This window comes from Ovis canadensis, chromosome 13 (genome assembly GCF_042477335.2).
Source record: "Ovis canadensis isolate MfBH-ARS-UI-01 breed Bighorn chromosome 13, ARS-UI_OviCan_v2, whole genome shotgun sequence".
Lineage (NCBI taxonomy): Eukaryota > Metazoa > Chordata > Mammalia > Artiodactyla > Bovidae > Ovis > Ovis canadensis.
Window position 1 is genome coordinate 73,913,861 of NC_091257.1, and position 143,252 is coordinate 74,057,112.

Sequence of the window (143,252 nt, forward strand, 5' to 3'; positions counted from 1 at the left end):
TGCTTTCTGAATTCATCATTTCTTAAACCTTCCTTACAGACATTCCTTTTTCTGCAGGACCCATCGGGTCGTTTTGATGATCTGAGAGAGAGAGGGGGCATTTCAAGTGATGAGACAGCAGAGGTGTGGAAGAAATTTTGCAACATAAAAATGCATCTAGGCGACACGGGGCTTTAAGGTAGTCTTTTGAAGCCAAAAGTCGAGAATTATCTAAATTCCCCCAAACCTTCCTGTCTCTTATAGGGTTCACTTCCTGAGTGAGGAGCTCTGTGTCGACGTGGGACCATTTTTACAAGATGACTTCTCCAAGTCACATTCCGTTGTTTTATCTATAAAAATTCTGCCTCGGAGACAGACCAGCTTTTTAAACACAGGGTGGTTTTATCTGCTTGGCCTGTTTATTGCTTAATGCCAAGAAGGCTTTCTGAAGATGCAGATGCCTTGAACTAACCTCTAAGCAAGAGGGACTCAGTGTGCCTCAGTTGATTTTCTTTTTCCTTTTTCACAAATGGAAATGAAAGAACCGAAAGTCTGTAAATTAAATTTTCTGGTTAGAATGATGCTTTTGAATGACTGTAAATCATCCTTTTGTTTCTCAGGTTCCCACCTCCCAGCCCCAGCAAATTCCCACAAGGCATTTGGGAATCAAAGAATATTACCTCATAAAACCAAAAGCAGGGCTACAGTGCCAGAGATGTGGAGGGACATGAGAGCCCCAGATTATGGAGGGGGAGGGAGTGACGGCTGGGGACATTGGTAGCTTCTACCCTTCATTAGAGCCCTGGAGAAAAAATGCCAGATTCAGTATCTAAACAGCAGCTGCAGGAAAAGGTCTGGCTCTGGGGTGACTGCAATCTTTGTAACCTCTTTGATGTCTGGGAACATCATGCTTCCTCGTTTTTCAGCTGCAGATAGTGCACCGGGAACACGAGCTGTACAGGCAGCTGGGGATGAGTCTGGCAGATGAGGATGGTAAGCTACAGAGCAGGAGAGGTGGATGAGTACCCAGCAACACAGTGTCTGAACTCTGCTTGGGGACAGGGACCCAGGCTGATTCAGGCTGAGTTCTTTCAGCTCTAAGAACTAGGTACCCGCTTAATCCAACCCAAGGAATACATGGGGATCTTAAAGACACTAGTGTCTGGGGATCTGGGCACAGGGAACCATCACACCCCAGGAAAATGTGGAGTTAGAAATGATTTCTGGAGTCAAGCAGCCAGGATGCTCTCGAGACTTACTTTGGAGCTTTTGCACTTGCTGTTTCCTCCACCAAGAGCACTTGGTCACATGCCTGGTTTGTTCTCAGACATCTCCTTTCCAGAGAGGCCTCCCCCTCCTGTTGCTCTGAGCTCTCTCTTGATTCTATTTTCCTCTTTGGAACTTGTCGCTCACTCTTATTTCTTGTCTGTCTCCTCCAACTAGAATATAAGAAATTTTGAATGTTTTTCCACTGCTGCTACTGCAGGGCTTGTATAGAGACTGCCCAGTATATAAATGTGAACAAATCATGAATTAAAAAAACCCCAGGCTGCCAGAGACAGTCACTCATGGTGTGCACTGCATAAGACTGGAGGTCAGCACTCTCAGACAAGGATGGGGTTGGGGATCCAGGGGAATGCAGCGTACAACCTGTGCCTCTTGACACTGTGGCCTTGAGCTTTGTGATGCCAGCTTGCCCACAGCCCATCATAGCTATGCTCCCTTCACTTTCTATCTCCTAGCCTGGACTCACTACCGTTTTCTCATGATAAGCCTCATTTTTCAGGAATTTTCTACTTTGAATACGAAAGAGAGTGAATCTGATAAACCTTGCTCTGGTCTGATAAGTCTTGCTCTGCTGCTACTGCTAAGTCACTTCAGTCGTGTCCGACTCTGTGTGACTCCATAGACGGCAGCCCACCAGGCTCCCCTGTCCCTGGGATTCTCCAGGCAAGAACACTGGAGTGGGTTGCCATTTCCTTCTCCAATGCATGAAAGTGAAAAGTGAAAGTGAAGTCTTAAAACAAAAAAAGAAAGTGAAGTCTTGCTCTAAGCCATGCCACTGATCACTCTTGCCAGTCTGGAATGGTGGCCCTTAGGTGGCCACCTCTAGCATAATCATCTCTGATTGGAAAAGGGGCAGAGTTGCTTGTGGTGGGCACTGAGGCCCATGCAGATACTTCACACAACATCCCACCCAAGAGGAACTGTTATTACATTTGTTATTACATTTGTTTTACAGATAAAAACATGGGCTCAGAGCCTGATATCAGGCTCTCTGAGTTCATATTTGATTTCATTGCTTTCTGGGAAAATTGCTTACTTTCTCCGAACCTCAGTTTCCTCATGTGTAAAAAGGGCTGGTTTCAAAATACTGATTTCAGAAGAGCTTTGATGATTAGATGTGGTCATGCAGGTAATGTGCCTGGAAACCCAGACTATTTAGCTTATTGTTGATAAGAATGTATGTAAGTGTTTTCCTTCAATCTGACACGGAAGTGCTTTACATTGTCGTCTACAGTGTTCCTGGGGGCAGGCAGCTTGCACACACTCTGAATACTGGGTTAAAAAAAAAGTTAAAAAAAATGTTTTTAATTAAGAAAATTGACTTTTAGGGTTTGTATTCCCGAGACTCAGTTGTCTGGGGCATAAGCCCTTGGATGAAACGGGGAAACCACCCTTGAGTACTTGAATACATGGCTTTTCTAATCTGCAGACATCGTGGAGGTTGTTTGGTCATCCACGATGCCAGACTAAAAGGTGACATTAGGGATGTTGCCTTGGGGACAGGGTGCCAGCTCCTGATTCTGAGTCAGGCAGTGTCCAGACAGAAACCAAGGCTTGCGCTCAGGGAATGAATTCATTTACTCAACAAGTATGTGTGAGCATCAGCTGTACATGAGACACTCTTGTGGGTTCTAGTGAACAAATCAGCCCCAAATCTGTGCAGGGTGGGAAACATTAAACATGTAACTGTATAATATTTCAGGGGGTAGTGAGTATCGTAGAGGGCTTCCCAGGTGGCACAACTGTAAAGATTCCACCTGCCAATGCAAGAGATGCAAAAGGTGTGGGTTCAATCCCTGTGTCAGGAAGATCCCCTGGAGAAGGAAATGGCAACCCACTCCAGTATTCTTGCCTGGGAAATCCCATGGACAGAGGAGCCTGGTGGGTTACAATCCATGGGGTCACAAAGAGTCGGACACGATTGAGTATAAATGTATGCAAGTATTGTAGAGAAAAAAACATGGAGAGGAAGGTAGGAAGACAGGAGTGTGGAGACACTGTGATTTCTGGTAGGGTGGGTGAGGAAGGCTTCAATGGTTAAATTACATTTGAGCAGAGGATTAAAGGAGGTGAAGGAGGGAGCCATGGGCATATTGGCAGATGAGCCTTCCAGGCAGATGGTGCAACAAGTGCAAAGGTCCTGAGGTAGGACACAACTGATGCTTCTTGCTTTACTCAGAAGAGCCCCTTAGTGTAGAACTGCCAAATATAAAATACGGGATGCTCAGTTAAACTGAATTTGAATTTCAGATACACAATGACTAAGTTTTAGGATATGTCCCACACCATTTGAGCCATAATATTTTAAAATTAATCATGTATATCTGAAACTAACTGGTGACCTATATTTTTATTTGCTAAATCTGGCAGCCTTACTCACCAGCCAGTCATCGTGTAAGCTATGGAAATAAAAGTTGTGAGCTGGATTTAATGCAGAGGTGTGGCAGGAGGGAATAAGGGAGTCAGAGTCCAGTTGCCCAGGATTTGAATACTAGCTTTGGCCTTCATTAGCCAACTGGTCTTGAAGAAGTTTTTTGATGTCTGTGTCTCCATGTCTTCATCTGTGACATGGGAGACACAGCATCTGATTTCAGGGTTATTAGAAGATTCAAGATAATCTGTAATAGACCTTCCCTGGTGATCCAGTGGTTAAGACCTGGCACTCACTGCAGGGGATACAGGTTCAATCCCACCATTCGGGGAACTAAGATCCCACATGCTGCATGACACAGCTCCCCCCCCCAAAAAAAAGATAATCTATAATGCGCTCAATGCGCTCAACACCAGGCAGCAGTGTCATTAATGTTAACTCTCATTAGTCTTCACATCATGCAAAAGACGAACCCAGATCTGTTCATCTTTCCAACTTATCTTTTCACATGAGTCAGGGCTAACCTACTTAGAGTTGAGGGTATGCCTGCAAGACAGAGGAGGAGACAATAAAGATAAAACCCAAAGTAGAGGAAAGAATAATTTTTCTTAAAAAAAAAATGGTCAGAAACACAGGGAGGAAGGGAAGAGAAGGAAGAAGAAGGAGAGGTGGAGAGAAGCATGGTGCAGAGCAGTGAAGATCTCCTGGGACTCTGGGAGCCAGGAGCCTGCATTGGAATCCAAGCTCTGCCCTGACTCACTGTACAACATCGGGCTCTACAGTTTGCCTCTGGGTTGTTTGTAAATCATCAAACATGTTTTTCAATAAACAAAGAAATTTCAGCATAAATATGTCCCAAATAACACATAGGACATACTTATACTAAAAGCTGATGCTTTCACTTTTGATGCTGGAGAAGGCTCTTGAGAGTCCCTTGGGCTGCAAGGAGATCAGATCAGTCAATCCGAAAGGAAATCAACTCTGAACGTTCTTTGGATATTGAAGGATTGATGCTGAAACTGAAGTTCTAATACTTTGGCTGCCTGATTCTAAGAGTTGACTCATTGGAAAAGACCCTGATGCTGGGAAAGATTTAGGGCAGGAGGAGAAGGGGGAAACAGAGGATGAGATGGTTGAATGGCATCCCTGACTCAATGGACATGAGTTTGAGCAAACTCCAGGAGATAGTGAAGGACAGGGGAGCCTAGAGTGCCGCAGTCCGTGGTGTCGCAAAGAATCGGACACGACAACAACATACTAAAAATTATTCTTTGTTTACCTGGAATTCAAATTTAACTGGGCATCCTATATTTTTATTTGCTAAGTGTAACAACCCTACCCGCTTTCTTGCTGTACTGAATCAGAGAAGCTATGCTTCTATTTTCTGTGTTGGCCATCTGTGGAAAGCTTCATGACCAAAATTTTCAGCTGCTAAAAAAAAAGAGGTCTATAAACTTTAGATCATGTGATAGCCATGACCCCTTTTCGCTCCCTGATGCTGTATCCTGCAGGGTTCACAGCTGTGGGCAACAGAAACCATCTGGGGCTACCTGGTGCAGAAATAGTGTTCATCAGAGGATCTCAGGAGGCTTGCAGAACTCCCAGGAAGGCCGGAGAACCTTGAGGGCTTGGGGGCTCTGCAGCTGGGAACATGGCCCCAAATTGCTCTGCAGAATAATAGCTTCTGGGGTGGATGCCTCTGATTGGCTGAGACTTGGTCACATGCCAATGCTTTGGCTGCAAAGCAGGCTGGGACAGTGCATCTCGGGATGTTCTGCTCCTATGTGGGGGTGGGGGGAATGGAGGGCAGGGTCTGCTTCCCAAGATGGGAAATTCCCAAACCTAAGAAAGGGTTCAGATAGAGCTGGAAGGAGGGTGATGCTTAGAAGACCAATATTCTTGCTCCTAAAGAAAGAATTCTGGGTTTTGAAGTTTCTAGGTGATTTCTGACCCGGGGTGAGGGGAGGGTGAATTTATCAGAAAAGCATTGGAGAGGGAGTTGAACTCTGCCTGGAGGTGAGGAAGTGGCAGGTCCTATCTTTTCTGCCTCTGTTCCCGGAACAGTGGATTAAAGGAATCTGCTTAGAAATGTCCTAGCCATGGTGCTCCTTTGGCTTGGGGTTAGGGGAAGGCTGCTTTAGTCCTCCCAAACAAGCAGAGCCTTTTATAAGGCCAGAGGCAGGCAGCCTTCCGAATCTGACTGGTAGAGGGGGTTTTCTTTAGTCTCACAATTCAAAAACAAATGGAAGTCTTTGCCAACAGATGCTCATCGAGAGTGGTCACATGCAAACCTAAATTCCCAGCTTCTCTTGAAAATTAGAACTACCTGGTAACATTGGAATCAAATTCCCAGAAGGTATCACCCACAGTTCACTCAGGTTCCCACCCCTCCCCTGTTGTATCTGGGCCTGGGGTTCCTTACTAGCTGTCATCATGTCTATGTTCATGGTCCCCTTTAGTGGAATTAAGGGGAAAGCTAGTTGTAACTTTAGACATTCGGGGTCCTTGAACCAGCAGCATCACACCCCTCTGGGTACTGGGTGAAAGTGCAGAATCTCAGGTCCCAGTGAGACCAGCTGTGTGGGAATCTGCATTTTGACAGCTCCCCAGGGATGTGTGCGCAGTGGCAATGGAGAAGTGTCGCTTTAGAATCAAGCAGAGGAGAAAAGGTCTCCTCCCAGACCATTAAACCACTAGAAGGTGAGGAGCCTGGGCTGCGTAGATGGATGTGATTTTGAGTGAGCTGAGTGACTTTGGGCAAGGTGCTCTCAGAGTCCCAGTCTCCTTCCTGTGGTCTGAGAAGTAGAATAGAAGCCCTCTGTGTCAGAGGGTGACATGGGCTAAGGCAGTGCAGGGCTTAGCAGGTGCCCAGTGGAATAGAAGGCTCTGGACTAGTCAGAGCTCTTAGTCATGTCTAGGAGGGAGAAAGGGCTTCCTCTAAAGCTGAACTGAGACTAGTTAGTTCTCAAAACCCATTCAGATCGCCTCCCAATCAAGGAAGAAATCACAGCCAAGCTAGTGATAAAACCGCATCTTGCCATTAGTTGTTTGGGAGATCATGGAAATCTCACCTTGGGCATCAGCTTTTTCTGGGGTGTGTGTGTGTGTGTGTGTGTGTGTGTGTGTGTCTTTCTGATGTTCATGTTTTTCATTTGGAGCGGTGGCTACTGCCACATGTATTTAACACTGATAGAAACTGTTTAGTATCTTACTTCTCTGTTTAAAAAATTGTGCAGAGAAAGTCCCAGCGTGAGCAGGCATGTGTCTCCATCTCCAGCACAATGAGAGCTGTGCATGGAAAGCAACATCGAATTACAGGTGTGCTAAAATCATTTCCTCTCTAATGTAGATCTCTTTGCACACAAGGATTTTTAAAGCCCATGCATGAGGAGGCTTTGGCCCCCCTATTCCCTACTGGGCTCTGAGGCCTAGGTCACCAGGCCTTGGCCAGGTGGGTGGACAGAGGGGGCGGCCCCAGGTTCCCTTGGCTGTTCTGGGGCCCCAGGGAGCCCCCAGGCCTGCTGTGCTTCCTCCAGGGCAGATGGTAGCAGAGTCCTGCCCTTGAAGATGAGGTCCCGACCTCCCACTGAATGTGTGTGTCAGCGGGATTCTTTTCTTCTTTTTATTGCTTTCGAGACATATGCTGACTTGGTCAAAATCGCTTCTGCAAGATGTGACTGATGATGTATGAAATGAAAACTCCTTACCCAGAGCCGGGGGCCAGTGAGCGAGTGTGTGGACACTCAGCCAGGGCTGGCCAGACACAATAACACCCCTTAGATTTCCAGGCCATCTTTCATCCCATGTGGAGCAGACTGGGGAGATCGGGTTACGGGCCCAGGAGCCCCGAGCTGGGTGCCCCGGCTTGGGGGAACCTCAACTGGGGGTGGGTGGTTGGGGGCTGTCTGCTGGGGAAATGAGATAGGCCCCAGGGAAGTTCCTGGGCCCTGGATGGCATGGGAGAAGCGGCTGGGGGACAATGAGAGGATCGGAATGCACGAATTATCCTTTCATCTCTGCTCCGCTCTCCCCTTCTGCCCTGTTCTCTCGGCTCATCCTCTCGGCGTGTCCTCACCCCTGCTCTGGATCTGCTCCTAGTCAGGATACATTTGCTTTCAGTGCTTGGCCAAAAAGCAGACCCTCCTGAAAAGTTGTGTTGTTATTTTTAAGCTTAGGAGGCTTTCCTGTTAACATAGTTTCCTTTTCATCCAGATGGTAACTAACATCTATCAAATGCTTTCTCTGTGCCCCAGCCACCTTGTGAAGTCAGCTACATGAATTGAATTAACTTCTGAATCCTCCCAGTAACCCTAGAAGACAGGCGGTCTTAGACCTCCCCCCTTATACAGATGGGGGGACTAAGGCACAGAGATGGCAAATCCCTGGTATGGGGCTGCAAGTGGCAGGGTGGAGTTGTGAAACCAGACTTCCAGCTCCCCTACCCAAGACTTTCTCCAAACAATCCTGGTGGCCTTTGCTGGTGGCCTCGGCTTTCAAACTGGCATCTCATGTACTCCTAGTCAGATATTCTCGTTTGCGTGGTGTGCATTCATTCATTCATTCATTCATTGAGCAATCCAGCAGGCATTCACTGGGGGCCTGGAGCAGTTTTAAGGACTCCTTTAAGGGAGGAAGCAGGAAAGATAAAGAGCCACCTCCCACTACTCCCAGCATGGATCACTGGAAATAGCTAAATAGGAGGTGGGGGGAATTCAGAGGAAATCTGGTCTTTTCTGGGTCTCAGGAACGAAAAGCACATTGTCTCTGTCTTGGATGAGAAAAGATGGCATCCAGAGCAAGGGCGGGGTGAGGACTGTGTGAGATGTCATAGCCTGGGGCCTGCACACTCAGCCCTAGGTTCACCATTGCTGCTGCTAAGTCGCTTCAGTTGTGTCCGACTCTGTGTGACCCCATAGACGGTAGCCCACCAGGCTCCCCCGTCCCTGGGATTCTCCAGGCAAGAACACGGGAGTGGGTTGCCATTTCCTTCTCCAATGCATGAAAGTGAAAAGTGAAAGTGAAGTCGCTCAGTGGTGTCCGACTTTCAGCGACCCCATGGACTACAGCCTACCAGGCTCCTCAATCCATGGGATTTTCCAGGCAAGAGTACTGGAGTGGGGTGCCATTGCTTTCTCCGAGGTCCACCATTACCCTTTAGGTAATGGTGATGCCTACTGCTATTCATTCAACAGATACTTACTGGGCACTTGCTGTGTGCCAGGCTCAGTGGAATTGTCGCTGTTGTTGTTCAGAAGCTAAGTCATATCTAACTCTGTGACCCCATGGACTGCTGCACACCAGGATTCCCTGTCCTTCACTGTCTCCTGGAGTTTGCTCAGATTGATGTCCATTGAATGGGTGACGCTATCTAACCATCTCTGCCTCCCTCTTCTCCTCCTGCCTTCAGTCTTTCCCAGCAGCAGGGTCTTTTCCAATAAGTTGGCCCTTCGCATCAGGTGGCCAAAGAATCAGAGCTTTGGCTTCAGCATCTGTCCTTCCAATGAATATTCAGGACTGATTTCCTTTAGGATTGACTTGTTGGATCTCCTTGCGGTCCAAAAGACTCTCAAGAGTCTTCTCCAGCACCACAGTTCAAAAGCACCAATTCTTCAGTGCTCAGCCTTTTTTATGGTCAAACTCTCACATCCGTACATGACTACTGGAAAAACCACAGCTTTGACTAGATGGACTTTTGTCGACCCAGTGATGTATCTGCTTTTTAATATGCTGTCTAGGTTTGTCACAGCTTTCAAGGGGCAAGCATCTTTTAATTTAATGGCTGCAGTCACTGTCTGCAGAGATTTTGGAGTTCAAGAAAGTAAAATCTGTCACTGCTTCCACTTTTCCCCCATCTATTTGCCTTGCTTCAGGGCCGTAGGGCCTTTCCCTGGTGGACAGAGTAGATGCTGACCAAACAGTTGTTTTCAGATTTAAACTCTTGGCACCAAGACCTGGGGTCCCCACCCCTTGCCTCACTTGCTTGTTAAAATCCCCCACCCCTAAAAGATTTGTCAGCAGATTTAAAAGCAGAGAGAGCTGCTGCAAAGGAGTAGTATTTCAGCTTTTAGAAGAAAACAACCTCCTCTATCTCAGCTGGCATTGGAGGTGGCACAGCTGCTGCAGTGTCTTTGTCCCTGGAAGGCCAGCTCCAAGTTAAGCAGGGGGGACAGGCAGCCCTGGGAAGACAGAGCCTGCTGGCCTCTCCCCTCTCTGTAGGGCCTGTGCTGCGCTTCCTGCTCCTTCTCCCTGGGAAAGCCCTCTCTTTCTCATCTTTCCAGGACTCAGGTCAAAGGCATCTCCCTCGGGAGATCCCCTTCCCACCTCCCTCCACCTCTCCCTACTTGTTCACTCTATCACAGGCCACTGTGAGCTGGGCCACACATGCTCCAGGTGGACACTGGACCAGCCAGTGCTGCTCCAGCTGTATCAGCTGGTCCCTGTGTTGTTTCTCACCCTCCACTGTGCCCATCTAGGGCACTCCCCCAGACCCTCCCACATGCCCTGTGGGAGCATGCTGTGCCCTGCCTGAGAGAATCCATGGCCCAGCACTGCTTCCTCTCCCACCCCCAAGCCACATGTAAGGTTCCTGCTTTGTCTCCCCTGGCCTGGAAAGTGGTGGAGGCTACTGTGTGAGCTCGCTCTCTGCTGTCCCCTCCAGCCCAGCACTGTGCTGGCACTGGGATGGGCCTCATAACTTACAAGGCCCAGCGTGAAGTGAAATCAGGGCCTCTTTGTTCAGGTATCATGAAGAGCTGCAATATGGCAACGGGAGAGCTTTAAGCCAAGTGTGAGACTCTTCCTACCAGGTCACATGCCCACGAAGCCCACCCTGCCTGACCCCCAGGAAGTACTCAACAAACCTTTGTTGAAAAAACAAGTCGATGGACAAATGCAGGTGGAGGGGTTTTCACAGCACCTTACTGACAGGGCAGAGGCACAGCCCTGGGCCAGGGGGCCCGGGACCTATTCCATCTCACAGCCTGTGGCCTGCGTAACAAGGCCAGGATGCCCCTTGAATGGCTAGGACCTGCAGCCTTGTGTTTCTCTTCTACTTACCAGGATTCTGGCTTGCCTACCTCCACCCATGCGGCCCCTCACACTGCCATCTTGTCCAAAAGCCCTCAAAGGGGGCTGCATGGCAGAACCACCTCTTCTTCAGAAAACTCAGAAGATCAGGTTCCTTTTGATCAGCCATGGAGCTTTCTGCCTCTCCGAAGTGAGACTTAGCCAGACGCCTCCCCTCAAAGGAAAACATTGTCCCCAAACTCAGCCTTTTACCTTTCATCCCAGACTCCCTGTGGTCATCCTTCACCTAGCCCATCACCTAGGAACCACTGATTCGTGGGTTTGCCCTGGTCACTCAGATGGTAAAGAATCTGACTGCAATGAGGGAGACCCAGGTTCGATCCCTGGGTTGGGAAGATCCCCTGGAGAAGGGAATGGCTACCCACTCCAGTATTCTTGCCTGGAGAATCCCATGGACAGAGAAGCCTGGTGGGTTACAGTCCATGGGGTCACAAAGATTCCAACACGACTCATCGACTGACATACTCCTTGTGGCAGGAAAGGAAGGAGATAAGATTGAATTTGACCCATGGTGCTGCCGTTCTGGGTCAAGTATGATTTTGCTCCTGGTTTTACAGGTGAAGAAACTGAGGCTCCAAAGAGCAGCAGTTCACTCAAGGTCCCACCACAGTTCTGAGTTGTGTGGGGTGCCAGTGTGCCATGCTCAGTGTGAGCTGGGCCCCAAGTGGGCAACTCAGTGTCAATCTGTGGAATGAATGAATGAGGGGAGAGAAGAAAGAAGGCCAGGAGCATGTGACAAGGTCTATGGCACAGAGGCGAACTGCATGCAAGGCCAGCGGGCCAGCTATCTAGTCTCAGAGGTGGGGAGGAATTCTCTAGCCCACAAAATTTCAATCACTCAACAATCATGATTGTGTAGTAACAGTGGCTTCCAGGCCATGGATTCAAGGGCATCTGAGAGAGCACGGGCCTGGGCCCCCAGGGAGCTCCCTGGCTAGTGGGGAGACAGGACAATAAAAACAGGACAAATAACTTAAAACAGTCATTCCAGACAGGGGAGGGAGGAGGAGTTAAAGAAAACAGGTGTGTGGGGAGGAGGGAAAAGAACCTTATCTGTGCTGGTCTGGGAGGAAGTGGCACCTGAGTGGCACCTGGAGGTGGAGGGCTGGCCAGATGGCTGGGGTGGGGTCAGAGACAAGTAAGGAAGAGGGTTCAGGCAGAAAGACTGGCAAGTACAAAGGCAAACTGGCAACAAGTTCAGGGAGGGATCAGCGTGTCTGGAGTAAATGCAAGGGGCAAGGGGTAAGAGGGGTGAAGTGCTCGAGTGCCACCTCCTCCAGGAAGCCTTCCTTATCCCCGAGCTTCCTCCGATCTTCTCCAGCGTGTTTCACCGCAGCGCGAATCCCACGGGTCCCGTTCAGCCTCCTACCCTGTCCGGACGGCGAGTCCGGAGAAGGCAGGGGCGGCTCGGATTCCCCTCTCCGCATCCCCGCGGCGTCCAGCCGGGCGCTGGGCACCCAGCGCGCGCTCAGTAAATATTTGTAGAGCGCACTAGAAGGAATGAATGAACCCATTGGGCGCCGCTGGGGGGAGGGCGGGGCCGAGGGCAGGTGGGAGGCCGCGGGCGCGGGAGGGGCCCTTGGAAGGCCGTCCTCCTCCCCCTCCTCCTCCTCCTCCCAGGCCCCAGCGCGTACCACTCTAAGGCTCCTGAGGCGGCCTCTCGTGCGATCAAGGGCGCGCGGGGCTGGGTGAGCGACCTGAGGCCCCTGCTCTGAGGGCCGGAGTTCGGAAGAGGGTGGGTCCCTGCCGCTCGAGAGCAAGAGCGGGAGAGGAGCCAGAGGAAGAAGCGCCCGCACGCCAGCCGCCTCGCCGCCTCCCCGGCACTCGCTCTCCCGGCTCCTGGGTTTGCTGGCTGCTCCTCCCACCCGCGCCCGCCTCCTTGCTCGCTCTCTCGCTCGCTAGAGCCGGCTTTCCAGCCCCGTGGTGCGCCCGGGCGAGTGCGGGGCGAGGGGCCCCGGGGCCAGCGCCGAGCCGGGGGCGGGGGTCCAGGCAGAGCGCAGCGGGTCGGGGAGGGGCCATGTCCGGCGCGGGCGCAGCGGGACCCAACTGCAGCAAGTGACCGAGCGGCGTGGACGGCCGCCTGCCCCCCTCTGCCACCTGGGGCGGCGCGGGGCCCCGGAGCCGGGTGCCCGGAGCCCGGGTCGCGCGTAGAGCCGGCGCGATGCACATGCGCTCGCTGCGCGCCGCGGCGCCGCACAGCTTCGTGGCGCTCTGGGCGCCGCTGTTCCTGCTGCGCTCCGCCCTGGCCGACTTCAGCCTGGACAACGAGGTGCACTCGAGCTTCATCCATCGGCGCCTCCGCAGTCAGGAGCGCCGAGAGATGCAGCGCGAAATCCTCTCCATCTTGGGCTTGCCCCATCGCCCGCGCCCCCACCTCCAGGGCAAGCACAACTCGGCGCCCATGTTCATGCTGGACCTGTACAATGCCATGGCGGTGGAGGAGGGCGGCGGGCCCGACGGCCAGGGCTTTTCCTATCCCTACAAGGCCGTCTTCAGTACCCAAGGCCCCCCTCTGGCCAGCCTGCAAGATAGCCACTTCCTCACCGACGCCGACATGGTCATGAGCTTCGTCAACCTTGGTGAGTGGAGGCGGGAGGGAGGGGGTGCGCCTCTGGGTCAGGAGTCGCTTTGGGACAGGGAGGGAGCCGCTTCTTAACATCCAGCCCGCCCATCTCTCCACTCTTGGTCTTTAGCAAAACTGCAGCGCTTGGCCAAGGGTCTCCCACCCCCCTGCCTTAGTGGACCCCTAGCCGCGCGCGCCGCAGGTAGGGCGAGCCGGGCTCATCTGACCTGTGGGAGTTTGGGGGGAGTAAGGACCGGTCTGAAGCCCTCTCTGGGTTAAATCGGTGGCCGCATCTCTGGGGCAGGAGGCGCCGGGCGGGCCGCGGCTCAGTTCAAAGCGCGGGGCTCGGTCATGTGAGCTGTGCCCGGCCGGCTCGGCCCGCGCTACCTGGATTTAAAGGGCCCTGCTCCGCGAAGCTGCCTTCCCGCCCTTTCTGAGCCCCTCTCTGCTCTGCCCGGCCCTGGCATCGCGGGCGTTGCCTCCTATCCCGGCCCTGGCTAGCCCTACCTGTCTCCTCCCGGTGCGCCCGCCATAGCGTGCAGCGCGCCCCGGGCGCCTCGGGGGCCCCGTTCCTGGCCGCTGGGCTCCCCCCTCGCTCTCAGCTCTCCTGGCTGGAGCTGGGGAAGAAACATGGCCATTGCGAGCTTTCTATTTTAAATATTTAATGATAGGTCCCGGACCGGCAGAATCTGTTTTCAGCGTTTATCGCGTGTGGGGCGCAAACCATGGCTTTCGGCTAATGGGTGGCGAGGGATCTCCCAGCAGACGCCGCCGGGGTAGGCTAGGGGACCCGGCTTCTGACCAGAGCCCCGACGACCCCGGGGACCTCGAGGCTGGCGCTGCGGCGGGGGCGCGGTGCTCCCCTTCCATCTGTGCGCGCACACTCACCAGGCTTGCTCAAACTAACCCCCGACTGCGCGCTGTAGGGCTGATGATCAAATATTTGGTTTCTGAGATAACACGCCCCGATAGCGCTGTTTCCTGAGCCGCTTTCATTCTACATGTGTAACTTGCTGCGAAAATACGTACGAAGTCAAGACAGCAAACTCACGCCCACCGGCGCTGTGTCAACAGGGAAATAATGGTCCTAAAGCCCCTCTCGGGGGCACCCGGGGCGTGGATGGAGGGCGGCGGGAAGCGCGGATCAACCTTAGCGCTTCTTGCACCAGATAAGGTCCCTGGAGTTCCCCGGACGCCATTGTCTGTCCTTAATAATAGCCCCAAATCAAATAGCGAAACGAGTTTCAACGAGAGCAAGGGGTGGGAGGTTTGGACGCCAAAATGACTTAAAGAAAGTGTAAATTATACTAGGCAGCTTGTTAGAATGAGGCAACCCCGTATGTCCTGATTTAGAACAGTCTCCAAGATGTATGAGGTGGAAAAAAGCAAGGTGCAGATCAGTGAGGTTACATACATGCGGTGTATCATCCTTTCCCACTGAAAGACACCATGGACTGGAAATAGATTTCACTGGGGGCCGGGGTGGGGGTGTGCGGCAGGGCAGAACGGGGTTGGGGCCTTAGAGATTGGGAGTTAAGGTCAGATTTTTTCATTGTCTGCACTTCTGTCTGTGTGATTTTTTCCCCCCTCAACGTGTATTTGTGACCTATACCAGAAACTAAAGAAACCCCCCAAATATGTACATATAAATACATCAGTTAAAGCAGAGTTCTGAAGCCAGGGGTTAACCAGGGCCCTTTCTCAGGCTGGGGATTTATGGTATCTTTCTGTTCTGTTGGGTACCAGCGACTCTCGGTGAAGGCAGCAGGTCCCGGTGGTGGCCTTCAGAGCCTGGCTGAGGTCATTCGAAAGGTATTTGTAAGCCCTGGCTTCTGTGGAGGGCTCTGCAAACCCAGTGCTTTGGAAAGGACCCTACGACTTACAGACCAGCAGCCTGGCCAGACCCGGGCTCCCCATATGCCAGAAAAGGACCAGGTTGCCAGCTGGGCACCTCTGGGAAACTTGAGGCAGGGCTGTTTGCTCCCCCATGGCAGGGGGGAGCAAGCTGGAACTTGTTTGGGAAGGCCACAGCTGGGTGGTTTTCCTTCTCTGGCTGTACACACACCTTTCAACCCGTTAGCCACATTTCTTTCATCTTGAAAGGACAAAGACCGGCTTGTCTGAGCCTCTTAATCAGTCGGGCTGGCTTTGGGCTTTGTGGGACAGTCCTGACTTTCTCAGGTCTTACTTTCTGGAACATCACTCCAAATTAGATGGCAGAGTGGCTTTTAACAGAGTGCCCTGACCTTGTTTTCTTTCTTTGTCGGCCCCTAAAACTCAAGGTAATTAGTTGGGTGAAGACCTGGACCGCAGTTGGGCAAGACGCTTCCTGTAGATGTTTCTATGGTTGCCCTTTAATTTCTGCTTTGCAGCAGTATGGGAACTAACCTCCGATCTCTTCTGTTCTGTGAGGGTTCTGAGATTTTGCTCAGGAGGGGCTGGGGGTAGCAGTGGGGTTGGAGGGAGGCATGTAGGAGACTTGCTTGGAGGCTGAGAGAAAACACACGGTTTTTCCTTGGATTGCAGTTCATATTGACCTGTAACATACAAAGTTTTCTAAAGAAGTGTGTTTAGTCTCACACTTTACCTAAAAGTGAGAAAATGTCATTTATTCATATGCAGCTACCTCTTGTTATCATGCAGGGACCCAAGGGGTCTATTGGGGATTGTCAACAGAGACCTTGAAGGCAGACTGACCTCTGCCACCCGATCCTTGCCCCAAAGCCCCTCCTTCTTCCACCACCCTCTTCTCCATCACTGCATACCCCTGCTGTCCTGCAGTGCTTGGGGGACTTCAGCCTGAATTCTGAAGGCTTTTGCAGACCTGGTACATTTCTTCTTCCCTCTGCCTGCAGCCAGACTGGTTTTTGTTCCTGCAAGTCATTCTCCTCAGAATTCAAGCTTTTTGCCAGGCTGGAGTGGGATCTAAACTAGAGCGGGAACTAGAGGAGGATTTATGACAAAACCAGGTGCTGAGAATGAGGACCTCAGACCGCACCTTGTGACAAAGACCAGCCTGTACAGTAAAGCCCGTGTAACGCTAGCTGAACTGCCAGACGGAGACTCGCATCTTCCCAGCCTGGGCCTCTTAAGTTCAATGGCGAGATTTGTAAACTGGTTTGGATTAACAAGCCCCCAACTCCTCTGTGTAGACTTAATTTTGGAATTCAAAACAGGCTACCCTCTCTTAAATTGTCCCCAGGCAATGTGAATTCTGCAAACTGAATCCGGCTATAGCTGCCCCCCACCCTCTGTCTTTGGAGAAATTCAGCAGTTCTTTCTGGAATCTTCTAAAGAAACCCGTGGCACTGGGGGTGTGCGGTACACGTCTGTCTCTGGTCCAGGTTATGAAGGAACCAAATTTGTTTCATTTTCGAAGTTAAGGTTAAAAAAAAAAAAAGGAAGTTGGAAACCTGTCCTTATTGGGCTCAGGGTCTAGAAGTGGCTTTTGTTAATGTAGCCGAGGCACAGGGAGGAGGCACAGGGAGAAGGCTGTTCCGTTTTACTTTTATTTTATACCATCTGGTGATCCTTTTTGTTGACAAGTGTTTGGCATTAAGATCTCTCCTTTTGCCCCTTCAGAACAGGCCCTACCACTGTAGAGTATTAGAAAAAGATTCAGTTACAGTTTAAAAATTTCCTTCAGGGAGTGCTTGCCGAGGGAGCACGGGCTGCAGGCACTCGCAGCTGTAACCTGGCTTGTGTTAAAATTTGGAAAGGGCTGTCCCGCATTCCAGCGCTCAAGCGCCGGCCTTCACTGGTGAGCAGCCAGAGGTTAATATAGATGTCACCCAGCCTTCCCTCCTTCTCTCTTTCTTTCTCTCTTTTCTGCAGAGCGCCTTCACTATAGGAGCGCACCAACAGCTGTGTTTTCAGTAACCCTTTCAACATCACTTCTTTTAAACCTCATTTTCCTGCTTATATAAATCAAAGATCTTCTCCCCCACCCTCCTCCCAAGGATATATGTGACCCAGATTTGAACTTTTTGGATCGTCTTTGTAGTTCCCTTCTGGAATCAGAGCAGGTTAAGGCCAAGCCCTGGATGCCAGCTCTCATGGCTGTTTGTGGTTTTGATTCCAGAGTGGTTGATTCCAGAGTTGTCACTCGGTTGCAGGGTGGCCCTTGAAGGGGGTGAGAGAGGAGACCTGGAGAAGCAGAGAGGGGTTCTCTGCGTGCACAGAGAGAGGAAACAGCTTCTGAGATGCAGCTCCTGTGAGCTCTGGGTCGGGGCCTTCCATCGCGTCGCTGCCTGTCAAGCCTCTGCCGAGATAAACACAGCTGGCCTGCGATCCCTTGACCACCAGCGTGCCTACGATGTGAGCAAATATCACATGTCTGCTGAACTTGGAGAGAGTGATGGCTTCATTCCAGGGAGAGCCTCATCTAAACTGATTGATCACCCGTATCGCTTTAATATCATCCCCCCCTCCATTGGGTAAGGTCATATTTGGCCCATTGTGAGAATCAGAGTGTCCTAACACTCTCCCCGTCTCCACCCTTCCCCAGCCTGCCTGTCCATTTAACCAGCTGGAGATTTTGAATGGAGAGCCCTTTGGACCAGGCGCTGACCCCGTTCATTTTTTGGTGACCACCTCTTCAGACCTTGCTGGGGGCTGTCGGCATGGCTGGTTTGTAGCCAGGGATGCTGGAGTGCTTTGCTTTAATTCGCTCTGGCAGTGTCACCGGGGTTAGGGCACAGGCAGGGATGTGTGGGACCTGTCATGTTATTGTCAGAAGGAATGTGAGGATTAGCCTTTAAAACGTGGCGGTGGGAGAACACTGCAGCTGTGTACACTTATTATAGAAGATTTAAGTCCCACTGGTAAAATCAATATATTGAATTGCTTGACCCTCTGCTTTTAATTAGTTTCAATCAAATACGCCGGTGTCATTTTGCCTCCTCTCGCCTTCCTGGGGTGAGGAAATGCCAATATTTACATAGAAACTGTTAATTTGTGGTGCAAAGGAGAATGCATTTAGCTTTGCACACCCAGATTGCTCCGACAATGTGAAGGATACCAGATCGGCGTGGAGGTGAGCGGCGATGTCACCTGGGTGAGGCACCGGCCACATCAGGGAGGTTTGCTGCCTGGCTCCAGGGTGTGCTTGCAGGTGCCTGGACCCGCAAGCGCAGTGTGTGAAGGTGCAAGTCTTTCAAGAAACTAGCCGAGGCTGACTCTGCAAGCCAGACATGCCGCGATTCACCCCTGCCCCCGTCATCTAAAATCTTTTCTCTGCCTTCCTGGTTGTTTTGAGTCTGTTCTCCCAGCCTGCTGGGTCCTTTGTACCGGGCAGCTCAAGGCACAGTACTTTATTTATTCCAGAGCTTCAGAGGCTTTTCTTTCCAATTCCTGAAACAGTTTATAGAGGAAAGGGGGGTGCTTTCGCGGCAAATGATCCCATGTACAACCACAGCTATTATGTGAACCGTTCGGTATTAGTTGTGTGTTCAGCTGCAGTTGAATTCTGAGTTTTGCAGCAAATGGCATTTGACAAATATTATTTGACAAAAAAATGTGACTCGATATTTCTTAATGTGGAACAGATACTTCCCAGTTAACCTTCTGTGGGGAAAAGTTGCCCAAATCTGACATGAAATGGCAGTGTGGATGAATACCAGGGCTGCCTCTGTGTTTTACCCACCCTCTCCAAAGTGGAGTGTTTATGATTTGGGGGGATATTAGCAGTGCATGAAGCTTGACACTTACTTATGTGAAACTCCGAGTAGCATGTGCGATGCTGTCCTTTCAACATTTGTGTCGGGAGGCATTGCTGGGAGCCGAGAAAAGCCTTAGCTGATCCGAGTGGAGTGGATTGAATTAATGACAACTCTGAGAGCACCAGTTTTAGGGTAATTGCTTTATTGTTTTGGAGCCAGGGTGCTTATAATCTGGTTCCTGTACAAACATGTTTAACGTGTGTTAATGCATTTGCAAACCAGAGCCTCTCAGCACAACCCTGCTTTTCATTAATTGATGTCGGTAGCATGGTACAGTATTTCAAAGAGCTGGCCAAGTATAAACTGTGTTTCCAATTTCCTTCCTTTCCTGTGTTTGGAATGCCAATGTTAATTTGTTCCCATGCAGGAGCAGGGGCTGCCAACTGCGGCTTTCTATAAAGGGCTTCACGGTGAAGGCTTCCAGCCCTCACTGATGCTTGGGGCTGCCTGGCCAAGTTTCCTGACACTTTGCAGCTAATTCTGGGTGATATATGGGGTGGGGGGTTGGGGGGCTTCACTGCCGTGTAGCGGAAGTTCCTGGTGACAGCAGAGGGTGTGACTTGGCGAGAGAGAACAGCACGGCATCCACACTGATTCTCTTTAGACACAGCTTACACCCCTGTGTCTGTTTCCACTATGGTTGCATTTTAGCTGTGTGACCTTGAGCAAGTTACTTAATGTCTCTGAGTTTGTTTCTTCATTTTAGAAAGCTGGATAGGCATCTCCTCCTCCACAGACCCTCATAAAGACAAAATCAAATCTCGTGTGGGTAGAGTCTGGTACACAGTAGGTGCACAATAGATGGTGAACCTTGTTTCTGTTTTGGTGGCCAGATCACCATTCACGTTGGTATAATAGTCCAAATTTCAGTTTTTAAGTACTTGATCTTAAAATACCAAGATTAAGCCACCCATGTTGTTTTAGAGATATGAAGGAAATGGCCCTAAAGATGTACATCTTTGTGTACGCCCATATACCCCTCACACATTCATTTTCTTCTTTAGAGATCAGTGAAATTTGAGCACACCAAACTTATCTGAGGATAGGTAGAGTCTAATGCTGGGGCTTCCCAGGCGGCTCAGTGGTAAAGAACCCAACTGCCAATGCAGGAGACCCTGGTTTGATCCCTGGGTTGGAAAGATCCCCGGGAGAAGGAAATGGCAACTCACTCCAGTATTCTTGCCTGTGAAATCCCACGGACAGAGGCACCTGGCAGGCTACAGTCCATGAGGTCACAAAGAGCCGGACATGACTGAGCACACACACAGAGCCTAATGCTGACTTGCTCTCGATTTTAGCATCGATGGCTATTTAAAAATTTTCTTCCTAGGGCACCTGAAACTTGAATGAGGGCTGCACAGGAAGTCTGTACTGTCCTCGCAATTTTCCTGTAAATTGAAAATTATTCCAAAATCAAAACTTTTTTATTTCAAAAACTCACATTACTGACATATTTCTTCCTATCCCTTCCTGGAAGGTGGTCAAAGTACAAATTGTCTCTTCCTTTGAGGGAGTGACAAGCCCAAAGCATTCATTAACAGACCGGCACAACTTCCCCACTTTTTATGGGAGCAGGTGCAAGGCTACCCCCCGCCCCCCATTCCCCCAGCTAGGGCTGGGATAACAAATCCCTGAGTGGATTCAGTGTGTTTGGAAGCCTTTGGAGATCAGTGGATGAAGGAGGTCTCCAGGGCCTGAGACGCAGGGTGGGCTTTCTCACCCAAGTTTTCCCATAAATTCTCTTTAGCTCTTTCTACACTATTTGAAAACTCTTGACTTAGCGAGTATTAAGGTTCCCCACATCTTTGAGGTCACATGTTATTCTTTCACTTCTTTATCTCCCCGGAGTAGCTTTCAAGTTTCAATCTTCTGTTGTCTGGCTTAATTAAATTTGGCTGTGAATAAAAACTTGCAGTGTTTCCAAAATTTCGGACTTGCACGTTTTTAAACATTGAAGTTAGGCCTGTACCATCTTGTAATGCCAGCCTCCCTCCTGCTTTCATGTAGTCTGGAAAAAAAAAAGAACCCAAGCACTTAGCATGGCCGTCCACCTAGAATGGTCCCTGCACTTGTCTGCCCAGTGGTTTAACCACGCACTCAAAGGCAGGCAGGTTGTTCTGTAGTTTTGATGACTTGTGTTCTGGCCTTCAATAAAGGACTCTCCTCTTGACTGCTTTCTCAGGCATTCTTCCTAGGCTACTCTTGCCCTGCCCTGCAGAATTCTCATGGCACAGAAAGTGTTCAGACATTGGCAGTTTGTGTGCATGAAAGACGTAGAGCTAGTATTCTAAGGCAGTATCTTCTGAGTGTGTGTGTGTGTGTGTTTATATTTATTTATTTGGCTGCGCTGGGTCTTAGTGCAGCATGTGGGATCTAATTCCCTGACCAGGGATCAAACCCGGGCCTCCTGCATTGCGAGTGCAGAGTCTTAGCCATTGGACCACCAGGAAAGTCCCCCTGAGTGTTTTTTAATACTGAATCCCTACTAATAAGACTTTGAGTACACACCCAAAGTAGAAATAGATCATATAATTACTCCTGTTTTAGGTTTGTACTTTATAAAACAAAGACTAAAAGAGAAATCTAAGTAGGAGGCACTAAAGATAAAAAAATTCAAAATTCTGATGTTCACTAATACACATTTTAATTAATGCATCATCAGTAATTAGTGCAAAGATTGCGAGTTTAATTCATTAGCCAGACAAATGTAATTTTTGCTACCACTAAAATTTTCAACATGATGGAGTTTGGTCTTTCAAAACTTGCAGTTCAGCAGTTTGGAGGCAGCGAGCTAAAGGTCTGGTCCTAAATTTTTATTATTTTGATCCTTCGTCTAGTCAGCATCAAGAGTTCACAAAGAACCCCACAAATCTCGGTAGTTTGAAATCACAGAGCCTTGTTGTTCTCTTGTTACGGGTGCGTTGTGGGTTGGCAGGGTGCTCTGCACATCGGCCAGGAGGGAGGGTGCTCAGGACTCCAGGCTGGTAGAGCTGCCGCCCTCTTGAATGCCACCCTCTTGAATGTCACCAGTTATAGTATCAAAGGGAAAGACAGCATGGCTTGTCCATGGGCTTTTCCTCATTGCAGCCGGAAGCAACATGGGTGCTTCTGCCCACGTTTCATTGGTCAGAGCCTGTCACATGGCCAGACCTGACCCAAAGTGGCAGGAGATGACAGTCCCACCCCAAGCTTGGAAAAAGACAACTGGGAAATGGCACTCATGATGAGCACACTGTTGTAAGCGAAGGTGCTCTCACCAGATGAAATTATGGGAACGGAGCGGTGAACTGTTGGCCGCCTTACTGTAATAAGATCTGTATTTTTCAATCTCATCCACTTAGTTATGCAGAGATATTTTGAATCCCCATCTTCCCTGATGTTCATCAGTTCTTGAAACTTAGTTTAGAGTATGCTATTTCCCGCCCCTTGTCCCACTGGATCCCTCTTCCTTACCCTAAATCCTTGCACCCCATTTTGGAGAACAGTGTTTCTGGAAGTGTCCCAATCACTGAAGTATTCACGTGGTTGGACAAGAATAACCGCTTCTCTCCCTTCCCTTGTAAAATGACTCGCCTCTTTAGGACCTGTCTTTCAGCAAAAGCATGCTTCAGCTGCCCTCGGGTTCACTAGCCAGGGAATCAAGGAGCCTGACACTCATCTTGGCTCAAGAGGTTCTTGCCCTTCTGGCTGGTGTTTGTCCGGGCTGTGCAGGTGACTGCCTTGTCATGAGGTCCGGCTTTTCCTTCAGAGGCACCTCCTTGTCCAGGCAGGGTCTCCAGGCAGGGTCTTGCAAAGCCGAATCTAGAAACTAAATGTCAGAGACTCCTTCATTATCTAAATGCATCGCTGAAATAAATCATAGTGATAACATGGGAGGGTTGAGATCTTTCTGTAGCACTAATGGATTTATAACAGCCTCCCTTATCTGGTTCCACTCTCTCTGGTTCTGCATAGCAAGTTGTATCATTCCCATTCTTGGGAGGAAGAGGCTAAAGGGCCCCGAATTTACAGAGCTAGGAAGTGGTGAGGTTGGCCTTTGAATCCAGCTCTTGCTGAATGTAAACCCATTCACGCTTTCCTCCGGGGGCCCAGTGGAGGTGTGTGAAGGGTGGAGATGGAGCACAAGGGCAGTGGTGATGAGACCACCAGAACAGCCTCTCAGCCCTTGACCTTGACTTTGTGGTTGTGTGCTCTGAAGAGGAAGATAAAGATAAGCAACTCACACCTTCCCCTCCATTCTCCACCCTGCTGTGGAAACTCCCCTCTATTCTGTCTCTGTGCATTAAGAATTATTGACAGGGTCAAGGGCCCTGAGTGCCTATGTACTGGGGTTCCTATGTGCACCCCACACCCCACTGATGGGAAAATTCCAGAGGCAGCTAGGGACTGATATTTTAATAGCAATACCTCAAGACACTGTATGGAAAGGAGGAGTAGTTTTTACCACATGTATGGAAATAAATATTGCATACTGATTGTAATAACATCAAATCACCATCAGTCTAAATGTCCGTGAGTGGGGGACTGGAGAAATAAATTTGTGATAAATTTATTTATACGTGTGTAATGAAACAGAAGGGAAATGCAAGAACTTCTTTTTTTATGTATCAACTTAGACTCAAAACAGAGAGAGAAGGCCAGTTGTATAGGAGGATGTTTAGGGTGTAAGCATTCCTCGTGGTGTCACAATAGACACACACAAGATCACCAGATAATACTATCTTTGGGCAAATACATATATGGTAACATTACAGAAACATGGCCACAGAACTCACACCAGTCACCTTTAGGGAGGCAGGAAAGGGATGGGATTGGGGGGAAGTTTTAAATAAACTTCAACTATTCTGGTTGTTTCTTTTATTTTAATAATAAGACTGGACTCCCCCTGCCAAAACAAAGAAAAGTAATATTGGACTTCCCTGGTGTCCAGTAGTTAAGAATCCACCTGCCAATGCAGGGGACATGGGTTTGATCCCTGGTCTGGGAAGATTCTACATGCTGCAGGGCAACTAAGCCCATGCCCCACAACTACTGAGCCAGCACTCTAGGGCCAGCGTGCCATAACTACTGAGCCCACAAGCCACGACTACGCCTTCACACTGTAGAGCCTGTGCTCGGCAGCCGGAGAAGCCCATACACCTCAGCTAGAGAGTAACCCCTGCTCTCCACAGCTAGAGAAAGACTGTGCCCAGCTGCAAAGACCCAATGTGGCCAAAAATAAGTAAATGAATAATTTTTAGAAGCAATTAAAAAAAATGTTATGAACGGAGAAGGCGATGGCATCCCACTCCAGTACTCTTGCTTGGAAAATCCCATGGATGGAAAAGCCTGGTAGGCTACAGTCCATGGGGTCGCGAAGAGTCGGACACGACTGAGCGATCTCACTTTCACTTTTCGTTTTCATGCATTGGAGAAGGAAATGGCAACTCACTCCAGTGTTCTTGCCTGGAGAATCCCAGGGACGGGGGAGCCTGGTGGGCTACCGTCTGTGGGGTTGCACAGAGACGGATACGACTGAGGTGACTTAGCAGCAGCAGCAAAAAAAATGTTTTTAATAATAAGAAACCATTGGGAAGTGCAGTGTGGTATTCTGGGTTGGATCTTGGAACAGAACAAGGACAATAATGGGAAAACTGATGCAATCTGAAAACTATTAGGAGTCTAGTTAATAGTAATCCATCCGTGTTAAATTCTTAGGTTTGACAAGTGTCCCACAGTTATGGAAGATGTGAATCTTGAGGGAAGCTGATTGAGTATACACGAGAACTTTATACTGTCTTTGCAATTTTTCTATCAATCTAAAGGTTTTCTAAAACAAGAAGTTTACGGGGGGGGGGGTTGGGGGGTGGGATAAAGGAAGCAACCAAGATATTGACTCCTGTTAATTCTTAGTTGTTTGAAGGCAGGAGGAGAAGGGGGCAATAGAGGATAAGATGGTTGGATGGCATCACAGACTCAGTGGACATGAGTTTGAGCAAACTCCTGGAGAAAGTGGAGTTTCGGGGAGGGACAGGGAAGCCTGGTGTGCTGCAGTCCATGGGGCTGCAAAGAGTTGGAGACAGCTTAGCGACTGAAGAGCAAGTGTTAGTTGTGGGTACCTGGATATTTGTCACGTTTTCCTCTGCATTCAGGGCTTCCTTGGCGGTTCAGACGGTAAAGAATCTGCCTGCAATACAGGAGACATGGGTTCGATCCATGGATCAGGAAAATCCCCTGGAGAAGGGGATACTGACAACCCACTCCAGTATTCTTGCCTGGAGAATTCCATGGACAGAGGAGCTTGGCGGGCTACAGTCTATGGTTTTGCAAAGAGTCAGGCACAACTTAGTGACTAAACCACCACCACCCTCTGCATTCTTCTCTGTGATTACATTTCTCCAAGCCCCAGTGAACCAGAAAGCTCTCCCACTAGATATAGAAAAGTCCTCACTGGAAGCTCGGCCCTGAGGTGGCTCTTGGCGGTGTGGACCTAGGGAGCTGTCTTAGAGTGTGCTCAGGATATCATGCCCCGAAGACCAACAACTCATCAATCCACAGAACCATTAACCCAACGGGGCCTCAGCCAGCAAATGAAAGCCCCACGTGGCAGTGTCCTGAGACCTCTAAAACTCTCTCTGCCTCTCTTCGAGAGATGCCCTGTGTAAAGCAGTCCTCTGTTTATAAGCAAGAAAGGGGGTGGGGGGTGGGTCGTATCAGGTCTTTCAATTCTCTTCTTGGTCCTGAACTTTGTGAAATGTGCTCCCCCCGCCCCCGCCCTCCCCCCCGCATCTTCCCCTTCTCAGGTTCCTTTTTCTGACTGACTTGACCTAACATTTGATGAGGGAGAAGCCCTTAGAAATGGCAGTGGGGGCCTCAGAACCCTCCAGGGCTAGTAAATGTTTATAGGGTGGAGGCACTGGTTGGTCATTTCCTTTAGGAGGAAACAATAAATGAAGCTACTTGCCTTATACCTACTTACCCCTGAGCTCTTAATTGTCTTAATATACTGGTGGGGGGATGGGGAAAGGGGATCCAGAAATCTCTGGGTCTCATGGGCCTCAAACACCCTGGGAGCTTGGAAGCAGCCTTTTCAGGTAGCGTTAGAGCTGAGTTTCCAGCCTTGGCACTGCTGACGTTTTCAGCTCACTTTTCTCTGTTGTGGGGGAGGGCATCCTGTGTGCTGTAGTAGAATGTTGAGAAGCATCACTGAGCCCCTGCACGTGAGCTGCCAGAAGTTGTGACAAACAGCATGTTTCCAAACATCTATCAGAGGTGCCTTGCGGGGAATGGCCCCCGATTGAGAACCACTGGTTTAGGCTTGATGTTGTTGTTTTAGTCGCTGAGTCCAACTCTTTTGCGACCCTCTGGACTGTAGCCCACCAGGCTCCTCTGTCCTTGGGATTTCCCAGGTAAAAATACTGGAGTGGGTTGCCATTTCCTCCTCCAGGAGATCTTCCTGATCCAGGGATCAAACCTGTGTCTCCTGCATTGGCACGCGGATTCTTTACCACTGAACCAACCAGGGAAGCCCTGGTTTAGGGTACCTTTTCTCAAAGGACTTCCCTGGTGGCTCAGATGGTAAAGTGTCTGTGTACAATGCGAGAGACCTGGGTTCGAGCCCTGGGTTGGGAAGATCCCCTGGAGAAGGAAATGGCAATCCACTCCAGTACTGTTGCCTGGAAAATCCCATGGACAGAGGAGCCTGGTACGCTACAGTCTATGGGTCGCAAAGAGTTGGACACGACTGAGCGACTTCACTTCCTCAAACTTGGAAATTGACTTGGGAACTTTTGCTTCAAATCCATCTGCCCATAGTGATGAGTTGGGACAAGACTGATGGATCATTTTCCAGTTGAAAGGAAGACAGATTGCAATCAAAACGTGAGCCCTGTCCTGGGATCCCAGCTCTGCCTGGATTTGAAACACCCTGGAGACGAAAAGGGGGTCAGATCTCTAAAGTCTCCTGGGAGCCAAAATATTTTTACAGCACCTTCTGCCCAGTGATACTAAAAAATGATTGAACACACACTTAGAACTGGTCTCTCTTTGTTTCTTTCCCCGAACTTTGCTCCGGAGGAAACAGGGCAAAACTCTGTCTCTTGCAGCTTCCATGGTGGCTCAGATGGGAAAGGAATCTGCCTTACCAGTACGGGAGACCTGGGTTCCATCCCTGGGTTGGGAAGATCCCCTGCAGGAGGGCATGGCAACCCACACCAGTATTCTTGCCTGGAGAGTCCCATGGACAGAGGAGCATGGCAGACTACAGTCCATGGGTTCAGAGAGTCAGGCACGACTGAGCGACTTTCACTATTCACTACTCTCTCTCTTACCTTGCCTCCCTCCAGCAGGTAACTTGCCGGGGGCAAGTGGGTGCTGGGAGCACAGAAGCTGCAGTTTCTATTTCTCAAGGCAGCTCAAAGCTGCAGTAAATAAATTGGGGAAACCCGCTAATTTTTGTGCAAGCTGTGAGCAAAAATGACTTGCTCATTTTTTAAAAAAGAGTGGTAAAAGAAGAATATTCCATGATGTGGAAATGAGATGAAATTCAGCCTCCAGTATTTATAAAGCTTAATTGGGACTCATTTGCGTCCTGTCTGTGGCTGTTTTCATACTCTATCCACGGAGTTGAGTGATTGCTACAGAGATGGCACAGTCTCCAAAGCCTAGAATATTTTTTATCTGGCCCATTACAGAAGTTTACTGACTCCTGCTTTAGGACATCAAGAACCCTCTCCCTGGGGAAAGGTAAATAATACAAAAAGGAAAAACCCTGAGTTTTATCTGCTTCCTTTGTTTTCTGTGGACATCCAGTGACGCACAGATACCCTTTCTTTTCCAGGATGTTGGAGGGGCTCCTCCGAGTTTGAACAAACTCTTGGTTAAACAGATTTGAACACTTTCTGGTATCTCTCATGTGGGGCATGCATGCATACACGCTAAGTCTCTTAAGTCGTGTCCAACTCTTTGCAACCCTGTAGACTGTAGCTTGCCAAGCTCCTCTGTCCATGGCATTCTCCAGGCAATAATACTGGAGTGTGTTGCCATGCCCTCCCCCAGGGGAATCTTCCTGACCGAGAAATTGAACTCTTATCTCTTACATCTCCTGTGTTGGCAGGCAGGTTCTTTACCACTAGCACCACCTGGGAAGCCCCTCATGTGGGGCGGGCATCATGAATTCCCATCAAGGAGATCAAGTAGACTGTACAGCTTTTCCTAAATTTGCTTTTTCCCAACAGGCCCCTCCCTGTGCTCTTTTTTTTTTTTCTTCTAAATCTCCTAAAACATCTCAGGTGGTAGCTAAGACTGGCTCTGGGATCGGACATGAGTTAAATCCCACCTCTGCTACTTGTTAGCTCTGTGAACTTGGGCAGATTATTAAACTCTAGGTCCCCGTTTCCTCCTCTGGGTTCGTGTTGGCGCCTGCCTCCTGGGCTGCTGGGAGGATCTGTCCCCTCCAAGGTGGGGGGATGGCGGTGGAAAGCTGAGCACAGTGCCCGCAGGGCAGCAGGCGCCCCATATGTAACATTAGCGGCTGGTAGCAATGCTGTTACTTGCCCGGCCAAAACTCGGACTGCTCTGGAGCTGGCCGGCCCGTGCAGGTCCTCCTGCTCCTCTGCCTGGCATGTGGGGCGGTGGGATGCACCGCCGCCTCCTTCTGGGGGTGGGAGCTGTGTAGACACATATCCCACCTGCTGAGCGCTGTGGGACCCGGGGTCAGGTTGTCCTCCCCTTGGCTGGATGCCCTGTGGTGAAGTGCAAAGCTGGTCTCTGTTGACTGAGCACAAGGCAAACCAGGAATCTTGCCTTCTTATTACGGATCCTGTTATACTAGAAAGTTGCTTCTTGCTGATGGTAATCTGTGTTTATTGATGCGGAGTTTGAAGGAAACACCCGATGGTCAGGACTAGCTTTCGGTAAGCCCTCCAGCTTACAACACAAACACAACTGTGGACTGGCCTATTTTAAAAAATGAATAATAAGGCTTTTATAGTAAAATTATACCCTTTTTTCTGAACTCTATGTCGGACTCAGTGGCATTTCCTGTGTGTGTGTGTGCTAAGTTGCTTTAGTCGTATTTGACTCTTTGCGACCCCATGGACTGTAGCCCGCCAGACTCCTTTGTCCATGGAATTCTCCAGGCAGGAATACTGGAGTGGGTTGCCATTTTCTCCTCCAGGGGATCTTCCCGACCCAGTGATCAAACCCGCATCTCTTATGCGTCTTACATTGGCAGGTGAGTTCTTTACCACTAGCTCCACCTGGGAAGCCCAGCATTTCCTTGTCTCATCTCATTTTTTGAGGTGATTGACATTTCTCCACCTGAAGTGAGGACCTACCCATATACCGGTCACTCATCAAATAGCACGATTTCCACATTTATTCTTATGTGTGAGGAAACCGGGGCTTGGGGGTGACAAGTCACTTGCTCAGCTCTGGGGACAGCAGGTCTGCCTGGCTTGGAGTCCCAGAGAAAGGTGTGTGACCTCATGCGAGTGACTGACGCACTCAGGTGCTCCGGGCGCCAGCTTCTGTCTTAGCTGCCTTGGGCTCCCAGGAGAGAAGAGCACTGCCTGGGGAGCTGAAGCATCACATGCTTATTTCTCACAGCTTTGGAGGTCCAAGATCAGGGTGCCCGCTTGGCTGGGTTCTGCTCTGTCTCTGGCTTGTAGACGGCTGCCCTCTGGCTGTGTCCTCCCAAGACGGAGAGAGAGCTAAGGCCTCTTCCTTCTTCTTTAAGGGCTGTTGTGAGGATCTGGGAAGAGAGCTGAGCACGGTGCCCACCTGGCAGCAGGTGCCCCACATGTACCATTAGCGGCTGGAAGCGATGCTTTCACTTGCCTGTCTTCCCCGCCCTTCATGACCTCGGCTAAACCTCATCATGTCCCAGAGGCTCCACCTCCTAATACTCTTCTGTTGAAGGTTGGGGTTCCACATATGAATTTAGGGGGGCCCAGAGCTTCCCATATGGTGCTAGTGGTAAAGAATCTTCCTACCAATGCAGGAAACACAGGAGACCCGGGTTCAATCCCTGGGTTGGGAAGATCCTCTGGAGGAGGAAACAGCAACCCACTCCAGTATTCTTGCCTGGAAGATTCCATGGACAGAGGAGCCCTGGTGAGCTACATACAGTCCATGGGGTCACAAAGAGTTGGACACAACTGAACATGCATGCATGCAAGCCAATTTAGTTCATTGCGGTTTCTCTCGTACATGGGTGGCTTAGGGCCCAGGGCAGCAAGGATTAAATGGGATGAAAGCAACAATCTCTCAGTAAATGGGGGCTGCTCCTGGGACTGCCTTTGGAGCCCAGACTGGCTGCAGAGTCTCTTCATGGTCCTTCTGTGATGGCCTGTTGTCCTGATTTGTCCTCATTGCGGATGCCTGTCACTTCCTCTCCCAGTCCAACTTAGTCCTCACACTGAAGACTCTGCATTTTCCTAAGTGGGTTTCCCTGGTGGCTCTGTGATAAAGAATCCGCATGCCAGTGCAGGAGATGTGGGTTCAGTCCCTGGGTTGGGAAGATCCCCTGGAGGAGGAAATGGCAACCCACTCTAGTATTCTTGCTTGAAAACGCCCATGGACTTAGGAGCCTGGTGGGTTACAGTCATGGATCCCAAAGAGTTGGACAGAACTGACTGAGCAACTGAGTACATTCACCTAAGCAGTTTTACATTTGAAAAACTATATTTATATTATTTATTCATCTCCCATTATAGAATTTGACGAGGCCTAGACATTTTGAAAGTGTGATGCTGCATTTGCCCTTTTGTAGGGGCTGGGCTAAAGGTAGTGGGTCAGACAGAAAATGGGCAGAGTGGAAATTACCCTTGGAATTCCTTAGGAAGGTGCCACTTTGGAGATAGACACACTCTGTATGTGAAGTCCCTACTGTTGGATTTTCTTCCAGCATTGGGATAGATTGTGCTTCTTCCATGACACATGAGCTGACACAAGTAGCTTTAGTGTAGTGCCATCCTGTACCAACATGCTTATTTGTAAACACTAGTACCACTAGCACTACTTTCATGAATAGGAAGTACTGTAAGATACATGCCTCCCAAAGGCTACTCCTTGCTTCTGTGGACAGGAATGATGTCTCTTTTAGAACTTGTTCTAAGTCACAATATACCTGCCTAACAGTGGCTTCAGCTTTAAAAGCATAGCAATATCTCTCATAACAGCAAGTCTTCAGTGACATGATTCCAAGTTTGGGGTAGCAGCTCAGTGATATCATCCAGGAATCCATGAACTTTCCTCCTTGCCTTCACCATCCTCAGATGCCTTATGGCTATTACCTCACAGTTACAAGATGGCTGCTGCAGCCCCAGACATCACATCTTCATATACTCCCACATTCAGGGCAAGAGAAAGGGGAAGGGCGCAAAGAGCTCTCCTTGCTTGCCTGTCTCCTGGCTTTCCGTAGAAGGTGTCTCTGTAAGTCCCCTGGCCCAAACTGGTTCACAAGGCCTGATCTTGCTGCAAGGAAGGATGGAAAGGTATGAAAGTGGCTCCTGGCCCACACAGTAAGAGGGAAAGTGTGGGGATGGAAAGTGTGTTGAAAGTGGTCATTGGGTAACCACATTCAAATATTAATAATCTAAGTTGTTTGTCTCTCCCTCTTTGTTTTTTCTATGTGGTGTATAGTTGGATTTACACAGGTTATTTGCACGTGATTTGACTCAACTCTGCACTATGCATAAAAAAAATAGGAACCCTAAACTGGTTGCTTCCCAAGTAGTTCAGTGGTCAGAAACCTGCCTGCCAGTGCAGGAGACTCAAGAGATAGGGATTCAACCCCTGGGTCAGGAAGAGCCCCTGGAGAAAGAAATGGCAGCCACTCCAGTATTCTTGCCTCAAAAATTCCATGGACAGAGGAACCTGGCAGGCTACAGTCCGTAGAGTCACAAAGAGTCAGACACAACTGAGCACATGCTCAATATGTTGCTTCCATATTTAACAAATTAGTTGCAAAGTCTCCATATATAGTGTGCCACAGTGAATATATACAGAAAGTGGGTTGCATGTTGGCATTAATTCAACCAGACCCTCTGTAGCCTCTGGAGAGACTTCAGTTTCTCTTTAAACTCAAACCTGTGAATAGGTGCATCTCTCACCCTGACTTTGAAGACTCCATGGGATTCTGGCCAACAGCCAGTTGTTTGCTGAAAACTACTTTATCACCATCTCCTTAGACAAGTAGCAAAGGTCTTAAAAGTGATCTGAGATGCTCAGCATCATTGTCCCTTGGAAGGAAGCAGAGGCCGGGTAGGGTTCTGCTTGTGGGATAGGAGGCTCCTAGCTCCCTCTGGAAAGAGGATGAGCAGATCAAGATACTTAAGACATTTTAAGAATCGGTGTCATTGTTTATGAGCCGAGGGTAGAGAGCTGCTCAGACCCAAGAGCTGCTCGGACCCAAGGCCTGGTCGAAACCCTGTTTGTATCCTGAAAGCCTGTAAGAACTTTTTCGAATAAGTGTGTGCCGGGCACATGGGTTACTTCTGCTTGTTTCCAAGAGAGATGGAAACGAGAGACTTCTGGTTGGAGGAGATGATCAGGGGCAAAGGATGCAGAGGCATTTTCAGAAATTGTTTCTGGGCAGTGTGTGTTTGCTGTGAATAACATTATATGTAACAGAAGTCTTTGGTTGCAGACAAAAAATATATCTTCAAACCAGTTTAAGGAGAGTAAAAAGAAAATCAATGCATGCCTAAGACTTGGGATGACTGATGGTGAAGGTGAAGCTCCAATACTTTGACCACCTGATGCAAAGAGCTGATTCACTAGAAAAGACCTTGATGCTAGAAAAGATTGAGGGCAGGAGGAGAAAGGGGAGACAGAGGATGAGATGGTTGGATAACATCACTGAGACAATGAACATGAGTTTGAGCAAGCTCCAGGAGACAGTGAAGGACAGGGAAGCCTGGTGTGCTACAGTCCACGGGGCTGCAAAGAGTCAGACTTCGTGGCTGACCAACAGCAAGACTTTGGAAAGGACATAATAGCAACAGGTCCTTAAAGAGCCCAGGGTTTATTCACTCTATGTCTATCATCTCTGCACTGAATAGCTTCCCTGTGACCTCTCTGCCTCACTGTATTCCTCTGGTACCCTGCCTATTGGGAGAAAGATGCCACCAACACCAACTTGTGTTTATGGCTCTCTGGCTAGCCACATATTTGCCTTACCAGCTTCCCTAGTGGGTTGGAATGGCCATGAGATGCTGGTCTAACCAGTGGGATACAAGAGGAAATCTGCTGGGAGTAGAAAGGAGTGGGAGGTGGTTTTGAAAAAATTTTGCCTTCTGGTAAGTGACAGATAAACAAAGAGAACACTCTGTCCTTTTCTTTCTTTTCTTACCTTGAATGTGGTCCTGTGAAAATGGGATGTTTGGAGCCATGGCAGCCATCTTGTGACCCTTAGGCAACAACCCTAAGGACTAAACGTCAGCATGCAGACAATGGCAGGGCAAAAAGATAGAAGAAACTTAAGTTCCCGAGGACTCAATTGAGCTACTGCACCCAACTGAAATTCCCGGTTAGGGACTCTTAGACAGCTTGAATTACATGTTCACTCATGAATCAGTTGGGTCTAGGAGGTAGACCATGCTACATAAATAAGGTTTCTGAGAGTTAGCCTTTGTGGCTAGATTGAGCAGTTGGAGGTGTGTAACTCCAGGAGATGGTGATGGACAGGGAGGCCTGGCGTGCTGCGATTCATGGGGTCGCAAAGAGTCGGACATGACTGAGCGACTGAACTGAACTGAACTGAGTCATAAAAATAGTAATAATCTTCGTAGCTAACATTTGTCAAGGATGGTAAGCACCCTTTATCCTCTTGGCCTTTATTGCTTATTTAGTTCCCATAAGAGCCATTCCAGGTGGGGGCTATGACTGTCCCCCCTATTTTGGAGACTAGAAAACTGAGCACAGAGAAGCATCAGCTGGCCCAGAAAGTGTATTTGAATTTGGGAGTCCAGTTACTTAATCTTGATTCTGAGCTGCACCTCAGGCTTCAAGGATGGGTTTAGAACAAGTGAATAAACAGCTTTGCTGTCATAAGGTGGTAGGACGCCACGCAAGCGTTTCCCAATTATTTGCTTTAGGTTAAATCTTCCATTTCTTTGATTATTGATGCTTCTGAAACCAAGATGTCTTAAAATTGATAAAGGTGGGGGCTTCCCTGGTGGTCCAATGGCTGAGACTCCATGCTTCCAATGCAGGGAACCTAGATTCAATCCCTGGTCAGGAAACTAGATTCCACACGGTGCAACAAGAGTTCAAATGCCACAACTAAAGATCCTGAGCTGCACCTAAGACCTGGCATAGCCAAATTTTAAAAATCGATAAAAATGTTAGTATTTTTTCCCCAGAGAGTTGGTATGAATCACACCTCTTAAAATAGGGGAACTATGGTGACAGATACTTCTTGAGTAGAACTGGAGATGGATATAGCCAGCTGATACATATTATTAACAAAATTTTATTGAAGTGTAACATGTGTACAGAAGTGCACAAAGCTAGAGGAGTTAGGAATTTTCACAAAGTGAGACACTTTCAGACACTCAGGTGTCTGAGTACTAGTGCCCAGATGCAAGAAACAGAACGTGACTAACTGCCAGGAGCCCTGTGACACCCTCACTCACGGGCAGCTGCTGTCCTATCCTCTAATGCCATAGACTAGTTTTGCCTGTTTTAAATCTTTATCCATTTGATTGCACAGTAGTCAATCAGTCTTGTCTGACTTTTTGTTATCCCATAGACTGTAGCCCATCAGGCTCCTGTGTCCATGGGGCTGGTGTGGGTTGCCATTCTCTTCTCCAGGGGATCTTCCTGACCCAGGGATCGAACCCAGATCTCCTGCATTGCAGGCAGATTCTTTACTCTCTGAGCCACCAGGGAAGCCCTTTCGTATTTCTTAAATCCTACTAATCATTTCCAATGAGTTGGAAAGATGACCCCTATTCAGACCTGATTCATGTAAACTGGACACTCACATTGGAAATCTGTTTGCAGTTACATTCACCAGAGGACTCACACTGTAATTTCAGAACCATTGTTTGGTTTGATCTCTGATTCTCCCTCACTTACCAGAAATAGTTTCAAGGGACAGCAATGCAGTTTTCAGGATGTTTTGATAGTTCAGCTTGGGAAGGCAAGTTCATTTTGTGAAAATGTGAGCATGAAATGAAGGAGGGTCTTTTTTTTTAAGATTTTTAAAAATGTGAACCATTTTTAAAGTCGTTATTGAATTTGTTACAATATCATTTCTGTTTTTTATGTCTTGGTTTTCTGGCCATGAGGCGTGTGGCAGCTTAGCTCCCTGGCCAGGGATCGAACCCATAACCCCTACACAGGAAGGTGCAGTCTTAACCACTGGATCACCAGGGAAGTCCTCTGAATGAGGGGTTTGGTTTGCTGGTTTCTGCCAGGCTCTGCCTGCCAGTCCCCTGGACTGGCTTCTGCACGTCTCTTGACGGTCCTATTTGCAGAAATGGAAGCTGATGCCTCTGTAATGAGAGTTTTGCTCCAAGTATGTGGGGTTTTAGAGAAGACTCTTATTTTGAAAGGGAGATGGGTGCCCAGCATGAAGGCAACGCGGAACAATCTCTTCCTTAGCTGCACCTGCACTGCTCTGGCCTAATGAGTTTAGGTTGATGGAACCCAGACCTCAGGAAGGATTATAAATTCTCATTTGATTTGATTTGCCTCTAAAATACCTTAAACCAGCTGTGCCTGCCCAGCTGACCCAGGAGTCTCTGCCTGCTTTGGGGGAAGGTCTGGGCAGGCACCCTCCTGTCCTGGGGGAGGGGGGCATGGGCTCCCGTGGTGCCTCTCCCACCCCAGCCACTCCTGGGGCCTGCTCTAGTCTGGCATGTGTCCCTGCCATGTCCCATGATTGCTGGCCTCTGTCTCCTTGAATTCTCACCACGGCCCCATGACTGGGGGCCTCTTTGTGTCCCCATCTTATCAAAGGGGAAGCTAAGCCTCACAGAGATGGGTTCACAGGTCCCAAGTCACTGCTGGCAGAACCCAAGTCAACCCAAGCTGTCAGGCCCCATCTCAGCCCAAATTCTCAGCTGCTTCTCCAGCTGAGCAGGGCCACGAGGGGCTTTTCTGCCCTCCTAAGGGAGCCCAGCTTCCCTGGTGGCTTAGTGGTAAAGAGTCTGCCTGTCAATGCAGGAGACGCAGGAGACACGGGTTCGATCCCTGGGTCGGAAAGATCCCCTGGAGAAGGAAACAGCAACCTACTCCACTATCCTTGTCTGGAGAATCGCATAGACAGAGGATTGGCAGCATGAGCGTCTCCTGAGAGCCTGTTAGAAATGCAGGTTCTTGGGCCCCACCCCAGATCTCCCATATTAGAAAGACTGGGAGTCGGTCCAGTGGTCTGTGTTTTAACAAGCTCCCCGGCGATTCTGGAACACACTGAAGCTTGAGGATCTGTGGTCTGTTTTAATCCTATGCCAACCTAGTGAAGTCAGGGTTACTCTCCTCATCCTCGCATTTGACAGACAAAGAGTAACTTGCCCAAGTGCCCCATGGGTGACAGAGCCTGGATTCAAACCCCATCCTGGCTCCATGTTCAAGCATCATATGCCCTGTGCCCTCTCCCAGGTCTTACTCTAGAAATTAAAAGCTAGAAGACAGTTAATAAACAGGTCAACAGGCCAATCAATCATGAATGCAGAGCATGAATTCCTAGGAAGGAAATGAACAGGATGGGCGAGGAGGAGGTGTTCAGGGAGGGTGAATGGCCCGCTCAGTGGAGGGGAGGGGACCTCGGGGCCGTGCCCCTGCCACCACGCCCCTGAACTTGGTGGGTCTGATGATTATTCAGCCTGAAGTCACTCACCAAGGGACAAGCTCCCAGGTGGCCCTGTGACTGGGGCACGGGTCATCATGCCTGTTTTTACAGATAGACTGAAAGCCTGGGACCCGTCTGTGTCCACTCCAGGCCTCTCCCACAGCTCTGGAATTAAGTTCCCCCATGCTGCTACTGCTGCTAAGTCGCTTCAGTCGTGTCTGACTGTGCAACCCCATAAATAGCACCTCACCAGGCTCCCCTGTCCCTGGGGTTCTCCAGGCAAGAACACTGGAGTGAGTTGCCATTTCCTTCTCCAATGCATGAAAATGAAGAGTGTGTCCATGGGATTCTCCAGGCAAGAATACTGGAGTGGGTTGCCGTGCCCTTCTCCAGGGGATCTTCCTGACCCAGTAATGGAACCCTCATCTCTTGCATCTTCTGCATTGCCGGTGGATTCTTTACTGCTGAGCCATGGGGGAAGCCGAAGCTCTCCCCACTTCCATGCAATTTCTCACCCTGGGAACTTTCTGAGGAGCAACCTCTGGTGTATCTCTGAGAACATGTATTTGACCCTTATTAGTGATAAGCTCTATATTGTCATATCGCTATCAGAAGCCAGCCCACTGATGCCGCAGAGCCATACGGTCCAATTGAAAGTTCCACCATGGTTGAACTTTTATGTAAGTTCCATCATGATTGAGCTTTTCTGTATCTGCTATCCAGTATGGGTGCCCCTGGTTACATGGGGCTGTTTCAATTTAAACCAATTACTCTGAAAGAAATATAGACGCTGCCACACCAGCCACATTGCAAGTGCCCAGTATATACATGTGGTTAGTGGCTATCATACTGGACAGTGAAGGTGTAAAATTAAACTTTAGGTTGAACCACATATAGGTCAAAATCGATAGAAAGTTCCCAACTCTTTATGGTACAACCTAACAGAGGATGAGATGGCTGGATGGCATAACTGACTCGATGGACGTGAGTCTGAGTGAACTCCAGGAGTTGGTGATGGACAGGGAGGCTGCGATTCATGGGGTCGCAAAGAGTCCGACACTGCTGAGCGACTGAACTGAACTGAATAGAAGTGAAGATTTCCCTGGTAGCTCAGAGGGTGAAGACTTCCTGCAAAGGGGGAGACCTAGGTTCAGTCCCCTGGTTGGGAAGATCCCCTGGAGAAGGGAATGGCAACCCACTCCAGTATCCTTGCCTGGAGAATTCCATGGACAGAGGAGCCTGGTGGGCTACAGTCCGTGGAGTTGCAAACAGTTGGACATGACTGAGTGATTGACACATACATACACACAACAGAAGTGAAATGGGACTTCAGTTCAGTTCAGTTCAGTCGCTCAGTCATGTCCGACTCTTTGCGACCCCATGAATTGCAGCACACCAAGCCTCCCCGTCCATCACCATCTCCCAGAGTTCACTCAGACTCACGTCCATCGAGTCCGTGATGCCATCCAGCCATCTCATCCTCGGTCGTCCCCTTCTCCTTCTGCCCCCAATCCCTCCCAGCATCAGAGTCTTTTCCAATGAGTCAACTCTTTGCATGAGGTGGCCAAAGTACTGGAGCTTCAGCTTTAGCATCATTCCTTCCAAAGAAATCCCAGGGTTGATCTCCTTCAGAATGGACTGGTTGGATCTCCTTGCAGTCCAAGGGACTCTCAAGAGTCTTCTCCAACACCACAGTTCAAAAGCATCAATTCTTCGGCGCTCAGCCTTCTTCACAGAACAATTAAATCCATTCCTTTGTTACAGAGGGAAGAACTGAGGCCCACTGAGCCTGAGGTTCCACCTAGACAGATGAGAGCCCGGTTGGAACTGAAACTAAGATTTCATGAGGCTTGTGTGTCTGTTAGCTCCAGGATTCTCAATTCTGTCTGGTTGGCAGTTGGGGCTAGACCATCCCCTATAGTTCGGAGGATGTTTAGCAATGTCCCTGGCCACTACCTACCAGATGCCAGTAGCACACACTCCCTAAATTGTTACAGGGGCTGAGTAGGGGGAAGGATGCAGGCATTCAATGCCCAGTAGCCCTCGGGGAGGGTAAGGGTAGGTCAAAATTGCCCCAGGCTGAGAATCACTAGTTTAGTCAAAATAGTAACTGCTTTCCATTCTTTCCCTTCATTTTCAATTAGCCAAGGATGAAGAGGGAGTGGGGACCTAGAGATCCTTGGGGGTGGGTTCCCCCCTGGGGAGATGGGGTACTCATGGGGGAAGGGTGTCTGCCTTAGTTTATGGTGGAAAAGTTGATGGAAGCTTATAGCCCTTTTCTCTGCAGCTCTAGCAGCGTCTGGGGCTTTTTAGGCAAACAACTGGCTTCAGCCCTAGAGATAATTAAACCCATCTTTTCTCCTTCTCCCCACCCCATCCCCTAAACCCTTTGGTCCATTCAATTCACAATGATAACATTGTTCGAGCAACACTGCACACATGTTGACACCGGAGTGTTTAATCTTGCGGTACAGTAATTCCCTGCCCCACCCCCACCCCACATCTGCGCGGCTGCCACGCTTATGACAAAAAGCCTGGCCGCCAGTGGGCTCGCCTCTGCGCCCCCCGTCCTGGGATGCAGCCCCCGGCATCTAACAAGGAGGCAGTGTCTCTGAAGACCCTCTCGGAGCGCCTGGCGCTGGGGCTCCAGGTGGTCCTATTGGCAGCCAAAGCATTTGGTGGAAAGTTCGAGAGTTGAAGAGGCGGTTCAGGGGAGACAATGCTGCTTGTGTGCCCTCTGCCAGGCAGGGCCCACCCCCTGATTTGGGGGGCTGGGGAGGGATGATGGGGAGACGGCTAAATGCTACCCTACCTTCAAGCTGTCAGCCTCCCTCGGGGTGACTCTGGCGTGAGCAAGATTTACAAAGAGAGACGTGAGCAGGATGCAGTCTTCACGTGAATTTAGCTTTTAAGGAGATTACTGTTGTGATCATGTCATGTGTGTTGAGAGCTTGAAGTATACTTTAGGGAGGTCTCTTTTCTTAATTTTAATTTTTTGGTCATACTGTGCAGCATGAAGGATCTCAGTGCCCCAACAAAAGATCAAACCTGTGCCCCCTGCAACGGAAGCACGGATTCTTAACCACTGGACTGCCAGGGGAGTCCTAGGGGTGTCTTTTTTGTTATCGTCTACCCGGCTAAGAGTTTGGCAGTGGTTCCTGGCATGAGAGAGAGAGTGTGGCTGAGTGGGGAAGTATTCAGACCAGCTGGGTGGCCATAGGCAAGCAACTTTACCCCTCTGAGCCTCAGTGACCTCATCTGTAAAATGGAGCCAATGCACGTGCTGACTTCTGAGCAGGGGTTTTATAAGAATTTGAGGAATTGTGTATGTGTGACATGTAATGTTGCATTCAGGCCTGTGGGAGGGCTTTGAGACTGGTGACCATCTATCTCCCATCAATAAGATGGCTACTATCAAAACAGATCATTAGAAAATAAGTGTTGGTGAGAGACTGTGGAAAAAATTAGAACACTTGTGTGCTGTTGCTGCCTGCGAGAGTGCTCAATCACTGAGTCATGTTCTACTCTGCAACCTGTAGACGGTAGCCCACTAGGCTGCTCCGTCTGGGATTCCTCAGGCAAGAATACTGGAGTGGGTTGCCATTTCCTCCTCTGGGGGATCTTCCTGACCCAGGGATTGAACCGATGTCTCCTACATCTCCTGTGTTGCAGACGGATTCTTTACTGCTGAGTCACGGGGGAAGCCCTGCATTTTTACCACATTTAAAAATGATGGCTCTTACCTAGCTTGGGGTTTGGGTGGGTGTCAGAGTTACAATCCAAGTGAGCTTTTATCAGTTTCTCTCCTCTAGCAGGTCAACAGTGCTCTCTCCCTCATATTGGGCAGTCAAGAAATTCTTGTAGAATACAGTGGGGGGTAAGGAGACATCGAAATATTTTCGTGGCAGGGTTTATTATTTTAGACTTTTACGCGATGTTGCTTTTCACTATGTTTAGGACTGTCTCCTCTCTTCTGTAAGAGCAACAGGGTGTATCAACGCTCATGTTATTAAGAGAGCATTCTCCTGTAATGTTCGTTCACTTCTCTAGAACTCCCAATTTACGGTACTCCTCTGGCGGCTTTTTCAAGCTCCTTAATCTTGCCGTGTAAATCTTGGAATGAATGAAGAGCCGTCATCGAATTTCACATCCTTGAAGCTGCAGGGCCGTAAATCACTACGTGACAGCAGCCTTGGTAACATCAGCTCCAGTGAATTCTGGCGTGTGCCAGAATCTTCTGAATGGATCGTATCCCCCTAGGACAGGAAGGAGATGGGGTTGAAAGCTTCAGAGTGAAATCGGCTTGGGGGGTGGGGATACTGGGCCAGGAGATCCTAAGCAGTCAGGGGTCTTTGAAAACTCAGCTCTAGTTTCTGGTTATACTGTGGACTTTGGTTGGTTCTGCTGGTTCTCAGAGCCTCTTGAAAGGGGTTCAAGGGTCTGCTCCCGGCCCATAACCGGAGCTGTGTGGTCCAGACTGAGCTCCTGAGCGAGGAACAGACTTCTGATGCTGGACTTACAGTTTTTACGTGGAAAGTGTTCCTTAGCTTGTACAGTTCTGGGTCCCCTCTCATAGATTAGCTGCATCTTAGGGAACAGTGAAAGGATCGCATAGTCTGGAAAGTTAACTAAGCTTTTTCTGAAAACCGTAAAGTTTTTGGAAGGAGCAGCTGGGCCATTAACATGATTACTACTGTTTATCAAGTCTTCCTAGCCCTGGCCGGGAGAGCTGCTAGAGGAGGGAGTGGAGGCAGCCTTGTATGGGTAGACCGTCCCCACCTCCCCACTCCATGGTGCAAATGTCTCTCTTGTGCCGCTGGCCACAGCCTTGATCTTTCTGCCTTTTCTGCATGGCCGTCTTGACCATGACCATTGCCTGGGGTCTCTGAGCAGCTGGTGACCAAATCCCGTGAATGGTCACCCTGCCCCTGTTATCTGAGTCTGGCCACAGGCTGGTTGTCTTATCTGGCCTATCTCTAGTCCTGCTTCTTTCCCTGGACTGAGTTCTTGCCATGTCTGTATTCTCCATCTCTCATGCAATAGTGGTCCGAGGGCACTACATTTTTCTCTTGTGTGTGCCTCTCTCCCACAAAATGTGATCCATAAGTGCAACTCAGGAGTCCCCAGTTGGACTCTCAAAACTCCTGTCAACTTTCCCGCGTGGATTTCCTGCAGGTCACCTCGAGTTTAACCTGTCTGCCTCCACATGTGTTTTCCTCCTTCCTGCTTCGCCTGTGGGATTCTTCCTCCCAGTTACATCCACTGCTGGCATTACTGCACTCCAGGCTAACACTCGGGGACCCTTCTCCATGCCCCTTCCTTCACAATGCTTACCTTTGACCAACCTTTGGTTTCTGTGCATTCGCAGTCCTGCTTCAAGGTGTTTACCTCATAGAACTGTGTTCACCAAAAAGCGAGAATGTTCATCATGGCCCCAATTGTGATGGTCCCAAAGTGGAAACTACCCAGATGCCTACAGAAAAGTCAGCTGTGGCCTGTCCATACAGTGACATCCAGTACAGCAGCTGAATGAGTGACTTGCTGCTCCACGCAGCCACAGAGCGGGTGGGGGGCACACACGGTTGATTGAAGGACGCGGATGCAGGTGGGGAGACCCCAAGTGGGAAAAGTGAGTCTGTGCTATCGGGTGTTTGCATGGCAGTCACCTCTGGGGACAAGTGAGGGTCTGGTATTAGGGAGGCGCCCTGTGGGGGTGTCTTTGGCGCTAGTCGTGAATGTGCTGTGTTGTGCTCTGGGGGCGTTTGTGTTGAGAAAATTCACAGAACTTCACGAACACTTAGGTCTGTGTGCTTTACTGCATGTATGCTGTTTAAAAAATTGTAATTCGGGAATTACACGAAGACTAATGTATTGAATCCGGTAGATTAATGGAGCCCTACTAGGCGTCAGGCTGCGCGGGACAGTGGAGGTTCAGGATCGAGACAGTCACTGCCCCTGGCCCCAGAGCTGGTCAGGGGGTCAGCTTGTACTTGTACATTATCCGTGTCCGAAGAAAGCAGCTTTCACAGTGGATGGCCACCTGGACACCCCCACTGTTACCCGGACATGTTTCTTGCCCGTCCATTCATTGCCAGCTCTGTATATAAGTGGGGAGGTTTTGTGGGTGGCTCAGATGGTAAAGAATCTGCCTGCAGTGCAGGACACCCTGGCTGGATCCCGGGTCAGGAAGATCCCCTGGAGGAGAAAACGGCAACCCACTCCAGTGTTCTTGCCTGGAGCTCCCATGGACAGAGGAGTCTGGGGCTATAGTCCGTGGGGCCGCGTGCACATTTTATTTCTCTTATGGTGATTGCTTCTCTCAAAGCTCATTTGAGAGGCTCGGTAACTACGGCAAATGCAGTTATTTTCCATTTGCCTGGCTCTGTCCTAAACACTACCTCCTGTGATCTTCCCTATGAGAAGAGGCCAGTGTTAACCCTGGAGGAAGGGGCACACACACCGGTCAAGTAACTTGGCTAAGACCTAACCTGGCACAACTGATACTTAGTGTCAGGCCGCCTGCCTCCTGGGAGTATAAAGGTTAAGAGTGTGGGTTTCAGAGTTCAGCCACTCACCTAACTTGTGACCTTGGGCAAGTTACCTGGCCTCCTTGAGCCTCAGTTTCCTCATCTGTAAAATGGGGCTAAATCCTGCCTCCATGTTCTATCATGTGGTGGCCAACAGTGCTCAGTGTGAGACCCATCACAGAGCACACAATGGGCAAACATACATTTTTGTACTTCTGGGTTCTTCAGCTGTCTTCATTTGTAAACTGGAGGTCCACACCCCCATTCTCGGCTTGGCCTGGCTTGGAACAGGCAGTCATCACCAGGGGTTTCCAGTTACGGGCAGGTCTCTATCAAGCATAGGCATGATGCTTGGACTCTGAGCTGCAGAGTGAAACCCAGTCACTAATGAACTCTTGGTACCCATGTGTGTTTCCTTCCCTTCCCAGTGGAACATGACAAAGAGTTCTTCCACCCACGCTACCACCACCGGGAGTTCCGGTTTGACCTCTCCAAGATCCCAGAAGGGGAGGCCGTGACTGCAGCTGAGTTCCGCATTTACAAGGACTACATCCGGGAACACTTCCACAATGAGACATTCCGGATCAGTGTCTACCAGGTGTTGCAAGAGCACCTGGGCAGGTGGGTACCATCCCGGGGTCTGGGCGGGGTCCTGAGCTCCTGCTGAGAGGAGGCAGCGGCAGAGGATGAGGCACGGTCTGTCGTGGCTACTCCCCATGTTATTGTTGTTGTTCAGTTGCTCAGTCGTGTCTGACTCTTTGCGACTCCATGGCCTGCAGCACATCAGGCTTCTCTGTCCTTTACTATCTCTTGGAGATTGTGCAAACTCATATCCGTTGAGTTGGTGATGCCGTCCAACCATCTTGTCCTCTCTTGCTCCCTTCTCCTCCTGCTCTTGATCATTCCCAGCATCAAGGTCTTTTCTAATGCATCAACTCTTCATATCAGGTAGCCAAAGTATTAGAGCTTCAGCATCAGTTCTTCCAATGAATATTCAGGATTGATTTCCTTTAGGATTGACTGGGGGAGCACCAACCACATGCCAGGCTGTTTATCTTTTTTAGAGAAACTGTATGGTATAGGTTGGGCATCCCTGGTGGCTCAGTGGTAAAGAATCCACCTGCCAATGCAGGAGATGTGGGTTCAGTCCCTGGGTCAGGAAGATCCCCTGGAGAAGGAAATGGCAACCCACTCCAGTATTCTTGCCTGGGAAATCCCATGCACAGAGGAGCCTGGCGGACTACAGTCTATGGGATTGCAAAGAATCAGACACAACTTAGTGACCAAACAACACAATGGTGTATGTCACCATTTCTTAAAACTATCACCATCAGCAGGTTGGGTCAGGAATAGGGACAGTCACGGGAGCCTGCAGTTGTGTGGCCCCCTATGGATATTTATGGGTCGCCTGGGTCAGTGTGTCTTTAGGGGGATGAAGAAGAAGAAGAAGCATTTTTTGCCATCTGCCTATCTCCCACGCATCACTGAAACCCAACGTGTGATATAAGGGCACCAATGAAAGTGGCTGTTTGTAATGAAATGTTTAGGGGATAAAAATCCACAAATGAAAAATAAACAGGCAGAGAACTCTTAGCCTTCCAAGAATCTTGAGGTCAGGAACTGGAAGCTTCTGTTGAAAGACTTTAATTTCTTGAGACCTTTTAGTTTTGTTTCAAAGTCCTCCAAGGGGTGAGAAGGCTAAGAGAATGAGCTGGAACATTCCCCTAACAGGGACATTCTGAAGTGCGGAGGTGGACGAGACCTAGGTCGTGCGACCCGGTGGCTGAGTGTTTAGACATTTTGGGATGTCAGACCTCCCCCTCCCTACCACTCATCATAATTAATGGAAGGAAGACAGTGTGGGTGCCTCCTTTCTGCTGGACTGTGCTGGCCTCTTCAGTGAGAAAGGGAACCTGTTAGCACATTTGGCTTGGCAAGCACTGTCACTTGGGGGGTCATCTTAAATACTAGAAAACCAACTTTTTCTTGACTGTTTCCAGTGTTTTGTCTTAGTTAACTGTCTCTGCCCCCAGTTTCTTGAGTTCTTTCAAATCAGCAAGTATATTTGTGCATTTAAATATTTTTACAAATGGTATCTCATCTTGCAGTGTCTCCTGCACCTACATCTGTTACTAAACCTTCATGGTCTTGACCGTGAACCTTGTCGATCCTTTCACATCACTACCCGGGGGTATCCTTGTTCTTCTCATCACCATGCATCTCCCATTGTGCGGGTTGTGCTAGAAGGTATTTAGCCAATTGTCTGTGTGCACATGCTGAGCTCTCAATTTTTATGAATTATAAACAGCATGGGCTGTGTGGCCAACACTTGCCTATCAGTCAGATACAGTTCTAGAAACAGAATTGTGGGGTCGAGGGCCCACACGGCAGTAACTCTGATAGACTTGGCTGAACTGTTCTCTTTGGAGGTTATGTCAGTTTATATTTCCACCAGCCACATAGAGGAAGCCTGTGGCCCTTATGGACTCCCGAACATGGTCTTATCAAACCGTTCTGATCTTTGTTAGCCTGTCTGATGGGTGACAAATGGCATCTCAGTGTGGACTATATCTGCATTTTAGGGTCCCCACTTGTCTGCACTTTCCTGTACTGCCCCCCTGCTGGAGAGGATGACAGACCCTTCCAGCGGGGAGGGAATGTGGGTGTGGTTCTGGGCAGGCAGCGACAGCCTTGTCAGTCACCTCCAAATCTTGCTTAAGGCCCTCAGAAGCCCCAGTTAACCCTGACAGTCTGGACCCTGGCTCCCAGACCCAATTACAACAAGAAGCATTGAGTTTATTCCCCAAGGGCGACATATGTCTGCTCCATACTCTCACAAAGCCCCTGGGGCTCTTGAACAAGAGCATATGTTTGACTGTGTTTTTTTAGTGAAGGCTGATGTACTGAGGGTGAGGCAGGTACCCAGAGGCTATTGGTTAATGGCACTTGATTGGTCCACTTGTGCAAACCTCGAGCCCAGCTCACACTCTGGGCTTTCTGGGAGGCTCCCCAAACCTGCCTCAGAAACCTCCATCAAGAGGTTTAACCTCAGGAATGTGGCTGCCCCAACTGGGTTTGGCTGAGCAGGACTGAGAGGGTTGATTGGTGTCACCTGGGTGGCTCTTCCTCCAAGATTTCCAGGCAGGAATGTGCTCCCCCTCCCTGGCCGGGTCACTGGGGTCAGCTGGGATGCTGCTGATGTGGGTGGAGCTTGTTTCAGGACTGGAGTGTCCTCAGGCACTGCCCCTGATGTGAGGAGCACCCCAACTAGCACCCCAAGCACCTGCGATGCTTTCTCCCTCTGGTCCACGTGCTGGGAAGAGCAGCAGAGACTGAGTGATGGCAAGATGGGGCTGGTGGGCGCGAGCTCCCCCCACAGGACACAGAGGCCAATGCATTTGGAGAGATCCATGGGAGCCCAGCCATTCACTTATTCAACCACCTCTGTTAAACCACTGGGATAAACCAGCCCAGCTCATGGCGGCAGGGACCTTATCTCAAAGCTGGGCAGTTTTTTTATTTTCAATTTTTTTTGATGTGGATGATTTTTTTTAAGTCTGTATTGGACTTGTTACAATATTGGTTCTGTTTTATGTTTTATTTTGCTTTGGCCATGAGTCATGTGGGATCTTAACTCCCAGGTCAGGGACTGAACTGTCATCCTCTGCATTGGAAGGCGAAGTCTGAGCCACTGGACCACCAGGGAAGTCCCCGTCGGGCATTTATAAATCCCCTCCCAAAGCGCCACACATGGGGTGGCTGAGAACAATAGAAATGTGCTCTCTCACAGAGCTGGGGGCCGGAAGTCTGAAATCCGGGTGGCATCTGCAGGGACGGATCCTGCCCTTCTCCTCCAGCTTCTGGAAGAGGCTGGCCTTTGACTGCATCCCTGGCTCTCAGCCGCACTGCGCTGGTCTCTGCCTCTGTTGTCACACGGCTCTGCGGGCTCTCTGTGTGCCTTTCCTCCTCTGATAAAGAGACCAGTCATCTTGGCTTAGGGGCTGCCCTGCTCCAGCACGACTTCATTACTTACCTGATTACATTCGTAAAGACCCTAATTCTAAAGAAGGTCCCATTCAGAGGTCTCCGCGGCAGGACTGGAGTGTATGTTTGTAGGAGATACAGTTCCATCCATAATTGGGTGAAGAAGATGGGCAGTCAACAACTTAGCAAATAAGTAGACCCACTGGCCTGATAAGGCGATTGGTGTTCCTAGACGGCTTGTTGAGCTGGGGGTGTTTGAATGACTAGAAGGATCTAAAATGGGATGAGGAGAGGGTGTCTCAGGGAACTGTAGGGGCCACTGTCTTGAGGTGGAGACAAGCAAGCGTGGGTTGTTGGAAGGACAGAAGGGAGGCGGTGATGCCAGGGTGGGGCGGGCCACCAGGTCCTCGCTTAGATGAAACACCAGCCTTTGGCTTCCGCAGTGGTTGCCGGCAGCTCCTCGTCTTTCTGCCTGTGTCAACTTGCTGTCTTCGTGGGCACCTGGTTCCGTCGTAGTTTGAAGTGGCCACCTCCTCCCCCCTGCCTGAGATCTGGGGGGTGAATCTGGAGGCCCAAGAAAAAGAGAAGGCCTGAGTCACTGTGGTTGGAAGAGGAATGGGCAGGACAGCTGTCAGTGGCTCTGTGGCCAGCGTCACAGTTCGTCTTGATGAGCAGCTTAGCCATAGGCCGTCTCTGGGGACGCTCAGCCCAGCTTTGGGTTCCTGCCTCAGGGGCCTTTGGGCTTTGCTGGGAGACCCAGTTCCCCATCAGCAAGTGTTTGAGCACCTGCTGTGTGTTGGGTGGTGGTGGGTGTGACCGGACCCCAGTCCTTGCCCCTCGAGGAGGTAACATTCAAACAGAGGCGGTGACATAGGATGATGTGGCAGGTGGAAAGTACAGTGTAGAGCAGGGAGTGGACAGAGGCAGCCAGTGGGCAGGCGGGGCTGCTTGCTTTAGACTTCCAAACTTCTTATCCTTAGTACTGGAAAGAAAGAAGCAAGGCCCTCATTCTCCAAAAGTTAAAAGGTTAGAAAATTTTTTTTCAAAAAATTATTGATTCTTTTTTTCTGGGTGGGTTTTGTTTTTGAATCCAGAATCAAAATGATCCTATGATGTAATTCCCCAGCTAGGACAGTCCAGCTCTTTAAAGTGTAGATTTGGGGATTTCCCTGGCTGTCCAGTGGTTAAGACTGTCCTTCCACTGCAGGCAGCATGGGTTCCAGCCCTGATTGGGGAACAAGGATCCTGCATGCTGCAAGGCATGGCCAAACAAACAAAAACACCCAAAGTATAGATTCAAATCCCTGCACTCTGTACCAGCGTGGCCTTGGGAAGTAGTAACCCCTCAGAGGCTCAGCCTCCTCCTCTGTGCAATGGGGATAATAACTGAACCTACCTCCCAGGGTTGTGGTGAGGATAAAGGGAGCTGACAAATCTACTTTGAGCATAGTAAGTGTTCAGTGAAGGTTTAGCAGATATTAGAAGCATCGCCATCACTGTCAGCATCGTCACCACCATCCTCACCACCTTCACCATCCTCACCACCTTCACCATCCTCACCACCATCACCATCATCATCACTTTCATTGCCGAGGATGCAGAGACCTGCTTAGGGAAATGAAGGACTCTGGGTTTTGGGGGTGGGACTGCCTTTACCCTCTATGCTGCAATTCTGCAGTATCTCATGGGGATGTAAGCCTGAGCTTGCTTGGAGGTGGAGCCCTAGTTTGCATTTCCCCAACCTGGGTCATGCACCCTCTTCAAGCTGAAGGCCTTTGGCTGATCTGACCCTGAGAGAAGCCCTGTTCCCACCCCCGCCGCCTCGCTGTGTAGCTGCCTGCTCCCTCTGCTAAGGGAGTCGTGGCCTCCCCGACACCGACCGCCCAGCTGCGCGGAGCTTGGAGCTGGGACATCTGGCGAGGCTCTGCCTGAGCTCCAGGAAAGCCCTCGGGGTGCTGGGGATTAGCCGGCTTTGGGTCGGCCTCAGCATCTCTCCCCCTGTGGCAGCCACTTTCCACAGAGTCCTCTTGATCTCTTGGAATCCAGATTAAATTCCGATAATGAGCCGAGCTGGAGGCCTTCCATGGCCCTCGGGCTCAGCTTGCAGCTGGAGAAGCGTGTTGGGGCCGCCCTTGGCCTGCTGTGGGGGAAGTAGGGGCTGAGGAGCAGGTCTGGGGAAGGTGGCCTTGGCTTCAGTGGCCTTGCTGGGGAAGAGGTGTGGTGAGAGGTGCTAAGGGATTAGAGTCTTGCACTTCTTTTCTGAACCCTGGACCAGGGGCTGGGCAGTGGGGCTCGGCTTTCAGGAGCTGGTCCCACTTCTGTCCCTTTTGGCTCTAGCTTTGGTTCCAACTCAGGGTGAAGGTGCTGGTCCCGAAAGCTCATGGGTTTCATTTGTGGAACTTGGACATTTTCCAGCCTCCCCCTTCCCCTCCCCTCTCCTTGTGGGTCCATGCTTTTTCTCTGCAGATCTGCCCCACCTGTAGGAAACGCAGCTGGTCAGTGAGACACCCTGGCTGCAACCAGCCAGCAGAACCCCCTCATGGGGACTCCATCACTGCCAAAGTCAAGATGAAGCTGGCAGCTGGATAAAATATGTCCCTCGGTGTGTCTCAGGGACTTGGGCTGCCAGGAGGGTGACCTCAGAGGGACACGGTGAAAATGCAGGTTCCAAGTCAGATGGCTGGAGTGCGGCCTGAGCTTCTGTGTGTCTGACAAGCTCCTGGGAAAGTGATGCACAGAACTGGGAGAGGAACTGCTGGGGGAGAGGACATCCCACTGTGGGGGGGCGGGGGTTGTGGGCAGAGCACTGCAGTCTCCATGCCCTGGGGCAGCCCTAGGGCAGCCGGTCATCAGACCCTTCCCAAGTCTGTCGTGTCAGGACTTGGTAAGGAGACTGCTTCTTATCTGACTTCAGTCACTGTGAGCAGTGGGCAGAGGGACATGGTCGCATTGCAGGGCACTTCACCTTCATTAAGGACCTTGGAGATGACCCTGCAGAGACCTGATATCTCCATTTCCCAGGTGTAGCAATTGGCTTAGAGAGGGGAAGTTATTTACCTGAGACCCCACAGCTCCAACAGGGCAGAGGTGGGACTCAGCCTCGGGTCTCTTGGATTCCAGGGCTTGCGTTCTTGGTCACAGCAGCACCCTGGAGGAAAGAGGCTCAAACAGGGTGACTCCAAGTTCCCGGCTGTAGTCCTGACCCTTGGCTGTTCATTAGAATCACCTGCATAGCCAGGCCTCCCAGGCGGCTCAATGGTAAAGAATCCGCCTGCCAAAGCAGGAGACGCAGGTTCAACCCCTGGGTCAGGAAGATCCCCAGGAGGAGGAAATGGCAACTCAATCCAGTATTTTTGCTTGGAAAATTCCATGGACAGAGGAGCCCTTTCCAAGGGGTTGCAAATTATGTGCATACTCAGTACACGACTGAGGTTTGGGGTACGGCTGGGCATCACGATTTTTTAAACTCCCAGGTGATTCACTGTGTAGCCCAAACTGAGAACAGTTGTCTGAGCTCGCTCCTCTCCCTCTGTGGGCCGTCACACACGCCCAGGAGAGCAAGGGGGAGAGATTTCTTCCAGCCCAGGCCCCCAGACTCCTCTTGGCTTGGTCTCTCAGAGAAGACTATCTCCCTCGCAGAGGACTGAGCCCGAGTGTGGCCCAGGCCCTGACTGACAGCTCCATGGCACAGGGGCAGGGGCAGGCTGAATGGAGAGGTGCTGTCGGGCGCTGGTTGTCGAGGTTTCCGGGAGCTCCTGAAGTTTTCTTGCTCCCACAGAGGGCCTACGTGCCTGGTTCTGCGTCTCCTGGCTTTCACCTCGCACCACAGCACCTCCGCCCCAGGGCGTGAGCTCTGGTTTTGAGCTGTTTTCTTGGGAGTTGCTGGTTCAGCTTCCCAGAGGGCAAAGAGGGAGCACTGGCTGTCCAGGCACGGCTGGAATGTCCTAGAAGGTCAGGGGGCAGCAGCCTGGTCCAGGGTACCCAGGCATTCCTGGCCACCTTCCTCCAGGGCCTTCTCCGAATGCCGGCACAGAGCAGCTTCACCAGGACTCAGGGGCCCTTGGGGTCTACTCACGTGCCCAAAGGGATCACGCTGGGAAAAAACCTGCATCCGGTGGACCCCCACTGCGTGGACACCAAGCTGTGTCCAGCTCAAGTTGTGCTGGTCAAGTCGCAGTTGGCCTGCCTTGCTCTGCAGCCCGGGACCACTTGTCTGTTGGCCCCCTGTCCTGTGGGCTAGGGCCAATGTGGGCCTTGATGCCTTTTAAAAACTTTGTGCCTTCCATTTCCTTTTGTAACTCATCCCCAAACTGGCTTCACAGGGCAAGACACAAGTCAGTGGTGGCAATTCTTTGCGTCGAGTGCTTCCAAGTTGCCCGCACCCTCTCTAAGTCCTCACGGCATCCTCAAGACGTGTTATTCTCCCATTTTGTGGATGGGGTCACTGGGGCACAAAGAGGTCAGGACCTTCCCGAGGCCACACACTAAAGGCGGAATTCAAAACCAGGCATCAAGTAAAATTTCACGTGCTGGGTCCACCCCCTCCCTCCAACCCCCTCCACCCCCCCAGAATTCTGATGTAACAAGTCCGAGTATCCTCAGAGTGGACTTGTTCCTTGTTCTTTCCTGCTTCTTTGAGGATCTGAGGGACCTTGTGGGAGTCCTGTCATCCATTCAGTGCAGGTGGAGATTCCTGCCCTGCCTCCTTTCCCAGGACGATGTTTTGCTAGTGTTCGATTCCCCAGAGTGAGCAGGTGGCAACTGAGACACCTTTCTGGGAGAGGAGATTCCAAATAGAGATGCTGAGGAGCCTTTATAAGGAATTGCTTCTCTGCCCTGTTCCTGTCACTGCATGGATTGAATACTTAATGAATGCCAAGGTCAAGGTGATCAAGTGCCCCATGAGGCAGCCCCTTGCAGACTCACCTCACCCAAAGAAGGGCCCCTTCTTTACATCTCGTTCGTTTGGCCGATGTCTTCTGAATTCGTGATGTAATCTGCACGCTCCTGTTTGGGTAACACCTCTCCGAACGGAGGGAAGAGTTGTCTGTCTTTGCCCGATGGTGACGATGACGAAGCTGATTGCTCAGAGCACTCAGTGTGGTACCACCATTCACTCCATTTTGCAGGCAAGGGAACTGAGGCACAGTAGCGGGCTAGGGGTTAAGGAAAGGACGTTTGTATCTGTTCCTGATCATATCTGGTTTTCCTCCTTGGCTGGTGGATACACACATCCCTTTCTTTGCATGGCAATCCTAGGAAATGGGTAATGGGATGGAAACATTTTCTGCACAAGGAAACTGAGGCTGAGAAGACAGAAGAGCTGCCCTGCTTGTCTCAGAGATGCTGTGTGGACAGTCAGTAAAGACCAAGGGCTCGGGATCCACTTGGACTCGGGCGGCTCGTCAGCCCCCATGAGCCTCATTGGGCCTCAGCGAAGATCTGAGTGGGAGCGTGGAGACCATCATGGTGGCCCAAGAGCAGAGCCAGGGACAAACTCTCCTTGAGGACAGGCATCTGGTGTGCTTTGCTCACTGTTCCATCTTTTGTGCCTGGAACCTGGCATACAGTAGGTGCTCAGCAAGACACATAAGCATGAATGGAGCTAGAGGGATCTAGCCTCCTAGCCGTGGGCTTCCTGAATGGACTGACGGTTAGCAGTGTCTTTCACGAGGAGTCTTAGCACCAGGCGCAGTGGCTGGCACAAGGCTATGTGAAACAGGTACCTGCTGGCGCCCCTCTCTCACTTCCCGAGCCTCCAGCCTTGGGTCCGTCCATCCTTGCAAACCTTCCAATGTGTTCTCTCTTCCAGAACTGAAACCCGAGAACACCTCTCTTGCAATCTTTCTTCAGCATCTGAGCCCAATTTCCAAAAAGTGAAAATTGCCCATAATTATAATACTTTTCGATCCCAGGGAAGTTTCCCTGTGATGATTATAATTATATTATTTTGAGTTTGTGTGCCAGTGGGTACCCAAGGGTGGGTTGGTTCTTGTTTGCAAGTAGGGGACATGTCAGCCTGTGTGCCCTGGCCCCGGGTTCCCTATGCTGGAATGAATTTTGGAAGAATGGGCTTCAGTATTGGGGGCTGGCTATATAACTTGATCCCAGCGCTTTAATTCCAAAAGCACTTCATACTTGGACCTCTGCTCGTCCATAGGAGTCTGTTTTTCCAAATGTATTAACATCTGTGTTTCATATCAGGGCCTGTAATTGCTTTAGCCTTTTTGGCAGGAGACAGAGAGAATTAATATTTTTCAATTTGGTCATGAGCGGTCATCTGTAGCTGGGAAGAAAAGTGCCTGTTCAGATGTGAACTCAGTAAGGATGGGAAATGCAGGCTTACCAGGAAGGGGATGTTTTAAAGGAGTCAACCGTGACTAAGGAAGCCCTTGGTTATTTCAAGTTCAGGGTGGAAGTTGGCACTTGGGTAGATGCTCAGCATGCTTCCAAACACTGGCTCCTCCTTTGTCTTCCAACTGCCAGCCCGCAATGGCACCATTTTCTTCTTTTCCCTCTATAGTGCCCAGGGCTTTGGGCATTTGGAGGCAGTTGGGGGAGTGGATCTTCCCTGGAGGTCCAGTGGTTAAGACTTCACCCTCCACTGCAGGGGGTATGGTTCAGTCCCTGGTCCGGGAGCTAAGATCCCCTATCCGTGTGCATGTGTGCTAAGTTGCTCCAGTCATGTCTGACTCTTTGTGACCCGGAAGACTGTAGTCTGGTAGGCTCCTTTGTCCTGAATTTCCTGTCAAGAATACTGGAGTGGGTTGCCATGACCTCCTTCAGGGGATCTTCCCCGTCCAGGGACTAATCCTGTGTCTCTTGCGTCTCCTGCACTGGCAGATGGATTCTTTACCATTGTGCCACCTGGGAAGCCGAATGACATTCGTGAGTTTGGTGCATTTGCTGTATTTAAGGAACCAATGTTGATGCATTATTATTATGAACTGAAGTCAATAATTGACCCAGGTTTTCTTGGTTTTTACTTGGTGTCCTTCTTCCGCTGTAGGACATCACGTGACATTTGGTCGTCACGTCTCCTTGGGCACCTCTTGCCTGTGGGTTACTTATACCTTGCTTTTTCCTGGTGACCTTGACAATCAACCAGCTTTAGACAGAGCATTTAGTCATAATCCTCTGCTACTGTTGCTCATCTGTCTCAACCTGACCTCTTTCAAAACCCAACTCGACACCCGCATCCTCCAAATCTGCATGCAGGCGGTCAAGATCGCCAGGTCCTCAGCCTGGGGCCTCCGGCGCCTTCGACCATCGCAGCCCTGGTGCCTGACACACATCCTGTGGCTCCTCTTCTTGAGTGAAAACTAGATGATGAGAGCCTTTAAGGGGGTAGGATTTTAAATTTGGGGGGCTCTTCCTCAGAGCCTAGTTAGGGACTTTTAAAGATGACACTTGGGTCCAAAAGCAGATGTCTCATTTCCCCTTGATGCTGTGGGTGAGGGATTTGGGCTCTCCCTTTGGCTCCAGGGTTGGGTCCACAGACCAGGGGAATAGGGGTGTGGGGTGGTTTGTGAGTCAGGTTTTCAGGTGGGACAAGGGTTTGAAGGCGCAGCTCCCAGAGAAGCCAGCCCTTTTCGAAGGAAGAAGAATGGGGTGTCTCCTTGGAGAGCGTCTTCCACCAGAGCCCCTGGAGAACGTCTCCCAGCATTACACATGCAGGGTGGGCTTCCCTCACAGCTCAGCTGGTAAAGAATCCACCTGCAGTGCAGGAGACCCCGGTTCAATTCCTGTGTTGGGAAGATCCCCTGGAGAAGGGAAGGGCTACCTACTCCAATATTCTTGGGCTTCCCCTTGTAGCCCAGCTGGTAAAGAATCTGCAATGCGGGAGACCTAGGTTCGATCCCTGGGTTGGGAAGATCCCCTGGAGAAGGGAAAGGCTACCCATTGCAGTATTCTGGCCTGGAGAATTCCATGGACTGTACAGCCTATGGGGTCACCAAGAGTTGGACATGACTGAGAAACTTTCACACGTGCAGGGCTTGGGGCACATCCCTCCTTCTTCCTAGGAGAAGAATCCATGAGGTCTGTAGTCTTGATTCCTGTAAGAGGGACCGCCCACTGGCTTCCCCTTCATCACTGGGTCTTCTCTCCAAGGTCCCCCGCCCACAGGTGCCCCCTATAGATCATCACGGGGACAGAGTCCCTGGCTGCCCAAGATGGGCACTCCTGCTGTGTTGACCTCGCCAGCTGTGACCTGGGACAAGGCCTCCTCCCTGTGACGGCTGGCTGGAGCCGCAGTCTAGCTGCTTCTGCTCGGCACTGCCCTCTCCTGCCCTGGGGCTTTCTCTGACCCCAGGATGCAGGCAACTCACTGTGGAATCAAGCCCCCAGAGCATCCTTCCATCACAGGTGGGCAAGGGCAAGTGGATATTGACTCCAGCCTCCTCGTGCCCCAGGAAGTACCATGCAAAACTATGTTCAGACAGCGTCCGGGGGGGCCTGGCAGGTGGGAGCCCCAGATGCCCCCAGCTTCATGTTTTGACCTCTTTCCATCCCTGCCTCACTTCCCGCCCTCTTCCTGGTGGTTCTTGGGGTCACTTCTCAGACAAACCACTTGCATTCAAGCCTTTGACTCAGGATCTTCTCCTGAAAAAAAAGAAAGTGAGGTCACTCAGTCGTGTCTGACTCTATGTGACCCCATGGATTATAGCCTACCAGGCTCCTCTGTTCATGGGATTTTCCAGACAAGCATACTGGAGTGAGTTGCCATTTCCTTCTCCAGGGAATCTTCCTGACCCAGGGGTCGAACCTGGATCTCCCGCATTGCGGGCAGACATTTTGCCGTTGATCTTCTCCTAGGGGAGGGACAAAATATAACAGAGGACAAGTGTGCCCACCTGGCAGGGCTAGCAGGGGTACAGTGGCATAAGGCACGTGTGATGCCCGGCACAGGGGTGTGTCCTCAGCCTGCCTGCACCCTGTCACCTCTCTGTTTTGAGGGGCCGCAGTCTCAGCACCCCTACCTCCTCTGCCTCGCGATCTGGTCTTTGTTTTTGAAAACCTGGACTGTGGTCCTCACAACACTTGCTCTGTCTGCAAACTCCATTGCTGAGTTCATTTCCTTTTTCCCAGCTTCACTTAACGTTTTTGTGTCTGGGTTTGGAATCTTAAAACAGCCTGTGGTTCTTTTTTTTTTAAAGGTAGGAAAGATGACCCAACATGAGTGTGTTTGTTTATTCCTTGAGTGTGTGCGTGAAGGAGGCTGAATTTACCTTGTGCTATTTCGGGCTGGAGCTGGAGGCTGGAGGAAATGGAGCAACCGGGGAAAGTCTCGAAAGATGAGTCTCCCATGCTCAGCGTCTCGCCCGCCCGCCCCCGGGATGCCAGACGCAGGCAGCTGCCTGGCGCGTGGGATTTCCCGTCTCAGAGCTCCACAACGTGCCCCACAAGGCCTGGTTGTTCTGGGAGCACCCAGGGGCCTTTATGTCTCACCTCTGAGCTCTGAAATCCCCAGCATGGCTCATTTCTCAGTGTTTGGTTTCTGTAGGGATCATGCCCAGGGTAAACAGAATTCCAGACCACCAGTTTTCTGGGAATTCTGTGGCCCAAATCCTGGAATCTTAAGTAAGTAGGAACAAGAGTTGGGTCCCAAAGTAAACTGGAGGTTGACTTTCTTCCTAGTCGAGGTCCCCTGCCCATCTGTATCCTCTGGGTTTCTCCTGACAACATGCAGATCAGGGAGCTGACCTTGACCGAGGGCTGAGGACACAGAAGTGGAGGAGGTGAAGCCTAGGTGGCCAGGCAGCCTCCAACTGGGGTGGTCTGGGGGCGGTTTGGCCACCCTGTGACTACCCAGGCAGGCCCTGTGCAAGGTGGGGGATGTGGAGGTGCCTGGGCACAGACCAGCCTAAGTTACCAGGCAGCCTGGTGCCCATGAGCTGGAAGAAGACTCCCGGTGGGTATGGAGTGGATGGTGGCCCGAGGCCCAGGGAAGTGGAGGTAAACCCACTTCTGGAGGCACCTGTGTGGGTGTGTGCTCAGTTGCTCAGTTGCGTCTGACTCTTTGTGACCCCATGGACTGTAGCCCACCAGGCTCCTCTGTCCATGGAATTTCCGACACAAGAAAACTGGAGTGAGTTACCATTTCCTCCTTCAGGGGATCTTCCCGATCCAGGAATCAAACCCATGTCTCCTTCGCTGCAGGCGGATCCTTTACCACTTTGCCACCAGAGAAGCCCAGAGGCACTTGAATCATTAGAAACAACACTCACTCGTCCTTTTTTTGAGTAACATAAAACTACAGAAAGTGACACCAGAAAACTTCCTTGCCTGAAACGAAACTCCAGTTAGCAGCACATTCATTCAAAGGTCTTTGAGACCTACTGTGTGCTATGTTGATTGCTAGATCCTGGGATGCCGACAGAGGTGAGCAAAGCAGGACTGGTTCCTGCCGCTGAGGAGCTTACAGTGTGTTGGGGTGAGAGGAAAACCTGAGAACCATAGGAGCACATTTCAGCTCCAACCTGAGTGCTGGAAAGGAGAGGCTGTGAGGCTGGAAGAGGATGCGCCTGTCAGGCAGGAGCTTCCCTGGGGGTTTGCAGGGTGTCCAGGTGTGACAGGGGAAAAAAGACAGGAAACCGTGTTCCAGGCAGTGGGAACAGCATGGACCATGGCCTGGAGTGGGTGGAATCTGGCCCAGATGAAAGCTTGAAAGGAGGCTGGGGTAGCTGGAGCCCTGGGGGGCAGACACAAGCACATTGGGGTGGGAGGAGGTGTTGGAGAGGGAGGGGGACCAGACACCCCCAGACCCTATAGGAAGGGTGACAAATGCCCCCCTGTGCCCACCTGGAGTTGTCAATGCCTCCTTTTTCTCCCCAGTGATTCCCAGTTTGGACCAGCAGTTACATCCTCTCCTTTTTCACGAAACACAGTGGGGAATTTGTTTTTTTTATTCTAAGAGCTAATAAAGGGCTTAGAGCAGGGCGGTGATCTGTTCAGAATGGAGGTTCTGAAGGCCCAGCAGGGCTGCTGGGGATGGAAGCAGGGAGGGGCCAGAAGGGTGGAAAGGATGCTGAGCTTCCTCTAGGTGGCTGCTCTCCCTCCACCCCAGGAGCTCTGTAAGCCTCCCTGAGCCTCACTCTCCTTCCTGTGAAAGGGACAACAGGACTTGCCTCTTAGGTATCGTGGGGTTCGATTGGCTGTTTCCATGCCAGGCCTGTTCTAAGACTGCTGCCTCTCGGAGGGGCAGAATGATGTGGTTGTGAGTGAGCTCTGTTGTACCCTGGAGCCTTAAGCCTTCAGCTCCATGCAGGCATCTCAACTGTACTTAGTTAGTGCATCCTTAGAATAGTGCTCATTGCTATCCCCATTTTACAAACAAAAGAGCCTTCCCAGGATCACTCTGAGGTGATTTGATTTCAACTTTCCTAGGACCCAAAGCCTTACTTCGCAGTCCTACATCCCTGACCTCCTCAGAGTAAGATCTACCCTGGGGAGAATCTTGAGCTCCACTTAGACCTCCTGGATGTTTTCTCCAGCTGGTAGCTGCATCCCATTTTTAGTTCCAGTCCTCATTGCTGTCCACCGCCAGCCCCCATGATCTGCATGTGTAGGCAAGTTCAGAGCCTCTGTAAGCACTCTCCATGGCCAGAGGAGGCAGTGCTTTGCAGCAGGATCTCAGTTCAGTCGCTCAGTCATGTCCAACTCTTTGCCACCAGGCTGAAGTCAGGGAGGTCCACTGTAGCGTGCCAGGCTTCCCTGTCCATCACCAATTCCCAGCGCTTTTTCAAACTCATGTTCATTGAGTCGATGATGCCATCCAACCATCTCATCCTCTGTCATCCCCTTCTCCTCCCACCTTCAATCTTTCCCAGCATCATGGTCTTTTCCAATGACTCAGTTCTTCCCATCAGGTGGCCAAAGTATCGGAGTTTCAGCTTCAGCATCAGTCCTTCCAGTGAATGTTCAGGACTGGTTTCCTTTAGGATGGACTGGTTTGATCTCCTTGCAGTCCAAGGGACTCTCAAGAGTCTCCTCCAACACCACAGTTCCAAACCATCAATTCTTCAGTGCTCAGCTTTCTCTATAGTCCTAAGAACTATATATAGTTTCTTTACAGTCCAGGATCTCTCAGAGCCTCTCGAGAGCTGATGTGCCTCGTGAAACCTCTTAGTGCCAACTGGTGCTTGCTCTTGGTGCTTTCTGGTCTTATTTGAATACAGAACTTTGTGGTCTTCAACCTGTTCATTTTCCTCTCTCAATACTTTATTTGCGGGAGACAGTTTCTGAGAACTTGGCAAACTGCAACCCTTCGTCTTGCAAACGGGGCAACGGAGACCCAGACCTTAATGGCTGCTGATCTGCATCCTGACTTTGATAACATAGGCCTCTTGGGCTCTGGGAAGGAGTGTTCTTGACCCTCCTGTGAATGCCCTGGTAGGTGGATGGGGAAGGGAAGAGAGGAGGGAGACAGACAGACAGATGGACAGACAGTGCTGGGGGTGGGGAAGCTGTGGGCTGGTGACTCGTGCTCTGGCTGCGAGAGGATATTATGCTTTAGTGTGTGTATTTTTCCACCTTTCTCCCCAAATGACTTAATTTTAGGCTTCCTGGATAGGCGCAGCCTTAAGAAAAAAAAATGTTTAAAAAAAGCCTTGGACCTCCCTGACTTCATCTTCCTGTCCTGGGATCACCAGGGACAGTCTGGGTGACTTGGAAGAAAGATGGGGCATTCCCTGAAGCTCAGTGGGGTGCTGGGATCTGGGCTGGGTCCTCCCCGGCCCAGAGGGGCACTCCCAGGACCGAGAGCCTCAGGGCAGCCACGCCCCACTTCCTCCGTGGGCTCCTTTGATCTCCTTCCCCGCTTCCCTGCAGGGCTGATGTTTGCCGGCTGGGCCGACTCCAGGTGCATGGTGGCGGGGCTGCTGCCTTCCCAGCCTGACTCATCCTTAGCAGCGCCATCGCCTGCTCCCCCTCCGTGACATCGAATTAGTCTGGGAAAGCTCTGGCCTCTCCATCGCTTACTGCCTTCTGAGGAGTGTTCTCGAGGCCCAGAAACTGTTTACAATATGTAGGGTTTTAAAAGTGAAATGTCCAGCCCTGCAGTTTCCCAAAGAGCCACAGGTTGAGGGTGAGGGTCAGAGCAGGGCTGAGGGAGAGTCTGTGTGCTGTGCTTAGTTGCTCAGCTGTGTCTGACTGTTTGTGAGCCCTACAGACTGTAGCCCACCAGGCTCCTCTGTCCTTGGGGTTCTCCAGACAAGAATACTGGAGTGGGGATCTTCCCAATCCAGGAATCAAACCTGAGTTTCCTGCATTGGCAGGTGGATTCTTTACCACTGAGCCACCTGGGAAGCCCTAGCGAGAGTCTACCCAAAGCCAATTACTTCCATTCCCTGCTTAAAACTCTGCTCTCCCAGCATCGGAACCTTCCCGTGGCCGGAGGCCACCCTGCAGGTTCGTGCCACGGCCCACCCCTGTGCTCACCGAGCTCCCGGAGCCCCTCCACGGTTGCCTCTCTCATGAGATTTTGCACATTCTGTTCCCTCTGTTGGAACACACTTCCTGCCCTGGGCTACATCAGCCCTGCTCACCCTTCTGGCCTCCCTCAGGAGACACTTTTCAAGGAATGACCTCCCTGGGCAGCCTCACCCCTCGAATCTAATGCTTTCCTTTGTCTTGCTCACCCTGAGGATCCTTCCTCAGGGTTTACTTGTCCTCAGGTGAGATGCGCTCACAGCCCCTGGACCATAACTCTCGCTCCTGCCTGCAGAGCCCAGGGGCCAGAGGAATCCTCAGGCTTCCCATCCTTCCAGGCTTGTGTTCCCAGGAGCTAAGAGTGTGCAAAGTGTTAATGATTTCTCCAAGGCCCTGGGCGGAGCGGTTGGCATCTTGCATCCTGCGTGGGGCTCTACTGCTCCGGGAATGGGTCGTGGACAAAGGCCCTCCTTGAGATCACAGTCTCTAAATAGTCTCTAAGGAACCACAGGGCAGAAAGGAAAAAAAAAAAGCAGGGAAGGGGCGGAAAGAAAAGGACTTTCCACCTTCCCACGCTGGAGATTTTAAAATACCCCCTTTTCTGTCATGGTAGAACTTTCCAGAGGGAGGTGGGTTGAGATGCTGGAAACTGGGTCAGGTGATGGCATAGGCTTCCTCCTGCTTTCCTCTGTGGGTTGGATTTCAGCTACTCTCCTGGGTGTCCCTGGGAGGGGGAGCCTGCAAGCCCCAGTAGTGCTCTGACCCCAGTGAAAAGTGAAAGTGTTAGGTATGCAGTCGTTTCAGACTCTTTACGACCCCAGGGACCATAGCCTGCCAGGCTCCTCTGTCCATGGAATTCTCCAGGCAAGACTACTGGCGTGGATTGCCATTCTCTTCTCCAGGGGATCTTCCTGATCCAGGAATCGAACTCAGATCTTCTGTATGACAAGCAGACTCTTTGCCATCTGAGCCACCAGGGAAGCCCACTCTGTCCCCAGGCTGGTGGTTAAATATTGACACCCCTCCCCACCACAGAGTTGGGATCACTGGTGGTTTGTGCCTCACACAGAGCAAGGACTGGGGGAGCCTGGGTTTCGGGAGGAGCGAAGTCTGCTTTCTTGATCTCCTGGTGTTTCTTTCATTGGGAGGTTAAGTTTGTTCCCCAGCCCGGCTGCCTCTGTGAGCCTGGAGGAGTGGGCAGAACTGTCCCCACCCCGAAGAGGAGGTGAAGCCAGGCCAGCCACCGCGCCGGGGTTTGCTCCACTGACCCAATAAAACTGGAAATATGCAAATTCGTACTGTCTCACTTCTTTCAGAAACAGATGGTGCTTGCTGACTTGAGCCAATGTTGATGTGTGTGTAGAGGAGAGAAACCCTTCAGAAGGAACTGCTGCTGCAGCTCCGGAGTATTTGTGTTTAGGTTCCCCAAGTAAGGTGTGTCCGCTTAGAAAAAGTTGTTGGCATCATGACACTGTGCTCTATATTTTGAACTTAGGTTGGCTTTATTCACTTTTTAAAATATGGCTTCACTGAGATATAATTCATATACCATCATCCAGCCAACCTTGTAAAATGTATTATTCATTAGTTTTTAGTATATTCAGAGTTGTGCTATTTAAGGGGCTTTCCTGGTAGTTCAGTAGTAAAGAATTCGCCTGCCAGTGCAAAAGACACAGGTGACGCTAGTTCGATCCCTGGGTCAGGAAGATTCCCTGGAGTAGGAAATGGCAACCCACTCCAGTGTTATTGCCTGGAGAATTCTCAGACAGAGGAACCTGGCGGGCTACAGCCCATGGGCTTGCAAAGAGCTGGACAGGACTCAGCGACCAAATAATAGCAGTGGCTAATGATGTTGACCCTCTGTTTGTGTGTTCACTGGCCATTTGTGTATCTTTAAAGAAATGTCTGTTCAAATTGGCCTTCTCCGTCTTTGGAATCATGCTAGCTTTACAATATAGCCTCTCAATTTGCCTCTTGCGTTTTCTTGACCAGTTTGTATAAGAAGCAATTTTCTCTTAATAATTTGGTGAACTTGGTAAAAATACAGTATCAAACCATCTGGATGTGGATTGGGGAAGGTGTTTTACTCCTATTTCAATTCACTAGTACATATTGAGTATCTTGACTCGAATTTTCTATTTCTTTTTTTCTTAACCAATGTTAGCATATTCTATTTTCCCAGAAATTTGCAAATCACACATCCTGTTCATGATACCTTCTTACTTAATACCATATATCCCCGTTGTCAGCAAGCACATCCTCTGATGGAGCTGTGAAGCACTGGGGTGTGCTCTCTGTTTCACTCATCTGTCCCTCTCAGTAGATTAAGGTCAGTTGTCCATTTTTCGGTTCTGAACAGTGTGACTGTTGTTTGGGTTCTATCTCTGTGGTGAACAAGCCACCCACAACGCAGTGGCTGGAACAACAGTCGTTTAATTGCTCAGGAATTTGGGCAGGGCTCAGCCGGGCAGTTTTTCTACTATTGGTAGTATCTGTTGTAGTCCCCAATGAAGCTGGGAGCGTGGATGGGGCCAGAATGCCCTAGATGCACCTCCCATGAGGGCTGATTTGGTTTCTCTCTCTTTCTCCCCTCATAGACCCTTCTCCTCCACAGCTGCTACCCTGTTCCCCTTCCGTGCCTTCTCTCCAGTAGAGGAGTCAGGGTTGCTGGTCCAGTGGGCAGCAGAGCAGATCCGAGAAGCCTGTTGCGTTCTTGCCCTGGACATGGCAGGGCCTCCTTCCCACTGGTCCGCAGCGAGTCAGATGGTCCCTGCAGATGTGAGAGGTGCGAGCAGACTTCCCCATTTATGAGAGCGCTGCGCATGGGGAGGGAGAGGAGGAATTGTTGATGGCATGTTTGCAGACAGTGCATGACTGTGAACATCCTGATACACTCTGAGGAATGTTGCTGTCAAAGGTGAATGTTGTTTGAGTGGATATGTGATCTATTGTTGTTTGAGTGGATATGTAGGGATCTTAAGAAATCACATAAGGACTGGGACCAGAATAAAGTCCCCATCCTAGAATTTTTTGCTGTCCCGCAGGGACTGTGCACCAACACTGGCGTGACTTGGAGTAACTATAGCAATGCTCCAAGAGCCTTGGGAGTTTGTCCTTAGAGTAGTCTTCCCTTAGCTCCCTCACCTGCTGCAGGAGAGGGCATTCTGGCCATTTTACAGAGGAGGAAACTGAGGCTCTGCAATCAGCTGGCTTGCCCTACTTGCTTCCTTCCTCCCCTGCTGCCTGGACTTCATACCACGCCCCTTCTCTAATATTTTCTCTGCTCCCCACAATGCTGTGACAATAACACACATCGTGCAGGACTGAACAAGCTCCTGATCTCTTGCCCCTTGGTGAGGGGTTGAGTTAAGGAAGTGACGAGGCTTAAGTGCCCAAGTCCTCAGGTCACGCTTCCAGCACTGTGCCCTGGCTCTCTCACTTTCAAGGTTTATCAGTGTGGACTTTTGTCCTCCCCTCTCTAAACCTCACTCTACTTGTGTATAAAATGGGAACAGTAACCTGATTGTTGGAGATCAGGGAGCTGGTGCACAGAAAGCACCTAGATTCTCAGCAGTGGCAAAGGGGCGAGAGGGCATTTAGGTTCCCTGAAGCCCAGGTGGCATTAGTGGCAAAGAATCCGCCTGTCAGTTGAAGGGCTGTAAAAAACATGGGTTCAGCCCTTGTGTTGGGAGGATCTCTTGGAGAAGGGCATGGCAACCCACTCCAGTATTCTTGCTTGGAGAATTCCACGGACAGAGGATTCTGATGGGCTACTGTCCACGGGGTCGCAAAGTGTCAGACAAGACTGAAGTGACTTGGCACACACGAGGCCCCCACCCTGACGTGTCCAGCTTCTGCTCTCACCTGGGCCTAGTTAGGAAGGTCGGTGTGTTCGTGGTGAATACACATGTCACAAAGGGCTTGTTTGTTCCTCCTGGAGTAAGAGCCATTGATTTCTAATAAGATGCTCCAGGTGGTGTCAAGAAATTCACACTTTCTCAGCCATCTGTCTGGACGTGGCTGCTGAGTAATTTCTTGCTTGTCCTGTTCATGGTGCCAACCTGGGGCTGAGCCCTCCGTCTCACAGCGGAGCCTGTGTAAGCATCCTACTCCCCCGCCTTGACAGGGCTGTCCTGTCCCAATGCCTTCCACGAAGGCTTGGCTCTCCTCAGCAAGGCTGGAACACACTGCGAACCAGGACTCAGGGGAGGGAGGCTGCGCTCGCATGCACGTTGATTCACAATGAGTCAACGCTCGCCTGTAACATCTGGCCCTCGGTGTCCCGGCTGTAATAAGAGAACTTTTAGTATCGTTTGGCAAAGCGTTCTCTCTCCAAAGGCCTGATTCTGTTCCCTGAGTTACTATTCATTGTTTTACTGTCCATCAGGGCCTATCCGGATATCTGGTCACATTTTCCTGCAAATAACAATTTTCTGGCAGAGTCGCCACCCAGGTTGATGACTTCTGTGCTGCAGTGTGGTGGTTTCCTGCTGGGGCCCTGGGAGCCTGAGCGAGTGAGGGGATTGTTTCAGAGTGTGTTTCTTCTCTCATCTGTTAATTGTTGAGAGCAGCAAGCTGGTTTGTTGACAGTCTTGGTAACTCTCCATAGCTAGGAAAGCCATCAAGTCAAATTGGAGATGAAGAGAGTAGTGGAAACTCTCATTTGGGATCTGTGTGAACATCCTTCTCCAAGTCAGTTTTGAAGCTACATCTGAAAGGGCCCCGGGAAAAAAATAGAAGTAAATGGATCACAGAAGAGTGTCTCCTTATCTTAATTCGGTTTGGCCGTGAAAGTTGAACAACATCCTCAAAATGCTCTGTGGCTCTAAAAAGTCTTCCTTGCTCCTCTGATCTCTCTGCATTGCAGAGGCAGTGAGTGTCCTACAGTCACAAGAGACTGTGGTTTGGTTGGCTAGGAGACAAGGCACCGCCTTGTACTGTGACTCCGCTTGCTGTCCATGAGCTCGGAAGTCGTATCTCAATCACATGCATGGTGTGGTGGTTTAGTTGCTCAGTCATGTCTGACTCTTTGTGACCCCGTGGATGGTAGCCTGCCAGGCTCCTTTGTCCATGGCATTTCCCAGGCAAGAATACTGGAGTGGGTTGCCATTTCATTCTCCGGGGGATCTTCCTGACGACCCAGGGATTGAACCTGGGTCTCCTCCATTGCAGGCAGATTCTTTACCGACTGAGCCATGTAATTTCCCAGGAAAATTAGATTCCCCCCAGTATGAAAAAGATTGTCAATACCTTGGAGCAGGAACTGGTTGGATGCTGTTCATCACTGTACCCACTGCCTGGTACAGTATAGGAGCTCAAATATATTAACTGGCTATCAAAGGACTCAAAATATTTGTTTCTAATTCTTATAATTAAAAGTTGCAAAGGGACATTATGATATCTTATATACTCGAATTCTACTATCTAGGAATGTAAAAATCCATCCATCCATCCATCCATCTTTCTTCTATTCATCCATCATCACCATCTATCCATCCTTCCATCCATCTTCCATCTATCCATCCATCCATCCATCCATCCATCCATCTTCATTCACCCTCCATCCTTACAAGGTCAATTGCGGTTTTAACTATTTTCTACTACAAATCTGAGGAAGAGAATTAAAGCACTCCCTCTGCTAATGATGTTAGTCTGGGGTCCACTTCCTAATGCTTGGTGGCCTCATGAAGAAATTATGTAGTGTGGAAATAAGGAGCATCTCTGCACTGGTGCTCAGTTGCCAGGCTGAAGCCCCAGTCTAGCATCTTCCTGGATAAGTGACCTTGGGCAAGTCATGGTTTTATCATGGATCCATCAGAGATTTAGTGTTGTAAGAACTGAATGAGACAACATGTATAGAGCACGTGGGACAGTGCCTGGCAAGTGGTGAATAAGTGAACAAGGGTGAACTTCTGTTCCCTGAGATTCTAGCCTCATGGAGATGGTGAGATTCCTGCCTTCCTGTCCTCTGTCCCACTGGAATTCCCTCAACATTGTTGTTGTTCATTCACTCGGTCGTGTCTGACTCTCTGCAGCCCCATGGACTGCAGCACACCAGGCTTCCTTGTCTTTCACCATCTCCCAGAGCTTGCTCAAACCCATGTCCACTGAGTCAGTGATGCCATCCAACCATCTCATCCTCTGTCACCCCCAACAAATCTGAAGGGCACGTCTGTCTCGCAGCAGCTCCTTGTCTCCTGTATATCTCTTTACCCCCGTTCTGCACTCTGTCTCCCATCGGCGGTCTCCATGGCTGGATCTTTGTCTGATGAACACACTTTGTCGGGAGAGGGGCTGGCGGACCTCCTGCCAGCTCCCCCACTCACAAAGTCCTCCCATGCACCAGTGGCTGACTGGCTGACGGAGGTGACCAAGCCATGACCTGCTGACCTGGAGCCTGCGTCTCTCTCCTCTCTTGCAGGGAGTCTGACCTGTTCCTGCTCGACAGCCGCACCCTCTGGGCCTCAGAGGAGGGCTGGCTCGTTTTTGACATCACAGCCACCAGCAACCACTGGGTGGTCAACCCGCGGCACAACCTGGGCCTGCAGTTGTCGGTGGAGACTCTGGACGGTAAGTCCCTGGCCAGCACCCCAGCTTGTGCTGATGCGGCCTGGAACTGGAGACCTGGGAGGGAGCTCAACTCATGTCTATTAGGACCAGGTTTCCTCTGCTCCCTACCCCATCAGCACTTCCTATCCAGCATCCTAATCCAAATGAAAGCAGTCTCTACCCCTTTTTCATATGGCATTTATACTGTTGGCCAAAGCTGGGTTGGGTAAGGCCTCATTGCTCCAAGTGTGGTTCCGAAACAGCACAGGTGGCCCCCACCGTTAGAAATGCAGACCTTCTGGCCCATCCCAGGCCTGCCCTATCTGAACCTGCACTTCAGCTGAGCCCCTAGTGATGCTCGCACATGCAACATCTGAGCTGTGCTGATGCAGGCCCCTCAAACTCAGGACACAGGACATCCTGGGATTCTTGGGCTTTGTAGGATGTTTCATGGTATCCCTGGCCTCTCCCCACTAGAAACCAATAGCCTCTCCCACTTGTGACACCAAAAATGTCTCCAGACATTGTCAGGTGTCCCCTGCAGGGCAAAATCTCCCCAGTCAAGGACATTGCACTGGTGTGAGGCATGAACCCCCTTCCAAGAGACTGAATGTAGTGCCGAATCCCGAATACTTGGAGAACCTACTGTTTGCCCTCCCCCAGCATCTTTCCCACATGCCATGACCATGTTTTCTGAGAAGGGCAGACAGGAAGGCAAGTGGAGAAGTAGGGTGGGCCTGGCTGTGCCAATTTCCCCTTCCACAAAGTCTATTTCTTATGAAGTGGGGGTGGTTTTAGGATGTGTAACATCTTTCTTATACCAGTTTTAAAAATTTTATATTTTAGTGTGTTATGTTGTGTTAATTACTCAGTTGTGTCCAACTCTTTTGTGACCCCCATGGACTGTAGCCCACCAGGCTCCTCTGTCCATGGGATTCTCCAGGCAAGAATACTGGAATGGGTTGCCATGCCCTTCTCTAAGGGGATCTTCCTGACCCAGGGATCAAACCTGGGTCTTCAGCATTGCAGGCAGATTCTTTACTGTCTGAGACACTAGGGAAGCCTGTATTTTAGTTTAGGTATTAACAATACGTGTTCCAGGCTCAAAATTTAAGTTCCAGATGTGTGCAATACTGAATAGCTTCCCTCTGACGTCCTTCCTCCAGCTGCTGCGTTCCACCTCCCAGAGGCAGCTAAGTCCGAGTTATTGGGTACTTCCCTTGTGACTCAGCTGCAAGACCTGGGCGAGACTGGGAGCTGACTGTGGCTCAGATCATGAACTCCTTATTACCAAATTCAGACTTAAATTGAAGAAAGTAGGGAAAACCGCTAGACCATTCAGGTATGACCTAAATCAAATCCCTTATGATTATACAGTGGAAGTGAGAAATAGATTTAAGGGCCTAGATCTGATAGATAGAGTGCCTGATGAACTATGGAATGAGGTTCATGACATTGTACAGGAGACAGGGATCAAGACCATCCCCATGGAAAAGAAATGCAAAAAAGCAAAATGGCTGTCTGGGGAGGCCTTACAAATAGCTGTGAAAAGAAGAGAAGTGAAAAGCAAAGGAGAAAAGGAAAGATATAAGCATCTGAATGCAGAGTTCCAAAGAATAGCAAGGAGAGATAAGAAAGCCTTCTTCAGCGATCAATGCAAAGAAATAGAGGAAAACAACAGAATGGGAAAGACTAGAGATCTCTTCAAGAAAATTAGAGATACCAAGGGAACATTTCATGCAAAGATGGGCTTGATAAAGGACAGAAATGGTCTGGACCTAACAGAAGCAGAAGATATTAAGAAGAGGTGGCAAGAATACACAGAAGAACTGTACAAAGAAGATCTTCACGACCCAGATAATCATGATGATGTGATCACTAATCTAGAGCCAGACATCTTGGAATGTGAAGTCAAGTGGGCCTTAGAAAGCATCACTAAGAACAAAGCTAGTGGAGGTGATGGAATTCCAGTTGAACTATTTCAAATCCTGAAAGATGATGCTGTGAAAGTGCTGCACTCAATATGCCAGCAAATTTGGAAAACTCAGCAGTGGCCACAGGACTGGAAAAGGTCAGTTCTCATTCCAGTCCCAAAGAAAGGCAATGCCAAAGAATGCTCAAACTACTTCACAATTGCACTCATCTCACATGCTAGTAAAGTAATGCTCAAAATTCTCCAAGCCAGACTTAAGCAATACGTGAACCGTGAAATTCCTGATGTTCAAGCTGGTTTTAGAAAAGGCAGAGGAACCAGAGATCAAATTGCCAACATCCACTGGATCATGGAAAAAGCAAGAGAGTTCCAGAAAAACATCTATTTCTGCTTTATTGACTATGCCAAAGCCTTTGACTGTGTGGATCACAATAAACTGTGGAAAATTCTGAAAGAGATGGGAATACTAGCCCACCTAACCTGCCTCTTGAGAAATCTGTATGCAGGTCAGGAAGCAACAGTTAGAACTGGACATGGAACAACAGACTGTTTCCAAATAGGAAAAGGAGTACGTCAAGGCTGTGTATTGTCACCCTGCTTATTTAACTTCTATGCAGAGTACATCATGAGAAACGCTGGACTGGAAGAAACACAAGCTGGAATCAAGATTGCCGGGAGATATATCAATAACCTCAGATATGCAGACGACACCACCCTTGTGGCAGAAAGTGAAGAGGAGCTAAAAAGCCTCTTGATGAAAGGGAAAGAGGAGAGTGGAAAAGTTGGCTTAAAGCTCAACATTCAGGAAACGAAGATCATGGCATCTGGTCCCATCACTCCATGGGAAATAGATGGGAAAACGGTGGAAACAGTGTCAGACTTTCTTTTTTCGGCTCCAAAATCACTGCAGATGGTGACTGCAGCCATGAAATTAAAAGACACTTACTCCTTGGAAGAAAAGTTATGACCAACCTAGATAATATATTCAAAAGCAGAGACATTACTTTGCTGACTAAGGTCCATCTAGTCAAGGCTATGGTTTTCTCTGTGGTCGTGTATGGATGTGAGAGTTGGACTGTGAAGCAGGCTGAGTGCCAAAGAATTGATGCTTTTGAACTGTGGTGTTGGAGAAGACTCTTGAGAGTCCCTTGGACTGTGGGGAGATCCAACTAGTCCATTCTGAGGGAGATCAGCCCTGGGATTTCTTTGGACGGAATGATGCTAAAGCTGAAGCTCCAGTACTTTGGCCACCTCATGAGAAGAGTTGACTCATTGGAAAAGACTCTGATGCTGGGAGGGATTGGGGGCAGAAGGAGAAGGGGGCCACAGAGGATGAGATGGCTGGATGGCATTACGGACTCGATGGACGTGAGTCTGAGTGAACTCCGGGAGATGGTGATGGACAGGGAGGCCTGGCGTGCTGCGATTCATGGGGTCACAAAGAGTCGGACACGACTGAGCGACTGAACTGAACTGAACTGATCTGGGCCATTGGCTTGTTCTGAGGTTGAGTGAGTTAATACAGAAAACTTTAAAAAATCATGTCCTGAGGTACACAGGAATCCCTGGGCTTCTTGTGAAAATGCAGATTCTGATTCAGCAGGTCTGGGGCAAAGAGGAGGCTGTGGTCCAAACGCCCCCCAAGCGATTCAGAGGCTGCTGGTCCCCAGACTGTGCTTTGAGTAGCGAGGGCTGAGAAGAGGACTCGGCTCGTAATACACATGCCCTAGAAGTTGTTACTACCACCTACGGTGACTCATCCAGGCCCCCCGTGATGAATGTCTAGAGTTTCCCATCTTTCACTGTTACAAACAGGGCTGCAGGGCATATGTCCTTGGCCCCTTGAGTGAGTGTAACTCTAGGAATAGTTCCTAAAAGTTACATTGTCTGTTTGTAGTTTTGATCAGTATTATCAGTTTACCCTCCTGAGAGGTCATTCCATTTGTATGAGGGCACCGGTGCCCCTTCTTTTTTGGAAGGAAGATGCTCAGTCGTTCAGTCGTATCCAACTCTGTGTGGCCCCATGGACTGTAGCCTGCCAGGCTCCTCTGCCCTTGGAATTTTCCAGGCAAGAATACTGGTGTGGTGTTTCCTCCTCCAGGGGATCTTCCCAACCCAGGAATCAAACATGCATCTCCTGCACTGGCAGGCGTAGTCTTCATCAGCTTTCAGACTTACCTGTCTTGGCTAATCCGATAGATGACACATGGGATCTCATGGTTTTGCTTTGCTTTTCTCTCCTCTGAACGAGGCTGAGCCCTTCCTCTAAATTTGCCATTTCCTCCTTGTCTGTCTCCTCTGTCCATTGCTTGCAGAGGGTGTTGGGCTTTTTTCTGCTTCACATTTTAGGGACATTTGGTCCTTTGTGATTGAGCTGTAAATATTGTTCCAGTTTTTAGTTTTTCTTTTACTGTGGTCAGTGCTGGGTTTTGCCAAGTAGATTTAGACAGCATAGATACATTTTATAATTTTTTTCTCCAGGATTATCTGTCTATGGCCACATGCTATATGGGAATGGTCACAGAGTTTAGGGCCACACTTGTCTTCCATCCAGTCTAGTCTTCTTCGTACTGACGGTTTCCCCCAAGCTTCCCTCCCACCCCAAACCTTCCTTCCCCTTTCCGTGCCCCTAACACTTTATAGTGGGGTCCTAGAAGGTACTGTAGTTTCCTGTTGTTCTATGCCTGATTGGCAAGCTATGCATGGTGGACCAAATTCAGCCTCCAGCCTGTTTTGGGGTGCCTGTAAGCTAAGAATAGTTGTCAAATTTTTAAATGGCTGAGACAAAATCTTTAAAGACTATTTTGTGACATAAAATTATATGAGATTTACATTTTGGTGTCCATAAATAAAGTTTTAGTATTCCACAGTCATACTAACTGGTTTATGCCATCACCTGAGCCTGTTTTGTGCTGTAACAACAGAGGCGAGGAGTTGTGACAGCAACACCATGGCCCAGAAAAGCTGAAAATATTATTTTCAGAAATGCTGTTTATGGAAGGAGTTTGCCACTACCAGAGTTTCTCAAACTGTGTTCTGTGAGGAATCATGATCAGTTACGTGCAAGAAAGGCTAGGTGGGATGAACTAAGCAGGTTTCACTGCAGGACTTATCAGAACCTTTATTTTGCCGATGTCCATTATGAATATCCTGATAGGGTCAACAGCATAGACGAATTCCAAACTTATTTGGCAATAGGTTCATTCAGCTCTTCTTTGTTCTTAAAAGTCCCTGTGGAACATATTGGGTATGGGGCACAAGTGAGGCTGAGGGAGACTTGGTTGCTTTCTTCACAGTGACCTTTTCCTTGAACTTGTGGATATGGGTTTGGCCTGCTAACTTGACCTCAGTGGGTCTGGTGCTCCTCTCTCCTGCCTACCCTTCTGGCTCGGGATGGCTTAGGTTCGGTTTTTCTCTTAAGTGACACTCAACCCAGTGTCAAGCCTGCCAACCCCTTTCTCCCCCACACCCAGGGTCTTTGTCCCCCACCTTTTGCTGAGGCTTGGCATGTATTGAGGTGTCACAGCCCGATGGTTAGAGCCTGGGCTCAGGAGCTGGCTAAACTCCCCAGGTTTGAGTCCCAGCTCTGCTGTTTCTAGCCACATGACCCAGGGTGAGTCACTTAATGTCCCTCATCTGGAAAATGGGGTTAATAATAGCTTCCACCTCTCAGGGTGGTTGTGAAGGATTAGATGAGCTCATGCGAGTGAAAAGCTTAATTGCTTAACATGTGGTAGCTGCTAAGCACAAAGTAAGTGCTTTCTGCCATTGTCTCCTATAATCCTCACCATTACCAGTTGGGTGGATGCTATTATTAACATCTCCATGGGACAGGCGAGGGAACTGAGGCCCCTGAGGGGTGTTGAGTCTCCATATTCCATCAGCTGCCTCCGTGCAGGAGGAGTATAGCCTAGGGGCCGCAAGATGCTGCCTAGAGTTAGGGTAAGGGTCTGATGCCGGGCCCCTGACTTGGTGCCTCACCTCCTCCCCTCCTAATGGGGCCCTGGAGTTGGGCATGGATGCTGCCGCCCTGGCACCTGACTTGTCCAGGTGCTGTGCACGCTGAGGCAGCAAGTTTGGTCTGGTTGCCCAAGTCAGGGAAGGCCCACCCACCCACACCATCTGGGAGGGGCAGAATATTCAGTGGCCAGCTGGGCATGTGAGTTTTGGGATCTTTGAAGGGGGAATGAGATAAAAAGCGAGAGAGCCCAGCATTTCTGAGACCACAGGCTCCTGGCTGGGAAACTTTTCCTCCACGGGGTTCCTTCTGCATCAGAATCATCAGGGTGGCAGGCACATTGAACATACAGATTCCCAGGCTTCCCCCCCCAGACCCTCTGATGGCAAGTCCCTGAAGATGGGCCCAGGAATCTGCCTTTTCTCGCAAGCTCCTCAGTAACTTGGGATCTGGCCCAGTGATAAGATTCTGTTGAAGTCATGCCCTATGTTTTGGGGTACACTGTTTATAAGATGGTGCTCAGGCTGGCCACATCTAAATGTGAGTTCAAACCATTTCATGTTGGATGCCTACACAGGTGCAAGATCAGCGGGGCCTGCTGGGGAGTCCGTGAATGTTGGGGTCCACGTGATGGGCAGATTAGTGGGCAAATACTGTGTGCCAGCCTTGCGTGGCCTGTGGAAATAGCCTGGACCCTGCCCTGGGACCACCTGCTAGGTGTAATATGAACTCAGTGAGGATCGCTGCCTTGGACAGCACCTGGAGAGGACGAGTTCCAGGGCATGGCACCCGTGCCCAACTCCCAGTGCCCCATCTGGGAGGAGAGGGGATGGGGCGCTGAGCTAGGCATGCAGCATCTTACAGCGAGCTCACTTCCATCCTTGTGAAGTACAGGAGTTACAGACCTCCTTTCCTGATGTTTGGGGCGAGGTGAGGTGAGCCCGGTCTCCAAATGCCGCCTGAGACCACCCAGGAAGCGTGTATCTGTTTCCTCTTCCTCCAGCTGCAGCCCTCCTGTCGGAAAGTGTGCACAGCTGGGGCCTCCGCCAGCCAGCAAGCCCCTGCGGGAGAAGCCCATAAACCCCTTGGGCACCTGGGGCTCATCAGGAACCAAGTGGGGAGCCTCATCTCATCTCTGAGGATGGGATGCTGCCGGAAGGAGGGCTGGTGTCTGCTGTCCCTCCTTGCACAGACGAGGACAGGAAGCTCCTCCCCTGCCCCAGCCACACAAGCTGGGCACCCTCCCACCCCCAGGGGGTGGTGGGAGAGGGGAGAAGAGGCCTCCTGAGCAGAAGGGAGCCTGACACTAGAGTGGAGGGCCTTCCAGCTGGCAAGGGGGCTGTCCAGGAGGTGCTACTGAGAGCTGAACCCTCACAGCCTGCCTGGACCAGGGGGTCTCGTGCAGGAGCAGAGGGGGGTTAGGCCTGCAGCTCCTGCATTGACTCCAGGACCCAGGAGCCTGGTGCTCCACAGGGCGGCCTCATGTGATCTTAGGAATTCAGTCCAGCCTTCTGATGCCATGTCCCTTGTTCCTCGGGCATGATTATGGCTGGGAGGAAGAAAAGAGTGAATTCATGTAAAATGCTGAGCCCAGGGCCAGCACCCAGTCCGCGGAATGACGTCACCAGTGGCCATACCTGGGGGCAGTGTGTCATTAACAAGCTCCTGCTGGGTGCAAAGCTGGCCATGCAGACAGAGCCCGGGACCCTAAAGCGTCTTGGTTTCTGCCTGGCTGTTCTCTCCAAATCCCCTTTCCTGAGAAGAGAGTTTGAAAAAGGACCCAGAAGACAGTGGGTTTCCCACAGGACTAACTAGAGGAGCCAGTGTCACTGAAGTGGCCGGGGGTCCTCCCTCCATTCAAAAATATTAAAAATTACGTTTATAACCATCTGGGTATAACGAATATAATCCTAGCTGGATTAAAAATGAAAACATTGTGTCCAGCCCTAAAAACCTCATGTTTTGTGTCTGATTTTAAGAGACATTACAGTGTTTTCCTGGGCCCCTAAAAATACCGTGGGCCTGACCACCGGGCCTGATGGACAAGTCAGCCCAGGGCCTGCATGCCAGCCTGGGAAGTGACGATGAACCCTCTGAGCCCCAGCACCTGGTGGTCAGAACCAGCTTCCTACAGTCAAGGGCCTTTTGGCCTACGTTGAAAGCACATTTATTCACTCAACAAACATCTGTGTGGAGCTCTGATGGGCCAGGGGACTGTTGCAGACTCTGCCCCAGCTTGAACAAGACAAGGCTTCTCCCATCCTGAGGACGGCTCAGGGGGCTTCCTGCACATGGCATTCATGATACTGCCTCCCATCGCCAAGCAGCGGCGAAGTGAATACTGATTTGGGCTGGAGTCTTTTACATCTTTGCAGACACAGAAGCACCTGCTCCTTTGTTCCCAAGACAAGGGTTCCAGTCTCTTGTCCTTACTTATAGGATCCTGCTTCTCTCCCTTGTCTGCTTAAGAAATCACTGACGGCTCGGGAGGGCAGCACTGATCAGCCCTGGCTCCCTGACCCAAGAATATAATCTGAGGGTCTCAGTTCCCCTCTCATACTCTCTCGTAGGGGACCTCCAGCTTCCTGACCTCCCCAGAGCTCCAAGACCAGAAGGGCCCCTTCTGCTCCCACCCACCCATCTCTGCCATCAGGAGGCAGATTCAGGCTCATGCTGGACTTCTATGTGCAGAGAGGCCCTCAGGCTTCTCTCCAGGGCTGCAAGAGTACATATCCCTATTCTTGATCAGCCCAGATGGGATCAAATGGGATTGCGAGGCACTTAAAGGATTGAGGGCATATGCTGTGCAAGTGTGGTGCCGGCCGCAGCAGCTGGGGACAACCCCGGGAGTGAGCCAATCGCCCACAGAGGCCGAGGAGACTAAGCCCCGTCAAGCTGAGGTTGGCGAGCAGTCCACCCGAGGCACAGCTGGCTCCCAGGTGCCTTCGCCCTTGTGATTGCTTCACATCCTGTTTGTTTAGAAGCCAGAGCGAGAGAACCAAGGAAGAGGCCTTGATGACCAGGAGGCTGGGGTGGGTCCTTCCAGGGCTGGTGGTCACTGGCGGCTGGGGTGGCCTTGGGAAATTGGGGCAAGGAGATGTCACAAACATTAACTGTGTTCTCACTGGTCACTTAGTCCATCGAGAGGAGCGGCTGGAATTAATGTGTTTTGCACAATGAAGGAGGAGCATTCTTATGCTCTGGGACTCTGAGGGGCACCCGATAGCTGTAGGCCTGGAAAACAAAGAAGCCACAAGAAAACCACAATGTCCCCACTCTCTGCAGTTGAGCTGCCCTTCCTCCTCTCTGGGCGGCCCATGTTGTGCTTCTTGTCTGCTCCTGGGCTCTTCTGGGCTGGGCGTGCCACTTCTGCTCGGGCCACTGGGACCTGCCAGCCGTGGCCTGATGCGCTGGCTCGTCCCGGGTCCTCAACTCACTTCCCAGAGTCCAACATCCACACCCTTCCCCACCTGGCCCGCCTCTTGTAAGGACCTCCCCTTTGAGTCTCCATGGATCCCTCCAACTCCTGGAGGCTCCAGAAGTGGTCTGTGTCCGTGCCTGGGCAATCTCTCCTTTCTGCTTTTCCAGCCACTTGCGCTTGGTGAAGGCTCAGTGGTCAAGTTTGTAGCCTCCAGTCATCTTTCTGCATCTGTAAATGGAGTAGCTAGTAGTCAGTGGGCTTCTCTGTTGGCTCAGACAGTAGAGAATCAGCCTGCAATGTGGGAGACCCAGGTTCAGTCCCTGGGTTGGGAAGATCCCCTGGTATGGCAACCCACTCCAGTATTCTTGCCTGGAGAATCCCCATGGACAGAGGAGCCTGGCGGGCTACAGTCCATGGGATTGAAAAGAGTCAGACACAACTGAGCGACTAAGCACAGCATGTAGCACAGTGGTCCTGCCTGAGGAGCCGGACACAGAATGGGCTCCACACAGTGCCTGGCATGAAGCGCATACTCAATAATCTGCTGTGAACCAGCAATGGGTAGAGCCCACTCTTCCAGGAACCCTTTCCATGGCAGATAATAGACAGTAAAGGCATCTTATCTCACAGGGACATTTTATGGTTTTCTTTACAAGTCTAGAATTATATGGATCTGGGTCAGTTAGTCCAGAGATCAGTAAACTCTTTCTGTAAAGTGCCAGATGATAAATGTTTTGGTTTTGTGGGTCAAACGCTCTCTGTGAGGTTCTTCAACTTGGTCATTAGAGTGGCAGTAAATATATGCACTGAAGCCCACTCCAGTGTTCTTGCCTGGAGGATCCCAGGGACGGGGGAGCCTGGTGGGCTGCCGTCTATAGGGTCGCACAGAGTTGGACACGACTGAAGCAACCTAGCAGCAGCAGCAGCAGCAGCAGCAGCAGCAAAGCAGATGGTAAATGTGTGCATGGATGTGCAAGGCTTTGTTCCAACAAAACTGTATTTGCAAAAAGATGCAGAGGGCTGGATTTGGCCCATGGACTTTAGTTGGCCACCCCTGGTTAGTGTTAGCAGCGGACTCAGCCCTGCCAGGGAAGCAGAGCCGCTCTGTAGCCTCCCTGGCCTCTCCAGATGGCAGGCGGGATGATGCCAGCCCTGATCGACTCTGAGAGTGTGCAAAGAATGTGGGAAATGGGCCACGCGAAGGATTGCATCTCTGCTTCACATCACAGAAATGAAAATGTAGGTCCACACAAAACTTGTCCGTAAACATCTCATGGCGCTTGTGCTCACCCCTGCTGGAAACAGCCTACGTGCCCTTCAGCTGCTGATGCGTCACCAGACTTCGTGCATCCACACTGTGGACCATGAAACTCATGGCACCATGAGAGCATCTCAGAGACACGTGGGTTGAAATAAGCTGACACAGAAAACTAGGCGTGCTTGTATATGAAATGTCTAGAAAGTGCAAACCTGTAAGGATGCAAAAAGGTCAGGCATCGCTAGATTCTGGGAGTCAGGGAACGGAGCAACAAGAAAGCAGGGTTTCTCCACCGTGGCACTGTTGTCATTTTCTGTGTATTTTGGGGGGTGGGGATGTCCTATATGCTGTCGGATGTTTAACAGCACCTCTGGCCTCCACCCACTCCATGCCAGTAGCATTCTTTGCCCCAAGTTGTAAAAACTGCCACTGTCCCCTGGACAGGGCAGGCTTAACCCTGGTTGGATGCACTGAGATTACGCAGCATAAGGGGATTCTTTGGAGTGTGGGCAGTGCCCTGTATCCTGACAGAAGTGATGCTGAGATGAACCCATACACACATTAAAACAGATCTGTTTACCAAAAGAAGGTCGATTTTTGTTGTTCAGTCACTCAGTCACGTCCGACTCTTTGCAACCCCATGGACTGTAATACATCAGCCTTCCCTATCCTTTACCACCTCCCGGCATTTGCTCAAACTCATGTCCATTGAGTCGGTGATGCCATCCAACTATCTCACCCTCTTTTGCCCCCTTCTCGTCCTGGCCTCAACCTTTCCCAGCATCAGGGTCTTTCCCAAGGAGTTGGCTCTTCACATCAGGTGGCCAAAATGTTGGAACCTATACATTAATTTGAAAACAAAAATTTAAGAAAAGTCAAAGGTAGAAACAGAATACCCCACAGACAGGCAAGCCATGAATTCTTCCAAGGATGAAGAAATCAGCAATTGGTAGAGTTGTTACCTACCTGTTGGGTGAGTGGGAGGCCTCCACACTGTGGTTGTTATAGTTTGTGGCGGGGTCAGTCACCATCACATGCCAGGAAAGGCTCTCTTGACTAAAGGAGCATGTCTTGGCAGATAAAACACAGATGGTTGTTCAATGTGAATGGCCTGGTTCAATATGAATTTCAGACAAACAGCAAATCACTGCATAATATAAGTATGTCCCATGTATTGCAAACATTATTCATTTATCTGAAATTCAAATTTAACTGAGCATCTTGTACTTTTATTTGCAAAATCTGATAACCCCATCCTTGGGCAAATCTTCAGTTTTTTTTTTTGTTTTTTTTTTTCTTTTTTTTAAAACCTAGTAACTCTCGTTTAGGGCTTCCCAGGTGGCTCGGTAGTAAAGAATTCACCTGTCGATGCAGCAAACCCAGATTTGATCCCTGGGACGGGAAGATCCTCTGGAGGAGGAAATGGCAACCCACTCCAGTATTCTTGCCTGAAAAATCCCATGGGCAGAAGAGCCTGGCAGGCTATAGTCTCTGGGGTCCAAAGAGTTGGACACCCCTGTGTGAATGAGCATGAGCACTAACGCTTGTCTAGAATATAAATCCTTTTCATCTTTCCCAAAGATACAGACCTATGTTAAAATAAGATGTGTCTCTTTTGCCTAGATGAATGTCACCCAGCTCAATCCCTCTACCTAATAGGTTTGGCTTGGCTCTCTATTCAGTGTGGTTTGCCCTGGACATTTAGAGACAAATAAAACAAATACTTGTAAGTGCTAAGTGAAGCCCATATATTGTAACATCATAAAATGAGAAGGAATTCCTCTCCCAGCCAATCCACACGTCCTCTCCCCCAATATAGCCTTTCTCTGCCCTTTGTGGGGATATTAAAACAAAAATAAACTTTATGTATGTACATATCCACATATGTTGGTATATGCTTTAACTTTCTTTGCTCCCTTGTGGAATCACACCATATCATGTTCTGCCTGTCACTTGGCAGCCCTTCCTTCTGTCGGCCTCATGAGGGCCTAGACCTGTCTTGTTCCTGTCGGAACACCCCTCCACCCTCCGGGCACAGAGCCGTGCTGGGCTCGGGACATGTGGGCACCAGGGATATTTGTAAATAGATGAGTGGATTGTTTAGTTGGCTGGTTGGTACTCCATGCCATGCCCCCTCATCCAATTGTCCTGCATTAACAAAGCATCACATTGTCTCTGGGCTTCACATCAAAAAACTTGACCACAGTGACTTCCGTTTTGCATGTCTGTGCATTACTTTTGGGAGGGTATACATAACTGCTGGCTCTCAACCTGGGACATTTTGCTCCCAGGGGACACGTGGCCAGGTCTGCAAACATGTCGGGGATGCATTTTGGGAACAGCCAAGTATGCTGCTAACACATCCTGCAATGCCCACGACAGTGCCCCAGAGAACCATCAGCCCAAATGCCCAGTGCCGGATAGAGAGGCGGCTGTATTTGCGATCACCTTCTTGGTGAACGTGCTTTTTTTCCCCCAAAGTATGATTCCAACTTTATCAAATATGTGCATGGGTAAGAAGAGAAAAGACTAGAAGGAAAGGCTCAAACTATTTACAGAATTACAGACTTAGACTTCATTGGGGTATGAATTTTGGAAAATCCCTTTAACTGGACTAGGGTTTTTCCATGCACTGTAAAATGCAGTAAAAAGGTGAAAGTTTCAACATGTAAATGCTGGGTGGGCTCAGTACGACCTGCTTAAGTATGACATTACCGTAGGTGGCATACTGGTCAGGATCTAGCTGCCTGCACAGACAGGCAGCCTGAGGGCTGGTGACCAGTCCTGCCTCTGATCTCTCCTGCCTGTGGGCCAGAGTTTTGGTGAAACGAGCTTTGGGTCCCATCTGAGAGCTCTAGCCTGTGTGGGAACAGTGGGTGCAGAGGACCATCCCTGCCCCGAGTTGCTGATGATTTGTAGGAGGAAAATGTGTGTTCAGGGCCCAGAGAGGCTGCCCTGAGCACTATGGGGGTCCAGGGGAGGGCATGGTGGGTGGGGGCTTGTTTCTGGACCCCCACTTGGCTTCCCCTCTCCCCACTCTATCTGCTCCCCACACACCAGCCCCAGTGGGCCTCTTATCACAGAACTCTGGCCCTGCCACATCCACTGGGGCTGCTGTCACATCTAGAACAGGACCCCAAGCCCCCAAGGAGACCTCATGTGACTCACCGCTGACCAGCCCCCCCTCGTCCCTGAGCGCACCTCACTCTCTGCTCAGCTCATGGGGGCTGCCACCTTGCTTGGTGCTACGCCCAGCATCAGCACAGCACAGTGCCTGGCACACAGTGGGGGCTCCATGAATCGTTGTTGATCGAACCACTAAATGAATAAGCAAGTTGTTTGTTCAAATCTGGGACAGAAGAGGACAAGGCAAAAGGATTTGCAGATGCAAGACCCCTGGGCAGCCACAAGAGATGAGATCAACATGCATTCCATTGACAAGGAAAGATGTCCACAGTACGTTGCCCCCAAGCCAGTTTTTTTGTGAAGCAACAAGGACAGCACTAAGTAGTGTTTTCATAACCTCCCACCCTAACAGGAAGAAAAGCTATGACAAACCCAGACAGCGTATTAAGAAGCAGAGACATCACTTTGACGACAAAGATCCATATAGTCAAATGTCCGGTTTTTCTAGTAATCATGTCCCAGTGTGAGAGTTGGACCATAAAGAAGGCTGAGTGCTGAAGAATTGATGCTTTTGAACCACGGTGCTGGAGAAGACTCTTGAGAGTTGCTTAAACAGGAAAGAGATCAAAACAGTCACTCCTAAAGGAAATCAACCCTGAATATTCATTGGAAGGTCAGATACTGAAGCTCCAATACTTGGGCTACCTGAGGTGAAGAGCTGACTCGTTGGAAAAGACCCTGATGCTGGGAAAGATTGAAAGCAAAAAGAGAAGGGAGTGACAGAGGATGAGATGGTGAGACAGCATCACCGACTCAATAGACATGAATCTGAGCAAACTCCAAAAGATAGTGAAGGACAGGGGAGTCTGGCATGCTGCAGACCATGGGGTCACAAAGGACATTGACCTAGCACCTGAACAACAACAACCCCAAGAGGAAGCCAGGGGATGGAGCCAGTTCGGAGTCCTTCTTTCCGCATTCTTCCCAGTTACCAGGGTCGCATAGTTGATGTTTCAAGGAACACCAGGGAGAAGACAAGTCTGGGAGAGAGCTGTCTCCTCCCCCACCCCTGGGTGGCTCTTTGAGGTGTGGCCCTGAGTGAAGAGGGCCTCTAAGCTCATGTCAGCCTCCACCCTGTGTTAGGGAACCTTGACCTCTTTTTAGCACATGGGACAGCCCAGGAGGGAGACTGGGGTATTTGCAGCTCTGGGACATGCTGATGTCACAGCTGAGAACTTGACCTTTGGCTCCAACAGAACAGGGTTCAAATCCTGGCTCCACCACCGACCTGTTGCAAGGCCTTCATAGCGTAACCTTTCTTCTCTTTATAAAGTGACATTGCAATATCTGTTCTGCGGGACCATGTAGAGGGTTGGATGGCCTGTGAGTGCTCCATCCGCTGTTGGCATAGAAGGCACTTGTTCATTTAGTAAATGGTCATTAAATCCATGAGTGCCAGGCACTGTGATAGGCATCCTTATACTATTTATTAACAAAAACTGTCTCCCAGCATTCAGTGGATGGATCATTCCTACCCCTGTGTTTTTTTTAAATTAATGAATTAATTTATGTATTATTTATTTTTGACCTGCTGCGTGCAGGCTTCCTCTAGTTGTGGCAAGTGGGGGCTACTGTTCGTTTTGGTGCTGGAGCTTCTCATTGCAGTCACTTTTCTTGTTGCGGAGCACGGGCTATAGAGCAAGGTGGCTTTGGTATTTGTGACGGGGGCTTAGTTGCTCTGAGGGATGTAATATATTCCCGGACCAAGGATCAAACCAGTTTCCCCGGCATTGGCAGGTGGGTTCTTTACCACTGGACCATCAGGGAAGTCCTTGTCCTTTTTTTTCTTCTTTGTACTTTAAAAAACTAACTTATAACTCACAGAACATGGAATTCACCCTCTAGTCGTTTTTAGTACATTTACCTTCTTGTATAGTCATCACACTGTCTAGTGGTCTTCCCTGTAAGTGACTTCCTGTCCATTAGCACTCACCCCATGCCCTTCCTTCCCCAGGCTCCTGGAAACCATAAATTTACTTTCTGTTTCTGTGGATTTACCTATTCTGGACATTTCGTATGAATGAAATCATGTAATATGTGATGTTTTGTGACTGGTTTCTTTCACATAGCATAACGTTTTCAAAGTTCATCCATGCTGTAACATGGATCTGTACTTCATTTTTTTTTATAGAGAATAATATTCCTTTGTATGGATACACCACATTTTATTTATCCATTCATTAGCTAATGGACATTTGGGTTGTTTCCACATTTTGGCTGTTATGAATAATGCTGCTGTGAATACTTGTGAACCTATGTTTTTAGTTCTCTTGGGTGTATACTTAGGGGTAGAATTGCTGGGTTGTATGAGAACTCTGTATATAACTCTTTGAGGAACTGCCAAACTGTTTTTCAAAATACCTGCCACATTTTTATAACCCCAACAGCAGCATATGAAGGGTCTACTCTCTCCGCATCCTCACCAATATTTGTTTTTTGTCTGCCTTTATTTTAGCCATCTTAGTGGGAGTGAAGGGACATTTCGCTGTAGTTTTCCATACTCCTGTGTTTTGTTGAAGCTGAATGTCTGTTGTGGTGACACAGCTTTTACCTTTTAAGCCTTAATCTTTTCTCGTATTTGGTGACAGAAGGGGAATAATCCATACCCACCCTCTGAGTGCCTGTGCTCCGCCAGGCCCAAGATAACTTGCTGCCCTGTTCCCTAGTCCCCAAGCCTCTAAGAAAAAGGGATAAGAAAAACCCTAAGATGGCAACTTGTACTAAACAGTCAAAGAGGTTTATTCATTTGGGTGACTGGGGCAAGAATCTGGCCCACTTTAGAACTGGTTTGATCCAGTGGCTCAGTGATATCACCAGAAATCACATGTCTTTTGTTCTCTCTGCCCTTCCTTCCACCAGCCCAGCCCCATTTGGTGATGTAGTCCACCTATGGTTGCCAGATGGTGGCTGTTTCTGGGCTCTCCTTCCTCCCTCAATGCTGTCCAGGGAAAGAGAAGGTTGCTCTGAACCCTACACTTGGAAACTTCCATTCATTGGCTCAACTGGGTCACTTGAACCAATCACTATGGCTGGAGGGTTGGTTGCTGAGTATTAGAATACAGGCCCCGCCCACTATGGCCAGGCTGGAGTCAGTTTAAGACACAGCTGCCTAAATAACAATTGAGTTGAATAGCAAGAAATGGGGTGGGGGGGAGAGGGCATGGATGAGACAATTGGCATTGCCCCTGTTTCACAGATGAGGAAATAGAAGCCCCAGCATGCAGCTTCCTCATGGGCTGGTCACCTGCAGATGTAGGTTTCAGCCACCTGGAGACCCTCTTCCCTCTGTCTTTCCATTTCTCAGCTGAGGCTGTGGGACCCTGGACCTGGCTGTACTGCCAGTGGCCAAAGTGAGCCAGACACCTTCCCTCAGAGGTGCAGTGACTGCATTTAGTGGATCTGAAACAGCATCAGATTTTCAGGAAGGCATTTTTATTTTGCCCTAACAGCCTTCTGGGGGGAGGGGGGTGGTGCACAGTTCCTAGGGGCTCGACTTTAATGGTTTCTTTTATAGAATCATTCAAATTATAGATGAGTGAACTCGAGGAAACCCTGCTAAAGAATGCAGGAAAGCTGGCGTTAAGAGGGACTAAGGTGAAGTAGTGGTGGGTGGGGGAGCTGTTTTGAACATTTGCTGTAATACAGCTAAAGCAAATGTCCCTGATGCTGAGCTGGTCCTTGGACGTCTGGGTTTGTGGACATCTGGCCTGTCTGGAGAGCTCCAGGGAAAGTTGATTCCAGAGTAACTGGGCCCAGTGCCTTCGCTGGCCTCCAGCCCCTTTCACCAAACTTGAAGGGACCATATCTGTCATGATTAAGCAGCCTGCCCTGGTTTCAAATTCAGCTCCCTCACTTCCAAACTCGTCCTTGGGCAAGTTTTCAGCCTCTCTGAGCTGTTTTGTCTTCTTGCTTTATCTTCCTTTGGAATACTTATCACCACTGGACATGATAGTAGTTATTGACCGGGGGGGAACTTCTGCAGAAATTAACACTTGCGGCTGGCAATTTGTCATGTAAGTGAATACTGAGATGTCTCTGATCAGTTAACACTGGAGTAACAACATGTTTTAATACGTCTCAATAATGAGTGAAGTATGTATTGACCAATGGCTTCATTGTTGCTGCAGCTGGTAGCCTGTTCTTAGCCCCCATCACACTGGACCCACCCTCAGAGCACAGAACACCATGACTGCCTCACCCGCCTTCTCACCCAGTATCCGGGGTTGCCAATTCTCTTGGCATCCCTCTTCCTCTTCTGGCTTCCTTCAGATCCTTTGCCACCGAGCAGTGCTTGTGCACAGCCTCTGCTGCATTCCCCAGACCTCTCAGATGGAGCCAGGGCCCCTGGGTTCAGCCCTCAGGTCACGTGTCTGATCTCCTGGACCACTGTCCTGAACTAGCATCTAATCTAATGAGCACTTCCGGTGTGCAGAGGTCTGCTGGGAGCATTTGTGTGTCAAATGGCAGAGGCCGGATGTGAACCCGGGAGGGTGGGCTGAGGGCCAGAGCCTGTCCTGCCTCCAAGGCTGTCTCTCCTGCTGGTGAAGTTGATTCCAGATGTGGCTGGGCCCAGGTGAAGAGGGATGGGGAGTCAGACCAGGACTCAGAGGTTCCACTGCCTGCCCACCACCCCCCTTCCTTTGGGCGTCAGGTGGGGGTTTCAGTCGCGAGCCGCTGAGTCACACTGTGTCACACCCCTCCCGGCTCCGTTTGTCTCCGCGCACACATCACCACGGGCTCCCTGCCCTGCATGATTCCTGCCTGCCTTCCCCACCAGTGTGCACGCCCAGAGGCCAGGGAGTTCTCTCTGTGACTCCCACTGTGTTCCAAGTTCCTGGGACAACCCAGTGTAGAGGCAGCGCTGAGGCCATGCTTGTGATGGAGGTGTGGCGAGTACACAGATGGACATTGTGAGGTTCGCTAACGTGACATCTGTTCAGCCCTTCCCACTAACCACCTGTTCTGGGCATTTGACTGCTTCCCATATAGGACAGAGCATCAACCCCAAGTTGGCGGGCCTGATCGGGCGGCAGGGGCCCCAGAACAAGCAGCCCTTCATGGTGGCCTTCTTCAAGGCCACTGAAGTCCACCTCCGCAGCACCCGCTCCACGGGGGGCAAGCAGCGCAGCCAGAATCGCTCCAAGACGCCCAAGAACCAGGAAGCCCTGCGGGTGGCCAACGTCGCAGGTACACCGGGGTGGGGGGTTTGCTCCATGGACCCCGAGGAGCCCACAGGGAGCCCCCTGCAGGACTCCAGCCAGGGGTGGCTCAACATCCATGCAAGTGCTCCACAGATGGTTCTGGAACCCATACAGCAGGAAGCACCACCCACAGAATCCCTTCCTGCCCAGAGCTCACCATCTTCATTGTGTAAATTGTGTCATAAATTCATTTTGAAATGCAAGTAGCAGAACATGAGTATCACAGAATGCCAAATCATGCGAAATTTCTAAACAAAAAAAACAAGAGCTACAAATAAATGAAGGAAAACTATGAAAACATACACAGAGGAAAGACTTCACCCCATCATCCTGAGGAAGGGAGGGAGAAAAAGTGAGGGGGAGTTGCTATATCTTTAATTTTATTTCTTCAAGTGAAATGCATTTGAAACTCGTGGCAAACTTTAACACTTGCTGAACATGGATGGTAAGATTTTCTTGTAGAGTCTTCCCAGCTCTGGGTTCATCATGAGCTGGAAAAGGCCTGGGGTTGGTGGGAGGAAGTGTGGAAGGGAGCGTGGGGTGTTTAGAAGGGTGAGGGGGTGTGGCAGAGCAGCCCCCACCCTCAGATCCACATATATTGCCAATAGCTTCTTCTGCCTTACCTAGAAGGTCATTTCCAGAATTTTGAAATTGCTGTTCATTTTCCTTTTCAGGGAAAATCAAAAATACAGTTACTGTGATTGGTGATGTTTTCTAAGAGCAGGGCGCCCTGCCAGATGGACTCCAGTGAGTCTGTGTGGTTCCAGAGTTTGTGCGCAGAGATTTTGTAAGAATTCTTTTCTGGCAGGTGCATCCACTCTTTTATAGGCTGCTCAAGTAGAATCTGATCCCCCCAATTAAAAAGCAACAAAATCTCTTCATTTGTATTTTAAGCATGCTCTATGCCAGGTTCTTGGGGGTTGGGGTTCCACAGCGAAAGCCCAGCTATGGCCCACAGTTCATGCAAGGTGGGCAGAAGGGGGCTGTCATTCACAGGCACACTGATCACAGCCCTGGGAGCCAGGAGATAGTGATGAGGGACCCTTTAGGGGATGGTTCAGAGACTTCTTCAGGGCAAGCTGGTGCCGCCAAGGTGAGGTTGGGTGGGCTGGAGACCAGCACTCCAGACAGTGGGACGCACAGTGGAGGGAGTTTTCATGGCAGCTTTGGCGGGCAGTGGAGGGCAGGCCACGTGGCTGGGACAGGGAGGGTGCGGCTGGGGAGTGAGCAGAGTCAAGTGTCCTCTTGGGAGCCACATCGTGAGTTTGAATTTCATCCAAAGCAAATTTGGAGGCCTTTGCAGGGTTTCAAGCTGCGATGTGGGGTGGGGTTGATAAGCAGCTCATTCTGGCTGCTCTGAGAATGGTGGGGAGCAGGGTGGGGCGCTTGGAGAGGGGTCAGCGTAGGGAGACTTGCTAGAGGCTTTTCCATGTCAGGCAGGCAGGAAGTGCTGGCAAATGTCAGCCTTGCAAAATCTCCCATGTTTCAGAGGCCTGTCAGGTGTAGTGGTCTAACCAAGGTAATGAAAGGGGAGCCTTAGAATTGCACACCCAGCTTCCCCTACCACATCCTTACCAAACTGCCATCGTCTCCTCTTACATAACCCCCAGGATGGGGCCCTCACTACCTCACATGACAGCTCATCGACCTTGACTAGGATGTGCTTTCTTGCTCTAGATTTCTACTTCCTGGTCCTGTTTGAAGTTCACTTAAATCCTGCCTGGAGGTTTAATTAAAAAAAAATACCAAAGCCTGGGCCCCACCACAGTCTTAAAAAACCAGAATCTCGTAGGGTGTGTTTGCCTGCACATGCCCATTGAACGTGCTTTACCTCCTCCCATCATGGCTTTCCCAGATGGTGCAGTGGTAAGGAATCTGCCTGCCAATGCAGGAGACATGGGTTCGATCCCTGGGTCAGGAAGATCCCCTGGAGGAGGAAATGACAACCCCTTCCAGTATTCTTGCCTTAGAAAATTCCCATGGACAGAGGAGCATAGTGGGCTTGCGTCCATGGGATCACAAAGAGTCGGACGCGACTGAGTGTCTGAGCACACACACACCTCCCGTGATGGGCTAAGAATCCTGCCGCAGGGGCACACCAGCAGAAGCCCCTCTCTCGTGGGAGTCCTGTGTGTGCTGGAGGGACTGGACATGTTCTGCCAACCGGCCTTGCCCCCCAAAGGCCTTCAACTGCCCTTCAGACTGTGTGGTTTGGGGTGAGAAGCTGGGATCCTCACTTCCCTTCCACTTCCTTCTCCCACCCCCATTTGGACCCAACTCCCTGGTCATTAGCCATCTTCGCCAGATCCCCTGTGGGGGTGGGAGCTGAGTCCAGGCAGCTGCTCAGGCGGGGCTTGCGGAGGTGGATGAAGCAGCTCCTGCTTGCCTGCCCGCTTTGGCTGGGGGTGGGTGGGGCAGGGCAGGAGGGCAGGCCAGCTGGGAGTCCACTTCTTGAGCATCTCTTCTTCCTTTTCCTTGTCTTTCTGTTAAGAAGAGGTCAGAGTGAAATAGTTCTGACCACTTCCTCCCAGAGCAGCCGCATTCCAGGGGAGCCTGAAGGAGCCAGGTGTCTGGGGTCCCTGAAGGCAGAGCCAGGGCCCAGCCCATACTGACATGCCCACAACTAGCTTCAGGAGCTGCTCTGGGCCTTGGCCTGTGGGGCCTTGGGCTTCAACATTAAGCCAAATATCACTGCCTTGTTTTCAGGGTTGGGGAAACTGGCACTGAGGCCCCTACTCGTAATTGATTAGACATTCCTAATCAATTAAGGCACTTTCTTCTCAGTGAGCCTGCACGTACCTTCAGATTCTTCTTTACTCAGGGCACCAAACAGCCAGCAATGTTAGTTCTCAACACACAGCTTCTTTGCTACACCCCTGGCCCAGGCTAAAGTGCTCAGACCTTTGTCTTGTTGAGGCTCCTTCACACAGCATCACAGCTGAGGTCACTCCTGTCTCTCCCCTCTCCCTTCCGCCTGTCTATAGGGAAGGAGGGGAAGAAGGCTTGTGGAGTTGCTGCCTGGGGTTACAGGCGTGGTCCCAGCGATGGAGGCCTTCCTGGATTTCTGCTCAGTGTCTGTGCCTTCCAGATGGCACAGTGTGAATGGTCCAGGAGGTTGCTCGGTTCCCCTCTGAGGGGCCCCCTGGCCTTGACCTTTGCATATGAATGACCACCAGGCCCTCGAGCAGCCCTGCTACCCTCATAGCTGGTGTTCTCGCTCTCTTTCAGCCCTCAGGTTAGGTCCTGAGGTGAGGAAGAGGGGCCCAGGACCCCCATTCCTGCTCCATCCTCCCTAACCTCCCTCACCCCCAGCGGTGGAGCTCAGTGCAGGCTGTTCCCCTCCTCGCTGCCAACCGCCGACCCCAGCATCGCCGCCTCATTCCCGTCCTTCTGCCCACCACCACTCCTGTCCTGGTTCTTGCAGACTTCTAACCCTCCTCGCCATCCCACCCTGTCCTCATCCTGGAATCTCCTACCTGGCCCATCACCTCACTCCCTTTGGTCCTTACACAAGCACCACTTCCTCTGAAGGCTCTGGGTTAGCACCCACAGCACAGAGCCCCAGCACATTCTTCCTGTCCTCCTCTCCTCCCTTAGTTCCTCCTCGATGCTCATCTAGATGGAACGTAATTGGTGTTTACTCATTTGGTTATCATCTGCCTCCCTTGCTGGAAGATAAGCCCCTCAATGCTTCATTCACACTTGTCGCTCCAGTGCCCAAGCCAGTATCTGCAAACCCACAGATGCTCTGTAACAATTTGTGTGAATGAACAAACAAATGAATGAATGGCGTACTGGGCACCAAGGTAATGAGGGCCCGAGACACCCGAAGGCCAGCGCTGCCTGCCCCCCTCACTGGGATCATCTCACTGGTTCTGAGTGTTTCCTAGAGTCCAGGATCCCTCCCTCCTAAAACCTTATAGGCCATTCTGGCATAATCGTCATTTCCTCACTGGTTTGTACATTTTTTTAAAATGTCTTCTCTCAACTCTAGATATAAAGATGTGTGTAAAATTAGGAATATTCAAAAAAAGCCAATAGAAAGCCTGTGGGAAATTTTAGATGGAAGAGAGAGAGATTGTGGTTAAGAAAAAAAAAAAAAAAGAATCCCTCTTGCTTCTGGGTTCAGGGAAGATTGTGCTGCAGCAGCAGAGTGTGTGTTTGTGTCAGAGAGAAAGGGAGACAGAGAAAGAGATAGACACAAGGCAAGAGTCGGAGAAACAGACATCCCTGCATGCTTACAGCTGCTCAATTCCAAACCCCAAATTCCTACCAACTCTACATACTTCTGGAAAACCCCGGTGCATAATTTTCATTCCGCAGAGAAACCTCAGTGTTGTGTTTTTCTGAAAGGTCAATGGGACTTGACTTTTTGCCCTCTCGTGTCTTTTCGGTGGTGGGGCCTTTGTCCCAGGCCCTGTCTGTGCCTTCTCCTGCCTCCCTCCATGGGGCTGAGCGTCTCGAGGCGTGAGGCTGAGCGGAAGCAGCACACCCCCCACCCCGCCCCCATTCAGGCATGACACCCCCATTCAGGCATGACGGGACGCAGATGGACATGGATTCCCACATGGAATCCAGGCAGACATCAGCAACCAAACCAGAGAAAACAGTGTGCACAGGAGGATCCAGGGATAGCTGTCAATTAAGACTGTGTGAGAGATGGGGGCTTTGGTACCTCCCCTACGGAGGCCATTTTCAGGGAGTAGAAATGAGTTTTGAGGCTACAGATGCTTGAATGACCTTTGTGTCCAGCTCCCAAAGTTTGCTTGCGGTCGCGCCACTGCCTTAGACTGAGGAAGCATTAATGCATGTGTTTCCTCTTCCTCCCCATGGTACTGCACCTCTGCTCCCCATCACTGCAGAAAACAGCAGCAGCGACCAGAGGCAGGCATGTAAGAAGCACGAGCTATACGTCAGCTTCCGGGACCTGGGCTGGCAGGTAAGGGGGAGGGTGGCTGGGTCTGCCCCGGTGTTGGAAGCCTCTGGTATGGGCTCCCCTGTGCTCCCCACCATGGCGGTGGGACTGGGTCCCCTATGTGCAGTGAGCCGTGGTTCTCATCTCTTGAGATTCCAGCTGTTTAGTTGTTAAGTCATGTCCAGCTCTTTTGAAACCCCGTGGAATGTAGCCCATCAGGCTCCTCTGTCCATGGGATTTCCCACGCAAGAAAACTGGAGTGGGTTACCATTTCCTCCTCCAGGGGATCTTCCTGACCAGGGATTGAACGTGCATCTCCTGCATTGACAGGTAGATTCTTTACCATTGAGCCACCTGGGAAGCCTCATGTCCTAACTAGAGGTTGCAGGGATGCCTCATGAAACCCAGGAGCAGAAACCTGGTTTCTGCTAGAGACTCAGGCTAGAAACGAAAGCCCAAACACTGTGGACTGTGAACCTCATTCTCCACGTGAACCCCATTGGCATCCTGCACTGGCTGCTTCCCTCAGATATGTCCAAGTCCATGTGCTGGAATCCAGCCACTTGGAGGGTGGGCCCCCACCCTCTGTGGTGTCTGTCTGTCCCTCCTTCCCCCATCTGTGCTTCAGATTCCCAGGGAAGGGGCTGATTGGCCCAGCTTAGGCTAGGTGCTTGTTCCTGAACCAATCAGGTATTATAGGGCTGGGATCATGTCCTAGGACCATGGCTGACCCCCTATGGAACCATTTAGCTGAAGCAGGGCAAAGGGCAAGGGATGAATCCTAGAAAAAGAGTATCTCAACTGTTGATGAGTTTCTATGACCTCCTGGGTCCTTTTCTAGGCATTGGAGTTGCAGCCTTGGGCATAGCAAGGTGCCTGCCTTCATGAAGCCCAAATATCCCTGGAGAGGGTGTTGTCATGAGATTACCAGGGCCACTGGTTTTGTTGTTCTTCCCTCACAGAGCTTGTATTTCCGTGGGAGGGTCCAGATTGTTCCCAGAGGACAGAGTTCCCAGATATGCCCTCAGGGCTCTTGTGCACACAGACAGCTTGGAGCTCTCCTGGGATTCTGTCCTCACTTTTAGGATAACATCCACAGTCTAAGGGGTTGCTCACATTCTAGTGTGGAATGGAGCCCCCAGGTGCACTTGAGCCCCTGAGGGGTGTAGTTAGTGCTAGAGCGCCATTTCTGTCCTGACCTGACCACAAAGCATCCTTTGTTGAGTCGCTCAGTGTATTGGGCACTGTGCTGGGTGAAGCGAGGTCTGAAGGCTTTGTTAACAGACCGTCCATGTGCTACCACATAGCAGGGGTAAGACTGATACCCCCGGTCACCCCTGTCTGTGCCGCCTTCCAGTGAAGAGCCAGTGTCCATTCTGGGCTCAGCCCAGCCCCCTGGTTTTTCCCTCATTTTTACTGTCTGTTGGGACAAGGGCTTCACAGCTGGCTCAATGGGTAGGTAAAGAATCTGCCTGCAGTGCAGGAGATACAGGAGACGCAGGTTCGATCCCCAGGTTGGGAAGGTGCCCTGGAGGAGGGCATGGAAACCCACTCCAGTGTTCTTGTCTGGAGAGTCCCATAGACAGAGGAGCCTGGCGGGCTACAGTCCACAGTGTCTCAGAGTCTGAAGCGGCTGAGCACTCACGCACTGGACCGAGAAAGGCTGCCTCCTGTTTCTTCTGCCTCTGCAGGAGCCCCAGCTGCCCAGAAGGAGGTGGGCTATGCCTTTGACCTCTGGGAGCTTCGTAATCTGGCCCACAGGAGGAGGCTTTCGGCCTGGAGGGCGGGACCCTGCAGTTGCCACTCTCAGGGTGTTCTGACCACGCCCCTCACCTGACCACGCCCCTCACCCTCTCTGATCTCTCCCGGCAGGACTGGATCATCGCACCCGAAGGCTATGCCGCCTACTACTGTGAGGGGGAGTGCGCCTTCCCTCTGAATTCCTACATGAACGCCACCAACCACGCCATTGTGCAGACGCTGGTGAGTGTGGCCTGCGCGCCGTCCGGGGTGTGGCCCACTGCTGCAGCAGGGCCGCCATATCCGGCCTTATGCCCCTCCAAGCTGGGGCCACAGCAGGTCTCTAACATGTCATGAATTTCTGGAGCCCTAGGCCCTGTTGCTTTCCTGGGCCCTTCCTCCATAAACAGCATATAAGTATGATCATTGTGTATGACCTTCAACCCTGAAGTGCATTTATTTCTCCTAGTTTTAAAAGCAGCTAGAACAGTTTCATGGGCTCCTAAAAGTATCATGAATAAACATCACTGTGCCTAAGGGCAGTTGTCCTGGCCTTGCCTCAGTCTGGCTTGTTCCTGGTAGTCAGCATCCAGCTTTATAGGCTTCCCCCATCCCCTACTCCACAAGGTCTGGGCTTCCTACAGGTGAGGCAGGCTTGAGAGTTAGTCCCCTCCCAGAGTTCACATCTTTGCCTCCTAGCCTTGATTTCATGGCTCAGCCATTTAAGGGTGTTTATTGAGGCAGAATCATCTAATATAGCCTAGACTCGGACCATCCAATATGGTACCCACTTTTATATGTGGCTCTTGAATACTTGAATGTGGCCAATCTCAATTGAGATGTTTTGCAACTATAAAATACACACTGAGTTTTGAAGCTGTAGTATAAAAAAATGTAAAATATCTCATTCATGACTTACGTTAAGTGTATATTGAAGTGATAATAGCTTTGAAATGCAGGGTTAAATTATATTATTTAAATTTATTTCACCTGTTTCTTTTTCATTTTGTAGAGTGTAGCTACTAAAACATTTTAAATTACACTTGTGATTTGCATTTGTTTTTCTTGGACAGGAAAGGCCTGGTCCAGAGGCCAGCAATCTTTTTCTGAAAACAGCCAAATAGTAAATATTTTTAACTTTAAGAGTCATAAGTTTTCTGTTGCAGCTATTCACCTCTGCTGTTATAATGCAGAAGCAGCCACAAACGCTGTGTGATGAATGGGTGTAGCTGTGTGCCAACAAAACTTTATTTATAAAAACATGTGGCAGAGCAGGGTTTGACCTGCAGACCGACCCTTGTCTGGCCCAGGGGTTCTCAACTTGGGGCAGTTTTGCCTCCCAGGGAATATTTGACAATGTCTGGCTTCCTCGGTGGCTCAGCGGTAAAGAATCCACCTGCAATGCAAGAGCTGCAGGAAACATGGGTTCGATCCTTGGGTCAGGAAGATCCCCTGGAGGAGGGCACGGCAACCCACTCCAGTATTCATGCCTGGAGAATCCCATGGACAGAAGAGCCTGGTGGGCTACAGTCCAAGGGTCGCAAAGAGTCAGAGGCGACTGAAGCAACTTGGCATGCGCATACGGAGACATTTTTAGTTGTCACAGTTGAGGGGTGGGGGTGGAGTGCCTTTGACTTCTAGAAGTGGAGCCCAGGGATGCTGTCAAACATCCTGGAATGTCAAAGAGGACAGCCTCATGAGGGAGAATGACCCGGCCCCCAGTATCTTCCTAACTGTATGCTGTGTGACCCTGTGTGCTCTGGTTCTCTCATCTGTAAGACCAGGATAACCCCGGAACTGAGTTAGTTAGCCATCAAGTGCTTTGAACTGGGAGTGCCCAGTGACTGTCACCAGTAGGGATTCTGTCCAAGCAGTACCTGTTCCTTACAGAAATATGGAGGCCAGGGAGGAGTGACTCTTCAGGTCTCACCACCACCACCGTTTTGGGGTGTATTCCAGGTACACTTCATCAACCCAGAAACAGTGCCCAAGCCTTGCTGTGCTCCGACTCAGCTCAATGCCATCTCCGTGCTCTACTTCGATGACAGCTCCAACGTCATCCTGAAGAAATACAGAAACATGGTTGTCCGGGCTTGTGGCTGCCACTAGCTCTTCCTGGAAGTCACACGCTTCTGAGTCACGGTTTTCTGGATCCTGGGTCTCTCACCGTCCAGCACCTCCCACCTCCTCGGCGAGGAGCCAGCAGACCACCTGCATTTTGTGAGACCTTCCCATTCCCTCTCCCCAACTATAATGCTGTAGGAGTGTTAAGGAATTTGAGAGGCAGATGGCTTTTGATCCGATTTTCATCAGCATCCTACGGACAAGATCCTACAAGCTGCTGCAGGCAAAACCTAACAGGAAAAAAAATATATATATCAAGAAAAATTGCTGGGCCCCGATCACTGGCTGTGAAGTCTCAGCCGTGCACTGACTCGTTCCCAGGGGTAATTACGACACTCTTCAGCCCAGCCACCAGCAGCGGGAGAAAGGGGGTGTGGCCAGGGGTGGGCACGCTCTTATTTGTGCGAGAGGAAGACGAACACACAAGTCCCTGTAATAAATGTCACAATAAAACGAATGAATGAAAATGGTTAGGATGGTACAGATATATTTTCCTAAACAATTTATCCCCATTTCTTGGTTTACTCTGATTTCATAAACAGAAGCTGTAGCTGGCAGAGGGAGTGGAGGCCCCCTTTCTGTGCCATTCCAGTTTCATTCTGAGGCTTGCCCAGGCCCACTATTTATGTAGACTCACCCCAAAGCCAAGAATTGTCCAGCGAAGGAGAGGGAAAATTTCTCCTTGGAGTTGGGAGTGTGTTGACCTTGAAGGATAAGTAGGTTCCATCGTTTAGCCAGGTGCCTGGTGGCAGAAATTAAGATAAGTGTGTGAAGCATTGGCAGACACTTGGAATTGGTTTTCCAACTCTCCCCCCAGTAGGAAGTCAGTGAGAGGTGGCAGTGAGAGAAAAGCAGTCAGGACAAAACTTGCAGCTCAATCCTGAGTTAGGGCCACCATAGCCCTATTTTAATAAGCACACTAGCTCTTAACAAGGGTGGGTGGGCAGGAGAGTCATCCATCCCCCAAGCAGACGCCTCTATTGGCCATTGATAGCAGCATCCTAGAGTCTGGGCTCTGATGAGGGCCTCTGTAGTCACCAGCTTTCATTCGCAGACCCCTACGGGAGGACCTTGCAAAAGAATCAGCCCCTGGAAGCAAGGGAAAGGTGACACAGTGGGAGGTCTGCTGGGAGCAAGATGTGCAGATATGCATCTCAAATGGAAGGCTGAGGAAGCTGTCTTGAGAGTGTTCTGACTGGAAGGTACCATTTCTGACATGGCCCTTGGCACATGCCTCCCTCACCTTAGCCAGAAGGTCCCCAGCCTCCAGCTGCACCATGGGCCCTGGAGACCACCAGGCTGTCTGTGAACAAAGAACAGGGTTATCCAGGTGACGCCTGCAGCCCCTTGGATCTGGTCTAGTGAAGAACTGTCTCTCCATGTTGATTAAGTTAGTTCCTGGAAACACGGGGCCCTGTTTTAATTTTCTTTTATTTTTTCTTCTTCAGTAGCTTGGGCTGCAGCCTTCACTCTGCCTGGTCAATGGGGAAGAGTCAGAGTCGCTGTTTTTGTTACATTTTGTTTTGTCTATTGACAGATCTGGGGATTTGGCGTGATTCCCTCTTGCTGCAAGCTTTCACACCACGTACACCCCTAGCATCATTTGTACACTGAAACCTGTAAATAGCTGTTACAAAACAAAGAAATTATTTATGTCCATCTGAAGCTCATTTTAGACCCTCTCCAATCCCTTGTTCAGGACAACAAGCTTGCTTTCCTCCAACCTGTTTATTTTCTTATTTAAGACTATTTATTAAATGGTCAGACCGATGTACCTTCAGCCGTTGCATAGAGCAGTCCTCAGAGAAAATGCTGTATATAGACTAAATAAAAAGGGTTTTGACTTTGCAATAAAAGAAGACATTTGGTTCTGGTTTTGGGCCTGTGTATGTCTGTGTTGTTTTTTCTCTCAATGCCTGGATATTGGACTTCTCTTGGTCTGCTGAGAACTCTTTGCCTTAGCCTCCACCATTAACACACTGTTTATCATCCAGGCCTGGGGGAGAAAGGGACGCTCATCAGTATTCAGTACAGCTGTATGGGGCTCCGGGCAGGAGAGATGGAACCAAACAACAAATGCGAATTTGGTAGGCTTGACTACAAAGATCCTTGATTGAATTACAGTGCAGCTGTCAGCAGCTGTTTCAAAGAGGCAGGGGGTAAATTAGCTGTGTTTACTGCTAACATAGTTGAAAGATTTAGTCATCCCAATAAAACAGAGGCACAAGAAAGAAAAAGAAATAGTAATGGGGGTAGGGGGAGTGTACACCCAAAACTTTAAAGCGGCGCAGGCCCCAGAGCCCAGCATTGTCTAGTGCAAATTATTTCAGCAGTTTGGGGGCTGCTGTTGGCTCCTGGCTTGAGCCATGGATGGCCCCCAACGGGCCTGGTGAAGGCAGCCAGGGGCCTGCTGTGCACACAGCAGTCCGCAGCCATGCAGTGTGGAGCAGTCGCTCGGGTCCCTTTCCACTTTGAAGTGCATGCTGAGGTCACCTGATGGATGTTAGAATCTGGGCCCATTCCCTGGCCCGGCTGCCTGCTCTTTCCCTGTTGCCTCAAATGAAGCAGCCGCTCCTAACAAGTTCCAGCCCCTGGTTTCCAAACCCTCTTGTCATTGTCCTGATGCGTGATCCAGCTTGTGTTCTGTTTCCAGGCTGGAGACCAGAGCCGTGCACCAGAGGGCCAGATGCGGCCTGCAGACGTGTCTTATTCCGCCTGCGTGCATGGTGTTTATACATTTTTAAAAAGTGAATTCGTTGCCAACACGTTTTTGAAAATCAGAAAACTGGGGTGAAAAAAAATCTCAAATTCTGGCTTCTCCTGAGCAGTTGGCAAATCTGGCCTCTCCCAGGCCCCCTTCTTGCGTGGCGGCTCCGGCTGGAGCCCAAGCGCAGTTGTAGCCGCAGTCTTCACTGCTCCCTGTTATCTAGCTCAGGAAGGCACAAACGTCAGCTGCTGTTTTTAAAAGTGTCGGTTATCTGTTGATGTGTGCCCCTGTCTGTTAAGAGTAGGAAAGTAAAAGCTGGACTGAGGGCTTCTGATGGTCCCGTGGTTAAGAATCTGCCTGCCAATGCTGAGGACATCGATTTGATCCCCGGTCCAAGAAGATTCCATATGTCCTGGGGCAACTAAGCCTGTGCCCCACAACTACTGAGCCTGTGCCGCAGAGCCCAGGAACTGCAACTTCTGAGACTTTGGGCCACAACTACTGAAGCCCGGGCACCCTGGAGCCCCTGCTTTGCAGATGAAGCCACCTCAATGAGAAGCCCTCGCACTGCGGCTGGAGAGTAGCCCTCACTTGCTGCAACTAGAGAAAGCCCGCGCAGCAAGAAAGACTCAGTGCAGCCAAAATTAAATAAGTAATTTTTTTAAAAGCCTGACTGAGTGAGCCACACTTCAGAGGGAAGAAGACAAGCCTTTGCTGCTCTCTGGCTCACTTTCCCCCATAGACTGCCAGTTGGATCCCCACAGGCAGGTGCGTCTGGCTGAAGCACTGCAGGTGACATCATCTTTGTCCTGCACCTTACTCCGTGCTGGTTCCCACCTCTCTTGCTCTTTGTCACCCTGAAGCCTCATCTCCTCATCCCACTCACTGGGCACCTGTGTCAGGGACCATGGCTACCACCACTTGACGTGATGTTATCAGTGGCCATTCTAAGAGGGCACAAAGAGGTGAAGGTGTTTACTCAATGTCACCAGCTAATAATTGCTGGACCTGGGACCCAACACCTAGGCTCAACCCTATGTTTATCTTAGAGCCTCCGAGGTCTGTTTGTGAAATGTGGGGAAACTCTCCAAATGACCTTCCCCAATTCCCTACATCTGTCCCTGAATGCATGCTAAGTCCTGGGCCACAAGCTCAGGTTTTGGGTCTCCTTTCCGCTTCCAAGTGGCTTGAGGGACTTCATCTGTGAATGTGACGTTGAACCTTTAGCTTCCCCCTTGGCTGGGCCCAATAGGCCCACCTGCTATACAGTATAGCTTGCCTGACCTGATTTCTACTTCGTTACCTGGTGATGACAATGTGTGGACCTTGCTGGGAGGCTGGGAGGGTTAGCAGTGGTCATGGAGCCACCTGCTCAGAAAATTCTCACATGTACGTGTTGAGTCCTTCCCTCTGTTCATGTCTTTTGGAGAAGTTGAGTATATCAGTTTCCCAAGGCTGCTGTCACAAAGGATGATAGAGCGGTGTCCTCACCGTTCTGAAATGTGTCCTCACCGTTCTGAAAGGTTGTAAGTGTCAGCCAGGTGTCACCAGGGCCATACTCCCTGCAGATGCTTCAGGGAAGGCACCTGCTGTGTTCCTTGCAGCTTCGGTGGCTGCTGACATCCTCAGCTTGTGGCTGCACCTCTCCAGTCTCTGCCACTGTCTTCACATGGCTTCTCCAAGTTTCCGTGTCCTTCCTTCCCCTGTGTGTCTCTTAGAAGGACACTTGTCACTGGGTTTAGGATTCACCCACATAATCCAGGATGATCTCGCCTTGAGATCCTTAGTTACGTCTGCAAAGACCTTTCTTCCAAGTCAGGTCACATTCCAACATCCTAGGGATTAGAATGCAGATGTGTCTTTTGAGGGAACCACCATTCAGCCCTCATCATAAAGCTGCCTATCCCTCTTCTGAGACCTTGACCCGCTTTCCTGCTGCAGAATCTGGGCGTCCTGGCTGACCTCCACGGTCCTCACTGTGCCCCCAGCTGCAGTGAGTGCTGCTGTGTGAGCCCTGAATCTCCTTCCTTGCCCCACGACTGGAAGGGGGTTGTCGGAGCCCAGCCCAGCTTCCCCCACCCATTCCAAGCCTTCACCCAGGCATGCTGGACCCAGATGCAGCACAGGGGAAAGGCTGGTCAGCTGTGGAGGTGAGGGAAGACTATAAACAAAAATGGCCAAACCACAGTTCCCTTTGCAGGAGCAAAGGTGTCTGAGGGCAGCACAGGCATCCTTTTTGGCCAGAAGCCTTCATTCGCTCACTCACTAGTTCCTTTGTCCTCTGTGTACCGGGCTGCGGACACTGGCGTTACAGGAGCAAAGCACAGCCTCTGCTTAGGGAAGCATGTGTTCTCCCGGGGCACAGGAAACCAATAGTGTCTGGCACCACAGCATGGCAACCTGGGCTTCTTTCTCCAAACAAAATAACACAGGTTTTCTATTATGACTGTGTTGGTATCAAGATGAATACAAATCAGGCTGCATTGTTTTTTTATCTTCTCCTTAAATAAACATTAAAATATTTTTGTAGGCTCCTAAGAGTACCGTCGGAGAATGGCACCCCACTCCAGTACTCTTGCCTGGAAAATCCCATGGACAGAGGAGCCTGGTAGGCTACAGTCCATGGGGTCGCTAAGAGTTAGGCACGACTGAGTGACTTCACTTTCACTTTTCACTTTCATGCATTGCAGAAGGAAATGGCAACCCACTCTGGTATTCTTGCCTGGAGAACCCCAGAGACAGAGGAGCCTAGTAGGCTGCCATCTGTGGGGTCGCACAGTCGGACACGACTGAAGCGACTTAGCAGCAGCAGCAGCAGCAAGAGTACCGTGGGTACCGAGCATAGTGTCTGCTGTGCCTGTCATTTAGTGGTGAGTAATAATGAGCAGGGGCTTCCTGGTGGCTCAATGGTAGAGTCCACTGCAATGCAGGAGATGCATGTTCAATCCTGGGTCAGGAATATCCCCTGGAGAAGGAAATGGCAAACCACTCCAGTATTCTTGCCTGGGAAATCCTATGGACAGAGGAGCCTGGCAGGCTACAGTCCGTGGGGTCGCAAAGAATCAGACAGGACTCAGCAACTAAAAACAACAATGATGAGCAAGGGAAGGGAGGGTGGTTTCGGCGGCCAGGCTCTCAGAAAGGGTGGTCAGGGAAAGGCGATGGGGTCACCATGGGGAAGAGCATTTTTGCCTGAAGAATTAGCATGTGCAAATGTCCTGAGGAAGGACTTGTTTGCCAGGCTGGAGGAATAGCAAGGAAGCCAGAGCAGAGGGAGTCAGGCAGCAAGGAAAAGGCTTTGAAAGCTGCAAAAGGGCCTTGCGACAGGGTCATGGAACGTGCCGAGAGCAAGAGAGGACGTGATAGGAAGACCGGGGCAGGGGCTTGGATGAAGCAATATGGGAGGGCTTCCCGGAGAAAGTGGCATTTTAATCTTTCCTGCCCCAGGTGAGCCTCTTCCTGCTCCTCATATGTAGAGGCTGAGGTGGGGTGAACACTCAGACCTCTCTATCTTTTGAGATGGAAGTAGCACCTGGTCAAGGTGACAAACAGAGGCAGCCGAGAACAGGCTCTCTCACCGCCCCTGGGAAAAGGCCTTGGCTGCCTGCTTACAAATGTTTATTTGAGAAGGGGTGAATTCTCATTACACAGAGGGAGTGTGTGCTGGGCAGAGGGGCCTGGGGGGTCAGCGCTAGCTCAAAGTCCAGCTCCCTTATTTAATCAGCTGTGGGGTCTTCCCCCTCGGGCAACCTCCCCTGCCCTCTCCCAGGACCCAGGCCTTCTTGTAGCCCCAGGTTGGAGGCCATCCATCTTTTCCAGGGATGTTCACAGTGACCTCTTCCAGACACGGTGTCCTCTGCCTGTGGATCAGGTCCTCCTGGCTCACATCCCTCCAGCATTCTGGCACCGGCCTCTCTTGGGCTTAGATTTGAGGAAATAAAAATAGAAGGGGAAAAACACAGAGCTCTCCAAAGTCTCTGGAGTCATGACAGCTGTTTGGACAGAGGCGAAGTGCACCTGGGCCAGGCGGGCAGTGCCTTCTTTCCTGGCGCTGGGTCCTTCCGACCCACCCCATCTTGGCCATGGCTCTCTGGTGGCAGAGGAGGTGGCCGAGTGGAGCCAGGTCTCAAGCCCCCCACTCCATGGAATGCAGGCCTGGGGCTGGCCCTACCTCAGGGCTGCGAGAATGGCATCGTAGCCATAGTCGTGTCTTAGCGCCGGCGGCCAGTGCTGTAAGATTGTATCAGCTACCCCCAGGGCATGTGGCCTGGGTACCACCCGGGGCTCTGAGTGCTTCCATGTTGCTCTGGGTCCCCAAGCTTCCATAGCTGGCCCCGTGTCCAGTGGATAGAACGAGAACTTAGGAGTACTGCCCAGTGTCTGATTCACCCTGTGCCACGGTCATTGTTCAACGAAGACGTTTGGGACATCTATGCATCTCTTTACAACTCTCTCCAGCCCTCCTCCTTCCCTCTTCCAGGGACCCTGTGGTTACATCGGGGCTCACCCACACAACCTAGGAAATCTCCCCATCTCAACATCCTCAATCCTTTGCAAGGCAGGACATAATAAAAGATAAATATTTGGATTTGGTCTCTGGTTGCTGGCACACAGCTTGTAAGAGGCTTGGAATTTCCTGAGAGATGAGAAGAATAGGAACTAGGTTTTTCATAACCGGCTCCTTTCAGCCCTACCTGAGTTTATGCAAATGAGCTAGCTACACTGAACAGAGGAAAGGACCCTGTGATTGGGGGGTTGGAACTCTCAGCCCCGCCCCTGACCTGGAGGAAGGCTGGAGAGCTTCCAGGTGAGTGAGTGCATGGAGGTGCTGGAAAGGTGGCAATCAGGAGGCCTGGGGGCCGCATGCTCCTTCCCCACCATCTCCTTCTCCCAAGCATCTCTTTCACGTGGCTGACCCTGAGCTATATCCTTTATAATAAATGGGTTCAGTTCAGTTGAGTCGCTCAGTCATGTCTGACTCTTTGCGACCCCTTGAGTTGTAGCACACCGGGCCTCCCTGTCCATCACCAACTCCTGGAGTTCACTCAAACTCACTTCTATCGAGTTGGTGATGCCATCCAGCCATCTCATCCTCTGTCGTCCCCTTTTCCTCCTGCCCCCAATCCCTCCCAGCGTCAGAGTCTTTTCCAATGAGTCAACTCTTTGCATGAGGTGGCCCAAGTACTGGAGTTTCAGCTTTAGCATCATTCCTTCCAAAGAACACCCAGGGCTGATCTCCTTCAGAATGGACTGGTTGGATCTCCTTGCAGTCCAAGGGACTCTCAAGAGTCTTCTCCAACACCACAGTTCAAAAGCATCAATTGTTTGGCGCTCAGCTTTCTTCACAGTCCAACTCTCACATCCATACATGACCACAGGAAAAACCATAGCCTTGACTAGATGGACCTTTGTTGGCAAAGTAATGTCTCTGCTTTTGAATATGCTATCTAGGTTGGTCATAACTTTCCTTCTAAGGAGTAAACATCTTTTAATTTCATGGCTGCAGTCACCATCTGTAATGATTTTGGAGACCCCAAAAACAAAGCCTGACACTGTTTCCACTGTTTCCCCATCTATTTCCCATAAAGTGCTGGGACCAGATGCCATGATCTTCGTTTTCTGAATGTTGAGCTTTAAGCCAACTTTTTCACTCTCCTCTTTCACTTTTGTCAAGAGGCTTTTTAGTTCCTCTTCACTTTCTGCCATAAGGGTGATGTCATCTACATATCTGAGGTTATTGATAGTTCTCCCGGCAATCTTGATTCCAGCTTGTGCTTCATCCAGCCCAGCATTTCTCATGATGTACTCTGCATAGAAGTTAAATAAGCAGGGTGACAGTATACAGCCTTGACGTACTCCTTTTCCTATTTGGAACCAGTCTCTTGTTCCATGTCCCATTCCAACTGTTGCTTCCTGACCTGCATATAGGTTTCTCAAGAGGCAGGTCAGGTGGTCTGGTATTCCCATCTCTTTCAGAATTTTCCACAGTTTATTGTGATCCACACAGTCAAAGGCTTTGGCCTAGTCAATAAAGCAGAAATAGATGTTTTTTCTGGAACTCTCTTGCTTTTTCCATGATCCAGTGGATGTTGTGACTGGTGATAGAAGCAAGGTCCGATGCTGTAAAGAGCAATGTTACATAAGAACCTGGAATGTGAGGTCCATGAATCAAGGCAAATTGGAAGTGGTCAAACAGGAGATGACAAGAGTGGACGTCAACATTTTAGGAATCAGCGAACTAAAATGGACTGGGATGGGTGACTTTAACTCAGATGACAATTATATCTACTACCGTAGGCAGGAATCCCTTAGAAGAAATGGAGTAGCCATCATGGTCAACAAAAGAGTCCTAAATGCAGTACTTGGATGCAATCGCAAAAACGACAGAATAGTCTCTGTTCATTTCCAAGGCAAACCGTTCAATGTCACAGTAATCCAAGTCTATGCCCCAACCAGTAACGCTGAAGAAGCTAAAGTTGAATGGTTCTATGAAGACCTACAAGACCTTTTAGAACTAACACCCAAAAAAGATGTCCTTTTCACTATAGGGGACTGGAATGCAAAAGTAGGAAGTCAAGAAACACCTGGAGTAACAAGCAAATTTGGCCTTGGAATACGGAATGAAGCAGGGCAAAGGCTAACAGTGTTTTGCCAAGAGAACACACTGGTCATAGCAAACACCCTCTTCCAACAACACAAGAGAAGACTCTACACGTGGACATCACCAGATGGTCAACACCGAAATCAGATTGATTATATTCTTTGCAGCCAGAGATGGAGAAGCTCTATACAGTCAGCAAAAACAAGACTGGGAGCTGACTGTGGCTCAGATCATGAGCTCCTTAGTGCCAAATTCAGACTTCAATTGAAGAAAGTAGGGAAAACCACTAGACCATTCAGGTATGACCTAAATCACATAAACGGGTAATAGTAAGTAAAGCACCTTGCTGAGTTCTGTAGCCCAGTGGTCCCGAAACCTTGGCACTAAGGACCAGCTTTGTGGAAGACAGTTTTTCCACTGACTGAGGTGTGTGATGGTTTCAGGATGATTCAAGCACATTACATTTATTATGCACTTTATTTCTAATCTAATGCTGCCGCTGATCTGACAGGAGGTACCAGTCTGTGGGCTGGAGACTGAGGACCCCTGCAAAAGCTACTCCAGCATATTATTGAACCCAAAGAGGGGCTGTGGAAACCCCTGATTTATAGAAGCACAGGTGACAACCTGGGGTTTCCAATTGGTGCCCTAATATTTAAACTCTGGGGTCTGTGCTCTCTCTGGGGAGATAGTGTTGGAATTGAATTGAATTGTTGATATCCCGAGATTTGGACGATAAAGAAGCCTGAGCACTGAAGAATTGATGCTTTTGAATTGTGGTGCTGGAGAAGACTGTAGAGACAACTGGACAGCAAGAAGATCAAATCAGTCCCTCCTAAAGGAAATCAACCCTGAATGTTCATTGGAAGGACTGATGCTGAAACTGAAGCTCCAATACTGTGGCCACCTGATGCGAAGAGCCAGCTTATTGGAAAAGACTGATGCTGGGAAAGATTGGGGGCAGGAGGAGAAGGAGACAACAGAGGATGAAATGGTTGGATGGCATCACTGGCTCAATGGACATGAGTCTGAGCAAACTCTGGGAGATAGTGAAGGACAGGGAAGCCTGGCATGCTGCAGTCCATGCAGTCACAAAGAGATGGATACGACAGTGACTGGACAGCAAGAGGTTTGGAGAACTGGTTGATGTGGAGAGAAACCACCCCCGCCCTCCATACATTTGGTGTCAGAAGTGTTGTGAGGGAAAGCAGTTGATACAAACCAACATATGTCACACCTTCTAGAAGGTGATATATTTGCCGCTTCCACAGCTTAGGGCCTGGCCCTCTCTGGGGTTATCATCAGCCTCCTGTAACCCCTGCTAACTGCCCCTCCCCTAACACACTCCACTCCAGGTGGACCACCCCACTTGCCCGTCTCCACATGCCAAGTGTGCATTCCTGCCTCGGGACCTTTGCACTGGCTGTGTCTGCTCCCCACCACTCTGCCCCGCCCCGCCACCCAGCCATGAAAGCTGTTCCTCCAGACAGCTGCAGGCTGTTGCCTAAGCTCCTTCAGGTCTTTGTCCCAAATCAACTTGCCTGCTAGCCTCCTCTGATGCCCACGGGTGACTTGCAGTCTCTGCCCTGGCCCTCCCTGTCTTTTTTCCTGCTTGCTTTCTCTCTGTAAAGCTCATTGCCACCTGACGAACTGAATGCTTCCCTTATATGTGTGGCTGTTGTCCATCTTGGACTCTAGGTTGCTGTGGTGTCCCCCATGCCCAACCCAAGGCTTGACATACAGCAGAGCTCCCTTGACGTGGTTTGGTGAATAAATGTCTTTAATGTTGTTAACAAGCCGGGAGTCAGGAGACTTGGGTTCTGTTCCTGGTAGGTGAGGACTTTAACCCTAACCCCTGGGGCCTGGCAGTTCAGATCAAGATGAGATTGGGGGCTGTCTGTCAGCTCCACCTGATTGTCCTCTTTGGCGTTTGGGTGACAGCTTGGGATCATCCGTGAGATGTTTTCTCAGGAGTGCCCAGGAGCATGTGTTAATGGAGTGTTGAAAGTGATCTTCTGATTTTCATCCCCAACCCTGTGGTTCCTTCCTCTCTTCCTGCTCTGGGAAAGGAAGGGACTGGGGGAGATTAAGAAGGATGACTCTGACCTCAGATCCATCTTCTTCCAAACTCACGTCATTATTTAATACCATGAGCTGACTAACAGACTAAATAATTTCCAGGAAAAGCTTGTGCCTGTGTGTGGGGCGGGAGTGAGGGACAGTGGGGGGTGAAGGTGGGGGTGAGATGTTGTCACAACTTGCTCAGAGACCCATGCCCTTGTCCTTGACGCTTGCGTGTACATGTCCAACTTATTGAAGTTAAAGAAATGCTGAATAAAAATGGTTTGGATAGCTAAAGCCAACAGAGAAACTACATATCTGAGCTCTGACCCTTCTAACTGAATCCAGATCTGATCAACTTCAGGGTGTTTTAGCAGAAATCATTTTAGGCCTTTTGTCCAGCCCTGAGTTTGGAAGCAATGACTTTGCCCCTCCACCTGGCAACCCACTTGGCCTGTGGGTAGGGGGTGGGCCATCCAGGGGGAGATGGAGAGCTGTTCTAAGCAAATGCCTTTCCCAAGCGTCTTTGGGTAGAATGACTTTCCAGCTCAGCGGAGCCTCTCCAGCCCTTCAAACAAGCACTGGCCTTTGTTCCATTCTTGTTTTGTGTGTTGATGAAGGCAAGGATGACAGATGACCTGGGCCTCCATCCCAGCCTGTCCTTCTGAGTGGTCCCTAAAATAATACCATTAGTGGGGCCAAGCGGAGGCTCCTTATCTTCAGAGGGGCCTGGTGATAACCCTGAGTGGGGCTTCTCAGATGCCCAGGGCTGAGACGGGGCAGCGGCCGTGACCTTGACGGGGTCTTTGCTTCCCGGGGGCCCAGTGACATTCCAGGGGTATAAATAGTCCGGCGGGCTGGAGGCCTGCGTGTGAAGGCATGACATCGGCAGAGTCTGTCACGCCTGGTCTGTGACACCCACAGAGAGTCACGTGTTTATAGAGACCTGCTACAGCTCCTGCCCACATATCCTCAGCCAGACAGGGCCTGTGAGTGCCAGGGACACAGGATGGACTCATCTAGGTGGCATTTCTTCCCAGCCTTTGCTTAGCTGTGACCTCCCATCCCTACCACTGGTTATAGGGTGCTCACCAGCAATGCCCTTCCTTAAGCCTTTCTCTGGCTGCCTACGACTCATCCTCAGAATGCTCCTTTGGTTAACAGTGATTATTCCTGATCCCAGATTTGAAAATAAAGAACTGCATACAGGAAAAGGTAAAACATCACCCACCTATTCCATGCTCTCCTCTGCCTGGATATAAACACTACACACACTTCCGTACCTCTGTTCTGTGGACAGATGTCTGACCAGTTCTTTCAACATCCAGCCCTTACAAGGACTGCTTCAGCTTCAGCTCTGCCTCTGTGCCAGACACTGTTCTGGAAACAGAGCACACAGCAGGAAGAAGACAGACAGCCTCCTCTTCTCCTGTGCTCACAGGTGAGGAGGCAAAGCAGAGACAACACAATCAAACAATGGAAGCCAACAAGCAAGTGACAACCCACCAGCCAGAGAAAGCAACCCCCAGAGAGATAGTGACGGGGTCCATAGAGAATTCATGGGGCTGTGATGGTGACATTTCAGTTGAGACAGGATAATGGGGGGTCACTATCAGCCTGGTCCCCACAACCCTTGGACAAGGGAAACATGATCGAGATTATGCACATATAGTTATTTTTCAGTTTTCTACTGAAGTATGATAGCTATGCAGGATATTCACAGTATGAACAAAAAGTGAGTCCCTGTGCCTGAAATCAGTCAAGCAATAGGATCATGATCCTTAGAGGTGCTCTTCACATCATCACCCCACCTCCCAGAGTAATCATTGCCTGAAAAGCTCACGCCATAGGTTGGTTTTGCCAGTTGGGGAAAGTCATACAAACAAAATAGCATCCTTGCTCCACAACACTGGCCTCTTTTTCTCAACATTATGACTCATCTTGCTGTGCTTAGCTGCAGTTTGTTTCATTGTCGTTGCTATATAATATTGAATTGTGTGACCATCCACCCTACTGTTGATGGGCATTTGGTAGTTTCCAGTTTCTGTTTAATTAGAAAACCCTGCTGTGAATGCTCTTAACTCTGGTGGGTCTCTCACTTAGGAACTGACTAGCAGAGCTGGGTCACGGGATCTGTGAATCATCTGCTCTGACTGATTCTGCCAGGTGACTGAAGCTACACTCTCTCCACCAATGATTAAGAATCCCATTTTTTGGACACCCTCAACAATATTTGATATATCTTTTTTTTTTCTTTTACGTATGCTGGTGAACTATTCCATTGAATTTTGAATTTGGTATTTTGAATTAATTTTTAATTGATTTAAAATTAATTTGAACGAATATTTCATTCAAAAGTAATTTAATTAATTTTTTGAGAGGGATTCACAGTCACACAAAAGTATCTAATGTCCTGCTCACTGACTGTTCTAAAGGAACAAATGCAGTCGTTCAGGCTGGAGTTCACTTCGCTCATTGGGAAGCCTGGCGGGTCTGTCCTGAACACTGGTTCCACCAGGACACCTGTGGGAAGGAGAGTGATGTATTTATTGACTTCGGATTTATAGACGGACTGCTTCCCAAAAAAGGTTTGCTGGGAAGCTTAACAAAAAACGTAAATGCATGAAAAATAGGAAGATTTAAAATAAAATTTGAGTAAGAGATTTTTTTATATTAAAAAAAATTAGGTAGTGACATTAACAGTGGCAGACACCTGGCACTGACTGACACACAAATGTTTGAGGGGCTGCCTTGTGGGATCTGAGCGAGATGCTGACCCCAAGGAGGGCAGGGCAGAGAGACAGAAAACCTGGGCTCTTGCAGGGGAGACCAACTGGCCCAGTGTGCCTGGGACAGACAGCTTTCCCTGGAGTGTGGATACTTCTTCTGGGCTAAAACTGCAAACGTCCCAAATTGGGTTGCATAGCCATCCTAGCCCTTGGTGACGTCACTTGAGCTGCGGAATCCAGCTGTGCTTGAAAGCAGATCACCCCGCCACCACCCCCTGTTTTGCAGATGTATACAAAATCAATTCCTTTTCTTCCTTTTCTTACCCATAGAAAACTCTCCTTTAATTCCTTATTAAATTTAGCTTCTGTTTGTGCAGAGGCAAATAAAGAGCTAACCTATAATACCAGATTCATAATAAAGATCAGCTGTGACCCACCTTGTCAGCACTGGCTCTTACCTGCTGTGGGGATACAGATGAATTGAATACTCATCACGTTGAATTTTATTGTTATGGGGACATGGGCACCTTGAATCTGGACATTAGTGCCTTCTAGAAGAAACTACCGCAGAAGGCAATGGCACCCCACTCCAGTACTCTTGCCTGGAAAATCCCATGGACGGAGGAGCCTGGTAGGCTGCAGTCCGTGGGGTCGCTAAGAGTCGGACACGACTGAGCGACTTCACTTTCACTTTTCACTTTCATGCATTGGAGAAGGAAATGGCAACCCACTCCAGTGTTCTTGCCTGGAGAATCCCAGGGATGGCGGAGCCTGGTAGGCTGCCGTCTATGGAGTTGCACAGAGTCGGACACGACTGAAGCGACTTAGCAACAGCAGCAGCAGCAGAAGAAACTACTCTTTCTTTTAACTCTTTTAGCTCTTTCTTCTCATATATGAAAGTGAAAATGAAAGTGTCAGTCACTCAGTCGAGTCTGACTCTTTGTGACCCCATGGACTGTAGCCCACCAAGGCTCCTCTGTCCATGGAATTCTCAGGCAAGAAAACTGGAGTGGGTTGCCATTCCCTTCTCCATTGGATCTTCCTAACTCAGAGATCAAACCCGAGCCTCCTGCATTACAAGCAGGTTCTTTATTATCTGAGTCATACCTTTATTTAAAACTATTTTTGGCACAGTTTATGGATGGAGCAAAGAAAATGTATGTTCAGTTCCCTGGGTTCACCAGGAAAAGGGTGACCAAATTATTCTGCTTTGGCCAGGACTTTCTTGTTTTTAAAACTGGAAGTCCTACATCCCAGGAAATCCCTGAGTCCTGGAAAAACTGTCTTTCTCCAGCTGCAGCTTTGAAGTCTTCTTCACCCTGTCAATTGTCTGAATTCATCTGAGTTTAATGTTCCCTGAATGGCCACCGAAAGTGCTCTGGCTTGTCCAGACGGTGGTCTTCATGGCCTCAGAGGATGACGCAGACTGAATCACTCATATCACAGACAGTCACAAGTGTCTGGAGAAGTCCCTGTATTTCTGGAAACCCCAAAGATAAACGGCAGGCATGACTATCATTACTGAAATTGCTGGCTGTGGCGGAGACGTGCAGGTCCAGTGGCCTCCCGGAGGCTCAGCCCCCGCCTGCACAACCTCTGTAATTACGAGAGAGCATTTTAAATTGTTCCAGTCCAAACAAGACCTGGAAATGCAGAGAGCAGGCTGGTCATTAGGGCTGGAGATGAACAGTCTCCATAGAAGAGCTTGGAAGGGCTTACTCACAACCTAGCAGAGCTGGAAGTGATGTTCTCACTGTCTCTAGAGCAACAGCCTGTGTAGATGGAAGGGGAGTCAGCAGGTCTTCCTCTGCACCCCGGTCTCATCCCTGGGCACAGACACAGGGAAGGTGCCTTTTTGCTTGGTAACTGCTACTCTGTAAGTTGCTTCTTCCCTGGTGGCTCAGCAATAAAGAATCCACCTGCCACGCAGGAGATGCAGGAGATATGGGCTCAATCCCTGGGTGGGGAAGATCCCCTGGAGAGGGGCATGGCAACCCACTCCAGTATTGTTGCCTGGAGAGTTCCATGGACAGAGCAGTCTGGCAGGCTACAGGGTCATAAGGAGTCCGACATGACTGAAGTGACTGACCACACACATATGCACCCTCTACTCCCCCAACTACACATGCATTTCGATAAACTAGCATTTAAAATTAAAAAGTAAATATTTGTATGATAAGTTGAGCTTAGCAGTCACTCACACTTTAGAGTAAGTTAACTCCCATGAAGAGCAAGGAAAGTGCAACACAAGGCAGTTGGTAGAGGGCAGAAGGGTGACTGGAGGAGAGCATGGACCAAAACACGTGCCTTGATGATACCCCCTCCGATTAAGTCCCACCGCCACCCACTTACTGGCTGTGTTCTCTGGCTTCCCAGAGCCTCAGTTTCCTTATCTGCAAAATGGATATAATTATTAGCATCTACCTAATAGAGCTGGTGTGAAAATTAAAAAGAAAAATAAATATCATGCGCTTAGCACATTGGAGTATGGAGCATCATAAGTACACAATGACTGGTGTTATTATTGCTGTTATTACAGTTATCAGGCTTATCATTTCTTCGAGGACCCACCTGACTCAAGGTGGAAATTATCCCCACCCTGGTGTAGATTGCCACCACCTGAGACGGGAGGTACAGGAAAGAGCAGGTCTTTAGCCAACCTTCAGCCAAGTGAGACCACAGTTAATTGGAACCCTGGTTCCCCCAGCACTGACATGTTGACACCTAGTAACAGATGAGGACCAAGCAAGGACTTGCCCAGCCTGTCCTGTGGGAGGGAGGAGGCTGGCCAGTGTGGAAGCGTGTCTACCTGCCTCCATCCCCCCAAGGTGATGCTCCAGGCTTTGTAACAGCACAGGTGTTAGAAGATGGTCCAATCAGGCTTCCTGGGTCCTGACCTCAGAGGAGAACCAGACCAGAGTATCACAGCAAGATTCCAGCATCTAGGGATCATGGAGAAAATTGCTGATCATTTGAGCTTTTTATATTTCACCCAGGGTCCTTCTCTGAGAAGCAAGTGGCACGTCCCTGCATTCCTCCATTTGTCTAACAGACAGCATGCTGGACTCCCAGTCTCAAAGGAACCAAAAGAGCCGACAGTCTTCTGGGGGAGGCTCACAAGTCCAAGGTTGTCACGTCACCGTCTGAGAGACGAGCCCCTTAGTTCTGGTTGAAGTAAGGGAGAGATCAATGGGGGACTGAGAGAAAGAATGAATGAATGAGCTAAAATGCCGGTTGTGGGTGGGGTAAGTGCAGGTTTGGTAAAAGCCCACAAGGCTTAAATACCAGAACTATCACAACTGCCAAGACTTCCCAAGCCGGGTCAATCCCTCCCTCTCCCCATCCTGTGCCTCCTGCTTTGTCAGTTCCTCTGCTTCTATCTATCCTCCCATTTCTATTTCACAGAAGCCCAGGAATAGGCTGACCTCTTTATAGAGCAGAAAAGAAGAAGGAAAATATTGAGCAAGCGAAATTTAAAAATCTTCTTTAGTGGTGGTGGTTCTGGGGTGCTTAGGTAAAAGAAGGAGCATTCAAACATTTACTGATTTGTGTCTCTGTCATAAACACCTGCAAAATATTTTGAGGCATTGCTTAATGTTCCTTTTGCCTTTTCTTCCTTTTTGGAATGTCGGTGTGATGTCTGGAGGTACAGCAGCCATTTTGTAGCTATGAAAGTAGCTACAAACATGCTGATGAGAGGAGAAATGGGAAAAGATAAGAGAATCAGAGGGTCAGAGATGGACACACACAAAAGCTGGGGGAAGAGAGAGGGGTAAGAGGGAGAAAGAGAGAGGAGAAGAGGTGCCCCCAACTAAGTCACCACAACATAATTGAATGTTGACTCCTCTGGGGAGCCCCATATCTGGGCACCAGTCTCCTCAGCCTGTTGTCATCTGCAACCTGAACCAAGGCAAGAAAGCTGTGCACCTCCTGATAAGGTCAGAAACCTGTCCCTGCCCTGGGGAGAGTTTGGAGGTTCCATATCATGTGTCCCACCAGACTCCTGATGACCAGTTTATGCTGCAGATCACAGGATGAAGTCTGCAGCAGGAAGGATTCCTCCTAGTGGGTGTATTTATTCAGGGCTTCTCCCTGGAGGACTTGGCAGCAGATGTGTTTTCCTAAAGAGGAAGCATAAACACGGAGAATCCAGCAGGGGAGTGGTGCAGGTCTGGCACTCAGGCAGCCAGGACTGTGTGTGTGCATGTGAGTGTGAGTGTGTGAGGACACGCATGTGAGTGCTGTGCTGTGGTCATCATCATAACAGCCACTGTCCAGCACTTTGGAATTTAAAAAGCAGCTTTTAAGTGTAATTAAATATTTCCTGGGGTAGGAAATGGCAAACCACTCCAGCATTCTTGCCTGGAGAATCCCATGGACAGGGGAGCATGATGGGCTACAGTCCATGGGGTCGCAAAGAGTTGGACATGACTGAGTGACTAATGCTTTTAAACATAACATCCATACAACTCACCCACTTAAAGCACACAAGTCAATATTTTGAGTGTATTCACAGAGTTTTGCAATCATCACCACAATCCTAGCAATTGGTTGAGCTATGGTTTGCGCCCAGGCCCTCTGGATCCACAGCCTGCGATCCTAACCCCTGCAGGGCATGCTCCCTCGGGCTCCTTTACTGGCAGTGGTGACCCCCTGACCAACAAGCCTGAGTTCTCAGTGCCATCCTGGACCTGCCAACATCACTGCTGCTCACGCCTCTGGTCCAGGCTCCATGCCTGCACATGGAGGTGGCTCTGTGGGGCTTGGGTTTTTATCAGCATGCTGTACACTTCCTCAGCCCCCACCCACTCTGGCCTGGGCTCCCACTACTTTGATGTGGTTCCTGTTTCCCGTCCTGCATCTGCCCTGCACATGGAAGGCCAGGCATCAGAGCCTACCCCCTACTCCCATCCCAACCCATATCCCCTTGGCTACTTCTCCAAAGCTATTCACAATCCCAGCATCTTCCAGATTCTGTCCTCCTGCCTGGGGCTCTGCATTTGAAGAGGCTTGGGAGTCAGGGCTTGCAGGCAGCACCTGCACCTGCCTGCTCTTAAAGAAGAACAGAGCTGGTCTTCACTTTGGCTGCAGCCAAAAGGAGCCATTTGAATGTGCCTCTTGCACTGCCCCCAGCCCAGCGTCTAAAGGGACAGCATTCACCCAGTGGGACAGCCAACACCACACTCAGGTTGTGTGTTGCTAAATATTTTGAAAAACATTTAAAAGTGGAAGTGGTGTGCTTGTGCAGGGCATGAGTCTCTAGGGACAATACAGGGCCATGCCATGCACCCACAGACCCCAACCACCAGCCGCAGGCCGTGGTGGAGGAGTTAGAGCTCTGTGGCCATCGATCAGGGAGCACCTTCAGGGTCTGGGTGCCTGGGTTTGAATCCAGTTCCTACTCTGAGGGCTGTGTGGCCATAGCTGGTGACAGAAGCCCAAGTCTTCAATTTTGTATCTAAATCTGCTCATGGGTAGTACTGTCCTCTCAGGGATGCTTGAAAGATTAAGCTAAACAGTATATTCTATTAGCACTCAGCAGAGTCAGCATTCAAAAACCATAGTATTACATACAAATTTAAAATAAACAGGGGTATCTGTGCTGATGTGTGACCTCCTTTTTTGTTGTGGTTTTAGATTTGTTTTGTTTTGTTATGATGTGGACCATTTTTTAGTCCTTATTCAGTTTGTTACAAGACTACTTCTGCTTTATATATATATATATATATATATATATATATATATATATATATATATATACACATATATATTTGCCATGAGGCATGTGAGATCTTAGCTCCCTGACCAGAAATTGAAATGATGAAAGTACCTACTCACAGGTTTGCTGTGAATCAAGTGCAATGATGAATATAAAGGCAGAGAGTAAATAATAAATAAACCTCTCTGGCTTTACGGTCAAAAAGAGCTGGATTGGCTCCCAGACCAGCCAGTTCCCTACACCAAGTCAGCCCACCTGCCCAGGCCTCAGTTTCCTTATCTAAAAAAAATGTGAAGGATGGAGAAGGAAATGGCAACCCACTCCAGCATTCTTGCCTGGAAAATCCCACAGACAGAGCAGCTTGGTAGGCTATAGTCCGTGGGATTGTGAAGAGTCAGACACGACTTAGCGACTAAGCAAGAGCATGCTATCTGTTCAAAGGTAAGCCATGTCGTATATCATGATTACTTATCTTGTTTTTCCTGGAGTGAAATGATTTTTCGGTGTTTTATGTTGGTTGAATTTTCTATATACTTAACAGTAATTCAAATCCAAACACTTATTTATTTGTCTCTTTTCAAAATCTTCAGGGACATTGGGTGTTTTGTTAAGCTTGTCTTCTTGAGGAGATCACTCCTGAAGACTTCTCTAACAAGGTGGGTTCAGTGTTCTCTTGGCCTGAGTCCCCTGTGTCCTTAGGATTCTTTCTGATTCTGTCTTGTGTTGAATCTTCTGAATCTTGGACCCCATGTATGTATTTATTTGATCCAAATGTTCTCTACCTCATTTTGGGGAAGAGGACATTCTCCAGTAGTTTTCAAATAGGCATTTGGGAGAAGAAGGGAAAAAAATGTGAGAGAAGATAGCGTCTTATCTGAGAATAAACAGAAGTCGGACGGCGCTGCACCACCCAGTCCCTGATGCTACTGGTTCAGGGCCATCGTCACTGGCCATCAGTCCTCAGCTTCCTGGGACGGCTCAGTTGAGGCCCACAGAGTCCCCATCACTCGGGTTCCTGGGATGGCACAGCCCAGGGCCACCGAGGCTCAACCTTCCCTCCCAGGGTTAAACTGATTAAAGCTGAGCGCCACTCTGTTAGGGTATCATGCCATCACTGCGTTTACTTATGTTAAAAATAACCTTGTGTGGACTTTATAAAATATATACTTGCTTTTAAAAAGCATTTGGCATGCCACAAAGAGCAAAGATTACTTTTATAATGAAATAAAATTAAACCAAAAGGATATAAAAGTTAACAGAAATAAATGAGCATTTGTGTCATTTGATCTGTGTACAATTTCTCCCAAGCCTCCTTTTATGACAGGCAGGGTATCCCAGTGGTTATGGCCTCATGGCCTGCATTCAAATCCCAACCCTAATACTTACTACTGAGTGATCTTGGGCAAGTTTACACCATGAGAGTTTCCATTTTTCAAGTGAGCTTAAGACTTTATCTAGCATAGTATTAGCACAGGACCCAGAAATATCACTCCTAAATTTCATACCCAAGAGAACTGAAAGCAGGTGTTCAAACAAAAGCTAGTACATGAGTATTCATAGCAGCATTATTCACAATAGCCACAAAGGGGAAACTACCCAAACATTCATCAACTGGTGAATGGATGATCAAAATGTGCTATATCCATACAGTGGAATATTATTCAGTGATGAAAATGAGGGGAGCATTGACACCTGCTACAACATGGATGAATCTTGGAGCCAAGATGCCAATTGAAAAACCGAGACACAAAAAATCACATATTGCATGACTCCATTTACAGAAATTGTCCAAAACTGGCAAATCCACACAGGCAGAAAGTAGACTGGTGGTTGCCAAGCCTGGGGGATGGGGAATAAGGAATGACTTCTTTATGAGTATGAGGTCTCTTTTTGGAGAGATGAAGATGTCTGGCCTTAGACAGTGGTGATGGCCACACAAAATTGTGAATGCATGAAAAGCCACTGAACTGCATGCTTTAAAATGGGTAAAGTTCTGAATTTTGTTAAGTGAACTCTCCAATAAAAAACAAAAATGAACAATATTTACCCCCAAAGAGCTGGGACTGGGACGACATAGCAGCCAGGAACCATTTGCATGGTGCCTGGAATAGAACCAGAACTAGATGCACTTAGCTCCCTGGAAGGAAATGATAAGACTTGCACAGTTCCAGAATCTTCTACTCTCACCATCCAGCCTGAATATCCCACTCAAGCAAGCTGATGATCTGTCCTGGGTCTGGGAAGCTGAACAAAAGCCCTCCCCATGAACCACTCCCATTCAGTTCACATGGCACCTGAGGACCCAAAGGAATGAAGGCCAACAGGGCAACTGCTGACTCATTGGAAAACACCCTGATGTTGGGAAAGATTGAAGGCAGGAGGAGAAGGGGGCAACAGAGGACAAGATGACTGGATGGCATCACCAAATGAGTGAATATGAGTTTGAGCAAGCTCCAGGAGATGGTGAAGGACAGTGAAGCCTGGTGAGCTGCAGTCCAAGGGGTCACAATAAGTTGGACACAACTTAAGGACAGCAACTACAATAGAAGGGAAAAACTTGGAATAGCGGTGCGTCCTCCTTCATGAAGACCGACTCAGGAAAAACAGAAGTCTTCTGTGTGGCACTTCCCCCCATCTAATAATGAACATTTTAAATGTCCCATAGAAAATACTTACTCTAACATGCTAGGCTACATGTTCAATACTGTTTTGAACAACAGTGTAGTTACACCGGTTTGGGAACCAGAATGACTGAGGTCAAATCCTGCCTCTGAGGCAGAGGCTATGGGGACTCAGGCAAGTGGCTTGGCCTCTCTGTGCCTCAGAGTCCCCTTCTATCCCTACCTGATTGGATGGTGGTGAGGATTACATGCAAAGTCCTCAGGCCCATGTCTGGTATGACATGAAGACTCTATAAACATTTGCTCTTATTAGTCATATTATTATATGAAAGCTATTCATGAGAAAACAGTCCCCACATTTTGGCCAACAAAATGTTCATTTCTGGGTAATCGCTAGTAATGCAATAGAGAGATGAATTTCCAGTCCTTCAGTCTGAGATTCGATTTCATGAAATAAGTAAGATGGGTCCTCATTAGGACCTAGAGTGTTTCTCAGCCTGAACATGACTGACATTTGGAGTGACTCCTTCCTTGTCATGGGGGCTGAGTTGGGCCTGGGAGGATGGTAAACATCACCTTGGCCTCCATCCACCGCATCCTCACCCCCATCTGTGACCCCAAAACGTCTCCAGACATTGTCACGTCCCCTGGGAGCTTAAATCACCCTTGGTTGAGAGTCACTGCAATTGAAGGCAAAATAAGAACAAAGTGATATTTACCACATTTTATCATGTTTTTCTCTGCTTCTAGAGAAGCCTTGAGAAATGCTGTATTGGGGTGAGTTTGCAAAAATCACATGTTATAATAAGTGACTTCTTAGCCCGGTAGAGACTTAACCCTTGAGCCAAGGGTTAAAAAAAAATCTATCATCTGGTCCCTGGCATGTAACCAGATGTATGACTTGAGATATGTATTTATCACTTGTTTTGCCACCTGTTACCTGGAGGCAATAGCACAGGTCAAGTGTGTTCTCTAGATTTGCAGCCATCTGCTGAACAAGAGTTCCCCAGGCTCAGTCACTCCATGGTTTTTACTTGTACCCATAAAATAACCAAATTATTATTCAGCATTTTATATAAATCAACTGTAATCCTGCTTTCTTTTTCCTCACTTAAATACCCACTTTAGCCTTGACTTAAGCAATTCCAGGGCTTCCCAGGTGGCGCTAGTGGTAAAGAACCCACCTGCCAATGCAGGACACTCAGGTTTGATCCCTGGGTTAGGAAGATCCCCTGGAGGAGGACATGGCAATCCACTCCAGTATTCTTGCCTGAAGAATCCCGTGGACAGAGGAGCCTGGTGGGCTACAGTCCATATGGTCGCAAAGAGTCGGACACAACTGAAGTGACTTAACACACACACATAAGCAGTTCTAAGTCATGTGTTTGATGTGCTTGTTATATTTTCTCCAATACAGTTAAAAGTAAACACAAAAAATCTTAAAGGTCTGTGCCCTACCTAAAACCTTCTCACCAGCAGGGGTGTTCAGAACAGCGTTTGTTGAATATGGATATAAACTTGAACAGGTGAAAATTCTTTACAATATAAAGATCTTATTTTGAATGGAAAATAGAACTTAATTCAAGCCAATATTTGATGAAAATACTAACTTGGAACATTTGAAATGAGACTAGTTGCTTTCTTTTCTGCTTGATGGCCATTCCTTGCTCCCACTAGGGGGTGGATCTCTGATGGTGTGCCTGTTTAGGACCTCAGTGACTCTCCCCAGCCTTCACACCCCAGGAGCTGTCCGGTGGACAAGAAACTCACTCCACGCAGGGGAGCTGAGCCAGCTTTGAAGCCCTCTCTGATGGTCCCTGATCCTCTCCAGAAGACCTCTCATTTGTCTGGGCAGTCACAGAAAATTGATGAATCTGAGAAATTAAAGGGTCTCTGTGCAAGGTCTGTTGTGGTCAGTGGGAGAAAGGAGCTCAAGAAGCAGGCTTGCTTGTGCAGGAAGTCAACTCTGTGTGTACTGAGCCTCTCCTGTGTGCCCCTTCGCCCCCATGCTATGGGATTTTTCTAAACATTTCCTAAATCCTAACCTCTAACTCCCTAGGAGCACTGAATGGTGTTGCCCACCACCACCCCCCCCAAAAAAAAAACAATTATTTGGAGCGTCCCTGCCAATGACCTGAACCTGCTCCCCTGATTCCACTGCCCCCACTGTCTCCAACCAGGGTCAAAGAACTTTTTAAAATGAAAATCAAATCTCGTTATGCTCCCACTGAAATTCTTCTAGTGGAGCCTCCACTACACCTGACACAGCAGCCAGGCTCTTGGTGTCCAGAGCCTTCCACATTACTGTCCCTGTTTCTCCAGCATCTTCTCCCTCCACTCTGTTCCCTTCCTTGCTTCCAGCACCTTCCAGCATCTTGCTGTAGCTTGAACATCCCCAAGCCCTGTCCTGCCTCAGGGCCTTTGCATGGGCTTCAGTAGCAGATGGAACATTCTGCCCCTGAGTGTTTGCTTGGCTACTCCACCTACACGCATTAAGGGCTCAACTCCAGTATCACCTCCTTAGTCCCTGACCACCAATCTTGGTCCTTTTAGGGCATATCTCATTTCATTTGTTCTCTTATTAGCATCATCATGACCTAGAGGGTTTTTTAAAATTAATTTTTATTGGAGTATAGTTGATTTATATTGTTAGTTTCTGCAGTACAGCAAAATCAGTTACACATAAACATATATATGTTTATATATATATATATGTATATACATCTCTGCTCTCTTTTAGATTCTATTCTCATATAGGTCATTACAGAGTATTGAGTAGAGTTCCTATTGTACAATAGGTTCTTACTAGTTATCTGTTTTATATATGGGCTTCCCTGGTGGCTCAGTGGTAAAGAGTCTGCCTGTCAATACAGGAGACATGGGTTCAATCCCTGGGTCAGGAAGATCCTCTGGAGAAGGAAATGGCAATCCATTCCAGTATTCTTGCCTGTGAAATTCTGTGGACAGAGGCGCCTTGAGGGCTACAGTCCATGGGGTTGCAAAGAGTCAGACACGACTCAGCAACTAAAACAAGCAAGCACATATATGTCAATCCCAATCTTCCAATTTATCCCTCCTGCCCCTAGAAGTTTTAAAATTATTATTATTTCTAAATCTTCTTGTTTCTCTACCTGTTAAAATAGATTTGCTCGGAATGTAAGATCCATAAAAGTAGGAACCTGGTTCTGTTCCCCACTAGAACCCGCATGCCCAGCCCAGGCTCTCCGAGTATTTTCAGAATGATCGAATGAAGTCCATTTTGCAGATGAAGAAACTGATCCCCGACTCTTCCCAAAGCTCTGAAGGAGTTTGCTCTGCACGGACTGGGGGCCCCCCAGGCGGTCCCTGGGATCTTCCACTGGAAGATTCCCGTCCCCTCATCAGACCAGCTCCCGCACTCTCAGTCTGTCTCTGATTACTGGCTGCTGCCACCCACCCGCAGACTAACAAACGTGGAACAGCTGTGCCGCAGGAAATCGCCTCCAACTCAACCCTGATGCAGCAGGAATGTCTTTACTTAACGTAAATAGGCTTTTAACATTCATTTTATTCTCTTTGTGCAAAATACCTATCATTAATTCTGACTTGCGAGATCAAACGGTTAACAACGTGTTGATCCTAGCTTACTTTCAAGTGATGTATTGTATCATTTCAGAGAGTTATGGGAGGCTGATACTTTCTTTGACAAACACATCCCAGTGCATGAGAGGGGGTGAACCAGCATCCCGTCCCTGGGAAGGAAGCAATTAACAGCTCCACTCCACGGGTTCCAAGCACTGTTGCGTCATGCCTCCATGTTTTATCGAACACTGGCTTTTTCTTTTGCATTCTGTTTTTCTTTTTTCCCAACCAAAGGAAACGAGCTTCTCTAATCAATCACCCCAGGCAGCATCAGAGGTAGAGTGGAAAATAAAATGGCTTCTTTGAACATCACGGAGGCTATTTTCCTCCCTCCATGTTGCCTGGCACAGCCCTACAGGGCTCTTTTGTGATGGACTTTTCTTTCTTCCTTCCAAGGAGGACCTAGTGGCTTTTTAGCTCTTTGAACCCCAAATGCCAATAGTTCCAAGAACCCGTATCCAATGTCTCCAGAGTCCAAACGAGTATATAAGTCAGTGACGTTGTCTGAGTATAGGACGCTAGGGAGTGGTGGGGACTGGGTAAACTGCAGAACTCATGCCCAGCCCGAAGGGGCTGCCACTACTCAGAGACACATAAGAGCTATTTTTCAAGAGCCCCTGGAAATCTGGATGTGCGTGTATATGTGTGTGAAAACTTAAAACTACCACACAAGCCAAACAGAACCAGAGGGCCAGTGGCCATCGGTTTACACGTCCCGCTCTCTAACCAAGCTTCTTAAGGGGGAGCATGTTGCTCTCCAGATAAAGTCAGCAGTGAAGGATTTGGAAAAGCCACTGAAGAAATGAGGCATGTCCTCTGGGAAAGGTAATTTTATTAAAATTTTGCTTCGGGGGAAATTTCTGGAATTACTGATAGACCATTAAAAAACATTGTTTTATGCAAAAACAGACTGAGAAATGTTATAGAGAAGAATATAAAAAAACAACTCACTAAAAATCAGACTTCAGAGCTTCCCTGGTGGCTCAGTGGCAAAGAATCTGCCTGCCAATGCAGGAGACAATGGGTTCAATTCCTGGACCTCGAAGATCCCACATGCCAAGGAGCACCTAAGCCTGTGTGCTACAACTGAGTGCAACTACTGTGCTCTAGAGCCCAGGAACTATAACTACTGAGCCCATGTACTACAACTACTGAAGCCCTCATGCCTAGAGCCTGTGCTCTTCAACAGGATGAGACACTGCAATGAGAAGCCCTCACTGCAATTAGAAAAAGTCTGAGCACAGCAACGAAGACCCAGCACAGCTAAAAATAAATCAATAAAATTATTTTGTAAAAATCTCAGATTTCAAAGCAATTTTGCTTTTGCAGCAGGTGGATATGGGAAGACCTTTCAAGTCCCCAGCTTACGTGCTATTCTCTTCTACCGGTGAACTAGTGAAATTGTGAATTGCTCAGTCGTGTCTGACTCTTTGCAACCCCATGGGCTGTAGCCTACCAGACTCTTCCGTTCAGGGAATTTTCCAGGCAAGAGTACTGGAGTGGGTTGCCATTTTCTTCTCCAATTTTCTTCTATACCCAGGAACATTTTGATGGCAGCACTGAGAAACTCAGGAGACTTGGTTTGCCCATCTGACGATTGGGTCTAATAATTGATCTTGCCTTTTGGAGTCACTTTTAAGGAATCAGTGATAAAGTGTATGAAGTTTCTGGGCTCTCAACCTGTCCTTCTAGCTGTCCCTCTAGTGTGGCTAAGTCCCTGTACTGTTCCCACATCAGCCGCAGAGCGTGAGGAAAGTGGGAGACAGCACTCAGAACTGGTCTTGAATTTGATCTTCTGTCTCCATGAGATTTTTGTGAAATTTAAATGGCCCCAGAACAAACAGGGGCCTGAGCTGCATCTCACGATCTTTGCGGCTGGTTTTCTGTATTCCTGGACATTCTCTCCTATTTCCCACCCCTGAAGCTTTCTCTTTCTCTTGGCTGTAGTTCCAAGTATTAGACACAACTCCCTCAGTTACTCCCAGGGCATGGTGTGGGCTGACACACAGTAGGAACTCATCGAAATCTGGTGGAATTTAAAGAGTACCAAATGAGTTTCCGAATCAGGCCATCTGCTTTTGTGAAAATCATTTCTGGCAGAATTTTGATGAGATTCAAGTATGTTGAGTGATTTACAGAGCTGTTAAACATACACTCAGTCCATCTCGATCTTTTTTTTTTTTTTTTGCTTAAGGGTGGGGGTGGAGAAGTGACATCCTTCAGGGAAAATAAGTCTTAGAGCTGGAATTTGCAACCTGGGGCCTGCCAGGGCCCAGAAAATGGCCACCACTGTAACATGAACCCAGACTGTCAATGTGAGTATGATAGTTTTAACGTTCCCCAAATCTTGCAAAACGTGTGTCCAATTAACCACTACTGAAGGGCCTTATTTATAAAATAATACTTTTGTGGTCAGGTTGCACTTTTTCCATTCATTTCTGGTACACGGGCTCGAGTTGCAGATTCTGCCTATGATTAATAGACACAAACATCAGATTTCTGCTGGCCTCCACAGCGCTGGGTGGGGTCTGGCCAGAGCAGCTTTCCATGTGGAACTCAAGAAAGAGACTTCTCCTCTTCTTTTGGCCTCTCCTGAAGAACCCGGGGCCGAGGGAGGATCAAAGAAGTGCTGGACGGGAGGGGATGTGAACTGTAAGAGGAAAAGTCATTTTTCTTGGATAGAAGTGGGGTCCCGCTGCCGTGCGATCCAGGCAGGCCCCTGACACATCCCGTCGGCTAATTGGAGGGGGAAGTCTGCAGAATTTTGTGGTATGTGGGAAATAGCTTCCTGGCCCACTCAAGGGTTTGGTTTCTTTTCATAAAGCCAGTTTTATTCCTGTTAATACTGTGTGCACTGTTGAATTACTTTAATGGAAGCAAAGTTCAGTTGGTGAGGATTTAGAATTTGGACCTGGCAAGATAGTCTGGGACAGTTTGGTTCAGGGGTGGACAAGCTTTTTCTGCAAAGTACCAGATAATAAGCATTTCCAGCTTTGCAGACCAGACCATCTTGCATTTATTCAACCTGCTTTTGCAGCACTGGAAAATATGTAAATAAATGGGTAATGTGGTTCCAATAAAACTTTATTTACAAAAGTGGGTAACAGGGTGGAGTTGGCCCACAAGCCCTAGTTTGCAAAGCCTGGTTTAGCCCAACAGGAACTGAGATGCACAGATTGAAGCAAGCTGACCACTTCACCCAGGGACTAAGTAAATTCTCTATCAGTCAGTTCACTTCAGTTGCTCAGTAGTGTCCAACTCTTTGCGATCCCATGGACTGCAGCACACCAGGCTTCCTTGTCTATCACCAACTCCCAGAGCTTGCTCAAACTCATGTCCATTGAGTTGGTGATGCCATCCAACCATCTCATCCTCTGTCATCCCCTTCTCCTCCTGTCTTCAATCTTTCCCAGCATCAGGATATTTTCTAATGAGTCAACTCTTTGCATGAGGTGGCCAAAGTATTGGAGTTTCAGCTTTAGCATCAGTCCTTCCAATTAATATTCAGGGTTGATTTCCTTTAGGATTGACTGGTTGGATCTCCTTGCAGTCCAAGGGACTCTCAAGAGCCTTCTCCAACACCACAGTTCAAAAGCATCAATTCTTTGTCATTCGGCTTTATTTATAGTTCAACTCTCACATTCATACATGACTACTGGAAAAACCATAGCTTTGACTAGATGGACCTTTGTTGGCAAAGCAATGTCTCTGCTTTTTAATATGCTGTCTAGGTTGTTGTAGCTTTTCTCCCAAGGAGCAAGTATCTTTTAATTTCATGGCTGCAATCACCATCTGCAGTGATTTTGGAGCCCCTCTCTGTCTATAATGAATGTGAATTTGAGTCTACTGTCTATGATGTGCAAGGACAATAACTCTGAAGTTAATTTCTCTTGAATTAATTGAAGTGAATTTATCTTTCAAGCCCCCTGTTCCAGGGAGCAGAAACCTAACTTGAGGGATTTGGGCTCCTCCTTTCCCTGGAGCAGAGCTGAGGGGGCCCATCTAGCCCCAAGTAAGTGAGTAGGATCTGATCTGCTCAGGGAGATCCAACCTGGGCACTTGCTGAGCCTGCCCCCTTCCCCTCTGCCCTGGGCTCAGCTCTCAACGGCCACACCTGTGCAGTCTGCATCTTGAGAGCAAAGCCTCTCCAGGGTCCTGGGTCCCTGGGCCACATCGGCAGAGCAGCCTGAGGGCCCACAGCAAGCTTTCTTTGGATGCTGTGGAGTTTGGAGCTAAAGGAACTCTGTGAAGCTCCCATGCACACCAGACAGAGGTTGCTGAGGCAGCTTCCCCCTGTGTGTCTCAGGACGCCAGGAGCTGGCTGTTCCCTGAATCCTCTTCTACAAATGATTGGCATAGGTTTTTCTGTGTTCTCAGATCCTCGAAGTAAAAGGAGGTTCTATCACTCACCTCTACCTAATATTGGGAGTCCTAGGGAAGGGGAGGGCACAGCCCTCTGGCACTTTCTTTGTCTTAGTCAGCTATTGATGCAACAATGCTGTGTAACACACAATCCCTAAACTCAGTGGGTTGCAGCACAAAGATGGGTTGAATATAGCTCAGCTGACCTTGGCTGGGCTCTGTTGGGGTCTGCTTCAGTCTGGGGGTCTGCTGAGTTGGGTTGCAGATCTCAAACTGATCTCACTCAGCTCCATGTGTGTTTGCTCTGAGCCTCAAACTGAAGGGGCAGCAGCCGATCCTGAGGTTAGTCTTCTCCAGGTGGGTCACTGGGGCACAAGTGCTAGCCAAAGCCTGCACACACTTCGGAGGCCACTGCTTGTGTCACGTCCACAAATGTTCATTGGCCAAAGCAAATTACACTGCCAGGTCTATGGTCAATCAAGTCAGGAGGGATACTTTGCCCATAGAGTGCAGGAGAGGGGAGTGATTGATGCTGAGCAATACTCCAAATGATCGCAACCATCACTCATATCTGTTAGAAATGTTTTTATCAGCAAAGAATAGAACATACCTCAATGTAGCTTAAATGAAAGATTTAGTAACCCCACCAATTGTGTGGAGATAGAAGCTTCCAAGATTGGTTTGATGCCTTTTCTTCAGTAATGGCCTCAGCCTGGCCTCTATCTGGCTTGCAATCCCCATGCTTGGTGCTGTTTCATGGTGGCAAAATGGCTGCTGAGCTTCCAAGTCAAGCATCCTAGCATGATGGCATTCTGAGCAGGAGAACAAGGCAAGCTCTTTTCCTGCACACCTTGCTTTTATCAGGAACTTTCACCTTTGCTCTCAGTTCTATGCAGCCCTGACTCCCCTGCTCCCTGAGGCCCTTTGTCTCAGGTTTACAGTTACAAAGTCTGTGAGTAAAGAACCATTTGAGATGAGAGAGGAGACCAGAAATTGTATCAGCGTTTGTTTGTGATAGAGCATTGTGGATGCCAATGCCCCAGAGATGCCAGTGCCCCAGAACCTGTGAGGGTGGTATGCTCCATGACAAGCTTACAAATGTTAAGACAGAAGGATTATGCTGGCTTCTCTGGGAGGCTTACTCTAATCCCATGAGCCCTTAAAAGCAGAGAACTTTCTCTGGCCAGAGTCAGAGGTGTGGCATGTGGGAAGCCAAAGATTTGAAGCAGGAGAGAAATTTGACCTACTGCTGCTGGAGGGGCCACCTAGAAAGCACAAGAACATGAGCAGCCTTGTCGAGAAAACCCCTGCCCCCTACTGTTAGCCACGTGGGAGTGGGGACTGCAGCCTGACAGCCACCAGGAGCTGAATCTGGGCAACAACCTGATGAGCTGGAAGCAGATTCTCCCCCGGAGCCTCCAGGACAACACTCAGCCCCACCCAGCCGACCCTGGATTTCGGCCTTTGAGACCTGAGTGGAGGACCAGCGCCTGCCTGACACCTGACTGCTGAAGAACAGCAGCTTATCAGCAGGAACTGATGTTGCTGTCACCATTCAGTTGGTGTGAATTTGTTTGGGGAACAATAGAGAAAATACACAAATGGCATTTCTCTGTCCCACGTCCAGGCTGGCCAAGCAGACTGTCCAGGTATGACCCTTGGCCTCCATGAGGAGGACACAGCACATTCTCTCTAGTGACTAGCCTTTGTCCAGCGGCTCCATCTATTCCATGGCCCAGCATTTTATAGGATGTGATCTCTGTCCCCCTAACTTGGAACCGCCTGGGGTGACAGTGCTGTGCTCCTTCCTGGGCCCACCACACACCTGCCATTCTGACTGTCAGGATGGGGCCAGGTGCCAGCCTCCAGCTCCCCAGACTCTAGTTGAGCCCTGAGTTGGGTGGTGTTGGCAGGGTCTCCATCCCAGCCGAGCCGAATCCCCCTGGGGCAAGGCTCCTCAGCAGACAGGCATGTACCCCTCTCTGTCCCTATGGCATGGGACCCCACACCTTTCAACTGCAAACCCTACTTTCTCCAGCTGCTGGGCTTGGCCCGGCAAGTGACTAACCTAGGAGTTTATCCCAGCGCAGATTAGCTGGGGAGACAGAAGTGAGCAGGGTCCTGCGGTGGGTGCGTGGATGTCCATCCTGCTGGGGCCCCCACCTCAGGAGAGTGTCAGACATGCCTTAGGGTTATCTGGAGAGAACGACCAGTTGCCTACCCACCTGTCCCTGTCCATCATTGCCTGAGAATCGCTCCCAGAGGTCACCTGGCACATCTGAGGAGTACCTGCAGGTGCTGCATCGGGACCTGTTGGGGTCACGTGCTCAGGAGGCATGACGGCCAAGAGCATGTAGGTGAGGCCATGGCAGCAGTTGCCATAGTCACCATTCACCCCTCCATCACCTCTGTTTGGACAGAAAACAGATGTCCTTCCAGGTAAATGAATATAGTTAACATCATTTTCATGACTGCAGAGTATGGCCTCAGAAAGTCTGCAATCCCGTTTAACATTTGACTGACTCCATTTTCTCTGTGTGATAAAGAGATTTGCAATAATAGCTTTTTTGGAGGGCCATGCTTTACAGATTTCTGAAAATTACTCATCGGTTCAAACAGCAATGTTCTCTCCCTACCCAACCCCGCACATGCAGGTGAGGGTGTGGGCACATACACCCTGCCCTGCTTCTTCTGGCTCCCGACTGAATCCGGATGAGAAGCAGTGAAGCTCCTGCAGGTGGGAGCAGACACCTCTGCTCTGGCAGGAAGTGGCAGGTGAACCCTCACGGGGCTGCAGGAGCTCAAGGCAGGGGGCAGCACGTCTACAAGAAACTCAAGTAGATTTTCCAAAGCACAATGTCATGCCTTTTTTTTTTTTTTTCCTGGTGGGAGTAAAATGGACACCATAAAACTCAGGTCTTGGAAGACCTGTGATCCTTGGAGGATGAGGAAAAGAGTGTTAGAGAGAAGTGCACACATCTTTGGAGTCACAGGCCGGCAGGAGCCTTGTTCTTGGCAGTAGAATCAAGAGGCCTTTGAAACAGGGATGGGGGGTATGGGAGAAGTTGGGGGTGTGAAGCTGACTCTCTTTTACATACAGGATGTGTGCAAAAATATATTCTGTATGTGCTCCACCTTGAACCTTCCTGTGTAAAGTCCTGGTCTGGTCATCCCTCTCTCTTCCTGCTTCCCTCTTTGCACCCCGCTGCACAGCTCGGAGGAGCTGGCTCCCCAGTTGCTCCAGAGGATTAGTAGGCCAAGCTCCCCAGAAGTTCATCAGCATGAGCTCTTGTTACCAATGGGCACCTAGCAGGCTGAGCCTGCCTTCCTTCCATTAGTCTTGAACTTCTGTGATGTCAGATTCACCGGTGATCCTGGGCATCCCAAGTCCAGGGTAGAAGGTGTTCTGTTGGCACTTTTATTCATTCAATCCACAGATTATTGGTTTTTTTAATATTTTATTTATTTGTTTGTTCACACTAAGTCGTAGTTGCAGCATGTGGGATCTAGTTCCCTGACCAAGAATTGAACCTAGGCCCCCTGCATTGGAAGCATGGAGTCTTAGCCACTGAACCACCAGGGAAGTCCCACAGACTATTACTGATGGAGTATCTGCTGTGTGCTAACCTCTGGCAAGCTGGGGGCTCAGAGTAAAGCAGAGACAAACTCTGAATCGCAGTGGTGACTCCCCAGAAGATGAGACAGAGAGCAAACAGAATAAGCAAATAGGCAAAGAAGGAAATTCTACAAGGTAGAAAGGGCCATACAGCAGGTAAATAGAGCACTGAGGGAAGGAGTAACCAGGAGGGGGATGGTCAGCTGGGGAAGGAAGATTCTTTTGGGGAGCTGGGGAAACCACAGCCCTACAGGTGCTGGGTGCATTAAGCATATCTGAGGACTGAGCAGACCAGTAAGACTGTAAGATTTTGGGTGAAAAGAAAAACGACATGAGGCCAAACAGTGGGCAAAAGACAGGTGATGGGAAGTCTTGAACTATAGGTGAGGAACCTATGAAAATGGGAAACCTAGGGACTTTCCTGGCAGTCCAGTGGACCATAAAGAAGTCTGAGCACCAAAGAATTGATGCCTTTGAACTGTGGTGCTGGAGAAGACTCTTGAGAGTCCCTTGGACTGCAAGGAGATCAAACCAGCCAATCCTAAAGGAAATTGATCCTGAATATTCATTCGAAGGACTGGTGCTGAAGCTGAAGCTCCAATCAGCCACCTGATTCAAACAGCCAACTCACTGAAAAAGACCCTGATGCTTGGGAAAGATTGAAGGCTAAAGGAGAAGGGAGCAGCAGAGGGTGAGATGGTTAGATAGCATCACAAACTTAAGGGACGTGAATCTGAGCAAACTCCAGGAGATAGTGAGGGACAGGGAAGCCTGGCGTGCTTCAGTCCATGACCTACAAAGAGTCAGACATGACTTAAGCAACTGAACAATAACAACAACCAGTGGTTAAGACTTCACCTTCCAATGCAGGGGTGGGTCGAGCCCCAGGGACTGGATCCCTGTTTGGGGAGCTAAGATCCCATATGCCTTGAGCCAAAATACCAAAACATAACACAGAATCAATATTTTAACAAATTCAATAAAGACCAAAAATGTGCTGTGTGCTGTGCTTAGTCACTCAGTCATGTCTGATTCTTTGTGATCTCATGCATGGAAGGCAGATTCTTTACCATCTGAGCCACCAGGGAAGCCCGACACTACTGGGCAGCCTATCCCTTCTCCAGGGGAACCTCCAGACCCAAGAATCGAACTGGGGTCTCCTGCATTGCAGGTGGATTCTTTACCAGCTGAGCTACCCGGGAAGCCCAAAGCTTAAAAGTGGTCCACATCAAAAAATAAATAAATAAGATAAAGAATATGGGAAGCCTAAATCTCCCACGGAGAAGGCAATGGGACCCCACTCCAGTACTCTTGCCTGGAAAATCCCATGGATGGAGGAGCCTGGTAGGCTGTAGTCCATGGGGTAGCTAAGAATCAGACACGACTGAATGACTTCACTTTCCCTTTTCACTTTCATACATTGGAGAAGGAAATGGCAACCCACTCCAGTGTTCTTGGGACAGGGGAGCCTGGTGGGCTGCCATCTATGGGGTCTCACAGAGTTGGACACAACTAAAGAGACGCAGCAGCAGCAGCAGCAGCAGACCTCCCACAGGATGCCTGCCCTCACCCTCTCTCTTAGATGGTGCATAGCTGGCTGAAGCCCCAGGGATCATGGAGGCCCATGATAGGAAAGTCCTGGTCACAACTTGGATTGAGATATGAGCAAGAAGTAAACTTTTCCTGTGTGTATATTTCCAATGGCTGCTATTGCAAACTACCCAAAACTCAAGGGCCCCAAACGGCACAAGTGTATCAATTTCCAGTCCTGGAGATCATAAGTTTGAATATCATGGTGTTGGTTGCCTCCTGGAGGCTCTCAAGAAGAATCTGCTGCCTTTCCAGCTTCTAGAGATGCCTGCATTCATGGCTCTTGCCTCCATCTGCAAAGCCAGGGATGCGGCATCTTCAAATCTCTCTCATTTCTTTCCGAGTCACATCTTGACTCTGACCCACATGCCTCCCTCTTATAAAGAAACTCGGGCCCACCCAGATGATCCAGGCTAATCCCCCATCTCAAGGTCCTTAATCACATCTGTCAGATTCCTTTTGCTGTGTATTGTTACTCACAGGTTCTAGAAATTAGGACACGGTGATCTTGGAGGGGCCTTCATTCAGCCTGCCACCCCGAGTTAAGCCACCGAGGATTGGGGGTTATTTGTTACAGCATTGCACAGGGGTTACTCTTACTATTGCCCTAGGGTGTAAGGTTGACTACCAGTATCAAACATCGCCATCTTCTAATTATGCCATGCTCAGACCTGAACATGAATCAGAGAAAAGTGCAATAAGCTTTCTTGGAAGTACAGAGATTCCACTTTAAATAGTTTTATTTATTGATGGTTTTTGGCTGTACTGGCTCTTGGTTACTATGTGGGCTTTCCTCTCATTGTAGTGAGTGGGAGCTACTTTCTAGCTGCTGTGAATGGGCTTCTCGATGCCATGGCTTCTCTTTTTGCAGAGCGTGGGCTCTAGGGCACCCAGGCCTTAGTAGTTGTGGCACGTGGGCTCTAGAGCACAGACTCAGTAGTTGTGGTACATGAGCTTCATTGCTCGAAGGCATGTGGGATCTTCCCTGCTGCTGCTGCTGCTAAGTCGCTTCAGTCGTGTCCGACTCCGTGCGACCCCATAGACAGCAGCCTACCAGGCTCTGCCGTCCCTGGGATTTTCCAGGCAAGAACGCTAGAGTGGGTTGCCATTTCCTTCTCCAATGCATGAAAGTGAAAAGTGAAAGTGAAGTTGCTCAGTCATGTCCATCTCAGCGACCCCATGGACTGCAGCCTACCAGGCTCCTCCATCCATGGGATTTTCCAGGCAAGAGTACTGGAATGGGTTGCCATTGCCTTCTCCGGGGATCTTCCCTGACCAGGGATCAAACCCATTGTCTCCTGCATTGGCAAGCAGATTCTTTACCCCTGAGCCACCAGGGAAGCCCCTGAGATTCTTTGAGTGGAATGAGGATGTCCACTAGGAGTTGCTCTGTAGAAAATTCCAGCTGCCAACATCTGATGCTAATGGTAAAAGGAGATAGGACTAAAATTCAGGGGAAATGACCACCTATTCCTACTCAGTTACCAAAAGGCTCAGAGCAATTTACTTTTCCTCAAAGAGCCTCATCTACATCCTCTATAAAATAAAGGGCTTCCCTAGGTTCAGAGTCAGAAAACACAGCACTCAGGCTTCCCCTGGACCATAACCAATCAGTCGCAGCAGAGCACTCCATCTCATTTAATTCAGTTCAGCTGGAACACTTGCTCAGTGCAGCGCTCCAGGCAGCCACTGCCATTGAAGGGGTAAGCCCCAAGATGAGACCCAGCTGAATGCGGAGGCCTAGACAGCCTTGAAGCTCTATTTTATTTTTTGTGTTCTATGAAACTCTGATTATGTGAACAATTTAATCTTACCAGGATGGAGTGCAACCAAGCTGTGAATCTCAGAATGTTTCTTCCAGTGATTACAGTGACTCAGCCTCTAGACCCACCTAAAGAAAGTCCAGGCATCTTTACCTGGAAGGCAGCCCTCCCAACCTCTTTTAGCCCAGTTTCTCAATTACATGTTTCAATTTTCCTTTCCTCTGGCTTGGGTTAGGGAAAGGGCTATTCGCTTTAGAACTGTGGAATACAAATAATATTTCTTTTGGAGAATTGTCTAATTTCCAAGGCCATTTTGATGGGTTCCAGGAGTTCACAAACATCCCAGGGTGTTGTTCAGCTGTATTTCTTAAACCCACAGAGCCCACTGAATATTCATTCCCATCCATGGGCTCACACTTGTGTTCTCACTTATTTCAAGCCTTCCCTCTCCTCCCTCACAGCCATTTTACCTATTTATACATTTGATTCTCTCTTTTTTTGAGATTTTTTTTTGGTGGACCATTTTTAAAGTCTTTATTGAATTTGTTACAGTATTGCTGCTGTTTTATGTTTTTGTTTCTTGGCCACAAGCCACGTGGGATCTTAGCTCCCCAGGATCGAATCTGTACCACCTGCATTGGAAGGAGAAGTCTCAACCACTGGACCACCAGGGAGGTCCCTCATTTCTTCTTTTTGATGATCCCAGTTAAACGGACTCCTGGGACATGGGATGAGCTTCTCTTCCCTGGCAGGACTACTGATCTCTGAAAACTGGTCTTTTCTCTTTCATCTCTACATGTGTGTCATATAGACATTGTTTGCCCAAGTTTTTGTGCATTTGCTAAAATCATCAGACTGTTTTATGAAGTGCTGATATTTGAATGTCTGATTTGTTTGAAGTTATATTTTTAAAAAACAGGATCTGATAATCATTAAATCCTACTTACACAATTGGCATTTAAGAAGTTAATTAAGTCAAATTACGTGATAGCGGTTATTACAGGCAGAGGCGCTTAGGGGCAGGCTGTCAGCTGAGTGACCTTCAGTTCAGTTCAGTCGCTCAATTGGGTCCAACTCTGCGACCCCATGAATCGCAGCACGCCAGGCCTCCCTGTCCATCACCATCTCCCGGAGTTCACCAAAACTCATGTGCATCGAGTCGGGGATGCCATCCAGCCATCTCATCCTCTGTCGTCCCCTTCTCCTCCTGCCCGCAATCCCTCCCAGCATCAGGGTCTTTTCTAATGAGTCAACTCTTCGCATGAGGTGGCCAAAGTACTGGAGTTTCAGCCTCAGATCAGTACTTCCAATGAACACCTAGGACTGGTCTCCTTTAGGATGGACTGGTTGGATCTCCTTGCAGTCCAAGGGACTCTCAAGAGTCTTCTCCAACACCACAGTTCAAAAGCATTAATTCTTCGGTACTCAGCTTTCTTCACAGTCCAACTCTCACAGCCATACATGACCACTGGAAAAACCATAGCCTTGATTAGATGGACCTTTGTTGGCAAAGTAATGTCTCTGCTTTTGAATATGCTGTCTAGGTTGGTCATAACTTTCCTTCCAAGGAGTAAGCATCTTTTAATTTCATGGCTGCAATCACAATCTGCAGTGATTTTGGAGCCCCCCAAAATAAACTCTGACACTGTTTCCATGTGTAGAGTCTTCTCTTGTGTTGTTGGAAGAGGGTGTTTGCTATGACCAGTGCATTTTCTTGCAAAACTCTATTAGTCTTTGCCCTGCTTCATTCCGCATTCCAAAGCCAAATTTGCCTGTTACTCCAGGTGTTTCTTGACTTCCTACTTTTGCATTCCAGTTCCCTATAATGAAAAGAACATATTTTGGGGGCGTTAGTTCTAAAAGGTCTTGTAGGTCTTCATAGAACCGTTCAACTTCAGCTTCTTCAGCATTACTGGTTGGGGCATGGACTTGGATAACTGTGATATTGAATGGTTTGCCTTGGAAACGAACAGAGATCATTCTGTCATTTTTGAGATTGCATTCAAGTACTGCATTTAGGACTCTTTTGTTGACCATGATGGCTACTCCACTTCTTCTGAGGGATTCCTGCCCATGGTAGTAGATATAATGGTCATCTGAGTTAAATTCACCCATTCCAGTCCATTTTAGTTCGCTGATTCCTAGAATGTCAGTGTTCACTCTTGCCATCTCCTGTTTGACCACTTCCAATTTACCTTGATTCATGGACCTAACATTCCAGGTTCCTATGCAATATTGCTCTTTACAGCATCGCACCTTGCTTCTATCACCAGTCACATCCACAGCTGGGTATAGTTTTTGTTTTGGCTCCATCCCTTCATTCTTTCTGGAGTTATTTCTCCACTGATCTCCAGTAGTGTGTTGGGTACCTACTGACCTGGGAGTTCCTCTTTCAGTATCCTATCATTTTGTCTTTTCCTACTGTTCATGGGGTTCTCAAGGCAAGAATACTGAAGTGGTTTACCATTCCCCTCTCCAGTGGACCCGAAATCAGATTGATTATATTCTTTGCAGCCAAAGATGGAGAAGCTCTATACAGTCAGCAAAAACAAGACTGGGAGCTAACTGCGGCTCAGATCATGAACTCCTTATTGTCAAATTCGGATTTAAATTGAAGAAAGTAGGGAAAACCACTAGACCATTCAGGTATGACCTAAATCAAATCCCTTATGATTATACAGTGGAAGTGAGAAATAGATTTAAGGGCCTAGATCTGATAGATAGAGTGCCTGATAATCTGTGGATAGAGGTTCGTGACATTGTACAGAAGACAGGGATCAAGATTATCCCCATGGAAAAGAAATGCAAAAAAGCAAAATGGCTGTCTGGGGAGGCCTTACAAATAGCTGTGAAAAGAAGAGAAGCTAAATGCAAAGGAGAAAAGGAAAGATATAAGCATCTGAATGCAGAGTTCCAAAGAATAGCAAGGAGAGATAAGAAAGCCTTCTTCAGCGATCAATGCACAGAAATAGAGGGAAACAACAGAATGGGAAAGACTAGAGATCTCTTCAAGAAAATTAGAGATACCAAGGGAACATTTCATGCAAAGATGGGCTCGATAAAGGACAGAAATGGTCTGGACCTAACAGAAGCAGAAGATATTAAGAAGAGGTGGCAAGAATACACAGAAGAACTGTACAAAAAAGATCTTCACGACTCGGATAATCACGATGGTGTGATCACTCACCTAGAGCCAGACATCCTGGAATGTGAAGTCAAGTGGGCCTTAGAAAGCATCACTAAGAACAAAGCTAGTGGAGGTGATGGAATTCCAGTTGAGCTATTTCAAATCCTGAAAGATGATGCTGTGGAAAGTGTTGCACTCAATATGCCAGCAAATTTGGAAAACTCAGCAGTGGCCACAGGACTGGAAAAGGTCAGTTCTCATTCCAATCCCAAAGAAAGGCAATGCCAAAGAATGCTCAAACTACCGCACAATTGCACTCATCTCACATGCTAGTAAAGTAATGCTCAAAATTCTCCAAGCCAGGCTTCAGCAATACGTGAACCGTGAAATTCCTGATGTTCAAGCTGGTTTTAGAAAAGGCAGAGGAACCAGAGATCAAATTGCCAACATCCACTGGATCATGGAAAAAGCAAGAGAGTTCCAGAAAAACATCTATTTCTGCTTTATTGACTATGCCAAAGCCTTTGACTGTGTGGATCACAATAAACTGTGGAAAATTCTGAAAGAGATGGGAATACCAGACCACCTGACCTGCCTCTTGAGAAATCTGTATGCAGGTCAGGGAGCAACAGTTAGAACTGGACATGGAACAACAGACTGTTTCCAAATAGGAAAAGGAGTACGTCAAGGCTGTGTATTGTCACCCTGCTTATTTAACTTCTGTGCAGAGTACATCATGAGAAACGCTGGGCTGGAAGAAGCACAAGCTGGTATCAAGATTGCCGGGAGAAATATCAATAACCTCAGATATGCAGACGACACCACCCTTATGGCAGAAAGTGAAGAGGAGCTAAAAAGCCTCTTGATGAAAGTGAAAGAGGAGAGTGAAAAAGTTGGCTTAAAGCTCAACATTCAGAAAACGAAGATCATGGCATCTGGCCCCATCACTTCATGGGAAATAGATGGGGAAACAGTGGCAACAGTGTCAGACTTTATTTTTGGGGTCTCCAAAATCACTGCAGATGGTGACTGTAGCCATGAAATTAAAAGACACTTACTCCTTGGAAGAAAAGTTATGACCAACCTAGATAGCATATTCAAAAGCAGAGATATTACTTTGCCGACTAAGGCCCGTCTAGTCAAGGCTATGGTTTTTCCAGTGGTCATGTATGGATGTGAGAGTTGGACTGTGAAGAAGGCTGAGCACCGAAGAATTGATGCTTTTGAACTGTGGTGTTGGAAAAGACTCTTGAAAGTCCCTTGGACTGCAAGGAGATCCAACCAATCCATTCTGAAGGAGATCAACCCTGGTATTTCTTCTGAAGAAATAATGCTAAAGCTGAAACTCCAGTACTTTGGCCACCTCATGAGAAGAGTTGACTCATTTGAAAAGACTCTGATGCTGGGAGGGATTGGGGGCAGGAGGAGAAGGGGAAGACAGAGGATGAGATGGCTGGATGGCATCCCTGACTCGATGGACATGAGTCTGAGTGAACTCTGGGAGTTGGTGTTGGACAGGGAGGCATGGCGTGTTGCGATTCATGGGGTGGCAAAGAGTCAGACATGACTGAGTGACTGAACTGAACTAAACTGACACTGTTTCCACTGTTTCCCCATCTATTTCCCATGAAGTGATGGGGCCAGATGCCATGATCTTCGTTTTCTGAATGTTGAGCTTTAAGCCAACTTTTTCACTCTCCTCTTTCACTTTCATCAAGAGGCTTTTTAGCTCCTCTTCACTTTCTGCCATAAGGGTGGTGTCGTCTGCATATCTGAGGTTATTGATATTTCTCCCGGCAATCTTGATACCAGCTTGTGCTTCTTCCAGCCCAGCGTTTCTCATGATGTACTCTGCACAGAAGTTAAATAAGCAGGGTGACAATACACAGCCTTGACGTACTCCTTTTCCTATTTGGAAACAGTCTGTTGTTCCATGTCCAGTTCTAACTGTTGCTCCCTGACCTGCATACAGATTTCCCAAGAGGCAGGTCAGGTGGTCTGGTATTCCCATCTCTTTCAGAATTTTCCACAGTTTATTGTGATCCACACAGTCAAAGGCTTTGGCATAGTCAATAAAGCAGAAATAGATGTTTTTCTGGAACTCTCTTGCTTTTTCCATGATCCAGTGGATGTTGGCAATTTGATCTCTGGTTCCTCTGCCTTTTCTAAAACCAGCTTGAACATCAGGAATTTCACGGTTCATGTATTGCTGAAGCCTGGCTTGGAGAATTTTGAGCATTACTTTACTAGCATGTGAGATGAGTGCAATTGTGCGGTAGTTTGAGCATTCTTTGGCATTGCCTTTCTTTGGGATTGGAATGAGAACTGACCTTTTCCAGTCCTGTGGCCACTGCTGAGTTTTCCAAATTTGCTGGCATATTGAGTGCAACACTTTCCACAGCATCATCTTTCAGGATTTGAAATAGCTCAACTGGAATTCCATCACCTCCACTAGCTTTGTTCTTAGTGATGCTTTCTAAGGCCCACTTGACTTCACATTCCAGGATGTCTGGCTCTAGGTGAGTGATCACACCATCGTGATTATCCGAGTCGTGAAGATCTTTTTTGTACAGTTCTTCTGTGTATTCTTGCCACCTCTTCTTAATATCTTCTGCTTCTGTTAGGTCCAGACCATTTCTGTCCTTTATCGAGCCCATCTTTGCATGAAATGTTCCCTTGGTATCTCTAATTTTCTTGAAGAGATCTCTAGTCTTTCCCATTCTGTTGTTTCCCTCTATTTCTGTGCATTGATCGCTGAAGAAGGCTTTCTTATCTCTCCTTGCTATTCTTTGGAACTCTGCATTCAGATGCTTATATCTTTCCTTTTCTCCTTTGCATTTAGCTTCTCTTCTTTTCGCAGCTATTTGTAAGGGCTCCCCAGACAGCCATTTTGCTTTTTTGCATTTCTTTTCCATGGGGATAATCTTGATCCCTGTCTTCTGTACAATGTCACGAACCTCTATCCACAGATTATCAGGCACTCTATCTATCAGATCTAGGCCCTTAAATCTATTTCTCACTTCCACTGTATAATCATAAGGGATTTGATTTAGGTCATACCTGAATGGTCTAGTGGTTTTCCCTACTTTCTTCAATTTAAATCCGAATTTGACAATAAGGAGTTCATGATCTGAGCCGCAGTTAGCTCCCAGTCTTGTTTTTGCTGACTGTATAGAGCTTCTCCATCTTTGGCTGCAAAGAATATAATCAATCTGATTTCGGTGTTGACCATCTGGTAATGTCCACGTGTAGAGTCTTCTCTTGTGTTGTTGAAAGAGGGTGTTTGCTATGACCAGTGTGTTCTCTTGGCATAACACTATTAGCCTTTGCCCTGCTTCATTCCGCATTCCAAGTCCAAATTTGCCCGTTACTCCAGGTGTTTTTTGACTTCCTACTTTTGCATTCCAGTCCCCTATAGTGAAAAGGACGTCTTTTTTGGGTGTTAGTTCTAAAAGGTCTTGTAGGTCTTCATATAACCATTTATCTTCAACTTCTTCAGCGTTACTGGTTGGGGCATAGACTTGGATCACCATGATATTGAATGGTTTGCCTCAGAAACGAACAGAGATCATTCTGTCATTTTTGAGATTGCATCCAAGTACTGCATTTAGGACTCTGTTGTTGACCATGATGGCTACTCCATTTCTTATAAGGGATTCCTGCCCACGGTAGTAGATGTAATGGTCATCTGAGTTAAATTCACCCATTCCAGCCCATTTTAATCCGCTGATTCCTAGAATGTCAACATCCACTCTTGCCATCTCCTGTTTGACTACTTCCAATTTGCCTTGATTCATGGACCTAACATTCCAGGTTCCTATGCAATATTGCTCTTTACAGCATCAGACCTTGCTTCTATCACCAGTTACATCCACAACTGGGTATTGTTTTTGCTTTGGCTCCATCCGTTCATTCTTTCTGGAGTTATTTCTCCACTGATCTCCAGTAGCATATTGGGCACCTACCAACCTGGGGAGTTCCGCTTTTTGTATCCTATCACTTTGCCTTTTCGTACTGTTCATGGGGTTCTCAAGGCAAGAATATTGAAGTAGTTTGCCATTCCCTTCTCCAGTGGACCACGTTCTGTCAGACCTCTCCACCATGACCCGCCCGTCTTGGTCTGCCCCACGGGCATGGCTTAGTTTCATTGAGTTAGACAAGGCTGTGGTCCTAGTGTGGTTAGATTGACTAGTTTTCTGTGAGTATGGTTTCAGTGTGTCTGTCCTCTGATGCCCTCTCGCAACACTTACTCTTTCACTTGGGTTTCTCTTACCTTGGACATAGGGTATCTCTTCACGGCTGCTCCAGCAAAGTGCAGCCGCTGCTCCTTACCTTGGACGAGGTCACCCCCTCCTGACCTTGAACATAGAGTAGCTCATCTCTGCCACCGCCCCTGACCTCGGGCATGGGGTAGCTCCTCTTGGCTGCCGCCCCTTGGGTAAGTTATTTAATCTACCTGAGCCTCAATTTCATCCAAAAATGAGGATGATAATAGTATCTACTTTTTGCAAAATCTGCTAATTATCTCTCACTATGCTTCTCCCCTTCTCCCTTAGCAAGAATAAACCCTGATTATTACCTGGTCCTACAACCAGCTGGAATAAACACTATCTATTGCAGCTTTTCTTACACCAAAGTCATATGACTGAATTAGGCTAAAAGGGACATAAACTGATATGTTGTGCAACTTCCAGAAAGTGTGCTTAGGGAGGGAGTGTGCCCTTCTTTGTTGCTTCTTCCTCCTGGCTGGCTGGAATTTTATGTAATGGCTGGATCACCAGCAGCCATCCTGGACCATTGGGGTGACCTTTGGAATGGAGGTCACACATGGTAGAACAAGAAGGAAGGAGTGAGGCGTCTACCAATCCCAGCTTTTCCTTTTACTTCTGAATTTTTTAATTTTCTCGAAACGACTGATAGTTTGAATTTTCTCTCACTTATATTGGACTTGACCCTAATGGATGCATTTACCTCAAAAGCTTATTGTGGAGATTAAATGGGTTAAGAGTTGGGTGAACAGCTTTAAATGCTTAGTACATGGTATGGGGCAAAGTTAGTATTCAATATACGGTAGTTACTATTGTAATTATTCTTTCAAGGAAAAGTAGGGTCACATGAGAGTGCTATATCTCTTACAAGAGAAATCCAAGCTGATTTGCATGTTGGATACGAGTGTGCATTGCTCTGAATGTGCCATAGTCCCTGACCCATTTGGACCTAGACCCCATATTCTATACTTCATGATCCTACTAGGTTTGCCAGATAAAACAATGAATTCTCAGATTTGAACTTTAGATCAACAACAAATAATGTTACAACATGAATAAGTTCCAAATGTCACGTGTTGTTGTTGTTCAGCCTCTAAGTCACACGAGACATATTTGTACTAAAACATTATTCGCTGTTAATCTAAAATTCACATTTAACTAGGATTCTTGCATTTTTATTTACTAAATCTGACAACCCTAGAACCCACCTCATCTCGGTAGCTGGTTGCGTTCAGTCGCTCAGTCGTGTCTGACTCTTTGCACCACCATGGAGTGCAGCACGCCAGGCTTCCCTGTCCTTCACCATCTCCCAGAGCTTGCTCAAACTCATGTCCGTTCAGCTAGTGATGCCATCCAACCATCTCATCCTCTGTTGTCCCCTTCTCCTCCTGCCTTCAATCTTTCCCAGAATGAGGGTCTTTTCTAACAAGTCGGCTCTTAGCATCAGGTGGCCAAAGTATTAGAGCTTCAGCTTCAGCGTCAGTCCTTCCAATGAATATTCAGGGTTGATTTCCTTTAAGATTGACTGGTTTGATGTCCTTGCAGTCCAAGGGACTTTCAGGAGTCTTCTCCAACACCACAGTTCAAAAGCTGGAGTAAGGGTGGTTACGGATCAGGATCCTGAGGAGCAGGCCTTGTGCGGGAAGTTTGCTGGGAGAGTTTTGGGGATGGACACGTATCTGGGAGATGTTGGGTTATGATGCAGTCACAACAAAGTCCCCACTGACCCCCAGGGAGCTCTGGAGTTGGACGCCCTGTAGAATGGTCACAGACATGGACAATGGGTTTGGACATTTATTCTTTGTCTTCGGCCAGTCATTGGATGCAGGCAACCAAAGAAGGGGCCTGACCTTGAGGGTTGTGGCTGTCAGGGGCTGAAAGTGGTTTCTGGAGAGGGGCTCAGCTAAGAATTATCAGTCATCGGCACCCCAACAACCCTAAGAGGAAACTCTCAGTGGCACACACTGGTATTCCCTACAGGCCTAGACAATGATCTCAGCAGAGGCCATTGGTGGCCTGACCACCAGGATCCTGGTGTCCCTCTGCCTGAGACAGCTATGCCCATCAGGGACACACAGAACTGTTGGTGATGACCAAGCAGCCAGATCATTTCAGGGAGTTGAAAAAAGAAGCCTTCAACAGAGGAGACTGTGACCAACTCACAGTGGTGACCCCTTAGGAGAGGGATATGACAAGCCCATTTCTATGTGGGAACTCCTGTAACCAGGACCCTAGAGTCATCTGGAATCCTGAACAAGCTTCTCAGACTGTATGCCAGCTCTTACAACTGTTTTCTCCCTTTCTCACTGCAAGAGTATCCTGAAAACAGACCCCTATCATCTAGAGTGACCTCTGTATGCTAAAAGGAATCAGCATCGTAATCCTAACAACTGCCCCCCACCCCAACCATGGCCTCAGAACAGAGTCTCATATGAAGAAGCACAGTCCAGGGACCAAAAGTTATTTAAAAGGAACTGATATTCATCGGCATCTAAAAAGGAACATAAAAAAGGGCCCAGGTTACAACCCACAGCCTCATTTCTCAGATTCTCACATCTTTGCTCCCAACCTCCCAGCCCTTTCTGCTGCTCTGGAGCCTCTCACTTGTGTCCAGACATGTCCAACCTTTGCTGTGCTTAGTCGCTCAGTCGTGTCTAACTCTTTGCGACCCCATGGGCTGTAGCCTGCCAGGCTCCTGTGTCTGTGGGAATTCTCCAGGCAAGAATACTGGAGTGGTTTGCCATTTCCTCCTCCAGGGTATCTTCCCAACCCAAGGATCGAACCCAGGTCTCCCGCAATGCAGATGAATTCTTTACCATCTGCGTCAAATGCTTACATCTCCCCATCCCTCCTTTTTGGTGGCTTTTCATTATGTGGATTGATGGCTTTTCTGGGTAGGTAATAGCCACTTGGGTCCCAGGTTTTGATCCCTTCACTTGCCCCGTTCTTCAAATTTTCATTCCCAAACATCTGGCAAATACATCATTTTGAATTAATTTGGGGATGTCAGGATGCAGCAGAAACACTTCCACATCATAAATCTTACTCTCACCACAAAGATGATTAAAAAAAAAAAATCCTACAGTTTATTGAGCAAATACTATGTGTCAGGCCATTTTGTCCTCTTGTAAAACCCTGATGTGTAGAGAATATCTGTATTGAAGTCCAGGTATACTGAACCCTAAGGTCCAGCCCATTCTATGCCTCTCTAAGAAACAAACAAACAAACAAAACAAAAAAAGCAAAGCCTGGGATGACAAGTTTGCAAGAGATTCTTGTGCAGTGCCTGTTAAGGCTTTAATGTACCCCATTTTCTCTCTCTCTTTAGCTACGCAGCACCACAAAACCCCAAACAAACAACACAACAAAAACTAAAAACAAACCAAAAAAATCTCCCAAATACCAGCCGCATTCCAGCATCCCTTTGAAAGGAGAAGCTGTTGCTGTTTTAA

General features: G+C 49.1%; 1 protein-coding gene across 1 annotated transcript; it reads left to right on the plus strand.

The window, feature by feature from the left end:
• The first annotated feature begins 12,333 nt into the window (after positions 1 to 12,333).
• Positions 12,334 to 96,890, plus strand: BMP7 (bone morphogenetic protein 7). Its single transcript, XM_069546832.1, has 7 exons — positions 12,334 to 13,302; positions 43,744 to 43,936; positions 67,152 to 67,300; positions 86,025 to 86,222; positions 91,099 to 91,175; positions 93,024 to 93,134; positions 94,851 to 96,890. Exons 1-7 carry the CDS (start codon positions 12,885 to 12,887, stop codon positions 94,998 to 95,000), a joined length of 1,296 nt encoding a protein of 431 aa, XP_069402933.1. The 5' UTR covers positions 12,334 to 12,884; the 3' UTR covers positions 95,001 to 96,890.
• Positions 96,891 to 143,252: the final 46,362 nt, after the last annotated feature.

Excerpts from the sequence above, each read along its gene's own strand:
- BMP7 (XM_069546832.1), top strand. The coding sequence starts at position 12,885 with ATGCACATGCGCTCGCTGCGCGCCGCGGCGCCGCACAGCTTCGTGGCG. Across the intron at positions 67,301-86,024 it reads GTCGGTGGAGACTCTGGACG|GACAGAGCATCAACCCCAAG; the intron begins GTAAGTCCCTGG and ends CTTCCCATATAG. Across the intron at positions 91,176-93,023 it reads TCCGGGACCTGGGCTGGCAG|GACTGGATCATCGCACCCGA; the intron begins GTAAGGGGGAGG and ends CTCTCCCGGCAG.